The following is a 107,528-nucleotide window of genomic DNA, read 5'->3' on the forward strand; positions in this document are numbered from 1 at the left end:
ATAGAATCCACCGTATTCTATTAATGCTGTGGTTAGTGCATTTCCTTTTCCAAAACTGCACATAAAATGATTTGCACACTCATCTACAAGAAAATTTATCATTTTTGTAGGCAATTTCCCCTAATATGTGAATTTTGGCAGGCCGTTCCTCCTAATATAAGCTTTTTTTGTTGGCAATTCTCCTTACTGTTTGCATTTTGATATGCATTTAAATCAAGCACAGGACAAGGATTGGGACAATATATCGGGGCGAAAGCACTATTGTTTCCCAGCATCGGGAAGTGCAAATTAGGTTGGATCATACTAAACTATGAACTAACTTGATATCATTATCTCTAAAGAAAATCCATGCCCAGGTAAAAGTGGCAAAGATTGGGACATACATTCCATTTTCCTTTTTAAGACAGAATTGGGGAACAAGGGATGTATTGTTATCCAGTATTGTTATTTGAACTCTACTGAGCCTATGAATCAGACTATGCATGATGGCAGGTACCTGCTGCATCAAATCTTAAATGGGTGTAGAAGTATACTTTTAGAGCTTGCCTTCTTCACCCACAATCCCACAAGTCATTTCCCTAACAGGTAAGATCTATGGTAGCACTGAAAGTTCAAACATGTGAAAGAAGGACCTCTGGGCCAACTTGCAAGGTTATGACAGGCAGATGGAGCAGAGTAAGCCTCTAGGCACTTTATATTGTACTTTCTGTCTTGTATATATGCAGTCTGTGTAAACCCTAACTAATTTTAGCCCTTGGTGAAACTCAAAAATCCACAGAGCCTCTTGTTTGTTCTAAACCTCTAACCTTTTACAAGTTTCCATGCTTTTTAACATCTACATGAAACCGCTAGGAGAGGTCATCCGGATTTTGGGGTATGGTGTCATCTCTACACAGATGGCACCCAACTCCACTACTCACTTCCACTCCAAGGAAGCCCCGGGGACACTGGACCAGTGCCTGGCTGCTGTGACGATCTGGATGAAGAGGAACAAGCTGAGGATCAGTCCTGACAAGACAGAGGTCTTCCAGGTCAGTCGCCTGTCTGATCGGGGTATTGGGTGGCAACCTGTGCTGGATGGGATTCCACTCCCCCTGAAGTCACAGGTCCGCAGTGTAGGGGTTCTCCTGGACTCAGCACTGTTGCTTGATGCGCAGGTATCGGCGGTGGCCGGGAGAACCTTTGCACAATTAAAACTCATGCGCCAACTGCGACCATACCTCGTGAAGTCTGACTTGACCATGGTTAACTCTAGACAGGACTATTGCAATGCTCTCTACATGGGGCTACCCTTGAAGACGGCCCGGAAATTACAACTTGCCCAACGGTCGGCAGCCAGATTAATAACTGGGGCAACTTACAGGGAGAGATCAACTCCGTTTAAAGAGCTCCATTGGCTGCAGTTCATCTTCTGGTCTACAGGTTCTTACCTATAAAGCCCTAAATGGTTTGGGACCCGCCTACCTTCGTGACCATATCTCTCTCCATGAACCAGCCCGTACCCTTTGATCTTCGGGCGAGGCCCTCCTTTCGCCCTTGCCAGTCTCTCAGACTCACCTTGTGGGAACAAGGGAGAGAGCCTTCTCTTCTGTGGCCCCCCGACTCTGGAATTCACTGCCCGGAGAGATTAGGAAAGCCCCTACCTTGGAAACTTTTTAAAAGAGTCTTAAGACCTAGCTCTGCTGTCGCGCTTTCGAAGAGTAGCCACATAATTTTATGCTAGTGCTCCTCCAATGTTCTTGTCCCAGTAGCCCCCCCCCCCCCCCCAATACGAAGGTTGGCTTAATTTCCTATCTCTCTGAGTTCGCCCTTACAATTAGTTCTCCCCCTTATCTCACCCAGAATTTTTAAAATTATTTTACATACATGCAGCCCGCCCTTTCTCTGTCTGTCATTATGCTTAGTTCCTATGTTTTGTGTATATTGTTTTATATGCTTTGATGTTTTATATTTTACTGTTACGTTGTTTATTTGATTGCAATTTGTATTGTTATATTGTAATTCTTGTTCGGGCTTGGCCCCATGTAAGCTGCTCCGAGTCCCCTTTGGGGAGATGGTGGCGGGGTATAAATAAATATTATTATTATTATTATTATTATTATTATTATTATTATTGTAGAATCACAACTTTCAATATACTGTGCCATATGACATCAGGCTATTCTGTAACTATAAAATTGAGACCAGAATTTGGAAAAGTTACTTCTAAGAACACTATCTCCCAGAATCCTCCATGCTTGCTTGTCACTACATTGTTGAAGTATCTGGGAATCAAAGTGCATGTAAACGAGACAATAGGAAACATTTGACAGATTCGTTTGATATTTTTAAAAAATCTATTAAGCTGTGTTTTGACATCCTGTCAACACATAAACAAGTAAAGGTATTTTTGCGTTACCTCAGAATTCTGTACTGCAGATAAATATTACTACCACCACCAGATAGAAAAATACAATAGCTGGAGAATGAGAATTTAAAATCCCCCTGAATATAATTAATGTTAGAGAATAAACTGTGGCTAAGAGCTGCCTTGCAAGATCAGTCACAGTTGCCAACGCTTTAGAACTGAATTTGCTAAAGCAAGGTTCCCTCTGTGGACATATTTAATGGAGCTTCACTGTGCTATTGCAGCTTGCTAATCAAATAAAAGCACAGGAATTTGGAATGCATGGCACACAGCTAATCTGTAGTTCAAGGCATGGAATAAAAGCAGATATCAATACGCTCAGCATATTCCTGAGAGTCTTAAAATTGAGAAGATTGCTTAATTGGCACTCCCCACTGCTAGCAGGAATATGCCAATTAAAAGGATTCTACTATACTCATTAAGGGATTAGACAGCATTAATGTCATACTAACCCTCTGCTACATTATCTTTAGTCTGTCTCTCTAAGAATGTCTAAAAACAACAACAGGTGAACACGAGACCAGAGATACTCCAAGATGTATCACGCACACAAAACTTCACAACATAAGAAACAAACACACACACTAAAACCGTACCTGATTAAATATTATTCCAACACTATATCAACACGTTCAATAAATCTACACCATCATCCATATTTAAAATTCATTATAACTAAATAAAATAGTAGTCAGCTGCCACGTCTTTCTACATTTTGTTTCTGCTTGTAGTACAGAATTTCCCGACGATACTAATGAATATGTGTTTGATTTTCCAAAGCTGATTGTGTAAACAGTTCATCTAGAGCAGTGGTTCCCAACCTGTGGTCCCCAGGTGTTTTAGCCTACAACTCCCAGAAATCCCAGGCAGTTTACCAGCTGTTTGGATTTCGGGGAGTTGAAGGCCAAAACATCTGGAGACCCACAGGTTGAGAACCACTGATCTGGAGTCTATCACAGTGGTTCTCAACCTGGGGTCTCCAGATGTTTTTGGCCTACAATTCCCAGAAATCATAACAGCTGGTAAACTGGCTGGGATTTCTGGGAGTTGTAGGCCAAAAACATCTGGGGACCCCAGGTTGAGAAGCACTGGTCTATCAGTATTGTAGATAAAAGAAGATAAAAGAAGTAACTTCTCCCCACACTGCCTGACAACTTAAGAATGAAATCCAGGTGCTAATATTTAAGAAGGGGAGAGGCAGTCCCATGGCCATTTTGTGTGATGCAGCACCAAGCACATCACACAAAGTAATATTCACATTTTTTGTTGAAAATGTTGTAATGGGAACATAAATATCATGAATTAACCCAACTATTATTCTCAACTAGAACAGAGCCATTATATCAACACAGCTGACATTAAAAGATGACTTACAAGTTCCCACTGCCCAATGGTCTGTTCTAATTGGGGTTCAAAACCAGAGTCAGTTCAAGGTACCCCATGAATAAAAGTCAGATATGAAATTCAAAGTGGTAAGTAAACCATAGGATTTTTAAATGGAGAACCTGAAGACTCTGCATGTGCTTAGTTCTCCAGGTAGGTTCAGCTACATAATTTGGGAGTTCTTGACAGAATAGAGCCGTAATATAAAGTGACATGAACATCACAAAAACCAAAAAAGAAGGGACAGAAAGAGGGATTTTTTAGCCGAATCCTCAGCAACCATCTCAAAACCCATTTGAGAATGATTGGTTCACAGAAAGTCCTCCCAATCTCTAGCTTCGTACCTTTGAATCAAGAGTGGAGAAGGTTAGAGCTAAAGATAGTGGCAAGAATAGAAGAACTAAAGGGACCATAGCCAAGCAGGCCTGGAGTGTTTGCCTTTTTATAACAGCTTTTGTAAATTCATTCCAGGAGAACAAAAATACAAATACCCTGGATTAGAAAACAACGGGTCCTCTAGATTTTTGCAAGACAACCCTCCACCAACACAAAGAAGAATTTTATGTGTATCTTACAAAAGATCATGCAGACATTTTGGAGACAAACACAATTTAAATTTATGAGATGATTACCGGGTTTTGTTTTTTGTTTTAAAGTTAGTGATTAGTATCTGTTGAAGAATCTGTTCACAACATTGATACTGACAAGCAGAGCAGAATTTGTGACAGTAGGAGTGGTTACCCATTATAAAGTGTTTGACTGTATGATGAAAAAATATTTCAAACACCTCCAGATGAAAGACTTCGTTTGGTCCATGATACAATTGTAAACACAACTAATGAATTTTCTCTTCCTCATTCTGAGCAGGATCAAGCTAGACCAGGGACTGCAAATGGGATCTGGGATCAAGCTTCTCTTTCAGTGATTTCTTCCTAGGAGCAGGAATAGGCTTATCATCACAGATAACCTTAGTAGCTGGGAGAACAGGGTTTTCATCATCAGTGAAGGTACCTTTCTGATAAGGAGCTGGTTTGGGAGATGTTGCAAATGGTTGCTTATAATGAAGCACAGCAGATGAGCTGGAATCGGAAGAACAGGCCCTGCGCATGACAGGAGAAGGATTCCCAATGTTTTCCTTACTCCTTCGATCTGACATCGGAGCTTTCAAGGCATCTGGTGGCTTGTCGGAGGGCGGAGGGGGTGCTCTTCTCTTTTTGCCTTTCCCCTCATTCACGTTTACAGCCCCCACATTTGTTTTTGGAGGCGTGCTTTTCTGCACTAACATGTGATGAGAACCATCAAACATGGCAGCCCAGGAAGGAGGTGCATCCGTTTCTTCTTGGCTAACCACCAACGCTCTATTGGTTTCCTCTCTGTTTCTCTGCACGGTGTCAATTAACGCCTCGTGCTTTATGGGAGAATCAATGCCTATTGTATTTCAAAAGACAACACAAAATCCTGATTAGATGATTACTTAGCTACAATGATAACCACAGCCCTTAAACTTTATCACCTAAGCAATGGTTCAAGCAATCAATGCACACATTTCCTTTATGAACCTCAACACCTGAGACTTAGACGTGGCAGTAGAAATTTTTCGACTATTGCACAAAAATTACACCATAGCAAACTGAGCAGGGACATGTACATCATAAGACTATGGATGCAGGTAATTATCTTTTTTACTGCCCAGTGTACAGCTGGCTTTTAAAAAGTGGGATAGTTTACCTTGTAAACCCAACAGCAGGAGGTTAATCTATTTTACCTGTTCATTAAATTTTAATGTGTTCTGCATTCTCACCGGGGAGAAGGATGAATTCTATTGAATGCCAATACCGGTCAAGGAGGTTTTTTTTCAGTTTGATGAACATCCATGACTAATCAGTTTCTTTAAAAATGCAATTTGGTATTTAAGCAAAGCTTTCACTGACTATATTTGGCTGTTGATACACATTTAGACCACTTCAAACACAACTCAAACAGTATTTATTTAGTACATTTCTATACCGCCCCTCTCAGCCTTCCGGCGAGTCGAGGCGGGTTACAAGGCAAGAATTCAATGCCACCAAGGACACAATTACAATATACAATATAAAACAGTACCATACTCCTGGACTCCTTAGCATCATCAACAGAGTACTTCTTTAAAGTTTAAAATCCATTAATCCTTTAGTCTGATATGCTTGTATGGCACATTTAGCTCCAGCAGACAAGAGTCCTTTGTCTCACCCTGGTCATTCCACAGATATATAAACCCTTTTTCCTAGTTCCAACAGACCTCACTACCTCTGAGGATGCTTGCCATAGATGCAGGCGAAACGTCAGGAGAGAATGTCTCTAGACCATGGCCATATAGCCTGAAAAAACCTACAACAACCCAGTGATTCCGGCCATGAAAGCCTTCGACATGAAAGCCTTCGATGTAAGCCGCTCTGAGTCCCCTTAAGAAGGGCGGCATATACTGTATATATGTTGTCTCGCGGGAGAAGAGGCACTTCGTGCGAGGCCTGGACAGGAAGGAGAGCAGCCTGAGAAGCACCTGGTTTGGGGAGTCGTCTTAAACGGAGAGTATATCCCCAACTCTCAAGTTGGTTGCTAAAATTGGGGGGTCGTCTTATAGCCCCAGTAGTTTTATACCCCGGACTATACAGTAAATGCCATAAATTACAATATTTATAGTATTATAATGTGATACAATATAATACTAATAATAATATATTATAATTATATATTTTATATTACATGTAATACTACTAATAATACTACAATATAATCATGTAGTACAATATAGTAATATATAATACTGATACAATATTGTACTATGCTAATAATTGAATATATTTTACGTATATATGTCTTGTAAGCCGCTCTGAGTCCCCTTCGGGGTGAGAAGGGTGGCATATAAATGTCGCAAATAAATAAATAATAAATAATACTCGTTTGGTTAAAACCATATTCCTCTCTGATAAACCAGTTGTCCTTAGACAGGCAGGGGTTTTCTTTATTTCAAAATAAGGTGGGGAATTTATAAAAGAAATGATGGCAGAAAAGGGAAGCTTGCCCACTGAAAAATTCTGCCATGGGAGTATTGCTACATATGCATTTGAGCTCTTTCCCTATCATGAAAATAATTAACATCTTACCTACATAAGATATTTTAATATTTTCATTATATCAACTCCACTACTTCTCTTCAGATTTTTGCTCAAAAACCCAGACGCTCCTGAATTTTCAGCAGTTGCTGGTTATATTTCATAGCCACTCTGATCAAAAGGTATTTTTAATCTGTATTTAAAATTCTTTCCCTGTAAATACCCAAGAAGAGAAATGTGTTCCCTATAATACCCAGGAAGTGAAAGCACCTATTTCACGAAAATAATGTGTTATACATACTCAAAGACAATATTGCTTCCTCTGAAATTGCATCCATTGTTGCTTCCCAATACTCATATCTCAAACTTACTCATGTCCTGGTAAACCAAAGTGGCCTCTTTTGCCAAAAATAACGGTGGTTTCCGTGGTGACATTATCTCAATTCTCATGAGCTCTTCACAACACTGTTTCCACTGACCTGAAAGGAAAGTGGAACCCAAAATACGATTACTTTTTTAAAAAGAAAGAAAATTAAATTGATATCCAGTTAAAATAATTACTGCCGCCAAACAGCAAGTTGTTTCAAAAATACTGTACAGTGTTACTTTGATTTAAGAGTTTAATGCGTTCCATGACCGAGCTCTTAACTGAAAATGCTCTTATCACAAAGCGAATTTTCCCACTGAAATGTTATTAATCCTTTCCAGCATCCTGATCCATCCACCCCATTTTTGTTATGTGTTTTTAAATAAGAAAATGTACTCTATAAATAACAAATAATGCACATTCACATGGAATAATAACAAAGAAAGATCAACTTTAAAATGGTAGGAGCACAAAATTGTGGCAAGGACGCACAAAGTGAAGAGGCAGAAGCATCCTTTTCCTCATATTGTACTCATTCCAGCCTCCCTCTCTTTCTTGCTTTCTCTCCCTCTCTCTCTTCAAGAAGCCAAGCATACCAGTAATAAAAACCACACAAAATCAACTAACCCAAAGTTCCACAAAGTGGACAGCAATCTCCCATAGCAGACGCACAGGGGCTGCTCCTCTGAAGCCCTAAAGCCCTGTTATTTTGCACTAGCACTCCCTCTGGCACTCCCTCTTAACCTTTTTCATATCAGGAGTGGCTTGAGGAACAGCAAGTCGCTTCTGGCGTGAGAGAATTGGCTGTCTGCAAGGACGTTGCCCAGGGGACGTCTGGATGTTTTACCATCTCATGTACCCACACGATAAGCTGGAGCTGACAGATGGGAGCTCACTCTGCTCCCCAGATTCGAACCACCAACTTTTTGGTTAGGAGTCCTGCTGGCACAAGAGTTTAACTCGCTGCGCCACTGGGGGCTCCTCACCTCTTAACTCAAAGTGCTGCTCTTATGTCAAAGTGAAACCTAGACCAAGCGACATGTCTTAACTCAAAATGTTGGGATGTTCTTAAATGGAGGTTCTACTGTATATCAATGTTATGACTTCTGTAGATGGCTTAGTTGATCAAATACTGGATGCTCAATAGTGCCATAATGTCATTAGCAAGCATTATGCATTTATAACATCCGCAGGGGAAAACCAGCTCAGATTTCAAATACAGGATTTAGACCAGGGGTCCACAAACTTTTTAAATACAGGGCCAGGTCACAGTCCCTCAAGCTGTTGGAGGGCTGGATTATAATTTGAAAAACACAAACCATGAATGAATTCCTATGCACACTGCACATATCTTATTTGTAGTGCAAAAACACTTAACAATACAATAATTAAAATGAAGAACAATTTTAACAAATATAAACTTATTAGTATTTCAGTGGGAAGTGTGGGCCTGCTTTTGGCTGATGAGATAGGATTGTTGTTGTTGTTGTTGTTGTGTGCTTTCAAGTCGTTTCAGACTTAGGTTGACCCTGAGCGAGGGCCGGGTAAATGACCTTGGAGGGCCGTATCCAGCCCCCGGGCCTTAGTTTGAGGACCCCTGATTTAGACCAACAATTCTCATAGCATGACCAACCTGCATCTTCATGAGTTATATATACTTTAGAACTATTATTCTGAGATATTTCACCTTGACATAAACATCCATTAACTTAATAACAAATGACTGCAGTAGACTAAGGGCACTGCAATCTCACCGGAGTGACTGTGCTCAGCTGGTTGTGAGATTTGTTTGCAAAATAAATTTAAAAACCTGACATATACTCACTACCACTACTACAAAGTGCATAAAATTCCAACAGACTTTTTTCCTGAAATTCCACAGTATCAAGAATATAAAACAGAGAAGGATTAGATTATGGCATTTTAAAGATTTCCTGCTCTTCCTCTGCAGAACTTATCTGTGTGCTGGAGCTTTCTTCCCTCCTCCTCTCAAACGACAGGACTATTATGCAATGCCAGTTCAAAATGTTCAGTGCATTTTTTTTTGAACTTATATAGGCGCTCTGGTACAAAAGAGACAAAGCTACTTACTGAAATCATAGAAGTGCTGCCAGAACGCTTCCATCCACTTATAAAGGTCTTCCCGGCTTTCAACTGCAAAAATCTGAGTCACAGCCTCACCAGCCTCAGGGTTGATAACAGAAAAGTTATTGTTTCTTTTCTGAGTGTCTTTATCTACAGCACGAATTCTCGTTTCCTAGATGTTATATAAAACACAGAATGAATGAAATAATAAAGCTGACCTCCAACACATAGAAGCACAAGTTTCATCAACTAGAAAAATGATCGTAGTCAACTGGGCTATTATTCAGTCAAAAGATTTCTATTTCGAAGATAACCTTCTCTGCGATTAGGTCTGTTTTACAGAAGTGGAACTAAAATAAACTAACTCTCCTTTGCAGTAGGAACATACTGAACATGCTCCTTGTAACACAAAAATAGTACTCTTCTCAAAAGGACTTCTGTTTCCACTTCAGAAAATTGAGCTATGTTCAATTTCCCATTGTCCAGCGTTTCTCAACCTGGGGATTGGAACGCTTGAGGGGGTTGCAAGGGGGGCATCAGAGGGGTCACCAAAGATCATCAGTATTTTCTCTTGGTCATGGGGGTTCTGTGTGGGAAGTTTGGCCCAATTCTATCATTGGTGGGGTTCAGAATGCTCTTTGGTGGTAGGTGAACTATAAATCCCCAAACTACAACTCCCAAATGTCAAGGTCTATTTTCCCCAAACTCCAACAGTGTTCACATTTGGACATATTGAGAATTCATGTCAAGTTTGATCGAGATCCATGACTGTTTGAGTCCACAGTGCTCTCTGGATGTAGGTGAACTACAACTCCAAAACTCAAGGTCAATGCCCACCAAACTCTTCCAATATTTTCTGTTGGTCATGGGAATTCTGTGTGCCAAGTTTGTTTCAATTCCATCATTGGTGGAGTTCAGAATATTCTCTGATTTATTTATTTAAGGGGACTCAGGGCGGATCACAATGCACCTATACATGGCAAACTTTCTGTGCCATAGACTAGGGATCCTCAAACTTTTTAAACAGAGGGCCTCTGTGACCTGGCCCTCTGTTTGTTAAGTGTTTTTGCACTACAAATAAGATATGTGCAGTGTGCATAGGAATTCATTCATGGTTTGTGTTTTTCAAATTATAATCCAGCCCTCCAACAGCTTGAGGGACTGTGACCTGGCCCTGTATTTAAAAAGTTTGTGGACCCCTGGTCTAAATCCTGTATTTGAAATCTGAGCTGGTTTTCCCCTGCGGATGTTATAAATGCATAATGCTTGCTAATGACATTATGGCACTATTGAGCATCCAGTATTTGATCAACTAAGCCATCTACAGAAGTCATAACATTGATATACAGTAGAACCTCCATTTAAGAACATCCCAACATTTTGAGTTAAGACATGTCGCTTGGTCTAGGTTTCACTTTGACATAAGAGCAGCACTGTGACCTGGCCCTCAAACTGTTGGAGGGCCGGATTATAATGTGAAAACAAACATGAATGAATTCCTATGCACACTGCACATATCTTATTTGTAGTGCAAAAAACACTTTAAAACAATACAATAATTAAAATGAAGAACAATTTTAACAAATATAAACTCATTAGTATTTCAGTGGGAAGTGTGGACCTGTTTTTGGCTGATGAGATAGGATTGTTGTTGTTGTTGTTATTGTGTGCTTTCAAGTTGGTTCAGACGTAAGTTGACCCTGAGGGCCAGGTAATTTACCTTGGAGGGCCATATCCAGCCCCCGGGCCTTAGTTTGAGGACCCATGCCATAGACACACAAGATATATAGACAGAGGCTATTTAACTTTCCAGCTTCATGAGGGTATGTTTTTTGAATTCTGGCCACCGGGGGAGCTGTCACTTCATCATCTACTTGTGATGATGGGAAGTTTAGTTTCACAACCCTGCACTTCTTTATGAGCTCCCTCCAAATAATTTGCTCCTGTTCTTATCTCATTTGAGTTTTTAACATTTTATCCTGTACATGTGGCCCGCCCATTGTCTCTGCGATTGTGTTTATTGTAATGTTATTTTGTTACTGTATTCATATGGGTTTTTTTCCTTATGTAATGTTGATGCTGTTGCTTGTTGCTTATGTTTTGGTTTTATTTTTGCTGTAATATGTTGTCTGGGCTTGGCCCCATGGAAGCCACTCCGAGTACCCATTGGGGAGATGGTGGCGGGGTATAAATGAAGATTATTATTATTATTATTGTGACACTGATGGAGTACTTCCTCATTCTTTTGCATGCTGGTGATTGAAGGTTAACTATAAATCCCAGCAACTCCCAAATGACAAAACCAATCCCTCCTCCCCGAACCCCAACATTATTCAAATTTGGGTGTATCAGGTATTTGTGTCAAATTTGGTCCAGTGACTGAAAATACATCCTGCATTATAGTTATGAAGTAGCAACGAAACAACATGAAAGACTGTATTAAGGGATCGCAGCATTAGGAAGGTTGAGAAACTCTTTCATACTCAAAACATTAGACAAATACTGCATTTAAAGACATTGGACTACAAAACCAATTTAAAAATAAAATTTAAAAACAAAACCTAATTACTCAACAGCATGTTCCTAACTTCTTGTACCCAACTACTTTATTGCACACATTTTAACCACACTGATATCAGTTTCATCTTCTCCAGAAGAGCAACTTCCAAATTATGAAAGAAAGGTAGTAGCAGTGGATGGGGCCAGGATCCACCTTTGGGGGAAGAAGGAGATACTGCACTTTTATCCTGGCTGAGCTCCATTTGTTACGTTTGTGTCAACTTTCTGCAACCCCTGCCACACAATCAGATAGAAAAAGAGAAAGTACAACAATGTGCTGCAATTATAAGGTTCAATGATCCCATCTCCTATGAAAAACAGCTCATAAGAAGCTCATAAGAAGGCAGATGGAGGCCTACAGTAGACCAAACATTTCATGATAGTGTCTCACTTTTCAAACGTGTGATTTTACAATACAGTAATTCCGTTTTACTAGCAAACTAGAGTTAAACCAACCCTTTATAAGAGATACAGACACATATCTATATAAATAAAAATGTAATGTTCGTTTGTGGGATTAACATAACTCAAAAACCACTGGGCGAATTGACACCAAATTTGGACACAATACACCTATCAGGTCAACAAGTGACCATCACTCATAAAAACATTGAAAAACACAACAGATGGGACTTAATAGGCCAGAAAAGCAAAAAGACGCTACAGCGCATGCGCAAAACCAACTCCCCCTGGCAAACAAAAACACACTCTCTTCCAGGCTACAGCTCCCAGCATCCCCTAGACTAGGCCATTTAGGAGGGGAGGATGATCCAAATGCGTCGCTTTCAAGCTGCAAGCTTTCTTCTCCTTGGATTTCTTTGAGAGCATCCCAGTGCATGCATATTTCCAATTTCCTATTCCTGGACTGCAACTCCCAGCAGTCCACCAGATAGATGGATTAGATAGAGATAGGTAGGTAGGTAGGTAGGTATATAGATAGATTGATCAGGAGGACTGCTGGAAGTTGCAGTGCAAGAATAGGGTTGTTATAGGTTTTTTCAGGCTGCATTGGTTACCAATTGAGCACCGGATCACTTTCAAAGTGATGGTACTCACCGTTAAGGCCTTGCATGGTCTGGGGCCTATGTATCTGAGGGACCGCCTCACCCCCTACCAACCCCAGAGATCCCTCCGTTCTGAGGACCAAGATCTATTGGAAGTCCGCAGTGTCAAGACCTTGCATCTAACAGCAACCAGACGCAGAGCCTTCACAGCAGTGGCACCATCACTCTGGAATACTCTGCCACCTGAAGTCCGTGCCTTGCGGGACTTACCAGCTTTCCGCAGGGCATGTAAGACATACCTGTTTCGACAGGCTTTTAATGTTTGATATTGCTGTTTTTAAATTGTTTTAAATTGCTTTTAAATTTTGTTAGATTTTAGCCATTCTTGTAAGCCGCTCAGAGCCCCCGGAGAGTGGCGGCATATAAGTTTAAATAATAAATAAATAAATAAATAAAATAATTGCATGAAAATAAACACCACAGTACAATCACGATACCGAGGCCATCGAGAGTCTCAAAAGGAACAACATTCCCGAGCCCGAGGAGGGGAGCATGTAAATGAAAAAAATCACTGTACTATTTATTTATTTACTGCAGTACTATTTATTTATTTATTTATTTACTATATTTATATACTGTCCCTCAGCCCGCAGGCGACTTGGGGCAGTTTACAGTTGGTGCCAAGGCCATAAAATACAATTTGAATACAATAAAAACAATTGGATAATAATACCATAACAAAATGAATAAAAACATGAACATTAGGGTCTCCTATTAAAAACATTGTCTAATCACAATTGAGTGAAGCACTTCAGGATGACGTGACACCCCCCTCATGTCTCTGAGCTTTGTGATAGTCCTTGTTGCACCTAGGCTCAGAGGCAAGCCACGTCACCTTGAAGCACCCCACTTGACTGCACTGCAGACTTCCCATCTCTCAGAGTGGTTCCCTGGAGTTTATGGTGGGTTGTCTGGGGGGTCAATTCCCTAAATCATTTGTTACTATGTTTATATTTATGTAGCTAGAAATGAAATGCAGGATCTGAGCCAACATCAAAACAGAAATAAGAGCAGAACTCCATTTATTCAATGACTCCTGTTTATCCTTCCTGCCTTGTCCCAACTGAAAAGTTGCTGCAGTGGGTTCTCTCCAGAAAGGGGGCATACAATATTTGCCAGAGGTTAGAAATCAATACAAGCACTTTTCACTCGAGCAAGCGATCCTCTGGATCTTGCCCTTCAATCAGAGCAATGCTTCTTAACCTTTCACTCATCACTGTTGCATTATCATCAAATGCATCCTAAATCACAAGCTTAAAAAAGGAAACGTGAGAACAGCACATCAGATGTGACACTGGTGTACGTTGAGCAAATGTATGCAATGTGAACCTTGAATTGATTTCTATTTGCCAACTCCTTCATCTGAGATTTGTTTGAGCCTAAATGATACTGTTTTAAGAACCTATTTCTTCCTTGTCTGTGCTACTATTACAGCACTCCCTCTGTTGTTTTTTTCCTGGAAGTGCATCACATATCTGTCATCTTATTGTAAAAAGATAGGTGAGGAAAGGCCAGCTGTGGATTACAAAGAGCCCAAAGACAGCCATGACCAGCTACTTGAGGTCCTTCTAGCCTGTTTAAGCAAAGAGAGCCACACCTATAGAGTGAGGGCCCTTCCACACAGCCCTATATCCCAGAATATCAAGGCAGAAAATGCTACAATATCTGCTTTGAACTGGGATATATGACAGTGTGGACTAAGATGATCCAGTTCAAAGTAGATATTGTGGGATTTTCTGGCTTGATATTCTGGGATATAGGGCTGTGTGGAAGGGCCCAGAGTAAATCCTACTCTGAGTACTGAAGACAAATAGAAGTTACTTGTGCAGCTACTTCAAGGGACAGGGAAAGTTGTCCATCTGTGGGTGACAGGAACCACACATTTGCTATCATCTACCAAGGAGAAATCTTACTTCTATCATGCTTACTCTCTCTTAACTGTGACTCTAGTTAGGTAAGGAAATGGGGAGTTAAATGTACAAAGGAGGTATAGATATGACTTTTGGCTAGTAGTGGAGGGAAACATAGGAAAACCAGATCAAAACAGCCAACGTTGGGTACTACTTGTTCTACTTCAGCCAGGATAATGGAGTGGGCTCAAACCTGGTTTGGTAAAGTAATGCCAGCACTCTCCAGACCTACGCAACCACAGTGAACATCTTAGGCTAGATCAGTTATGTATTGGGATGGAAAAGATGGAAGAACTAAGTGTTGTTGTCCAGCTGCAATAAGTAGAGGGAAGAAGAGGGTTGGAGGTGAATCAGGCCAACACCAAGGGAAAGACATCTTCATCTCAATTTACCATACCGCCAACACATTTTTCACTGTGTTTTCAGAAGCCCATCATTTTTCTTTTTAAATTCTGTTTTGTAATGCCTTCCAAGTCGGTGGCTGGAAACATCTATGTGGTTGTGTCTAGATGAATATAATGTCATGGCACGTGTGAGAAGAAACTGATTGACTGAAGATGTGGGGCCCTGGCTGTCACCCAAATGAGTTAAGAGTTTAATTTGATCTGTGATGGAGTTCTTAAATTAAAATACTCTTATCTCAAAGCAATTTTCCCACTGAAATGTCATTAATCCGTTCCAGCCCTCAACCCCCCCCCCCATCTTCTTGTTACATGTTTTAAATAAGGAAATATACTTTATAAATAGCAAATAATGGATAAATTTATATTCACATAGAACAATCAAAAAGAAAGATCAACTTTAAAATGGTAGAAGCACAAGGTTGTGGCAAGGAAGCACATTTGAGGCAAAAAAAAATGTGTGTTGGCTAGTGTAACAGCAAGGCAAAACCTGCACATTCACATGAAACAAGAAAGAAAGAACAACTTTAAAATAGTAGAAGCACAAAGTTGTAGCAAGGAAGCACAAAGTGAAGAGGGAGAAGCACCATTTTCTTCATACTGTACTCATTCACCCCCTCCCTCTCTTGCTCTCCCCCCCTCACTCTTCACAAAGCCAAACATACCAGGAATAAAAACCACACAAAATCAACTAACCCAAAGTTCACAAAGTGGAGAAGAGCAAAGCAGACAGCAACCTCCCAAAGTGGACTACAGCACAAGGCTCAGAGGCTGCTCCCTTGAAGCCCTAAAGCCCCGTACTCTCCTACTCCCTCTGGCACTAGCTCCTAACTCAGAATGCTGCTCATATGTCAAAACAGAACAGGGTCAAGCAACAGTTCTTAACTCAAAATGCTCTTAAGAAAAACTTCAGCTATATGGCCATTCAGCTATATGGGGGGTGAATCGTGGGTTCCAAGGCACCAGGGAAGATCTGCTGCATGTGACATAAAACCACACTGATAAGTCAGAACTGTGTTTCTCTGTTGAGGTATGTGAAGAACCCTTACCTTTAGCAGCCAGAATGTGGGCCTAGCGAAGCCTGTCGGCCTGAACAGTTAGAATGTGGGCCTAGTGAAGCCCTGGAGGCCATCTTAGTATAGGGAAGCAGGGAGATGCCATCTTAGGTCAGGTTTTCTTAGAGGGGACGTGTTTAGTCCAGTAAGCAAAGAGTAGATGGCCAGGATTGGTTAGGAATAGGGGGTGGAGCCTAACATTCAAATAAAGGAAAAAGGGTACTTTTTGAATTTGAAGCTTGAGTTTTGGCAGTTGGGATTTGTCAGTTGGGAGTTAGGTAGTCAGTTGGTGTTCACAGTTGGATGGTACTAGATAGGAGAATTGGGTTAATCTTTTGTAGTATTCAAGGGCTAAAGGAATTAGCCAGGAATACTAACAGTGGGAACAGGACCTTGCTTATGGTCTGTTTCTTTTATTTCTGAGGAAGGCTAGGCCAAGGTTGTTTGGCTAGATTACAGAAAGTGGGAATTTGGTTTGGAATTATCATCAGAGATTGGTTTCCTGAGATTATCTCCTGTTTTATTAACTCTAGATTTGAACCCAGTACTCATCTAAGAATTGTACATCAAACATAACCAAACGGTTTTGTGCCATTCAATTAAAGAAACCATTACGCATTTGTACCAGAAGAGTTTAAGCCTGTTAAATAAACCTTTTATTATAGTTAACACATTACAACAGCCTGTGAGTGAACGTCATTGGTATTTAAACCCTCTGAGGACAATAAACACCATAGTAACACAGAAGGGCGTTACTAAGTATCCTCTCCACACATATAACTCAGCCTGAATACTAAGTAATAAGGTGGCAGCGTACCCCAATTGAAGAAAACAGTTATGAAACCTCTCAGTTCAGATGTCATTCAAATATAGCTATACACAGTTATATCTTTCCCTGTCTGATAAATTCAATTTTTAAAAAAAATCTTTTCTATTTCTCTACTACCCGACTTTCCTCTATTGATAAACTTTATAACTGGTGGCATAGCGGTGTGATCCTTCCTGGGATAATCCTTATAAGGTACTATGTATGGCAGCCTCCAATATGTCCATAGGCCCCTAGTTTGGGGCAGTAACCCCTTCTACTCTCTACACAGTGCTGCTTCTGGCCTTTTCGAATGTTTGGGTTGGGAAATGATCACGGCAGCTGAGGTGGCATTAACATTTTCTCCTTTATCCATGGGTCATATCAAAATCCATAATTATGACCCCAAAACCTGCCCTCAATTTATACATGTCAATTTATACATGAGTATATATGGTAATCCTACTTCACTTCAAATACATATTTCACATATTCCTTTTTCTACTGCATGTCAACTCATACCAGTAAAGAGTTAAATAGGTAACTGTAAAAACTTAGTTACATATATTATCATGGGTTGGGGGGGGGGGGTCCCAGAAATGACAGTTTTTTTAAAACCTTTAACATATTCTTGAGAGGTTACATTTTTAGAAAGGCATTACTGGAGGAGGTGAAATACAAACACAGCTGTTTGTAGCATATCTGATGAATTTGCTCATTTAAATTTTTCTTTCTAAAAATAGGAGATTAAGTAATTCACGCATAAATGCTGTGTCCTATTAATGCAGGTAACCATAGATACCAGTATAAAATTAAATCAAATAGATTTCCATTTGACAGGTTAGAACTTCAAGCAAGTCAGTGACATAAGTTCATTTAGTGTATGCTGTGTATTCTAATGCCACATATTCATTTATAAAACAAAAGCAATTCTCAAGTAAGAGACATTTTATCCTTCATTTGATTATTTAAGTGATAGACAATGCTAACTTCAGCGCTAATAGGCTGATATGCTTCTGGAGCAGTAATACATTATGCAACAGATGGTATGTATCCAAGAAACGGAATATTAACCATGCTATTTAAAAGCGCACACAACCCCTCTAGTATAACACACAAGTTCAAATGTGTTGCCAAAGCTAGATAATAAAAACAGTTCTATAACTCTCCCAAGTCAAAAGAAGGGACACCTTCTTTTGACTGAATGACACTGATAATGTTGGTCTGGGGTTGTGGGGTGCCAATAAATTGTGTATTTAGGCAGCAATTAGGAACTCAATTACTAGAAAGTAAACCACACAGAACAAGTAGAACTCACTTCTGAATAAATCTACATGGGTTTGCACTGACATGAGCACTCCACAAATGTTAATCTGTATCAAATAGCTTATCTGCCGCTTGATTATTTTTCAATTTTTTTATTATTTATTTATTTATTTCGGGTACTTCTACCCCGCCCTTCTCAACCCCCTAAGGGGGACTCAGGGTGGCTTCCAACCGGCATACGTTTGATGCCTACAATTCAACACAATAAAATACATAGTAACAATAATTATAAATAGTTAAAACATTATATTAATACAATAAAAAGTCAGCCTGGTGGCCATCATTTTGCCAAGTCTGAAATTAATAAATTCATTCTGCTTATCATAGTCCGTTTCCAAAGCTGTAGTCGTCATTGTCCTTGTCAGTCTGCCAGATTACCCAAAGGCCATATCCATGTTTTTAATTTCCTTCTGAAAGAGAGGAGGGATGATGATGATCTAATTTCCTCCAGGGAGTGAATTCCACGAGCGGGGGGCCACCACCGAGAAGGCCCTGTCCCTTGTCCCCGCCAATCTCATCTGTGACAAGGGTGGGGCCGAGAGCAGGGCCCCTCCAGAAGATCTTAAATTCCTAGGCAGAACGTAGAAGGAGATACTGGTGTGCTGGAGGCTCCTTCTTTGGAAGCTTTTAAACAGAGGCTGGATGGCCATCTGTCAGGGGTGATTTGAATGCAATATTCCTGCTTCTTGGCAGGGGGTTGGACTGGATGGCCCATGAGGTCTCTTCCAACTCTTTGATTCTGTGATTCTATACGTTCGGACAGGTACGCTGGGCCGGTGCTGTATCAATGTCGTAACTTGCAATCATCTCAGAGAGGACTTTATGATACAAAAGCTCAAATCTTGCCATCTCCATTCTGGCAAGTTGATCATCTCGAACCTTCCTTATGGTTGTCTGGCAGCTCCATGGCTGTGGCTTCACTAAAATATCTCCCAGCACTATTCCAAGACAGTCTGGATACTGGAAATTGTGTGAATGGGCCAGTGGTGTAAGTCATTTTCGCAATGGGAGGGGAAGGAATACAGGATGTTTCAAAACTATGGTCCCAATTTCAAAGCAGTGTGATGGCAACATGTTACAATTAAACAAAACGTTACCAATGGTTTAAGAGTTGTCAAGTTATGTTAACCGTTTTGAATCAGAAACAAATATAAAAATAACCCCACGAATGGAGAATATTTCATTCAGCCTGATGTTGTGGGATTACCATATTGTGAATGACCAAGGCTAGGGGCTGTTTGTGCACTGGGAAAGGCACCTAGTGGTAATCATTTGAAACTCTGTGCCCCATTATTTCAAGTGGTAAGAGTCTCATTTGTGGGTGGTTTGCAGAGAGAGAGTGATTTCAAATCGGTCCATCTTTTTTAAACACCCTATTATTACCTCTATTACTAACCATGTATCCAAACAATCTATGTCAGTTGTGTGACTATATTTGTATGATACCTTACAATAGTGTTTCTCAACCTTCCTAATGTCGTGACCCTTTAATACAGTTCCTCATGTTGGGGTGACCCCCAACCATAATATTTTCGTTGCTAGTTCATAACTGTGTTTGCTACTGTTATGAGTCGTAATGTAAATATCTGATATGCAGGATGTATTTTCATTCACTAGACCAAATTTGTCACTAATACCCAATACGCCCAAATTTGAATACTGGTGGTTTGGGGGGGGGGGGGTTATTTTGTCATTTGGGAGTTGTAGTTGCTGGGATTTCTAGTTCACCCACAATCAAAAAGCATTCTGAACTCCACCAACAATGGAATTGAACCAAACTTGGCACACAGAATTCTCATGACTGGAAAATACTGGAAGGGTTTGGTGGGCATTGACCTTGAGTTTTGGAGTTGTCGTTCACCTACATCAAGAGAGCACTGTGAATTCAAACAATGATGGATCTGGACCAAACTTGGCACGAATTCTCAATATGCCCAAAGGGGAGCACTGGTGGAGTTTGGAGAACATAGGCCTTGACATTTGGGAGTTGTAGTTGTTCAGATTTATAGTTCACGTATAATCAAAGAACATTCTGAACCACACCAATGATAGAATTGGGCCAAACTTCACATATAGAACCGTCATGACAAACAAAAAAGACTGTGTTTTCCGATGGTCTTTGGTGACCCCTCTGACACCCCCTTGCGACCCCCCCCAGGGGTCCCGACCCCCAGGTTGAGAAACACTGCTGGCAGCCAATGAGTTTGGGATTGTGCTGTTTTTGAGCCCCTTAAGGACCCAGCTCCCCCTTTTTTTTGTTTTTAAACTAAATATATCACACCATGCCATCTAGCTGACTTCTAGGGTTCTTTAAAAAAGGTCCCTTATAAGCCTAAATCTATTCTGGGAGCCCTAAAACCATAATATAATTGGGTTCTTTGGCCCTTAGAAATCACAGGGAGCACTTCCAGCAATTGCGAAACATGGGGGGTGGGTGAAGTGAAGGGGCTGAAGCTTTATAAGATCCCACCGCAAGCAAACATGGTCCCAATCATCACTAGTTGTTTACACACTTGCTTTAATAGAAATAGAGTCAAGTCTTCACATTTGATGCAGTTAGTTGGTACAGGATCCCCATGAAAATGAAAAACCGCAAATAAAGGAATAGCTAATTTTTTACCTGAAGGAACATCGCTCAAGGAATTTCTAACTCTACCAGCACAACTCTATGGCTGACATCAGCTGGAAGCTGACCATAGAACTGCACTTGAGGACCCAGAGATTCCTAGAGAGCTGTTCTCTCTGGAAATCTCTAGATTCTCCAGCATGACCAGAGGAACTTATTCATGGAGTCACATTGGAGGAACTAGGGATTCCTAGGGAGAACATTTCAATCAAATCTGTGAATAATCAAATCCACAAAAGGCAAAACTACAAATGTGGAGGGATAACCATATAGATACAACTTTTAGTCAAAGAGCAAATACTATATTTTGGTGTGGCAAGGACCTAAATAATTTGTGCATGCGATAGCCGCAGCAAAAACATAAGCTGTCAAAAAAAAAAAGGCTAAAGTACTAGTAACTGAGAAGGAAGCATTAGTTTGATTGTCATGATTTCTGCCATCAGGCATGATTTGATTGTGGTTATGCCCTGTTTATTTTAACATGTTATTTGTTATGTGTCATGCATTCTTGTTTTCTGGTATGGCCTCTGGCTGATGCAGTAGTTTAATAATCTCACACTAACAATTGATTGTATTAAGGAGGCAGAATGTTGTTGCGTGTGACAACTACCTTTGGATAAACCTGGGCTAAAGGGAGTTACACCTTACAAGAATTGTTTAAAATGTCCAATCTTCTCAAAACTGACTCCAAACAATGTGCAATTTAGATTTTAAGACTGCAAGATGTATTAAGTGAAGAATGAATTCTAGGCCTTTATGCTGCCCCTCCCTTTCTATTGCCTTGGATGTTTCCTTTCTGATATCTTCAGTACACATTTTCCTATTTCACTTCTAATTCTGAAACTGTTTTATAAGGAGGCAAGAACTGAATCACTAAATGCAGCATAGTAGGGAAGGAGGCAAGGAGAAAAATGCCAGGCTTATGTTCATTCAGAATTTGATAAACTATGGTTAAGCCAGGAATATTTTATCAGAACTAGTCCCATTCTTTGTCTCAGTTGTCTTGACATACTAATGACTCAGCCATATTTTCAAGAACTCCGTTATTATATATCATGGACTGCTTACATGTTTTGCAATATACTGTTGGACATTAATATTTCCCCTTTTTCATAAGCATATGTCTAGATAGACACTTTGCAGAACATTGTCACACACAAATATAAATCAGAGATTAAATGATCAAGGTAGAAACAGGGGATGAGGGATGTTGTGACTATTTTGGAGAATGGCCTTGTGCTGTTATGGTCAAATTATTTCACTATCATTTTTATTCACTTCCTTTCCCACCGTTAGATTTTTATTATTTTAATTTTATTAGATTCTGAATAATTCCAAATTTGAAAATCCATAGAATTTTTTTGAGTGTAGAATCCACTGTGGGCCTCATCACACTGGCTGTCGGAATCACCACACTTCATGGCAAATCTGGTGGTGCCCGGTGGGAGGAACCCATCGTCCCGCATCGCCCTGGTTCCCCACGTTGAGCTCTATGTAACATGGTAAACCTCCCATGTTCACCATCCCCTTTGCAACTGAGCCCCACCGGAAGAAGCTCTACATCATGGGAAGGGAGCTGGCGGGGCTCCATCCCAAAAGGGTGAACTGGTGTGGCTGCCAAATACTACCCCGTCTGATAAAGTTGTATGTTATATGTAACAATGAGAAAATAGATCCCCCTTCGAACCCTTTCACAGGAGACCAAAGCTTGAATCCTTCTAGGCAATGAAACTCACAAGTGATCTCACATTCTCTAGACTTCAGACTATAATAAATCTCTTCTTGCCAAGTATCATATGTTCTGCAGTTGATGGTGGTTGGTGATGGAAGGGTTAATGTGAGTATTAGTTCTAGAGGGTTTGGTAATCTGTAAGTTAGAGTTCATGGGTGAAAGCAATTAGGGGTGGAGATGTGCGGGAGATGAGTTGCAGCTTGCTGTTACTGGATTTAAGGAGCTAACCTTGAGACTGATCTTTGGGAGAAAAGTATCTGTTGTATTTTGGTGGTGGATGCTGCTGGTTTCCTCCCCAGGTCTGTTGGATTTTCAGTATCCTGACCTGTCTCCTGTAATCTTGGAACCTTGAACCTTTGGACTGGCTTTTGACTACGGTATAGACTCTTGATCCCTGGACTTTGTTTATTGAACTCTCGGCATTTGACCACTGGACTGGACCCTTTTGACTACGGAGTTGTTTTTGCTATCTTTATGTTTTATGTTTTGGTCTATTAAAAGAGCCAGCAATTAAGTGCTGTTTTAATTAAACTGTTTGATAAAACTGGGAGTTTGGTTCATCTCTACCTAAATAAGGCAGAGCCTGGCAACGTGACACCAAGAAAACTCTATGACACATATTCCTTGGGTTGCCATAGGTCAGAAAGGATTTGTAGGCATACAATAACAAAAAACTCTTTCACACTATATAATTATAGTGCCATGATTCCAATTCCAATTTTCAAGGCTCAATCCTATGGAATTCTGGGATTTAAAGTTTAGGAAGGGGCATTTAGAATTCTCAGCCAGAGAACTATAGTGTGTCACCAAACTACAAACCCCAGGATTCCAGAGGATGGCAGTTAACACGCAGTCAAAATGCTGTAGTTGTGTAGTCGCCTTGAGTCCTCCTCGGGGTACAGAAACATGGGATATAAATAAGGTAAATAAATAGTGTGAGATTGCTCTCAGAATCTATTTTCGTCACAGAGTGAAATCTTCCATCAAATTCACAAATAGCATTTCAAGCATCCCATTTGAAATAACAAACATCCCACCAAAGCACAAAATTTAACTTCAGATTACAAGCAGATGTAATGTTTTACCTTGTTGACAGAAACTGTCAAAGCTGGCTCCACTTTAGCTTCTATTTCTTCTGGTGTATAGTAGCAAATGAGCTTACCACCTCTTAGTATGCAGTATAACTTCCTCCAGGTAGTCAGTTTCCCTACCACTTGCTGTAAGAAAGATACATACTGATTATTGCTATATAAATAATTATTGAGGATTACTTTTATTTTGCAGTGACCATATTGTGGGAATGGGAAAGATGGGAAGACTGCATACAGTAGGCACTTGGTATCTGCTGGGACTTAGTTTGAGGACCTCACTGTGGATATCAAAATATGCAGATCACATCTCATTATTTACAACTAGCCGTCCCCTGCCACGCGTTGCTGTGGCCCAGTCTGGCAATCTGGAAAATAAAGTAATGGTTTCTAATCTATGTAATTTCTTTATGCTTGTGGGTAAACAGTATTTCTTGTTGTTTCTTTGTTAGTGTTCATGTGGAGAGTGTCTGGTTTGCCTACTCTGGAATATGCAACATGTCATTGTCCTTCTTTAGGGGTCCCTTTCAAATCTATGATATTATATCTGTGTGTCTCTGTGTGTGAAACATATATATCGATCTATATCTATGCCTGGATGGCTCTTTGTCAGGAGGGCTTTGATTAGATTGTCTTGCCCAGGTGAAGAGTGTTGGACTGGATAGCCTTAAGTATTTTCTGTTGGTCATGGGAATTCTGTGTGGGAAATTTGCCCCAATTCTGTCTTTTGTGGAGTTCAGAATGCTCTTTGATTGTAGGTGAACTATAAATCCCAAGAACTACAACTCCCAAATGACAAAATCAAAAAAAAATTTTGAGTGAAGGACATACATTGGGTTGTTAGGTGTCTTGTGTTCAAATTTGGTGTCAATTCGCTCACTTGTTTTTGAGTTCTGTTAATCCCACAAACAAACATTACATTTTATTTATATAGATATGTAATAAAATATGTGATAAAATGGCAAAATCAAAGTTTGCTTTTGGGAGCTTTTTTGGGGAAGGGAGAGGAAGGAGAATATTTTCCAACAGTGGATGACTGAATCCACAGATTCAGAGACCTGACTGTAATACACAGCACACACTCTTTGCTGCTAAGCACATAGCCAAATTGCCCAAATAACAATGTCATGACCCTCTAATAATAATTTTTCACTAAGGGATAAAGCAAATACACAATGTCATAACCTAATTTATTTATTTATGATACTTCCTTGGCCATTTTCTCCTCAGGAGTAGAAACAATGTGCATAAAATTCTGGGACTGTTAATGGCATTAATTGCTTCCCCTATACTACCTAAGATCTTGTCTCCTGCTCTGTGTGCTTAGGTTCGAACATCCATTCAGACTGGGTTTTGACAGCTAGGGATTTCTTATTAATGTATGTCCTAATAAGCCTGGAAAAATGATTAATGCTAAAGAGACAAGAACTCTTCAGACATACCATATATAAGACAACTGGGCATATAAGACAACCCCCAACATTTCCAGTTAAAATATAGAGTTTGGGATATATTCGCCATATAAGATTACCAACGCACACCAAATAAAAATTTAAAAAGCATCAGATTTGATTTCAATATGGCAATTTTCCTATTACTGTACCTCCTTCTCTGCCTCTCAGATATCGCACATGCGCACCTGCACCACTTCACTGCAGTCTTCAGGAGCGAGATCTGAGAGGCAGAGGAGGAGGTATGGTAATAGGATACAAGAGCGGGTCAGACAGGTAAAAGAGGTGTGTTTGTCTGGGCCCAGAGCCACTCTATCTCTTTTTTCCATACCTCGGGCGCCCCGGACACCTGAAGCTTGCTCCGCCCTTCACTTACACCTTCCCAATGAGGCACCCCTTCACCTCACCATCAGGACCGCATTAAGTCCACGAAACGTGATGAATGGATTTTCTTCTACCGTACTTATACAGCGTCGTCCTTAATGCTTTCATACAGTCGCTGCATACGGCAGGGACACGGCCATTACCATTTTTGAGCTTCCCCCACCATATGCGGCAACCACAGATTCTCCAATCCGATTGGAAGTTTCAGAACCCGCTCTATAAGATGACTCCCGTGTATAAGACTACTCCCGTGTATAAGACGACCCCTTACGTTTGAGAAGATTTTCTTGGGTTAAAAAGTAGTCTTATACACTAGAATATACGGCAATAAAGATGCAAAATCTTCTTTAAGGCGTAACAGTTATTAATATGAAAATATGGATGATGCACATGCAAAACAAGTACACCTGGTTGCTTGCTGCAACAAGTAGCAATAAAAAGAATTACACATTAAAAGAACAGACATCTCTGAAAACAGGCTTATAAAACATTCATTAATTGGACACCTATTACAGGTTCCCAAATACCTTTGCCTACTCAAACAGTGATGAGGAACAAATTGCCTCCAGGTGAGGCTAGGCTGCTCATGCAGCTATAGATATTCCTCTCCTAATTCCTTGTTCAGTAAATGTGCCATTCTAACCTGCATTCCCTCCCTTGGAATTTTGATTATTAATATCAGCTTCCATCAGCTCCTGTGAGCTTCCTTCAACAATACAGAATAAACAAGAGTTTCTCTTTCTGCAGGGATTAGGGTAGTTGCTAATAAGTCTAAATATATTCTTATGCATGGCAGTGAGCCCTCAGTACCTTTCAGGATCTCATGCAGATACCAAAAAACATGGATGATCAATTACTTTGTGGTATAGGGTAGTTATGGAGGCAGCGTTAAAACCCCAGTTGCAGGGCAGGTATTTTCCTCCATATCCATAAAATAAAGTATTATTATATCCAGGGAGCCCACCAAACTACTGCCTTGGGAATGATCAAGGAGGAACGCTAATGCCAGTTGGCATATCCCTGTAAAAGCTCCTTGAAAGCTGAACAGGTTATTGATGGTCTCTCCAGAGTTGGAAGAGAAGGCTCTTTTGAGGCTTCGGCCTGTGTAAGCCGCATCGAATCCCTTGGGAGATGCTAGCGGGGTACAAATAAAGTAGTAGTAATAATAATAATAATAATAATAATAATAAAAGGCACATCTAGCAGCCACGGATTGCATCCTTCTTCACTGCTACCTGGTTGAACTATGTTTGCATGGTGATCTGTATCAGCAGTGCTTTTGCTATGGAGGTGAATGAAAGAGAGACAGGGCATGGACAATTCAAGTTACTGTATATACTCGAGTATAAGCCGACCCGAATATAAGCCAAGGCACATAATTTTATCACAAAACAACTGGGAAAACGTATTGACTCAAGTATAAGCTGAGGGTGGGAAATGCATCCACTATGAGTCAATTTCAAAATAAAAATAGATACCAATAAAATTACATTAATTGAGGCATAAATAAGCTAAATGTTTTTGAATATTTACATAAAACTGTAATTTAAGATAAGACTGTCCAACTCTTATTAACCCATTATGCTAACCTACTACAATGTAAATGTACTTATTATTAAAATAATAAATATAATAAAAATAATAGAGTGAAATAATGAAAATGCAACAAAAACAGTAATAATAGAGTAAAATAATAAATGTAGTAATAATAGGGTAAAATACTGTAAATGTAATAATAATAATAATACTAATAACAGAGTAAAAGAATAAATAACGTTGACTCAAGTATAAGCCGAGAAGAGCTTTTGCAGCCTAAAAAGGGGGCTGAAAAACTGGGCTTATACTCAAGTATATACAGTACTTTGTTCTCCCTACATATATAACAGTGGTTCTCAACCTACAGGTCCCCAGATATTTTGAGCTACAACTCCCAAAAGTCGAAGCCAGTTTACCAGCTGTTAGGATTTCTGGGAGTTAAGGGCCAAAACATCTGGGGACCCACAGGCTGAGAACCACTGACATATAAGTATGTTCACTTTATGAAACTCATGCATTTTAGTTTTTCCCAAATATTTTGAATTTGCAATTCGTTAAATCTGTGTATCTGCATTCTGTGGATAGGGTGGTCCTATTGTACATATGAGGGGGAATAAATACATGCTAGAAAGGGCCTCCTGGTGGTGCAGCAGGTTAAACCGCTGAGCTGCTGAACTTGCTGATCAAAATGTTGGCAGTTCGAATCCGAGGAGTGGGGTGAGCTCCCACTGTTAGCCCCAGCTTCTGCTAACCTAGCAGTTTGAAAAAATGAAAGTGTGAGTAGATCAATAGGGATCGCTTCTGCGGGAAGGTAATGGCGCTCCATGCAGTCATGCCAGCTACATGACCTTGGAGGTGTCTACAGACAACACCAGCTCTTTGGCATAGAAAGACCACCACTACCCTGAGTCAGACATGACTAGACTTAACATCGGGGGAAACCTTTACCTTTATTAAATGCTAGAAGTTTTATTAAGTGCTAGAAGTTTTATTTATTAGTAAGTTATGAGGACACAGGCTATATTTGATACTATTGCTCTCCTCAATGCTTCTACCACTGGAGTACACGCCCTCCAAATGGGAAGTTTAGTTTCACAACTTTGTTTTTATGAGCTCCCTGCAAATAACCTGCTCCTATTTTTATCTCATTAGAGTCTTTTAATTGTTTTATCCTGTACATGTGGCCCGCCTACTGTTATTGTCACTGTGTTTATTGGAATGTTTTTTGTTTTTGTTTTTTCTTTTATGTAATTTTGAAGTTGTTTATGTTTTTGGTTTTATTCCACTGTAATATGTTGTCCGGGCTTGGCCCCATGTAAGCCACTCCGAGTCCGCACTGGGGAGATGGTGACGGGGTATAAATAAAGTTTATTATTGTTATTATTATTATTATTATTTTCAATCTGCTAGAGAAAGAAAAATATTGTTCAAAAGACTCCGTTTACAGACAGTAAATGGCTGTTTTAAGTCTCCTTGTGGTGAGAAAAGGTGGGGTATAAATCAACATAAATAATAATAACTAAAAATGTCATGTCATCTTTCATTCTATGAAACAATTTGCCTGAATTGCAGTTGGGGATAGTAGAACCCTACCCCAAAGCTAGGTTTAGCTGTTTGCTTTGATTTCGCTCTTTGTCTGTTTTCTATAGATGTATCAGTCCTACAGAATGCCTTGCCTCTTAATTAAGATGGGTTACTTCCAGGTAATAAATCTGAACATCAAAGAGTTTTAGGGGTAGGTTTCTATTCTTAATATTCTTTACTCTTGTTGGTTATATCTAGCTCCTTCATAACTGCCTTTCCACATACTGTACCATTTTGTTTTAGTGTACATTTTAATTAAAAGCCACCAAATATGTTTCTACCATACAGCGTTTTTTATTTATTGTCTTTAAAAAAAAACCCATTGCCACAATTGTGTTTTGATGCACCACTGTTTGCATGGGAGCTATTTTCCTGTGCCGATCCAATGTTGCTATGGTAAACATCTAAAAGTGGGAAATGGGTTAAGGCAGATCATACAATTTCTCTGCTTTCCTATCAGACAAAAAAGCACTGAAGCTATACTCCTGGCCCTGCTAATTTGAAATAAAAATTGTTTGGCGGGGGAAGGGGCTTTGGATAATTAAAAAAAAAACATTTAAATCTTCACTTTGAAAACGGATACATTTATTACAGACTAGCTGTACCCGCCACGCATTGCTGTGGCCAACCTTCCCTCCCTCTTTCTCTCCTTCCTTCCTTCCCTCCCTCTTTCCTTTCTTCCCTCTTTTTCTTTCCCTTCATCTTTCTTCCTTCTCTACCTGTTTCTTTTCTCGCTTCCTTTGCTCTTTGGTTCCATCCTTTCTTGTTGCTTTCCTTCCTTCCCTCCCTCTTTCATTCCTTCTCTCCTTCCTTCCCTCTTTCACTTCTTTCATTCTCGCCTTCCTTCCTTCTCTACCCTTCTTTCCTTCCTTCTTTATCTCCTTCTCTCCTTCCTTCCTTCTCTACCTTTCTTTCTTTCCTTCTCTCCTTCCCTCTTCCTCCCCCTCTTTCTCTACCTCCTTTTCTCCTTCCTTTTCTACCCTTCTTTCTTTCTTTATCTCCGTCCCTCCTTCTTTTCCTCCTTCTCTACCCTCCCTTCTCTCCTTCCCTTTCTCTCCCTCCTTCTCTGCCCTTATTTTTTCCTTCCTTCTCTCCTTCCCTCCTTCTTTCTCTTCTTCTCTCCCTCTTTCTCTCCTTCCTTCTCTACCCTTCTTTCCTTCTTTCTCTCCTGCCCTCTTTCTTTCCCTCCTTCTCTCCTTCCTTCCTTCTCTCTCCTTCCTTCCTTCTCTACCCTTCTTTCCTTCTCTCCTTCCTTCCTCCCTCCCTCCCTCATGTATATGTGTTGTGTGTATGTGTATGCATACATGTGTGTATATATGTGTGTTTGTGTATATATGTGTGTTTGTGTATATATGTGTGGTTTTGCAATGCATTGTAATGTATTTTGGGGGGATTTTTGGCTTTTTAAGTCCCTTCTGTTGTGTTTTTCAGTGTTTTTATGAGTGATGGTCACTCGTTAGCCTGAGAGGTGTCTTGTGTCCAAATTTGGTGTCAATTCGTCCAGTGGTTTTTGAGTTAGTCCCACAAACAAACATTACATTTTAATTTATATAGACTTGTTTACTAAAAACTATATTCTATTTCAGTGTTATGCCGAACATATTTTCAAAATGTGTAATTGTTAAGAATTAGGAAGCCTAGCCTGAAATATTCAGCAATGACTGCTACTAAATAGCTTCTGAAGAAAATGTGGGACATTCTCAAAGCCACGTGCAATCCTCGAAACCTTAAGTGAAATATTTTAAACCTCCAACAGATGTGTGTGTCTTTGTATGTGTATAGCACATATTTTTAGATAGCAAAATATTTTAAATACCATTTCATTCATCTAAGTACTTTTATCAGTGCTCAGTACCTAAAAATTGTCTTAATTTTGATTGGATTTGAGAGACACTCTGCCTTTGCAATTAAAATGGTTCGACTGCAAGTGTAATTCTCTCTCGTCTAAGATGGGCAGAGACGCCCCCTGCCAATCAAGAGAGTCCCTGCCAGTGGATGGATAGATGTGTACCTTTAAAGCCACAAAAACTCCAAGTAGCAGTTCTGCCCAGGGAAATGTTTTGGCTGGATGCATATAGGCTCTGAAAAGGGGTGTTTTGGGGAGACAGAGATGGCTTTGGATTCAGTGCATTCAAAAGCCTTACATTTGCTTGCAAAGGAATCTTGCAGCACATTAAAGGTTGAGAAAATGAAGCAGGAAAAGAAATTGGGGGGAAAAAGAATTACTGGTGAAAATAGAATTACACAGCTTTACTGTGTATGTGTTGGACAAATCTTTTGATGCTACCGCAGCTCCATATAAAACCCTCCCATTAACCTTATTATTATTGCTGCTTCTCAGCACTGTATAAGGAGGTCCCGGTGGTGCAATGGGTTAAACCCTTGTGCCGGTAGGGTTGAAGACCGACAGGTCATAGGTTTGAATCCAGGAAGAGCGTGGATGAGCACCCCCTGTCAGCTCCAGCTCCCCATGAGGGAACATGAGAGAAGCCCCCCATCAAAACATCCGGATGTCCCCTGGGCAATGTCCTTGCAGACGGCCAATTCTCTCACACCAGAAGTGACTTGCAGTTTCTCAAGTCGCTCCTGACATGGAAAAAAAAAGGACTGAATACTGTATATTCTGGGGTACAACACGACTGAAGCTATAAGATGACCCCCCCCCCAAAAAAAAAACTTTAACAAACAAAATAGAGAGTTGGGGATATACTCGCCGTTTAACACGACTCCCCAAACCAGGCGCTTCTCGCGAGGTCTGGAAGAAGGAGAGTGGCCAGATCAGAAGAGGCTCCGGCGCTCTTCAGGCCGCTCTCCTTCTACTTGGCCAGGCCTCGCACAAAGCCCCTCTTTTCCCGCGAGACGTTGTCTCGTGAAAGAGACGCTTCTCGCGAGGCTTGGACAGAAAGGAGAGTGGCCTGAGCAGCGCGGGAAGCAGCCAAGGGGCCCGGCCGCTAACAAAGGAGGCCTGGGCCTAAGCAAGGAAGGCAGCCAGGAAGGGAGGAAGGACGGGGAGCCTGCCCGGGAAGCCGCCATGAGCCAAGGCGGCGGAGGAGAGCCCGAGGCCAAGGCAGCCATAGTATGTAATTTTATTATTATTTTAATTTTATACCCGGCGTACTAGATGACCCCCAAAATCTTATAAGGTTTTACATGCCTAAAAAGTTGTTTAGTTCCCCAGAATATACGGTAGTTATTAATAATCCAGAAAATAAATATCTCCTCACGCTCAGAATAAAAGCCATCAAAGTCAAAACAGTATCACGGATATCGACTTAGGCCCCTTCTAAACTGCCATATAAAATCCAGATTATCTACTTTGAACTGGATTATATGGAAGTGTAGACTCATATAATCTAGTTCACAGCAGATCATATGGATTATAAGATTTGATAATGTGGATTATATGGCAGTCAAGAAGGAGCCCAACATCAATTAATAAATCTTAAGTCTCTTTTTGGAAGAAAAAAACCTCACCTGTTGATTAAGAAATCCAGTCATCATATCGTCAGTCATGCAGAATGGCTGGCCAACTAAACGACAACACATGTTGCCATACAATGGAAGCCAAAAGGACGATTCCTCTAAAATAAAATAAAATAAAAACAGGGCAATTTGGTAGGTGAGTATTGAGTTGATAGGACTGTGACAAATAATTTTGTTCAACTTGTGAATTTGCTGCCTGGTGAGAGATTCCCACTGCAGGATAACAGGAAGGAAGCCAGAAACCCTATAGACTCCTTAAGCACCATGCTTTGGACAATGAAGACATTTAGATTGATTACAGGAATTTTTACTCTTTTGGCATGGTTAATTGCCTGCTTAATCTTTTCAGACATTCCCATGCCAAGTGCATCCGAAGAAATGACAAAAAAGGCAACTCCAAATCTATCCTCAATTTGGTACCTCATTTGATTCTCACATGTTCTGCATGGTCTGTGGGTCAGCAACTATAACAATAGATTGAGCTAATTTTTACCACCATGATTCCCCCTCAAGGGCCACAGTACCATATTTAGGTTGATGGGGTGACCTTGTATCATTTCTGGGAACTGATCTTACATCATTTTGAATTATTTGTGGTCAGAGGTCATCTTGGGATTTTACCATTATAGACAGTCCCTAGGTTACAAGTATCCGACTTACAAACGACTCACAGTAAAGAACGGAGGGGAGACAGCATGAAGTGAGATAAACCTACCCCCAGAAAGGAAAATTCACTCCTGGAAGAGTTATTATCATGGGGAAAAGGTGTGTCCACTGAAGCCTTCTTGCCATTCTTTGTTTCCACAACAAGACAATTTTTTTCAAAATCCAATTATCATAGGAACATGAAGTGAGGTGAAATCTTCTGTTTGGTTGTGCATTAAAGTAATCAGATTTAATTTGCCAAATAGTCACTGTGGAATGTTTTTATGTTGAATGTTTTTATATTGTGTAAATGGTATTTTAGATTGTAAGTCGCTCGAAGCACCTTGGTGAAGAGCGACTAATTAAGAAATAAAGTGAAGTGAAGTGAAGTGAACAGGGGCAGACAGTAAAACAAACACCACAGGGGTGTGTTAACCCTTACCTGTGCTATATATTAGGCTAGAGTTACACTTCTAAAATGTACCTCTTCTTTTTTTTGGAGTGGGAATTTGGGGTGCTGGTGCAAACTACATCTGGAGCTATTTTAATGACTTTGGGTGATTTATTTATCGTGTCAGGAGCAACCAGACAGTTGTATTACATTTTTAACAAAAAACAAACAAACAGGCAGACAGACAAAGCACAAAATTGCAAGCTTGGTAGTTGATTAAATGTCCTTTGACCAGTATCTGGCCACTTGGAGTGCCTCTGGTGTTGTCGCAAGAAGGTCCTCCATGGTGCATGTGGCAGGGCTCAGGTTGCATTGCAGCAGTTGGTCAGTGATTTGCTCTTCTTCACACTCGCACGTCTGGATTCCACTTTGTAGCCCCATTTCTTAAGGTTGGCTCTGCATCTCGTAGTGCCAGAGCGCAGTCTGTTCAGCATCTTCCAAGTCGCCCAGTTTTCTGTGTGCCCAGGGGGGAGTCTCTCATTTGGTATCAACCATTGATTGAGGTTCTGGGTTTGAGCCTGTCACTTTTGGACTCTCACTTGCTGAGGTGTTCCAGTGAATGTCTCTGTATATCTTAGAAAACTATTTCTTGATTTAAGTTGTTGACGTGCTGGCTGATACCCAAACAAGGGATGAGCTGGAGATGTCTCTGCCCTGGTCCTTTCACTATTGGCTGCTACTTCCTGACGGATGTCAGGTGGTGCAATACCGGCTAAACAGTGTAATTTCTCCAGTGGTGTAGGGCGCAGACACCCCGTGATAATGCGGCATGTCTCATTAAGAGCCACATCCACTGTTTTAGTGTGGTGAGATGTATTCCACACTGGGCATGCATACTCAGCAGCAGAGTAGCATAGTGCAAGGGCAGATGTCTTCACTGTGTCTGGTTGTGACCCCCAGGTTGTGCCAGTAAGCTTTCGTATGATATTGTTTCTAGAACCCACTTTTTACTTGATGTTCAGGCAGTGCTTCTTGCAGGTAAGAGCACGGTCCAGAGTGACTCCCAGGTATTTGGATGCGCTGCAGTGCTCCAGTGGGATTCCTTCCCCAGGTCATCCTCAGAGCTCGGGATGCTTGTCTGTTCTTAAGGTGAAAAGCATATATCTGTGTGGGGGGGGGGGGGGGGGGCATGAGAGAAGACTCCTCACAGGATTGCAAGACATCTGGGCGCCCCCTGGGCAATGTCTTCGTAGATGGCTGATTCTCTCACTCCAGAAGTGACTAGAAGTGACTTGCAGCAAAACAACCAACTTTGGGTGATGAAATCACTCAACAATCTGCAAGGTTTTCCTTTGGAAGTTTGTCTGGTGTTAGAAGGCTATATACATTTGCTGTTCCTGTTCTACAGATATCATGACTTTTCATTAATCACAAGAATGCTTTGTTCTCTATCTTTGGTGAATTACTGGTTTTTGTAGCTCTCTAAATTTAAAAGCAAAAAAACCTAAAGGAAAAAAAGTATTTTGTATAGCCTGAAATGTACTTAGAGTTCTCAGGACAGTACTGTTCTAACCTTGCACAGTAGACTAGAACAGTACTGTTCTAAGAAATCCAGGATGAGGTCATGTACCTCTACAATTGCTCTCAGATTCTGATCCAGAATACAATGGTCTTAAGGGTTTCTATGGTAATGTAATCCCGTTTACATAACTGGAATTGCCATACGTTAAAGCGATCATGTCAACATGCCCCATCAGATACAGAAATATTATAAACTCTTCATATAAACAATATTGAGAGTTATTCCTCCTTTTCTTAATAGTATTGTTATCATTCTGCTGTCGTAACTTACATCTACTAAAGCTCACTTTCCCTGCCTATGCTGGAACCCTTTACGCAATTACCGTATAAGCCAACCCAAATATTAGCCGAGGCACTTAATTTTACCACAAAAAACTGGGAAAACGGATTGACTTGAATATAAGCCGAGGGTGGGAAATGCAGCAGCTACGGGTCAATTTCAAAATAAAAATAGATACCAATAAAATTACATTAATTGAGGCCATTGGTTTTAAAATGCTGTATGTTATTGTTATTGATCCAGTGTATCTGTCCGAACATATCTCCCTCTACGTCCCACCCCGGAGTCTGAGATCATCTGGGGAAGCCCTGCTCTCGACCCCACCGCTATCACAAGTGAGGTTGGTGGGGACAAGGAGCAGGGCCTTCTCGGTGGTGGCCCCTCACCTGTGGAACTCACTCCCGGGAGAAATTAGGGCATCAACATTCCTCCTCTCCTTCAGGAGGAAAGTAAAGACGTGGTTGTGGGACCAGGCCTTTGGACAATCGGACAACTAGATAAGGACAATCAAACCACTAGGACTGACAGGACTGACAATGTGGAATTGGAAATTGGACTATGAGATAGCGAACGCTGACCGTCTATGAGGGGTAATTGGGATTGTATTATTTTATTGGTTTTATGGTTGTAATGCAGGAATTGTTGTTTAACTGTTCAACTGTTTAACTGTTTAATTGATGTTATTTTGTTTTACTACTGTTATGTGATGCTGGCATCGAATTGTGCCTTTGTAAGCTGCCCTGAGTCCCCTTCGGGGTGAGAAGGGCGGGGTAGAAGAAACCGAAATAAATAAATAAATAAATTGATAGTTTATTGCTTATTGTGTTTTTTTTAGTTTTATTTTATTTTAACTGCTTTGTATTGATTATTTGTTATCGCCTTTGTTTATTGATGTGCTGTGGGCTTGGCCTCATGTAAGTCGCACCGAGTCCCTTGGGGAGATGGTAGTGGGGTACAAATAAAGTTTTTATTATTATTATTATTATTATTATTATTATTATTATTATTATTATCAGTAGGTTAAATGTTTTTGAATATTTACATAAAATTGTAATTTAAGATAAGACTGTCCAGCTCTGATTAAACCATTATTCTAACCTTCTTCAATGTAAATGTGCTTAAATATCCTTCCGATAATAATAAAGAGAAAAATAATAATAGTAATAATAGAGTAAAATGATAAATGCAATAATAATAATAATAATAATAACAACAACAACAACAACACCAACAGAGTAAAATAATAAATAATCTTGACTCAAATATAAGCCGAGGAGGACCTTTTCAGCCTAAAAAAGGGCTGAAAAATTAGGCTTATACTACAGTACTTGCGAATACAGTCTAATGAACAAAGCAAGACTTTTTCAAACAGGATGCAGGTGTTTGAAAATATAAAACAGCAGGCAGAAAAGGGGAAGTAAGGGAAGAATGATGCTCTATCACCCTAAGCACAAGTTCTCTACTTCCAAAGGCTGGTAAGTAGCAGAAACAAAGTTTCCTTCTTATCCACTATGCACTGATTATTACAAAATGCAGCAAGAAAAAAATAATATCAATTTTTTGATAATTTATTTGGAAATAGTATAGAACACCACCCCAATTACCAAATATGGGAATAAGCTCAACATGTTGGCATTGTGGAGCAAATAAAGGGTAGGACACCCACATGTGGTAAAAATGCCCAAGATAATACATTTCTAGGGGAAAATATAATAAAGAAAATTGAGAAATTATTTAAACCGCCAGTTCAAGTAAATATGGACTTTATTTTAATGGGAATACTTGGGAACAATAAGAATAGCGCAAAAAACCCAAAATTTATTTAGAGCAATGATTTTAGCAGGCAAGGCAGTGATAGCATGGGGATTGAAATATGAAAAAATGAATATTGAAAACTGGAATAATTATCTGTTTGATCAAGTCAAATCAGACATTAAAGCACGTATAACTCGAGAAGATGTGCAGGACGCTAAGACAGAAGAAATTAAAGATAAATCTACGTGAAATTGATAGAAAGTCAACACAAATATTGTACAAAACTATGAAAATTGTGTTCATTGTTAAAGATATATAGAGAAAAATGTTCTAGGGGTATGGGGTGAGGAAAAAGTGAAAAGAATAACTTTGTAAAAGAGATGAATAGAAATGCTCCATTATATATAATGTGTGAATACAATAGCTGTCTATTACCTATTCAGATTGTGTTATTACGTACTTGATAAAAAAATTAAAAATAACACCAATTTATGATTACTACAAAACCAAGTTAAAGTATTCTGCCCATAGTTCACTTCCCTTATTAAATACAATCTTACCATTGGCCACAACAGTGAGGCTGTGGGTCTTGAAACTGTCCTCAACGCCCTCCAGTCCCAACGACGTATATGCCAGCAAGCCATATTTTGCACCACTGGTTAAAATAAATCATGTATTATTTCAGTAATGTAAACAAAGGAACAGGTTTCATGTGAAAGTTCAAACAATTCAAAGACCATTCTATTTATCCACTCTTTACAACCGTCCTGTGATGAAAGTTCCGGAGCTGTGTCATCAAAAAAGGCTAAAGTCCCAAACTTCACTTCCAAGTGACCACTGACCAGCACTACTAGTCCCATCTGTGTGTGCTTGGGGAGTTTGTCCCCTAAGCAGCAGTCTTTTTACCTTTTAAATGTTTTTTGTTTTTGTTTTTTGTTTGTTTTTTTGCATCAGGAGCAAGTTGCTTCTGGTGTGAGATAATTGGCTGTCTGTGAGGACTTTGCCCAGGGGACGACCAGATGTTTTACCAACCTATGGGAGGCTTCTCTCATGTCCCTGCATGGGAAGCTGGAGCTGACAGATGGGAGCTCACCCTGCTCCCGGGATTTGAATCACCGACCTGTTGGTCAGCAGTGCTACCGGCACAAAGGTTTAACTCACTGCACAACGAGAGTTTCCTTTTATTCATGTTAAAATAAATGCTATTCTTGCAAATTGTTCAAGGAAACTTTGCCTTTTTCCAAAGCATTCCAGTGCAGCCAAGTCTTTTCTAACCACAGGAATGATCATATAAATAACACTTCCCATCCAAACAACATTATCCTATTCAGCTTCTGTTCTCCATTCCAGTTAATGGAATATTACTTAAATAGAGATGAACAGATTATGCTTAAGATGAAGGTGAGCAAACAAAATAAATTCCTTACAGCTGGCACTTTTCAGCATCTTTTGTTTAGAAGTTTCTGTTTCCCTCCGTTTTTTGTAGTTTTATTAACATATTGTCGATGGCTTTCATGGCCGGAATACTGGGTTGTTGTAGGTTTTTTCGGGCTATATGGTCATGTTCTAGAGCAGTGGTTCTCAACCTGGGGTCCCCAGATGTTTTTGGCCTACAACTCCCAGAAATCCCTGCCAGTTTACCAGCTGTTAGGATTTCTGGGAGTTGAAGGCCAAAAACATCTGGGGACCCCAGGTTGAGAACCACTGTTCTACAGGCATTCTCTCTTGACGTTTCGCCTGCATCTATGGCAAGCATCCTCAGAGGTAGTGAGGTCTGTTGGAACTAGGAAAAAGGGTTTATATATCTGTGGAATGATCAGGGTCTAATCTAATCGCCTCTCAACAAAAGACTGCCCCAGGCACTGCCAGGCCATCAAATGCTAATCAAGGTGGTCAGTTGGAGCATTCACACCTAGCTCCAGCAGACAAGAGTTCTTTGTTCCACCTTGGTCATTCCAAAGATATATAAACCCACTTTCCTAGTTCCAACACACCTCACTCCCTCTGAGGATGCTTGCCTTTAGAACAGGGGTCCTCAAACTTTTTAAACAGAGGGCCAGGTCCCTCAAACTGTTGGAGGGCCGAATTATTATTTGTAAAAAAAAAAAAAAGAAGGAATGAATTCCCATGCACATTGCACATATCTTCTTTGTAGTGCAAAATACACTTAAAAGCATTACAATAATTTAAATGAATAACAATTTTAACAAATATAAACTTATTAGTATTTCAATGGGAAGTGTGGGCCTGCTTTTGGCTGATGAGATAGGATGTTGTTGTATGCTTTCAAGTCGTTTCAGACTTAGGTTGACCCTGAGTAAGGGCCGAGTAAATGACCTTGGAGGGCCGCATCCGGCCCCCGGGCCTTAGTTTGAGGACCCCTGCTTTAGAACATGGCCATATAGCCCAAAAAAACCTACAACAACCCAGTTTTATTAACGTTTGCAAAAAAAGAGAACTGAAGCTTTCTGGCCCAATGCAAGGGATCCAGGTAGTTTTTAAACCAGAAATCCTTTATGCGTTGATCTTTTTCTTCATTCACAATTAATAAACCGGCTTGCCTAAAATAAAACGGGTTTTGCAAATATCATTTGCTCTTGGGGCATGTAACACTCCAGCTCAAACCATATTATTGAAAGTTTATAGGTTTGAATGGTCCTTCCTTTAAACGAAACTCCTCTTTCAGTGTTTGGAGACATTCCAAAGTATTCCTCCCTATTAAAAAGGGCCCTGAGACGCTCCCTCCATCATTGGGTGGTGAAAGCAAAGGTAGTAAAGATGATCCAGGAGAGTGAATTTCTTTGATCAGTCTCCACATACAATTTATAACTTTTAAAACGATGATTAACTATTTATGTGACCTTTAAATGTTTGTGTTAATACTTACTTGTTTTCTCTCATTAGAAATCTTAACAGAAAGGCTGACTTAAGTCAGTATTCTGTGGCTTGTGTAAGAGCGTAACACTTGAACAAGCTCCGTTCTCTCCCTACAGCTCATTTTTATTTGTACCTCTGAAGTCTCCCACACTGAGTTGTTATCATAGGGTAATGATTACATTTGTTTCACTTATTACCCAGAGTAAATATCACTGCTGTGCAATTTCCATTAGCACATTAAGGGAGGAAAAAAAAACCTCTGAACAGCTGAAAACAAGGTGGTGGTTATAAATGGATTCCAACCAAAAGATTTTCAATCACTAGAGAAACACATAAAAGCCATCTGTAATTGAACGTTTTTGTTCCATTTTAAATAGCTGTGTTTCTTTTTGCAGATGAAAATCTCTTTGTGCTGAATGTTCAAGTGAAAGATCCTTACTATTTATAGTGCAAGGTTTGCCAAAGAAAACAAAGTACTTCACTGTTGAAACATGCCTCACAGTAACATTTTCCTTCTAAAACATGAGATTCACTTTTTTTTGGCTAACTTCAACATCTCATTTCCAAAATTTTTATCAGTTGCCAATTCCTTAGGCTTTCAAATCTTTATCACATTTCAAATTTAACAGGGTAATTAGCACTGTTAGTAATGTTTTGCCTACATGTTTGAATTAGATTATGCCCTTAAATGGAAGTATCTTTGTAGAAACTGGCCAACCATGCTTGTAGCACTGGATCCATTCATAGCCCTTTATTTAATTTTTCAAATTTCTGCTCTATCTATACAGTAACTGTCACATTCTCTTGCTGGATTCATCTTCAGGAAAATAACTATCTGATCTATCATGAATAATCAAGAGAATATAGCAGATATGGGCAAACTGAGGCTTGTGGGTCAGACAGCACCTTGGGCTTTTTCCTCTAACCCATTTCAGTCTGGTTTCACGTAACACAGACAGCTTTGGCCATCTTGGTGGATGACCTACACAGAGAACTGGACAGGGGGAGTGTGTCCTTGATGGTTCTTCTGGATCTTTCCACAACTTCAAAGTGCTGGCATTAGCCTATAAAGCCCTAAACGGTTCTGGCCCACCTTACCTGTCCGAACGCATCTCCTCCTATGAACCAGCTAGGACGTTAAGATCATCTGGGGAGGTCCTGCTCTCGGTCCCGCCTGCATCACAAGTATGTCTGGTGGGGACGAGAGACAGGGCCTTCTCAGTGTTTGCCCCTCGGCTGTGGAACGCCCTTCCTACAGAAATTAGATCGGCCCCCTCCCTATTAGCATTTTGGAGGAAAGTGAAGACCTGGTTGTTCGAGCAGGAATTTGAATAGGCAGTGTAATGAATATAGGAATATGGAACAAAAGATGATGAGACTGGATCTTGATTCTACCTATGAGACGCTAATGAGATATTATATTGATGTTTATTTGATTGTTTATTACGCCATTGTTTTAATTGTTTTTAACTGTTTTTATGATGTTGAGCACTGAATTTTGCTATTGTTAACCGCTTTGAGTCACCCAAAGGCTGAGGAAAGCAGTGTATAAATGGAGTAAATAAATAAATAAACTTTTGATAACATCAACCATGATATCCTTCTGAGTAACTTCTGTGGGATTGGCCTTGGAGGTATTGTTCTTCTGTGGTCCCATTTTTTCATGGAGGAATGTTCTTAGAAGGTGGTGCTGGGAGATCCCTATTCAACTCTAAATGTAAAAAAAAAAAAAAAAAACTAAAGGAAAAAAGTATATTGTATAGCCTGAAATGTACTTAGAGCTCTCACGACAGTACTGTTCTAACCTTGCACAGTAGACTTGTCAAGACCCAGGCCAGGCAGAAACACAAACGGCACCGTTGGAGTTAAAGGAAGGTGTTTAATGTCTATTAGCAAAACAAAGGAGACTCTTATCTTCAGAGATGTAAACTAAGGAGGCTTGCAGTCAGCAGAAAAGTAAACAAACCAGTCTCAGTCAGCCTTGACTGACGAAAAGGAAAGTCAGTCTTTAAACCAAAACAAACAGCTTGAATTCAGCAAGGAAACATAGTCCATTCCAAAAGCCAACGAGACAGCATACGGCAATCCTCATGAGGAGCGGTCCAATGAAGTTAACAGGAACAGGCAGAGGCGTAGTCAGACAGTCCGAGGGTCAAGGCACAGAAGACTCACGAGTCAGGAACCAGCAGGGTTGTTCACAGGGTCAGGTAACACGAAGCTGCAACAAGAACTCAGGGCAGGAGTTAACACAAGGCACACGGCATGCGACACTTTGAACTCTGCGATTCGTCTGTCCCCAAGCTGCTGCTTAAATCTCATCCGAATCGCTGGAGTTACTGTCAGCTGGGTCCAAATCCTCAGGTGAATCCAGGCTGCGCCATTGTTGCCAGTCAGCACTCCGTGCTCCATCCTGCAAAGAATCATCTACAGCCCAATCATCCTGAAAACCCTGGAATTCACCACTTGAGGAGGGGGCATTAAGGACATCCATGACTTCCTGCACTTTAGTCCAATCCAGATCTTCCTCTTCGCTGTCAAAGTCCCCACAATCTGCTACATCTCTCGGGCGCTTAGCAACAGATCCTACATCGCTATTTGAGCTGCTGGCTGCTCTTTTTACACCTCTGTAATCGTCCAGCTCCATCTCCTCGCGAGTAAAACCTGCAAAATCCTCCTCGTCGGTACTCTCTAGAAACAAGTCCCTGATCCTTTTCAGCTGCCGCTGAGCTTCATCATTCTCTAAGCCACGTTTCCTTCTACTACTGGTAGTAGGTGCATGAGACAGACGCTGAGTCTCAACACTATCCCCCCCCTCCAAGGCCCCCCCCTCCACAGGCGGAGCCATAGGACGGGAAATACTCTCAGTCACTTGAGGTCGAGATTCAGAGGTAGCTAACTTGAGCATGGAGCGATGGAACACCGGGTGCACTTTCAAAGAAGGAGGCAGTCGCAAACGAAAAGCTACAGGCGAAATCTGCTTAACAATACAATAGGGACCCACATAACGAGGCGCAAACTTGCCCCCAGACGGTTTGAGATGCTTGGAAGAGAGCCAAACAAGATCCCCCTCCTTGAGTTCAGCACCCTCCTGCCGATGCCTATCAGCCTGCGCTTTCTGAGCATCCTTGGCTTCTATAAGAATACGGCGAGCAACATCATGTAAAGCAAGAAATTCATTGGATCGGTACACAGGATCTGTGGAAACAACATCATGCGCCGGAGCCGACCCCCACCTGGGCTGCATACCATAAACCAATTCAAATGGAGAGTGGCGACTGACAGCATGAGTCGCATTGTTGTAGGCGAATTCCGCCACAGGGAGCCACTGCACCCAATCCCCAGCTTGCTGCAAACAAAAACAACGCAAATACTGTTCCAAAAAGCCATTCACTCGCTCCGTCTGGCCATCCGTCTGTGGGTGAAAAGCAGAGGAGATATTGAGCTTGGTCCCCATCTGGGCTTGGAATTGCCTCCAGAATCGTGACACAAACTGAGGGGCGCGATCTGAAATTATAGTGTCCGGAGCCCCGTGTAACTTAAAGACATGCTTCATAAACAACTTGGCCAACCCAGGTGCTGTGGGAACCTTAGCGCACGGTACAAAATGTGCCATTTTCGAAAATAAATCCACTATAACCCATATACAGGCATATCCCCGTGCCCTAGGCAGATCTGTAATGAAATCCATAGAAATCACTTGCCAAGGTCTCTCTGGCACTGACAAAGGAGATAACAGGCCGCTTGGCCTCCCGGGAGCATGTTTGCATTGTTGGCACACCGCACAACTGTCACAATACTGTAAAATGTCCTGCCTCATTTTAGGCCACCAAAAATTTCTAGAAATTAATTGCACGGTCTTAAACCTCCCAAAATGTCCTGCAGCTGGTTCATCATGGTGGGATCTAAGAATCTCAAGGCGCAAACTGCCTGCAGGAACGTACAGCTGCTCTCTGCGCATTAAAATCCCACCCTCATTGTGGAGGTTAGCGATTACAGGTTTTTGGCCATTCTCCAACAGGGTTAGCTGTTCCTGAGTCCAAATGTCCGCAGCTTGTGCTGCCTTGACCTGGTCACAAAGATCCCCCGCACCCTCCATTAAGTTCAAGGCTGCTGTAGGTAATACAGTCTGCATAATGGGTGCTGTATTAGTCTTATATTCAGATTTCCTAGACAAAGCATCCGCTCTCAAGTTCAATTTCCCCTCAACAAACTCAACTCGAAAATCAAACCGGCTAAAGAAGATAGCCCACCGGATCTGACGCTGGTTCAATTTGCGGGCAGTTAGCAAATGCTCAAGGTTGCGATGGTCAGACCGCACCACCACCTGGTGCCTAGCACCTTCCAGCCAGTGCCTCCAAACCTCGAAGGCCACCTTGATCGCCAAGAGTTCTTTCTCCCAGATTGTGTAGTTCTGCTCACATGGAGATAACTGGCGTGAGTAAAAGCCACAAGGGCGCAAGATACCAGTCGCATCCAACTGGGACAGGACCGCTCCCAATGCGTAATTGGAGGCGTCAGCTTCCACCACAAAGGGACGATTCACATCAGGTTGGCTCAGGACTCTCCCATCAGCGAAGCTGCATTTGATGGTCTCAAATGCCCTCTGAGCCTCCTTAGTCCACGCGAAAGGCTGGTCCTTTTTCAAAAGGCGAGTCAACGGCACCGTGATGTCTGCATAATGGGGAATAAAATCTCGATAATAATTAGCAAAGCCCAAGAAGCGTTGCACATCTTTCTTGGAAGTGAGTTCCTTCCAAGAATGGACAGCGTCTACTTTATGCGGGTCCATTTTCACCTCCCGCCCCGAAACGATGTGTCCCAGAAACTCCACCTCAGAGACGTGAAATACACACTTGGAAGCCTTGGCAAACAGGCCGTGTTTCCGGAGCCTCTGTAACACCATCCTCACGTGTTGTCGATGCTGCCGAAGATCTTTCGAGTAGATCAAGATGTCATCCAGATAGCAAACCATGAATTTGTCTAGAAAATCTCTAAACACATCGTTCATTAACCGTTGAAACACAGCTGGTGAGTTACATAACCCAAAAGGCATGATTAAAAATTCAAACGCGCCGAGATACGTGTTGAAAGCGGTTTTCCACTCATCGCCTTCCTTAACTCTAAGCAAGTTATAGGCTCCCCTTAAGTCCAGTTTAGAAAAGACGGAAGCGCCTTGCACGCGAGACAATAACTCAGGGATTAGTGGCAACGGATAACGATCCCGTATGGTAAACTTATTCAAAATACGATAGTCACAAACTAAACGTAAATCACCAGTCTTCTTGGTCACGAAGAAAACTGGAGCGGCAGTAGGGGAACTGGATGGTCGGATGAACCCTTTGGCCAGATTCTCCTCAATGTAGTCCTTCAAGGCCTGACGTTCTGGAAGAGACAAAGCGTACACCCTACCCGCAGGCAACTTGGCATCCTCCATCAGCTTGATCTGACAGTCATAAGGCCTATGGGGTGGGAGTTTGTCAGCCTGAACCTTGCTAAACACGTCATAATAATCCTTATAACAGTCCGGAACCCCCTCGATATCCGTTGGATTTACTGCCAACGTGCCACAAACGGCTGGTGCTAAGGTAATGGTCTTGGCTTGCCAGTCTATTCTGGGATTAATCTTGGACAGCCAGTCCATGCCTAAAATGATGGTATACCTAGGCAGGGTAATCACATCCCAGGAAAACCAGCCCTCTACACCCTGAGCCTCCCACTTCAGGGGCCCAGTTTCCAGGGTGACAGACCGGTGGCCAACTAAAGCTCCATCTGCTCCTTCCACCCACTCTGGCTGTCTCTTCTTATGCAACTCAACGTGATGTTCAAAAGCGAAGCCTTTGTCCATATAGGACCCTGTCGCCCCAGTCTAAATGCTGTTTCAAGTAATTGAAACGATTCAAATAGTCCGTCACGCACTCCTTCCCTTGCTTGATAGCATGTAATTCACGACTGGCATTTTCTTCCTGGAGAGGGTCTCCAAACACCTCCTTAAGAGCGTCCAAAAAGCCAGCGTAATTATTCAGTAAGGGGCTATCACTGTTAACCAAATTTACAGCCCACTTACCCACTCGGCCCGACAGGAGGCTGATCACAAAAGCCACTTTGCTTTCATCAGTAGGGTAATCTGTTGCAGGCACTTGCTTAAAATAAACCTTGGTCTGCATCAAAAACAGTGGCAAACCATCCTTTTCTCCAGAAAAGCGCTCGGGGACAATAACACGAGCCTTACGCGGCCCGCCAGCCGATCCTCCCCCATGGAGTGCATCAAATTGCGCTTTTAAAAGGGCTATCTGGTCTGCCAACTCACCAAGAGATGCCATGCCTCCTGCTGGGTTTGTTTGAGGCAGAGTTCAATCTGTCAAGACCCAGGCCAGGCAGAAACACAAACGGCACCGTTGGAGTTAAAGGAAGGTGTTTAATGTCTATTAGCAAAACAAAGGAGACTCTTATCTTCAGAGATGTAAACTAAGGAGGCTTGCAGTCAGCAGAAAAGTAAACAAACCAGTCTCAGTCAGCCTTGACTGACGAAAAGGAAAGTCAGTCTTTAAACCAAAACAAACAGCTTGAATTCAGCAAGGAAACATAGTCCATTCCAAAAGCCAACGAGACAGCATACGGCAATCCTCATGAGGAGCGGTCCAATGAAGTTAACAGGAACAGGCAGAGGCGTAGTCAGACAGTCCGAGGGTCAAGGCACAGAAGACTCACGAGTCAGGAACCAGCAGGGTTGTTCACAGGGTCAGGTAACACGAAGCTGCAACAAGAACTCAGGGCAGGAGTTAACACAAGGCACACGGCATGCGACACTTTGAACTCTGCGATTCGTCTGTCCCCAAGCTGCTGCTTAAATCTCATCCGAATCGCTGGAGTTACTGTCAGCTGGGTCCAAATCCTCAGGTGAATCCAGGCTGCGCCATTGTTGCCAGTCAGCACTCCGTGCTCCATCCTGCAAAGAATCATCTACAGCCCAATCATCCTGAAAACCCTGGAATTCACCACTTGAGGAGGGGGCATTAAGGACATCCATGACTTCCTGCACTTTAGTCCAATCCAGATCTTCCTCTTCGCTGTCAAAGTCCCCACAATCTGCTACATCTCTCGGGCGCTTAGCAACAGATCCTACATCGCTATTTGAGCTGCTGGCTGCTCTTTTTACACCTCTGTAATCGTCCAGCTCCATCTCCTCGCGAGTAAAACCTGCAAAATCCTCCTCATCGGTACTCTCTAGAAACAAGTCCCTGATCCTTTTCAGCTGCCGCTGAGCTTCATCATTCTCTAAGCCACGTTTCCTTCTACTACTGGTAGTAGGTGCATGAGACAGACGCTGAGTCTCAACAAGACTAGAACAGTACTGTCCTAAGAAATCCAGGATGAGGTCATGTACCTTTACAATTGCTCTCAGATTCTGATCCAGAATACAATGGCCTGTGGAGTGCTTAAGGCAGTGTTTCTCAAGTCTGCTCCTCCAAGTGTTTTGGACTTTAGCTCCCAGAAATCCCAGCCAGTTTACCAACTGTTAGGAATTGTGGGAGCTGAAGTCTCCCACATTATTATACATCTACATGAAACCATTGGGAGAGATCATCAGTTTTGGGGTTAAGTGTCATCAGCATGCAGATGACATCCAGCTCTACTACTCCTTTCCACCTAATTCCAAGGAAACTGTTCCTGTGCCAAACCAGTGCCTGGCAGCTGTAATGGACTGAGTGAGGGCAAACAAACTGAACTTACTCCAGACAAAACAGAGGTGTTTCTAATCAATAGGGATTCAGTCTGTGTTGGATGAGGGTCACACTCCCTTTGAAAACACAGGTTTAGGGATACTCCTGGAATTGGCTCTGAACCTGGAGACCCAGGTATCAGCAGTGGTTTCGCACAGTTAAAGATAATGCACCAATACTGCCTATTCCTGGAGGTTGAATGTCCATGGTGGTACATGCCTTGGTTACATCATGGTTGGACTCTACATGCCTTTGAAAAGTGCTCAGAAACTTCAGTTGATCTTAAGAGCGGTAGCTAGATTATTAACAGGAAGTGTACAACTCCACTGTTGCCTCAGCTCCAACATGTTTTCAAACACAATTCAAAGTGTGAGTTTTGACCTATAAAGCTCTATACAGCTTGGGTCCATATCATTTGAAGGACTTCATCTCTCTTTAAGAGCCTATTGGAGCACTAAGTTCGTCTGGAGAGGGCCACTCAAGTTCATTTGGTGGGAACAAGGGAGAGCCTTTTTTGGTGCGCGCTCTCATGCTCCTTCTACACCACCATATAAAATCCAGATTATCTGCTTTGAACTGTTGGGCCCAACCATAGAGCAATGCGCTCTATGGTTGGACCCCGCCTATCTCCGCGATCGCATCTTCTTCTATGAACCGGCGCGAGCTCTAAGATATTCTGGGGAGGCCTTCCTCTCGGTCCCACTACCGTCTCAAGCATGGTTGGTAGTGACGAGAGAGAGGGCCTTCTCAGTGGTGGCCCCCCGTCTCTGGAACACTCTTCCCAAGGAAATAAAACAGGCCCCATCCATCCCCTCCTTTCGTAAGAGCTTGAAGACCTGGTGGTTTCAACAAGCCTTTGAAAATGACCAGTTCTAACTCAGCCCCACACATTGTCTAATACGGCCTTATTCTTCCTACCAGTTACCCAGATTCTTTCCTCTAATCGGCCCTGGACAGCCACAGACTTAATATTATTGTTGCCTGCCATAGCATTGCACTTAATTCCCGGGCCCCCTAGAATTTTTGGGCTTTCTTGGCCCGGCATTTTAAATTTTTAATTGCCTTGAACAGGCAGGATTACTTTTAATATATGTGTGTTATGGCGACAATGTTTATGCTTATATTTTGTTTGTTAATCTTATGGTTATGTTGTTTTTACTCTGTATGTTTTGTGATATACAGAGTCCCCTCGGGGAGATGGAGTGATATATAAATAAAGCTTCATTATTATTATTATTACTCTAACCCAGGTATTTGTAAACTGAGTGTTGGATTTTAAGGTGGGTATAAAAACTGTATACATTTCAATATTTTAAAGTTTAACTGCAATAACAACAAAATTGTTTACTTGTTTTTCAATAGTATGTATTTATATTTTAATGTATTCACGTGGTTTTAAGTAGCATTTTAGCTGGCTTGAATCACTATATTTGGATGATAGCCATACTAAAAAATAAAGCAAGTAAATAAATGATCCTAAAATATATATGAATCACACACACACAGATATAATATCATAGATTTGAAGGGGACCCCTAAAGAAGGGCAATTATATGTTGCATGTTCCAGACTAGGGGAACCAGACAATCTCCACATCATCACAGACTTAGACAAAGGCTTAGAAGGCATGATCATCAAGTTTGCAGACGACACCAAATTGGGAGGGATAGCCAATACTCCAGAAGACAGGAGTAAGATTCAAAATGATCTTGACAGATTAGAGAGATGGGCCAAAACTCACAAAATGAAGTCCAACAGGGACAAATGCAACATACTCCACTTAGGCAGGAAAAACGAAATGCAAAGATACAGAATGGGGGACAATGCCTGGCTCGAGAGCAGTACGTGTGAAAAAGATCTTGGAGTCCTCGTGGACAACAAGTTAAACATGACCCAACAATGTGATATGGTGGCAAAAAAAAAATCAATGGGATTTTGGCCTGCATCAAAAGGAGCATAGTGTCTAGATCTAGGGAAGTCATGCTACCCCTCTATTCCGTCTTGGTTAGACCACACCTGGAATACTGTCTCCAATTCTGGGCACCACAATTGAAGAGAGATGTTGACAAGCTGGAATGTGTCCAGAGGAGGGCGACTAAAATGATCAAGGGTCTGGAGAACAAGCCCTATGAGGAGTGACTTGAAGAGCTGGGCATGTTTAGCCTGAAGAAGAGAAGGCTGAGAGGCGATATGATAGCCATGTATAAATATGTGAGAGGAAGCCACTGGGAGGAGGGAGCAAGCTTGTTTTCTGCTTCCCTGGAGACTAGGACATGGAACAATGGCTTCAGACTACAAGAAAGGAGATTCCATCTGAACACGAGGAAGAACTTCCTGACTGTGAGAGCCGTTCAGCAGTGGAACTCTCTGCCCCAGAATGTGGTGGAGGCTCCTTCTTTGGAAGCTTTTAAACAGAGGGTGGATGGCCATCTGTCAGGGCTGCTTTGAATGCAATATTCCTGCTTCTTGGCAGGGGGTTGGACTGGATGGCCCATGAGGTCTCTTCCAACTCTTTGATTCTATGATTCTATGAAAAGTGGGGGGAGGGGTGTCATACCATCATTACAGTGAGGCAAACTTTAAAGTAGATACAGAACACATCAAAGCCATGAAGAGAAAAACAGAAAGGCATTAGAACTTACTCTTCAGAGAGTAGCTCATTCTCAATCACTATGAACATGACTTGTCTTGCATTTTGCGCTGAAAGACCAGTTAATAATATCGTGAGCATATTACAGTAATTAATGTCTCTTGTAACGGACAATATTAGTTTGTTTTGGGAACGAAAACATGGGCATGCCAGTTGTTACTGAACTCTGACTCAAATCAATTCTGTCCAGCAATCAACAGTGAGGAATACTGGGTGCTACAGTTTGACAATTTTTGACAGCTTCCCCCAACCTATTCAACTTGTTATGCAGAACACATCATGCAATGTGCGGAGCTTGAGGAATGCAAGGCTGGGGTGAAAATTGCTGGAATTCCACCTCAGATATGCAGATGACACCACTTTGATGGCCAAAAGTGAAGAGGAGCTGAGGAGCCTTCTAATTAAGGTGAAAGAAGAAAGCGCAAAAGCTGGGTTGCAGTTAAACATCAAAAAAACCAAGATTATGGCAACAAAAATGATTGACAACTGGGAAATAGAGGGAGAAAACGTGGAGGCAGTGACAGGCTTTGTATTTCTAGGTGCAAAGATTAGTGCAGACACAGACTGCAGCCAGGAAATCAGGAGACGCTTACTTCTTGGGAGGAGAGCAAGGACCAATCTTGATAAAATAGTGAAGAGTAGAGACATCACACTGGCAACGAAGATCCGCATAGTTAAAGCAATGGTATTCCCCGTAGTCACCTACAGACGTGAGAACTGGACCATAGGGAAAGCTGAGTGAAGGAAGATAGATCCTTTTGAACTGTGGTGTTGGAGGAAAGTTCTGAGAATGCCTTGGACTGCAAGAAGATCCAGCCAGTCCATACTTCAAGAAATAAAGCCTGATTGCTCATTGGAGGGGAGAATAGTAGAAGCCAAGATGAAGTACTTTGGCCACATCATGAGAAGAAAGGAAAGCTTAGAGAAGACAATGATGCTGGGGAAAATGGAAGGAAAAGGGAAGAGGGGATGACCAAGGTGGATGGATGGGATCCTTGAAGTGACTGGATTGACCTTGAAGGAGCTGGGGGTGGTGACGACCGACAGGGAGCTCTGGCGTGGGCTGGTCCATGAAGTCACAAAGAGTCGGAAACGACTGAACGAATGAACAACAACAGTTTGACAATATCCAGTGGGCTGCACAGTTCACACTCCTATTGTTTATTAGTCTTTTGGTGTCATTAGTTCCTATTTGTCCATTTGTCAATCCATAGCTCAGAGGCAAAAAAAAAAAAAGAAAGAGAGGCTTTAAATGCAGAAAATGACACCTCCAGTAAAAGGACCACAATAGCAAGTGATGTGAAAGAGTTCTGCCAAAGAACCTGAAAAGCCCCTGCCAGTCAAAGGTAGGCAACATTGGGTTAGTTGAACAGGAGGTTTGAGCTAATAAAAGGCACCTTTCTGTGTTCCTACTCATCTGCCATCTATTCTCCTCAGTCCCACTGAGCAATCAGTGGTGCAAGAATGTTCAAGATGACTTCAGCAGACAACCAGGATAAGAAGTGGCAGAAAATAATCCTGTATCTCTTCCAGTGAAAGCAGGAACAACTTGGCTCCTCAAAATAGGCACTGTCACCTTGTCTTCCTCCTGCAGCAGTAACTGAATTCTCCCTGGCGCTTTACTATTGTACTTGGGAAGGCAATTACAGTGACAGACCTGCACATACATCCCAGACTTGTTTTTTTTTTTTTTTTTTAAAAAATCTAACAGATTGCTGGCTCTTCCTTGGCATGGAGATCAATAGCCAAATTGTATTTTCAATTGGTGCAAAAAGAGGAGATAACAATTCAGATATGATGCATATCACACTACAGAAGAGTATAGTCAGCCCTCCACATTCAGGGGTTTGGCATTCACTGCTTTGATTATTCATGGGTTTGTCGCAGCTTTGGGAGGCGATGCAGCCATTCACCTCCCACCGCATTCTAGGAACCAGCAGACTTTGGGGAATGGAAAGCAAGATTGCAACTGTAATGTCCCCTAAAGCCAAACGAACCATTAAGAACTTTAAGATTGTCTGGGGAGGCCCTGCTCTCAGTTCTGCCTTTGTCACAAGTAAGTTTGGCGGGGACAAGAGACAGGGCCTTCTCAGTGGCGGCCCCTTGGCTATGGAATACCCTGCCTAGGGAGATCAGATCTGCTCCTTCACTCTTAAGGTTTCATAGACAAGTAAAAACATGGCTGTTTGAGCAAGCATTCACAAATGCAAAGTAGTTATTATAGGAAATCGAATGACTTGACAATGGAACTGGACAATGCTTGACAATAAGGAGACGCTAGGGATGTTGTTTTTATTGCTCTTGTGATGTTTTATACTGTTTAATGTCTTAATTTATATTATGTTTTATGTGTACTGATTTGTTGGAAACCGCCTTGAGTTGCCAATTGGCTGAGAAAGGCGGTATACAAATACAATAAATAAACAAACAAATGAATGAATGAATGAATGAATGGATGGAACAGAATAGTAACAGATTCAAATCACCAAACACACCCCTCACCACCACCACACAAGAACCAGAGAGGGGTGGATTATGAGATCACTGCTGGACTTACTATAGAAGTCATGCTGAGTAGAGTAGCAGCTATTGCAATCATCATCCACCTTCCACAAAGTTCATAGACTTTAGTGGGAAGTGGATGGTGAGATTGCTACTGGCCATACTGTGGAAACGCAACACACCCTCAACCTGTAGGGAGTGGAACAGAGGCAATCTCAGTCAACATTAATTCCCAATGAAGTCAACTAGTTTGCAGACTTCAGTGAGAGCAGTTGACAACTGAAATAGTCGCTACTCCATTCTCTGTGGCTTTGGGAAGGCACAGCATCCACCACCTGCCAACTACAAGTAACAGTCTCCCCATCACTGGAGATACTGGGTTTTTTTCCCACTTCTGTGTGCTTTCTCCACCCCTAACCCCCGTGAATGTGCAGGGCCAAGGGTATTCATATTACCTTCAGCACTCAGGTAAACCATTAGCAGGAAGAAAGGAAAGTCTCCCATGTCTATTTAATGTTGAGGGTTGCAGATTATGATTTATACAAACTAACTGTTACATTTCCTGGTCTAAGCACCTTATCAGATAGATGTGGGACTTTCCCAAGCACTTGTTTACATAATGAGCAACCCTACACAGGCTTAAATTAAGAAACAGTTCACTCACAGTACGACCGTGTCAGAGAGCAACAAGGAATCAAGGTTGCCTTCATCTAATGCAGAGCTGAGCTTCTTCCCTGTAGCTTTTCCAATTGAGGTTTTCAACTTGTTAACTAGCTTCTTGGGAGTGTTTGCGATGGCAAAAGATTCTTCAGTACAACAGCAGCTGTAGACTTCAATCTTGAGCTGGAAGTCTGGCCCAACTTCTTCACTAGAAACAAAACGTTTCATGGCATTAGGGAAAGAACATAAACCATAATTTAACTTTAAAAGAATAGGTAAATAAAAAGAAAAACTTTATTTATATAAGCTATGTATTTATGTTTTGTTTGCCAGTGCACAAACACCCAATGAAATTAAAATAATGCAGTATGACCTCCACATCCAGTGGTAATACATTTCTGGATTACTGTGGAAATGCAAAACCATGGATAAACACTTCTGCAAAACAATAACATAGGATTATGTTGGAGCACCTAAGAAATGCCTAGAAAGAACACCACTCAGGCTTTTTTAGGTCCTCAAGCACAGCTCTATGATCAAGTGCCTACAGAAGCATGCCACAAAATTTGTGTTATAGGAAATGCTTACTGAAACAGTGGGTACCAAGCTCAGCAGATAAGGGGACTGAACTGTGCAATCAAGCCCTCCCTATTCAATATTAGAAGCAACAAAATGAACAGAAGGCAGTACTAACATCAGTTCTCAAACATACTGTCCAGCCAAAGATAAAATTACTTGCCTTGAGCAGAGAAGACATATACATCGACTCTAGGTAAACTTCATCAGGCACCACAACACCATCATCACCAAACCCTTTGTCCCATCACTAGCAGTCTAATCTTTTATGGATGTGAATGTGGATATCAACAGTGGTCATACTGTAGAATGTATTCACCATGTCAATGGGGAGTACATTCGAAGACTTCCCGTGGATACCTGAAGCTGCGGATAATAGTGCTACATAGGTTGTATGGATAATAACCCTGTATTTTGATTATGTTGGAGCTGAAAACATACCATAGTATCACACCTAAGGACCCACAAACACTTCCAGGGGTAATATTTTCTGAGGCATGGGTAAGTGAACCTGGCTATTGATTCCATGGAAAAGGGAGTTGTATTTATAGTGGTTTTTTTGGCGGCATCTTGTTTTATACTTTTGCTCTGCTTGAAATGCCTTATTCTGTCAGAATGCTTAGTTGATTAAAGTGTTCAAAACCACTTGGTTTTAGTGTTACCTGAGATGAGCTGAAGAAACACCTTTTTTCTATGTGAGCTTTCCAGAATCCTTCATTCAAGGCAAGTCCCCTCGAAGTGTTTGTGGGTGTGATACTATGGGATGCTTCCAGCCCCGATAGAATCATGGAGTTGGAAGAGACATCATGGGCCATCCAGTCCAACCCCCTGCCAAGAAGCAGGACAATTGTGTTCAAAGCATCCCCAACAGATGGCCATCCAGCCTCTGTTTAAAAGCCTCCATAGAAGGAGCCTCCATAGAAGGCGCCTTGAAATACAGGATTATTGGTCATACAACCTATACAGAATTATATGCACTGCTTCAGGTATCCATGAGAGATCTTGGAATGTATTCCCCGTTGACACACTGAATGCATTCTACCAGTGAATACATTCCACAGTATGACCACCATTGATATCCACATTATCAGGCTGCCATAATAACCTCATATGAAGGATACTACTACTAATATGATATTATAATTATATATTAAATGTAATATTACTAATAACATTACAGTATAATGTTATAGTACAATGTAATATACAATATTAATATAATTCTTTATCATTTTTCTTATAATAATTAAGTGTTCCACTGCTGTAGAGATATTTTATATGGATGCATTTAAAATTAATTTCCCGGCACCCATTTCATAAATAAATACATATTAATAATTAAATCTTAATAATTAATTCCTCAGTTACTTCTACTCAAACTACCAGTATTTATTTTTCTGAACAAGGTATCTTAAATACCAAAAAATAAGAGGGAGAGTCAAAGTACAGGTATTAATAATAACAAAAACTTGTAATATGGTGAGACTTTGCAAACCTGCTTTGATAAAGAGATACTTACAAGACAGCTTCACTTTCAAAACATATGTCAGTGATTGTTTTATTCACAATAAGCAGCTCCGTGTCAAAAACCTGAGCTCCTACTTGGAGCAAACAAAAAACTGAGTAACGCTGTGTTCCTGCAGAAAGAAGAGGGAAAGGAAGTGAGAGGCAAAATATTACAGAACAGGAAATCAGCTTTACAAACAAAGCCACAAGACTGCACAGTTTAAAAGTTGGGTTTTTTTGCCCTACATGTGTTATGAAACTCTCCATGTACTGAAGAGTGGTCAAGATGAAGGGATTGCACACATATAGAGGCAGCAACAAGAAGAGATGACCTGGAGGAAAAGCAGATCAAGGTGTGCCATAATACCAGGGATTAATACTATGAAAAACGAGAAGATAATTTGTGCCCTTTGGTTTGCCTTTGTTGGTTATATTCTCCACAAATATTTCCATGGCTCCTAGCTGACAAAACCATGGGAATGTAAATGTGGCCAATGGTGACCCCAGAAGTAATTTGTGGGCCACGTTTGGATATTTTAAGTCTATTTGGTGTCTGCCTGAGCTTGGAATAGCCTTTTTTATTTTTAAACGGACTATTTTAGGCCCAGAACAGGCTTTGGGTGCGAAATAGTATTTCAACAGGAATCATCTCCCTGGAGGGTTTGAGGGTTAGTATTAGACATTTCTACTACAAAATGTGGTGGTTAGGAATAACATAACTCTGCTCTTTGTCCAATGCTGCCCAATATTGATCTATCGGTATATATTCAACAACATGTGTGTGTTGTTGAATATGTGTGTGTGTGTGTTTAAAGGTTATAGGCACACTTTAAATCAGGGGTCCTCAAACTTTTTGAACAGAGGGCCAGGTCATAGTCCCTCAAACGGTTGGAGGGCCGGCTTATAATTTGAAAAAAAATGCATTAATTCCTATGCACACTGCAAATATTTTTTGTAGTGCAAAAAACACTTAAAACAATACAATAATTGAAAATAATTAATAATTATTAAAATAATTAATTTAATTTAATAATTTAATTTAATTAATTTAAATTAATTTAATTTAATAATTTAATTTAATAATTATTAAAATAATTGAAAATGAAGAACAATTTTAACAAATATAAACTTATTAGTATTTCAATGGGAAGTGTTGGCCTGCTTTTGGTTGATGAAATAGGATTGTTGTTGTTGTCGTGTGCTTTCAAATCGTTTCAGACTTAGGTTGACCCTGAGTGAGGGCTGGGTAAATGACCCTGGAGGGCCGTATCAGGCCCACGGGCCTTAGTTTGAGGATCCCTGCTTTAAATGCTAATACAATACAACTAGGTTTCTACACATAAGCATCGGCTAGGAAGCGGATGGCGACACACACACACACACATTATATTTGCATCTTCAAAAACTTATGAAAGCAGTTTTGTCCTGCCAGGACTAGTTTTTAAAAAACCCACATAAAACCATTACAACACCTTGATTGTACACTGTCATATGAATGCACAATGAAGGATTAGAGTACTTTATCATGCCGAGCCTTGCTGACCTTACAGAAATTCAAAGTGAAATCAATGGGGAGGATACAGCTAGAAAAGACTCTAGGTTAATCTCCGTGACACAACAAACTGCATGCATTTGTAAAGACAAGCCAATAATCCATCCAACAGGAGACAAACTTTCATTTCAATACATTTCAGTTTTTTAACTGGCAGGAGTCCTTTCCGTATAGTCTTCTGCTGTTTCAAATTGCCTACAACCCAGTATGCAGAAAGAATCATTCACTTCCCTCATGCTAGACTTCTTCAAGAAGTACATGTTAAGAGCTATAAATTTCTTGACAACCTAGTTCAAAGATATGCAATGATCATTATCATGGTAAGTGTTAGATGCACTGTGAAGTAATATATTAAGCAAGAAGTAATTCTGCACATTGCTTTCTGCTGAACTACTAATGTTGAAGGATGGAACAGTATGCTGATGACACTCAACTCGTTCTGAGGATGGAAGGCCGACCAGACCCCATACCCGATAATTTCCATCAATGCCTTGAGGCCGTTACTGGATGGTTGCGTGTCAGCAGGTTGAGGGTGAATCCAGCGAAGACGGAGATCCTTTGGTTGGGTCGGCCGGATGGAGGGGCGATCCAGTTGCCTACCCTGGATGGCATGACATTATGCTCGTCATCTTTGGTAAAGAGTCTGGGAGTCCTTTTAGACCCTCTGCTGACGATGGAGGCCCAGGCCTCCGCTGCGAGCAGAGCCGCATTTTTCCATCTGCGCCAGGGTAGGCGTTTGGCTCCCTATCTGTCCAGGGATGACCTGGCCACGGTGATCCAGGCTATGGTCAGCTCAAGGTTGGACTACTGTAACACCCTCTGCGTAGGCCTTCCTTTCTCGGTGATCTGGAAACTTAAACTAGTGCAAAATGCTCCTGCCCAGCTTCTCACAGGGGTCCCAGTGAGGTGTCATATCACTCCAATCTTGCAGCAACTGCACTGGTTGCTGATTGAGCACCGGATTACCTTCAAAGTGCTGATTCTTACTTTTAAGGCCTTATATGGCCTGGGGCCAGAGTACCTGAGGGACCACCTCATCCCCTACCAACCCCCGAGATCACTTTGTTCAGACAATCAGAATTTCCTTGAAGTTCCCAATTTTAGGACCTTTCACCGGATGTCTACTAGGCGTAGAGCATTCATGGTGGTAGCTCTTTACCTGTGGAATGCCTTGCCAGCAGAAACACAAGCTCTTTGAGACTTACTATCTTTTCGTAGCACTTGTAAAACTTATTTATTTAGGCTGCCATTTCAATCTTGCTGATTGAAATTTTTCTTTGATTTTAAATGTAATGTATCACATATGTATATTGTAAACCACTCCGAGCCTTCGGGGAGTGGCGGTATATAAAATTGATTAAATAAATAAATAAATAAACAAATAAAGTCTCCTGTGTAGCTTTTCATAATTATATTTAAAACATACATACTGTCTTTACTGCCGAAGTGATCAGAGCCTTTCCACATCAGTGGGATTCGGAGACCTAAAGTCAGTAAGAAAAAATAAGTTTGGTGATGTCATGCTGTGGTCTCAATACAATCCAAAAATTGTCAGAATCACTTTTCTTGTCATCTTTATCTGGCATTCTCTACAACTACAACCAGACCGATCAAGTAGCATGAATCACAAGGCTCCTTTGGTTAGCATTTCGCAAACAAGTTGAGTGAAATAGAGAAATATGCAATCTTTACATCATAGCAACACTTAGAAAATGTGACATTTGGTGTATTTGCACTTTAGTTCATGATTTAATCAAGATAATGGCCCAGTTTTATTGTGTTTACTGTATTGTGCCTGTTGTTTATTTTGCTTTATTCTGTTTTTAATTGTTTGATTTGCTTAGATTATATTGTTGTGTTGTGTGTTGAGGCCTCGGCCTGTGTAAGCTGCATCGAATCCTTCGGGAGATGCTAGCGGGGTACAAATAAAGTTTAATAATAATAATAATAATAATAATAATAATAATGGTCTAGTTTTAGACCTGCAAATTTCTCTGTTTAGACTGGAGCTCAATAATAGCGGTTTTGTATGCATCAGATCGTACGTTTTGTTAAGTGAAGAAATGTTTCAATACTTAGAACAAGATTACTGATAGCGAAGAATTGGAAAGGTAAAATAAATATATCAATTGAAGAGTGGTATAAAGAACTATGGAAAATAGCAATAAGCGATAAATTGACATGTATTTATTTATTTATTTAGCAATTTTGTATACCGGTCTTCTCCCCTCTATCTTCCAACAATAAAATCACAAAACAATCATTAAAAAATCATATAATATATTCAATTAAAATGTTATAACAATCAATCACATAATAACAATGGTCAGTCGTCATAGTGAATTCGTTGTAGGTTAAGAGTCAGGAAAGGGGTATGGAAGGAAAACGACTTTGATAAAGTTTGGGGAAAATTTATTGAGAATGGATTAAAAGAAGTAGATGGGAAATTACCTCCACAAGAATAAATGGTATTTTGGAAAGAGTTTGCAAACTGAAGTGGCTCGGAAGGGGGGCACAGAGGTGAAAAAAAAGTATACAAGATATATATACACTTATAGTTGATGTAATGAATTGAGGATGGTATATAAGAGTATTGAAGGTATTGATGTATTTTGATGTATTCTAAGAAAACCAATAAATATATATATATTTAAAAAAGAATGGTTTATCTTAATGGGAAAAGGCAAATAAGGAAAGACTTGGCAAATGCTGTGGTAAATGTGCATGTGGAGAGTTTATCTTCCCTCTTTCATCACACATACATAGGGAGGAGGGAGCAAGCTTATTTTCTGCTGCCCTGGAGACTAGGGCATGGAACAATAGCTTCAAACTACAATAAAGGAGATTCCACCCGAACATTAGGAAGAACTTCCTGACTGAGAGCTGTTCAATAGTGGAACTCTCTGCCCTGGAGTGTGGTGGAGGCTCCTTATTGGGAGGCTTTTAAGCAGAGGTTGGATTGCCATGTATTGGGGGTGCTTTGAATGTGATTGTCCTGCTTCCTAGAAGGGGGTTGGACTGGATGGCTCACAAGATCTCTTCCAACTCTATGATTCTATGACACCAGAGGGCACCCCAAGTGGCCAGCTTCTGGTCAAACAAAGTTGAATATAATGCCAAGTTTTTGACTTTGCTTGTAGTGTGTGTCACACACACACACACACATCTTAACTGTATTCTCAATTTGCTTCTGATACGATAAATAAAATCATACAAGGTATAAGCCAGGGGTCCTCAAACTAAGGCCCGGGGGCCAGATATGACCCTCCAAGGTCATTTACCCAGCCCTCACTCAGGATCAACCTGTCTGAAATGACTTAAAAGCACACCACCACCACAACAATCTTATCTCATCAGCCAAAAGCAGGCCCATACTTTCCACTGAAATACTAATAAGTTTATATTTGTTAAATTCGTTCATTTTAATTATTGTATTGTTTTTAAGTGTTTTTCTGCACTACAAATAAGATATGTGTAGTGTGCATAGGAATTCATTCTTTTTTTGCTTCAAATTATAATCAGGCCCTCCATTAGTTTGAGGGACTCTGACCTAGCCCTCTGTTTAAAAAGTCTGAGGACCCCTGCATAAGCAGACTGGAATTAGTTAACAAAAGAAGCAAAGGTGAATGCCCAGCTTTAAATGGGGACTTGATGAACTTATTGAGACTATTGCATAACTAATCCATGTCAGCTATATATTTCTTTCAGAACCAGAAACAGTATGCATCTGTATATCATCTGGTGACAAATATAGGCAGGAGAGGGGTTTAAAACAAGGGAGAGTCCAGTGGTTTTTGAGTTATGTTAATCCCACAAACGAACATTACCTTTTTATTTATATAGATGATTCTATTATTATGTGACTGCCAGGTGAGAGAGCCATTTGGTCTTATCCAACATAACTCGTTTTCTTATGTCAGCTCTTGCTACTCTTAAAACGAAAATATACTCCAAAATTTTGAAATTAAGAGAAAATTTTACAGGGCACATGGCACTTTTGACTCATCTGCCAATATGCAAAACAATTTAAACCCCTTAACAAAAAACAGAAGGCACAATCATGTTCCAAATCTTTCCAACACCTTTGGGAAAAATAGGGCAAATTCAGTTTAAGATGACATGATGCCTCCAATAGTAACAGAGATGTTTTGTTCTGTGTACTAAAACCAGAACCACAATTGATTTCCAGTCAAGAGTACAAATCAAAAGTACAGAATAAAACTCCATAAAATGTGTGAAACATACAGGGAAATGCTGTATAGTAGAAGTGAAGAGCTTTAAATCAACAAAGATTAAGTCTCTCTAGATTCATCAGCAGCCATTCTTTTGCCTATAGACTGGTTTACTGAACTCTCCTATTTCAGCAGGAAATTGAACAGCTGATATATTTGCTTGAGTGTCTGCTTCAAAGCATTTTTAATATTTATTCGAACAATATGTTATTGGCTGAGGTCACCAGAGGCTACGATGTCTAACATTACGATGATGCAGCAATGTCTTTGAAATAATATGCAACCCTCCTACTGAATGGCAACAATACATATTTGACCACTGTGATGTCATAATGGTCCCAATGTCAAGGCTCTGCTTCTCTCCTAAGAATACAAACATTAGCACAGTTCACACTCCCAAGGTTGGGAGGCTTCCTGACGCCTCGGCAACTTGGTGCAGCGATTTTGCGCACCACTTTGCAGGCAAAGTTGCTCCAATACATCTTGAGCTGGATTCCAGTTTAAACGCAGTGCCAGATGAGGTAACCGGGCACCTGTCTGTTCGATCTTATGGGGTTCTTTCCGTCTTGTTCAACCTGATGACGTTGAGGGGATCCTTGGGACGGTGAGAGCGCCCACTTGCGCTCTGGATCCTTGCCCGTCCTGGCTAGTTAAACTAGCCAGAGAAGGGTTGTTCGAATGGTTTGTTGCAATACTAAATGTTTCATTGGGCCAGGGGAAATTCCCGTCCTGCCTTAAGCAGGCGGTCGTAAAACCTCTACTAAAGAAAACCTCGTTAGACCCGACTGTATGTAACAACTACAGACTAATTTCCAACCTCCCTTTTTTGGGCAAGGTTCTGGAGCGGGTGGTTGCCTCGCAGCTCCAGGGATTCCTTGATGACACCAATTTTCTGGATCGTTCGCAGTCTAGCTTTAGGCCTGGGCACAGTACCAAGATGGCTTTGGTCGCCTTGGTGGATAACCTCTGCAGGGAGTTGGACAGGGGGAGTGTGACCCTGCTGGTTCTCTTGGATATCTCAGCAGCTTTTGATACCATTGACCATGGTATCCTTCTGGGGAGGCTCGCTGGGATGGGACTCGGGGGCACGGTTATCCTGTGACTCCGGTCCTTCCTGGAGGGTCGCTCCCAGCTGGTGAAGCTGGGGGACTCCTGCTCGGACCCCTGACCATTGACCTGGGGGGTCCTGCAAGGTTCTATTCTGTCCCCCATACTATTTAGCATCTACATGAAACCGCTGGGAGAGGTCATCCAGAGTTTTGGAGTGCGGTGCCATCTCTATGCAGATGACACCCAACTCCACTACTTATTTCCACCAGACTCCAAGGAAGCCCCGAAGATACTGGACTAGTACCTGGCTGCTGGACGACCTGGATGAGGAAGAACAAGCTGAGGATCAATCCTGATAAAAACAGAGGTCCTCCAGGTCAGTCGCTCAACTGACTGGGGTATTGGGTGGCAACCTGTGCTGGATGGGGTTGCATTCCCCCTGAAATCACAGGTCCGCAGTTTGGGATGTCCTCCTGGACTCAGCTATAAAACCCGCCTCCTTTCATGACCGTATCTCCCTCCATGAACCAACTCGGGCCCTCTGTTCTTCTGGGGGGGGGGGATTCTTTTGCCCCTGCCAATTTCACAAGCTCGCCTGGTAAGTACAAGGAAGAGAGCTTTATCCTCTGTGGCCCCCGACTCTGGAACTCACTACCTGGAGAAATTAGGAAAGCCCTTACCCTAGAAACCTTTAAAAAGAACCTTAAAACCTGGCTCTTCCGCTGCGCTTTTCATGAATAGGTTTACATTCTCACAGTATTGCCTTGCCTCAACATTTTGTCATTAGAGTACATGTCCCCCCCCCCCCCCCCTTTGTGGGAAAGCTTGATTCCACAACCTCCACTATAATGAGTCCTCCTCCGCAAATAATGTCTCTTTCTTATCTCGCCTGAGTTTTAATTAGTCTCTCTTTTAACCATTACATGTAGCCCGCCCATTGTCATTGTGATTGTTCCTATTGTAATTTTATATTGCTATGTTTTCACATGTTTTATGTAATTATGTTGTTATTTATTGTTTGCGTTTTCAGTTTTATTTTATTGTAATTTGTTGTTTGGGCTTGGCCTCATGTAAGCCGCTCCAAGTCCCCATTGGGGAGATGGTGGCAGGGTATAAATAAAGTTTATTATTATTATTATTATTATTATTATTATATCACCAAATCGGTTTACAATTATCTGTCTAATTTATCTGTCCAAATACATCTCTCCTTATGAACCTTCCAGGACTTTAAGGTCATCTGGGGAGGCCCTGCTCTCGGTCCCGCCTTCGTCACAAGTACGTTTGGCGGGGACAAGAGACAGGGCCTTCTCAGTGGTGGCCCCTCGTCCATGGAACACCCTCCCTAAGGATATCAGATTGACCCCCTCCATTTTGACCTTTCAAAAAAAAAAGTCAAGACTTGACTTTTTGAGCAGGCGTTTGCTAATACAGTGTAACAGACATAGGAAAATGGAATGGTTGACGGCGTGACTGAACAATGTTTTAACAAGGAACCCCTAATGAATTTGTGTTTTTAATTGACTTTGCTATGGCTTTATGTTCTCTGATTCTTTTTATGGTATTGAAATTGTATTTTATGATCTTGGTACCAACTGTACACCACCCCGAGTTGCCTGCGGGCTGAGAGGGACGGTATATAATAATAATAATAATAATAATAATAATAATTTATTTATACCCCACCACCATCTCCCCAAGGGACTTGGAGCGGCTTACATGAGGCCAAGCCCAACAGCACCCCGCCACCATTACTTACTATATAAGTATAGCAAGTAAATAAATAAATAAATAAATAAATAACAGAGTGGTGTCCAATCCTTGGCCCTCCAGGTATTTGGGACTTCGGCTCCCAGAATTCCTGATCAACTACAGGAATTCTGTAGTTACCAACTACAATTTTCTTTTCAAAAACACCAGTGCTTCATCCTCCATCTTTCCTTCTCCAGTTTGGACAATAATATTATCTTGACCAGAATAAATGCATTTATTACCTGTATGATTTGGTCACAGTTAACCACATTCAGCAATTTCACAAAGGCATAATAAAGACGCAGCATGCATTTCAGTGAGCAGACAGCGTATTGCAGTTTATACTGCCAATTCAGCAGTATTTCTAGCATTCATGTATACACATTCCTACTGTTAGGTTTTCGGAAAATAAGCATACCTGATATGGCAATCTTGCCTCTACAGGCTGTACGTTCTTTTGCTGCAAAATTTAAACATCTAAGAAAAGAAAACAAACATGGTTCTTAAACTAAGAAATGAATGTATACCTGCTTTCCTCTGTTGTTTCAAGATGCATTTGTCTGAGCTTCAATTAATCTGTATGTGATTAAGCTTTATAAGCATCCAACACACAAAGAGGCACCTCTAAAATGAAAATTAAACTACTCTGGAGCTAAAAATGACACATAAATTTAGCATTTCATACAACACTGCTAATGCATTTGTGGTATTATACTAATTAAATTCTACTGTTATAAATATAACAATGAATACAATGAAACTGAAAGGTAACATAGGGCAATAATTCAAACTGTGAACTACAACTCTGGAGACCAGAGTTTGAATCCCCGCTTTCTGACACAAAATTAGCTCCAGTTGAGACTATACTTAGAATTCGGGTCTAAGGGAGCTATATATGTGTGTGTGTGTGTGTGTGTGTATATATATATATAGTATATAGTATAGCTGGGATGTAGTAGCTGGGATTTATAGTTCATCTACAATCAAGAGCATTCTGAACACCACCAACAATAGAATTGGACCAAACCTCCCACACAGAACCCCCATGTGGGCCACAGCAACGCGTGGCAGGGGACAGCTAGTATATAAATAAAAATGTATATATATATATATCCTAGCTGTCCCCTGCCACGCGTTGTTGTGGCCCAGTCTGTGTGTATGTGTTCTGTGTGTGTATATATTTGTGTATGTGTGTTTATATGTGTAGATGCATATTGTGCATATGTGTGTGCTTGTGTATATGTATATATGTATGTGTGCATGTGTATATGTATATGAGTGTATTTGTATATATGTTGTATTTGTGTATATATGTGTATTTGTGGGTGTATATATATGTGTCTGTGTTTATAGGTGTACATGCATATTGTGTATATGTGTGTGCTTGTGTATATGAATATTTGTGTGTATGTGTGTGCATGTGTACGTATATGTGTATGTATATAGAATCATAGAATCACAGAGTTGGAAGAGACCTCATGGGCCATCCAGTCCAACCTCCTGCCAAGAAGCAGGAATATTGCATTCAAATCATCCCTGACAAATGGCCATCCAGCCTCTGTTTAAAACCTTCCAAAGAAGGAGCCTCCATCACACTCCGGGGCAGAACGGCTCTCACAGTCAGAAAGTTCTTCCATATGTATGTGTGTGTATTTGTGTGTTTGTGCACATATATACACGTGTGTGTGTATGAATGTGTGCGCGTGTATATGTATATGAGTGTATATGTATATGGTGTATTTTGGGGGTTTTAAGTCTATTCCACTGGGGTTGTGTGTGTGTGTTTTTAGGGGTGATGGACACTCGTTAGACTGTTAGGTGTACTGTGTCCAAATTTCGTGTCAATTCGTCCAGTGCTTTTTGAGTTCTGTTAATCCCACAAAGGGACATTACATTTTTATTTATATACTAGCTGTCCCCTGCCATGCGTTGCTGTGGCCCACATGGGGGTCCTGTGTGGGAGGTTTGGTCCAATTCTATCGTTGGTGGTGTTCAGAATGCTCTTGATTATAGATGAACTATAAATCCAGCAACTACAACTCCCAAATGTCAATATTCTATTTTCCCCAAACTCCACCAGTGTTCACATTTGGGCATATTGAGTATTCGTGTAAAGTTTGGTCCAGATCCATCATTGTTTGAGCCCACAGTGATCTCTGGATGTAGGTGAACTTCAACTCCAAAACCAAAGGACACTGCCCACCAAACCCTTCCAGTATTTTCTATTGGTCATGAGAGAAGTGTGTCCCAAGATTGGTTCAATTCCATCATTAGTGGTGTTCAGAATGCTCTTTGATTGTAGGTGAACTATAAAACCCAGCAACTACAAACCCCAAATGACAAAATCAATTTTTTTGAGTGAAGGAAGTTGTTAGGTGTCTTGTGCCCAAATTTGATATCAATTTATCCAGTGGTTTTTGAGTTCTGTTAATCCCACAAACGAACATTACAATTTTATTTATATAGACTAGCTATACCCGCCACGCATTGCTGTGACCAACCTTCCTCTTTCTCTCTCTTTCTTCCTTCCCTCCCTCCCTCTTTCCTTCCCTCTTTTTCTTTCCCTTCTTTCTTCCTTCTCTACCAGTTTCTTTTCTAGTTTCCTTTGCTCTTTGGTTCCACCTTTCCTTATGTCTTTCCTTTCTTCCCTCCCTCTTTCTTTCGTTCCTTCTCTCCTTCCCTCCCTTTCACTTTTTTATTTCATTCTCTCCCTCCTCTCCTTCCTTTCTTCTCTACCCTTCTTTCTTTCCTTCTTTCTCTCCTTCCCTCCTTCTCTACCCTTCTTTCTTTCTTTCCTTCTTTATCTCCTTCCCCCTTCTCTCCTTCCTTCCTTCTCTACCCTTTTCTTTCCTTCCTCCTCTCCTTCCCTCTTTCTCTCCCTCCTTCCTTCTCTACCCTTTTTTCCCTTCCTTCTCTCCTTCCCTCCTCCTCCTCTCCCTCTTTCTCTCCCTCCTTCTCCCCTTCCTTCTCTAACTTTCTTTCTTTCCTTTTTTCTCTCCTTCCCTCCTTCTTTCTCTTCTTCTCTCCTTCCTTCCTTCTGTGCTTTTCTTTCCTGCCTTCTCTCCTTTCCTCCTTTCTGTGTATGTGTTTTGTGTGTATATGCATATATATGTATATATGTGTTTGTGTATATATATGTGGTTTTGTGCGTGCGTTGTAATGTATTTTTTTTTGTTTTTTGCCTTTTTAAGTCTCTTTTGCTGTGTTTTTCAGTGTTTTATGAGTGAATAACATACAATGGGTTGTAAGGTATCTTGTGTCCAAATTTGGTGTCAATTCACCCAGTGGTTTTTGAGTTCTGCTAATCCCACAAACCAACATTACATTTTTTATTTTTATTTACATTTATATGTATGTATGTATGTATATATATATATATATATATATATATATATAAAGGTCAGCATGGATATTTTGATCTACTAACAGTTATTTGGCTAAACATTGTGAACATTTATAGCCCTGTTTCTAATGACAGGTGTAAACTGTGCACTACTTAATTTAACAATTAGTCACTGCTTCAAAGAGAGGGAACAGGGACTGCTGTCATGGATACTTAAAGCCAGCCTTAATCTTAAATGAGCCACTAATGATACTATACAGCACAATCTTCACCATAACCACACACAAAAATTATTTCAAAATCCAAAACCATATTTCTGTAGAGTTTACCCCTATCATGACTATTAACAGCTAAATCAATGTAGTTAACCAAATCAACCAGCAGGTGGCACCAATTAATCATTTTTAATGAGTACGAAATGTGGAATAGATTTGATATTCTCGGCACTTATGCCAGCTCTAGACAAGCACTGGAAATGTGACACTAAGAAACAATGTTTGACCAATCCAGGTCCAAAGGAGCCTTGCTTTTGACAACAGTGGGCTTTTTTCTGTTGCTGACACAATAATTTTGTAGACTTTACTGTGCTGTTACGTTAGAATCTGAAACTGTGGACAAGTTAGCCTTGCTACATGGGAACCGCTCCCCCAAGTGGCTCAGTAATTAAAGTGTTAGTATAGTTGTACTAGCCGTCCCCTGCCACGCGTTACTGTGGCCCAGTCTGATGATCTGGAAAATAAAGTAATGAGAAAGTGTTGGTTTCTAATATATGTAATTTCTTTATGCTTGTGAGTAGACATTGTCAGTGTTGATTTGGAGAGTGTCTGGTTTGCCTACTCTGGAATATGCAACATATCATAGTCCTTCTTTAGGGGTCCCTTTCAAATCTATGATGATCTGTGTGTGTGTGTCATATCTATCCATCTATATCTATGGCTGGATGGCTCTGATTACATTTTCATGCCCTGGTGAAGAGAGTTGGACTGGATGGCCTTAAGTATTTTATGTTGGTCATGGGGGTCCTGTGTGGGAGGTTTGCCCCAATTCTGTCGTTTGTAGGGTTCAGAATACTCTTTGATTGTAGGTGAACTGTAAATCCCAGTAATGACAACTCCCAAATGTCAAGATCTATTTCCTTCAAACTCCATCTGTGTTCATATTTGGGCATATGGAATATTCGTGCCACATTTGGTTTATGGTAGTCTCTGGATGTAGGTGAACTACAACTCCGAAACTCAAGGTCACCAAACCCTTCTAGGGTTTTCTGTTGGTCCTGGGAGTCCTGTATGCCCCGGTTGGTTCAATTCTATCATGCTATTTGATTGTAGGTGAACTATAAATCCCAGCAACTACAACTCCCAAAAGACAAAATCAATTTTTTTGAGTGATGGACACACGTTGGGTTGTTAGATGTATGCTGTTCAAATTTGGTGTCAATTCGTCCAATGGTTTTTGAGTTATGTTAATCCCACAAACGAACATTGCATTTTTATTTATATAGACTAGCCGTCCGCTGCCACGCGTTGCTGTGGCCCACATGGGGGTTTTGCGTGTGAGGTTTGGCCCAAGTCTATCATTGGTGGTGTTCAGAGTGCTCTGTGATTATAGGTGAACTATAAATCCCAGCAACTACAACCCCCAAATGTCAAGATTCTATTTCCCCCAAACTCCACCAATGTTCACATTTGGGCATAATGAGTATTCGCGTAGAGTTTGGTCCAAATCCATGATTGTTTGAGTCCACAGTGATCTCTGGATGTAGGTGAACTACAACTCCAAGACCAAAGGACACTGCCCACCAAACCCTTCCAGTAATTTCTTTTGGTCATGGGAGAACTGTGCACCAAGTTTGATTCAATTGCATCATTGGTGGGGTTCAGAATAGTCTTTGATTTTAGGTAAACTATAAATCCCAGCAACTACAACTCCCAAATGACAAAATCAATTTATTTTTTTTTTTTTAGTGAAGGACATACATTGGGTTGTTAGGTGACTTGTGTCCAAATTTGGTGTCAATTCGTCCAGTGGTTTTTGAGTTCTGTTAATCCCACAAACGAACATTACATTTTTATTTATATAGATGAGAGAAACTTTGGAGGAAACAGATCCATACCAGTCATAGTACCACGAAAGATCCCCCTTGTGTCTGTCTGTGTTTCCTTAGGGATGCATCTCTGTTAGATCACCCTCTTAAAGAAACACCACTGCAATGTGAAACTCATATACTACATTTAAGCAGAATTTTACACAGACCAAAATTATCTTTGGCACTAGCTGAATATAAAGTTTTATGATGGTGTCACTTAATAAAGAACATCCACTTCCATGCCAGATCACTTCACCAGAATAAGACAATGAAATGGAGAAAGAAATCGCAACGAAAACAGGCTCCATCTCCACAAACGGTTGCAATTTCCCAGTTACACAATTTCTGTCTATACACTTGAGGTAGTTAACACTGTCAGGACTCCATCTGTCATACTGAGCTCAATACAGTACAGGAAGTCCCCAAACTGACTAGTTACACCTAAAAAAGTACATGGCCTGACTTACATACAAATTCAACTTAAGAACAAACCTACATAACCTATCTTGTTTGTAACTCAGGGACAGCCTTTATACTACATTCCCAATACTATACATTTTCTTCTACTAGACCTACTCAAGAATAGTAATCATGCCCTCTGAATCTTCTTCTGAACATTAATCAGTTCCAGATTTGGAGATGTCATCTCGTTAGTCAGTGGTCCATGCCTTAAGTAACTTAAAAAATGGACTACTGCAATGTACTCTACGTGGGGCTGCCTTTGAAGACGGCTCGGAAACTGCAATTAGTGCAAAGGTCGGTGACCAGATTACTAACTGGAGCTGGTTATTGGGAGCATATACCATACCCCTATTAAAGCAGCTCCACTGGCTGCCGATGAGTTTCCAGGCCCAATTAAATGGTTCATAGGGGGAGATGCGTTCTGACAGGTAAATCGGGCCGGGGCCGTTTAGGGCTTTATAGGCCAAAGCCAGCACTACAGTGATCCACAGTGATGCCTTGACTTAAGCACTGACTTTGTTCCATGACCAAGTTCTTAACTCAAAACACCTTTATCTTAAAGCAAATTTTCCCAATGAAATACTATTAATTCATTCCAACCCCCGAACCTCCCCCTTTATTGTTACGTGTTTTTAAATAAGAAAATGCACATTATAAATAACAAATAATGTATAAATGAACATTCACATGGAACAATAAAAAGAAAGATTAACTTTAAAATGGTAGAAGCACAAAGTTGTGACAAGGAAGCACAAAGCAAAGAGGCAGGAGCATCCTTTTCTTCATATTGTACTCATTCCAGCCTCCCTCCCTCTCTTGCTCTCTCTCTACCTCTCGCTTCATGAAGCCAAACATACCAGGTATAAAGACCATATAAAATCAGCTAACCCAAAGTTTCTCAAAGCAGATAAGAGCAAAGCGGACAGTAATCTCCCAAAGTGGACAAGAGCACGATTCACGGAGCCTGCTTCCTTGAAGCTCTACAGCAGGGGTCCTCAAACTAAGGCCCAGGGGCCGGATACAGCCCTCCAAGGTCATTTACCCAGCCCTCGCTCAAGGTCAACCTAAGTTTGAAATGACTTGAAAGCGCACAACAATCCTATCTGATCAGCCAAAAGCTGGCCCACATTTCCCACTGAAATACTAATAAGTTTATATTTGTTAAAATTGTTCATTTTAATTATTGTATTGTTTTAAGTGTTTTCTTTTTGCACTACAAATAAGATATGTGCAGTGGGCATAGGAATTCATTCATGTTTTTTTTTCAAATTATAACCCAAGCCTTCAACAGTTTGAGAGACAGTGACCTGGCCCTCTGTTTAAAAAGTTTGAGGAAGATGAAAATGGAGAAAAATTTTAGCAACCATATTATAAGAGCAGCACTGGTAAAAACATGAAACAAATACAAGGGGAGATGGTAGTCCAAGACCCCAATGTGGTTCTTGCCAAACGAGGCAGATCAAAGAAGGGAAATGGCAAATGACAACTAGCTGACCTATAGGCAAATACTCAATGTAAGTAACCAGACAACAAGACTGAAAACACTAGATGAGATTAAATTAATAGAACCAAAGACAAACTGGTTCCAATACTGGCAAATAACTGAGAACTATAAAGAAGACAAAATGAAGGGATTTGAGACAAAGGAAAACTTGTGGGATAAGATTATAAAAACAGATACCAAAGTGATAAAGAGATTATATCAACAACTGTTAAGCTGGGAAACAAAAGAAGAGCAAGTAAAAGAAGTAATGGTAAAATGGGCAAAAATAGTAGGACATACGATAACCATGCCAAAGTGGGAGGAGGTCTGGTCAAAGAAACTAAAATACACATACACGACTGAGATAAAAGAGAACTTGTTCAAAATGTTCTATCTATGGTACCACACACCAGAGAAACTTGTGAGGTATATTAAGGGGAAAACAAACAGGAAATGTTGGAGATGTGAGAAGAAAGTGAGCACATTCCGACATATGTGGTGTGACTGTGGAGCTGTCAAAAAGTTCTGGCACGAAATATATAAAAAGATTGGAGAAATATTACAACTACAATTTGAATTCTAACTGGAATATTTTTTGCTGGGAATGACGGACTTCAATTTAGACAAGAACGATGACAAGATTTTCTTCTATCTCACTACAGCAGCAGTGGAAAAGTATAGAAATACCAACGATTAACTCCTGGATTAAGAAGACTACGGATATGAAGAATATAGATCTGTTAACTCAGAAAGTATCTCAAAATATATCAGTACCCGACAAGACGAATTGGAAGAAAATTATCAATTATCTGGAAAAAGAACAAATAAAAATTATCTTAAAATAGGAATAAAAGAATGACCTTCCGAGCAAGGATAGGGTAGGTTATGGGATAACCCTCAATTAAACATTTAAATGTAAAAGAAAAGAAGATAAATGCTCACTTGAGGTATCTGGAAATTATAGGGAAAATGTCATATTTAATGTTTTGTATATTTTTGTCAAACGGTGTTTGGTTTGTAACTTAGTAGATATGTTTTTTTTTCTCTTTTAATTATTATTTGTATGATTTGTGTGTTATGTTTGTCAGTTTGCCATGTCAGTCACTAATTACAAAACACAATAAAATTATTTTAAAAATGTTTGAGGACCCCTGCTGTACTCATTCCAGCCTCCCTCCCTCTCTTGCTCTCTCTCTACATCTGGCTTCATGAAGCCAAACATACCAGGTATAAAAACCATATAAAATCAACTTTGCCGACAAGAGCAAAGTTGACAGTAATCTCTCAAAATGGACAAGAGTACAATTCACGGAGGCTGCTCCCTTGAAGCCTTGAACTCTTGCTCGAGTGCTCAACTCAAACACTGCTTGTATGTCAAAGCGAAACTCAGGCTGAGAATCTGCTCTTAACTCAAACTCTCTTAAATTGGGACACTTTTTAGTTGAAATTTCACTATATTTGAAAAAAAAAAGTGAACAAGAGACTTGAGGAGGATTTCTGGACACTCATGAAGCTTCTTTCTCATCCCGCCCACCCAAAACTTGGATTATTACTCCCATTAACACTTGTCATGTATAAACGCTCAAATTACTGACCTTCCTGTGGCTGGGTTCCTAGTCGATTCCCGTGCCTGGCTCTGTAGTTCTGTACTGTAGGCACGTATGCGAGCATTGCAAACCATCAGGTTTTTAACAGCATGCAAAAGTTGTTCCTTTTGTGTGCTCACAGCAAGCAGTTTGCATATTCCTTCTCGCATTCGCATTTCAAAGTCAATTTTTTCTTGAAAGCTGCAGTCCTAAATGCCAAAACATAAAAGAAGTGTCGCATAAACCTCAATTGCAGAATTACAATAAAAGTGGGATTTATTAAATTAGAAACAATGTGTACTATATTGGTATGTCCCTAGGGGAAAAACCATAGATCTTGAATTTGCCAGGGCTATATACCACTTGAGATTACAACCTAACGTAAGCCAAAGATACTTGGCGAATCAAGAAATTCACCTTGAGAAAAACAGACAATCCTTTTCACATCATTACCTGACACAAGCAGTCGGCCTCTTTCTTGGTTTCCATATTCCAGTTCTCAAACCCATTATTGTTGGGATATTTATTTATTTACCATGTCAGGGGCAACCAGACAATTGTATTACATTTTTAACAGAACATAACAAACAGACAGACAAAACACAAAGTTTGCAAGCTTGGTAGTTGATTAAATACCCTTTGACCAGTATCTGGCCACTTGGAGTGCCTCTGGTGTTGCTGCAAGAAGGTCCTCCATTGTGCATGTAGGAGGGCTCAGGTTGCATTGCAGCAGGTGGTCTGTGGTTTGCTCTTCTCCATACTCGCATGTCGTGGATTCCACTTTGTAGCCCCATTTCTTCAGGTTGGCTCTGCATCTCATGGTGCCAGAGCGCAGTCTGTTCAGTGCCTTCCAAGTCGCCCAGTCTTCTGTGTGCCCAGGAGGGAGTCTCTCATTTGGCATCAGCCATTGATTGAGGTTCTGGGTTTGAGCCTGCCACTTTTGGACTCTCGCTTCCTGAGGTGTTCCAGCAAGTGTCTCTGTAGATCTAAGAAAACTATTTCTTGATTTAAGTCATTGACATGCTGGCTGATACCCAAACAAGGGATGAGCTGGAGATGTCACTGCCTTGGTCCTTTCACTATTGGCTGCTACTTCCTGGCGGATGTCAGGTGGTGATATTCTATGCTGATGTTCGTGCCATTACTGCTCAAGCAGGGTTCTTTCAGATGGTTGAACAGAAGCCCTCCGAAGCTCTAGGTGCTCTTACTGCCTATTACAGGGAAAACCAGTGATCCCTAATCCATCTAAAACACAGACATGTGCTTTTCACCTTAAGAACAGACAAGCATCCTGAGCTCTGAGGATCACCTGGGAAGGAATCCCACTGGAGCATTGCAGCGCACCCAAATACCTGGGAGTCACCCTGAACCGTGTCCTGACCTACAAGAAGCACTGCCTGAATATCAAGCAAACGGTGGGTGCTAGAAACAATATCATACGAAAGCTGACTGGCACAACCTGGGGGTCACAACCAGACACAGTGAAGACATTTGCCCTTGCGTTATGCTACTCTGCTGCTGAGTACGCATGCCCAGTGTGGAACACATCTCACCATGCTAAAACGGTAGATGTGGCTCTTAATGAGACATGCCGCATTACCACGTGGTGTCTGCACCCTACACCACTGGAGAAACTACACTGCCTAGCTGGTATTGCACCACCTGACATCCGCCGGGAAGTAGCAGCCAACAGTGAAAGGACCAAGGCAGTGACATCTCCAGCTCATCCCCTGTTTGGGTATCAGCCAGCACGTCAACGACTTAAATCAAGAAATAGTTTTCTAAGATCTACAGAGACACTCACTGGAACACCTCAGCAAGCGAGAGTCCAAAAGTGGTGCGCTCAAACCCAGAACCTCAATCAATGGCTGATACCAAATGAGAGAATCATTTGTCTGTGCCCCCTGGGCACAGAGAAAACTGGGCGACTTGGAATGCACTGAATAGACTGTGCTCTGGCACCAAGAGATGCAGAGCCAATCTTAAGAAATGGGGCTACAAAGTGGAATCCACGACATGAGAGTGTATAAGGTTAAAGCACACGAAATATGCTAGTAAAATGCATACATGAAACACCCAGGACAAAGATTGATACTAATGTAAAAATGCAAAGTTAATGCAGTTTACAATGTGTGTATGTGTGTGTATATATATATAGATAGATAGATAGAGATCTAGCAGCGTTTCTCAACCTGGGGGTCGGGACCCCTGGAGGGGTTACGAGGGAATGTTGTAGGGGTCACCAAAGGCAATCAGAAAACACAGTATTTTCTCTTGGTCATGGGGGTTTTGAGTGGGAAGTTCGACCCAGTTCTATCATTGGTGGGGTAACGGCGCTCCATGCAGTCATGCCAGCCTCATGACCTTGGAGGCAGACAATGCCAGCTCTTCAGCATATAAATGGAGATGAGCACCACACCCTAGAGTTGGACACGACTGGACTTCATGTCAGGGGAAAAAAATTACCTATATATTAAACTACATTAATATTTTAAACTGCATAAAATGCAAAGGTAATGCAAATTAAAATATTTGGGTACGTGTGTGTGTATATATATATGTATCTACTAGCCGTCCCCTGCCAGCATTGCTGTGGCCCAGTCTGGTGATCTGGAAAATAAATGAGAAAGTGTTGGTTTCTAATATAAGTAATTTCTTGATGCTTGTAGGTAAACAGTATCTCTTGTTGTTTCTTTGTCAATGTTTATGTGGAGATTGTCTGGTTTGCCTATTCTGGAACATGCAACATATCATAGTCTTTCTTTAGGGGTCCCTTTCAAATCTGTGATACTATATCTGTGCGAATCATATCTATCTATCTATATTTATGACTGGATGGCTCTTTGTCAGGAGGGCTCTAATTACATTTTCTTGCCCTGTTGAAGAGAGTTGAACTGGATGGCCTTAAGTATTTTCTGTTGGTCATGGGGTTTCTGTGTGGGGAATTTGCCCCAATTCTGTCGTTTGTGGGATTCAGAATGCTCTTTGATTGTAGGTGAACTATAAATCCCTGTAACTACAAATCCCAAATGTCAAGGTCTATTTCCTCAAAACTCCATCTGTGTTCATATTTGGGCATATGGAATATTTGTGTCAAGTTTGGTCCAGATCCATCATTGTTCGAGTCCACAGTGGTCTCTGGATGTAGGTGAACTACAACTCCCAAACTCAAGGTCAATGCCCACCAAACCCTTCTAGTGTTTTCTGTTGGTCATGGGAGTCCTCTATGCCACGTTTGGTTCAATTCCATAATTGGTGGAGTTCAGAATGCTCTGATTGTAGGTGAACTATAAATCCCAGCAACTACAACTCCCAAATGACAAAATCAAAGGTTTTTTACTGAAGGACATACATTGGGTTGTTAAGTGTATGCTGTACAAATTTGATGTCAATCGGCTGTGGAACGCCCTTCCTGTAGACGTTAGGCTGGCACCATCTCTCATGACATTCCGGAGAAAGTTGAAGACCTGGATGTTTGTGCAGGTGTTTGAGTAATTCAGTGCAATTTGGTAATTTGAACATAGGAATGGAACAATGGACGACGAATTTGGATCACGTTTGGATGATGAGGCGATCGGGGATGGGATTTGTGATAACTGTGTATTGATGATTGCTTATTAGTTATTAATGGAAATGTGTAATTTAACTGTCATTGTATATTAATTATTGCTGTTTTTATTGTCTTTGCTGTTTGGAAACCGCTGTGAGTCGCCCTCGGGCTTGAGATACAGCGGTATACAAGAATAGTAAATAAATAAATAAATAAATTGGCCCACTGGTTTTTGAGTTCTGTTAATCCCACAAACAAACATCACATTTTTATTTAGAGAAGAAGATTAAACTGCATTAACTTGCATATATGTGCGTGTGTGTTCAGGATGACTATCAAGAGCTGGCTTTGAAACAGGCTGGATGGCCATCTGTCGGGAGAGCTTTGATTGTGCCTGTCCTGCATGGCCGAGGGTTGGATTGGATGGCCCCTGTGGTCTCTTCCAACTCCATGATCCGATCAGGCCAGTGGAACCCAAAAAAAGATAATGTAGGGGTGCCGCCTCATTGTTTCCTTTTGATAGAAAACTTTTAACATTCCCCCTGCAAGCTTTGTAGACGTCCTGAAGGGGGCGCTGTCCCATTGCGGCCGCTTCCTCGTTCCCTTTCCCTGTAGCGCAACCGCTACTTGCACGCAAAACAAAGGAGGGCAGGCGGGAAGCGGAGGGGAAGCTGGCTCCGTTTTCCCGGTCCGCTCTCTCTCCGCCTTGGGCCGCTCTCCCCCTGACTCACCGCTGCCTTCGCCGCCTCCCTGCCGCCGGAGCTGCCCCACCGGCTCCGCCTCATCTTCCCGGAGACTGTGTCCTTTGCCGCCAGCATTCAAACTTCCCGGCGCCCCGCCCCCTTCCCGCAGACCCCGCCCCCTTTGGGCGCACAGGGCGGAAGTCCGCAAAGCCAGGGGGCGGGCCTTGCCTGGCTTAAACCTCCATAATAATGTAATTAATTATCAATATAATAAGAAGAATTTTATTTCTTTGCTGCCTCCCCTCGTGGCTCGATATTATTTTTATATTATAGATATGTAATAAATATAATGCAATATAATACATAATAATATAATTATCAATATAATAATACATTTTTTTTCTTAGCTGCCTCTCTTCTTGGCTCAATATTAATATTATTATGCTGGACCACTCTCACAACCACCATGTCAGACTACACAGAGAAGACATTGAAATCCACAAGCATGTGGACAATTTCAACAAAAAGGAGGAAACCATGAAAATGAACAAAATCTGGCTACCAGTATTTTAAAAAACCTCTAAAATTACAACAGCAAGACAACAGAGAGGAAACAAACAAGGACATCTAATCACCTCTCAACAAAAGATTGCTCCAGGCACGGGCAGGCCATTGTATGGTAATCAAGGTGGTCATTCACACCTAGCTCCAACAGACAAGAGTTCTTTGTCCCACCCTGGTCATTCCACAGATATATAAACTCTTTTGCCTAGTTCCAACAGACCTCACTACCTCTGAGGATGCTTGCCATAGATGCAGGCGAAACGTCAGGAGAGAATGCCTCTAGACCAGTGGTTCTCAACCTTTCTAATGCCATGACCCCTGAATATAGTTCCTCATGTTGTGGTGACCCCCAACCATATTTTTGTTGCTACGTCATAACTGTACTGTTATGAATTGTAATGTAAACATCTGATATGCAGAATGTATTTCCATTGTTACAAATTGAACATAATTAAAGCATAGTGATTAATGATAAAAACAGTATGTTTGGGGGATTATGGACAATGGATGAAGGGATTGGAATTACCGCCAACCGATTCAGCTCTGACTTTTTGGGAATTGCACTTGTGTGAATTATAGTTCACCATGCACCAAAGAGCATTCTGAAATACACCAACAATAGAATTGAACCAAACTTGGCATACAGAACTTCCATGACCCACGGAAAATACTGGAGGGGTTGGGAAAAATAGACCCTGACATTTGGGAATTGCAATTGTGTGAATTATAGTTCAAGAGGCACCAAAGAGCATTCTGAAATACACCAACAATAGAATTGAACCAAACTTGGAATACAGGACTTCCATGACCCACGGAAAATACTGGAGGGGTTGGGAAAAATAGACCCTGACATTTGGGAATTGCAATTGTGTGAATTATAGTTCAACAGGCACCAAAGAGCATTCTGAAATACACCAACAATAGAACTGAACCAAACTTGGCATACAGGACTTCCATGACCCACGGAAAATACTGGAGGGGTTGGGAAAAATAGACCCTGACATTTGGGAATTGCAATTGTGTGAATTATAGTTCACCAGGCACCAAAGAGCATTCTGAACAACACCAACAGTAGAATTGAACCAAACTTGGCATACAGGACTTCCATGACCCACGGAAAATACTGGAGGGGGTGGGAAAAAGAAAATACTGGAGGGGGTGGGAAAAATAGACCCTGACATTTGGGAATTGCAATTGTGTGAATTATAGTTCACCAGGCACCAAAGAGCATTCTGAAATACACCAAAAATAGAATTGAACCAAACTTGGCATACAGGACTTCCATGACCCACGAAAAATACTGGAGGGGTTGGGAAAAATAGACCCTGACATTTGGGAATTGCAATTGTGTGAATTATAGTTCACCAGGCACCAAAGAGCTTTCTGAACTACACCAACAATAGAACTGAACCAAACATGGCATACAGGACTTCCATGACCCACGGAAAATACTGGAGGGGTTGGGAAAAATAGACCCTGACATTTGGGAATTGCAATTGTGTGAATTATAGTTCACCAGGCACCAAAGAGCATTCTGAACTACACCAACAATAGAACTGAACCAAACTTGGCATACAGGACTTCCATGACCCACGGAAAATACTGGAGGGGTTGGGAAAAATAGACCCTGACATTTGGGAATTGCAATTGTGTGAATTATAGTTCAACAGGTACCAAAGAGCATTCTGAAATACACCAACAATAGAACTGAACCAAACTTGGCATACAGGACCTCCATGACCCACGAAAAATACTGGAGGGGTTGGGAAAAATAGACCCTGACATTTGGGAATTGCAATTGTGTGAATTATAGTTCACCAGGCACCAAAGAGCATTCTGAACTACACCAACAATAGAACTGAACCAAACTTGGCATACAGGACTTCCATGACCCACGGAAAATACTGGAGGGGTTGGGAAAAATAGACCCTGACATTTGGGAATTGCAATTGTGTGAATTATAGTTCACCAGGCACCAAAGAGCATTCTGAAATACACCAACAATAGAATTGAACCAAACTTGGCATACAGGACTTCCATGACCCACGAAAAATACTGGAGGGGTTGGGAAAAATAGACCCTGACATTTGGGAATTGCAATTGTGTGAATTATAGTTCACCAGGCACCAAAGAGCATTCTGAACTACACCAACAATAGAATTGAACCAAACTTGGCATACAGGAGTTCCATGACCCACGGAAAATACTGGAGGGGTTGGGAAAAATAGACCCTGACATTTGGGAATTGCAATTGTGTGAATTATAGTTCACCAGGCACCAAAGAGCATTCTGAACTACACCAACAATAGAATTGAACCAAACTTGGCATACAGGACTTCCATGACCCACGAAAAATACTGGAGGGGTTGGGAAAAATAGACCCTGACATTTGGGAATTGCAATTGTGTGAATTATAGTTCACCAGGCACCAAAGAGCATTCTGAAATACACCAACAATAGAATTGAACCAAACTTGGCATACAAGACTTCCATGACCCACGAAAAATACTGGAGGGGTTGGGAAAAATAGACCCTGACATTTGGGAATTGCAATTGTGTGAATTATAGTTCACCAGGCACCAAAGAGCATTCTGAACTACACCAACAATAGAACTGAACCAAACTTGGCATACAGGACTTCCATGACCCACGGAAAATACTGGAGGGGTTGGGAAAAATAGACCCTGACATTTGGGAATTGCAATTGTGTGAATTATAGTTCACCAGGCACCAAAGAGCATTCTGAAATACACCAACAATAGAACTGAACCAAACTTGGGATACAGGACTTCCATGACCCACGGAAAATACTGGAGGGGTTGGGAAAAATAGACCCTGACATTTGGGAATTGCAATTGTGTGAATTATAGTTCAACAGGCACCAAAAAGCATTCTGAAATACACCAACAATAGAACTGAACCAAACTTGGCATACAGGACTTCCATGACCCACGGAAAATACTGGAGGGGTTGGGAAAAATAGACCCTGACATTTGGGAATTGCAATTGTGTGAATTATAGTTCACCAGGCACCAAAGAGCATTCTGAACTACACCAACAATAGAACTGAACCAAACTTGGCATACAGGACTTCCATGACCCACGGAAAATACTGGAGGGGTTGGGAAAAATAGACCCTGACATTTGGGAATTGCAATTGTGTGAATTATAGTTCAACAGGCACCAAAGAGCATTCTGAAATACACCAACAATAGAACTGAACCAAACTTGGCATACAGGACTTCCATGACCCACGGAAAATACTGGAGGGGTTGGGAAAAATAGACCCTGACATTTGGGAATTGCAATTGTGTGAATTATAGTTCACCAGGCACCAAAGAGCATTCTGAACTACACCAACAATAGAACTGAACCAAACTTGGCATACAGGACTTCCATGACCCACGGAAAATACTGGAGGGGTTGGGAAAAATAGACCCTGACATTTGGGAATTGCAATTGTGTGAATTATAGTTCAACAGGCACCAAAGAGCATTCTGAAATACACCAACAATAGAACTGAACCAAACTTGGCATACAGGACTTCCATGACCCACGGAAAATACTGGAGGGGTTGGGAAAAATAGACCCTGACATTTGGGAATTGCAATTGTGTGAATTATAGTTCACCAGGCACCAAAGAGCATTCTGAAATACACCAACAATAGAATTGAACCAAACTTGGCATACAGAACTTCCATGACCCACGGAAAATACTGGAGGGGTTGGGAAAAATAGACCCTGACATTTGGGAATTGCAATTGTGTGAATTATAGTTCACCGGGCACCAAAGAGCATTCTGAACTACACCAACAATAGAATTAAACCAAATTTGGCATACAGGACTTCCATGACCCACGGAAAATACTGGAGGGGTTGGGAAAAATAGACCCTGACATTTGGGAATTGCAATTGTGTGAATTATAGTTCACCAGGCACCAAAGAGCATTCTGAAATACACCAACAATAGAACTGAACCAAACTTGGTATACAGGACTTCCATGACCCAGGAAAAATACTGGAGGGATTTTGGGGAGGTATTAAGAAAAGATTAGCTTTGTCCTACCTTCAGTTTCTAAAGAGCCTTCTTTGCTGCCTGGACAGGGGAAAGACGGCTGGGAGACCCTCGCCCCTTCACAGGCTGGAGGGCGCGGGAGGCGAGCGGGGAAGGCCTCATCCATGGCTGCAGCTATGGAGGGGGCCTCCCAGTCGCCTCTCGCGTCCTCCGAAGCCGGAGGGCGCGGGAGGCGAGCGGGGAAGGCCTCATCCATGGCTGCAGCTATGGAAGGGGCCTCCCAGTCGCCTCTCGTGTCCTCCGAAGCCGGAGGGCGCGGGAGGCGAGCGGAAAAGGCCTCATCCATGGCTGCAGCCATGGAAGGGGCCTCCCAGTTGCCTCTCGTGTCCTCCGAAGCCGGAGGGCGCAGGAGGCGAGCGGAGAAGGCCTCATCCATGGCTGCAGCCATGGAGGGGGCCTCCCAGTCGCCTCTCGCGTCCTCCGAAGCCGGAGGGCGCGGGAGGCGAGTGGGGAAGGCCTCATCCATGGCTGCAGCCATGGAAGGGGCCTCCCAGTCGCCTCTCGTGTCCTCCGAAGCCGGAGGGCGCGGGAGGCGAGCGGAGAAGGCCTCATCCATGGCTGCAGCCATGGAAGGGGCCTCCCAGTCGCCTCTCGTGTCCTCCGAAGCCGGAGGGCGCGGGAGGCGAGCGGAGAAGGCCTCCTTCATGGCTGCAGCCATGGCAGGGGCCTCCCAGTCGCCTCTCGTGTCCTCCGAAGCCGGAGGGCGCGGGAGGCGAGTGGGGAAGGCCTCATCCATGGCTGCAGCCATGGAAGGGGCCTCCCAGTCGCCTCTCGTGTCCCCCGAAGCCGGAGGGCGCAGGAGGCGAGCGGAGAAGGCCTCATCCATGGCTGCAGCCATGGAGGGGGCCTCCCAGTCGCCTCTCGTGTCCTCCGAAGCCGGAGGGCGCGGGAGGCGAGCGGGGAAGGCCTCATCCATGGCTGCAGCCATGGAAGGGGCCTCCCAGTCGCCTCTCGTGTCCTCCGAAGCCGGAGGGCGCAGGAGGCGAGCGGAGAAGGCCTCATCCATGGTTGCAGCCATGGAGGGGGCCTCCCAGTCGCCTCTCGCCTCCTCCGAAGCCGGAGGGCGCGGGAGGCGAGCGGAGAAGGCCTCATCCATGGCTGCAGCCATGGCAGGGGCCTCCCAGTCGCCTCTCGTGTCCTCCGAAGCCGGAGGGTGCGGGAGGCGAGCCGAGAAGGCCTCTTCCATGGCTGCAGCCATGGCAGGGGCCTCCCAGTCGCCTCTCGTGTCCTCCGAAGCCGGAGGGCGCAGGAGGCGAGCGGAGAAGGCCTCATCCATGGCTGCAGCCATGGAGGGGGCCTCCCAGTCGCCTCTCGCCTCCTCCGAAGCCGGAGGGCGCGGGAGGCGAGCGGAGAAGGCCTCATCCATGGCTGCAGCCATGGCAGGGGCCTCCCAGTCGCCTCTCGTGTCCTCCGAAGCCGGAGGGTGCGGGAGGCGAGCCGAGAAGGCCTCTTCCATGGCTGCAGCCATGGAAGGGGCCTCCCAGTCGCCTCTCGTGTCCTCCGAAGCCGGAGGGCGCGGGAGGCGAGCGGAGAAGGCCTCATCCATGGCTGCAGCCATGGAAGGGGCCTCCCAGTCGCCTCTCGTGTCCTCCGAAGCCGGAGGGCGCGGGAGGCGAGCGGAGAAGGCCTCATCCATGGCTGCAGCCATGGCAGGGGCCTCCCAGTCGCCTCTCGTGTCCTCCGAAGCCGGAGGGCGCAGGAGGCGAGCGGAGAAGGCCTCATCCATGGCTGCAGCCATGGAGGGGGCCTCCCAGTCGCCTCTCGTGTCCTCCGAAGCCGGAGGGTGCGGGAGGCGAGCGGAGAAGGCCTCATCCATGGCTGCAGCCATGGAGGGGGCCTCCCAGTCGCCTCTCGTGTCCTCCGAAGCCGGAGGGCGCGGGAGGCGAGCGGAGAAGGCCTCATCCATGGCTGCAGCCATGGCAGGGGCCTCCCAGTCGCCTCTCGTGTCCTCCGAAGCCGGAGGGCGCGGGAGGCGAGCGGAGAAGGCCTCATCCATGGCTGCAGCCATGGAAGGGGCCTCCCAGTCGCCTCTCGTGTCCTCCGAAGCCGGAGGGCGCGGGAGGCGAGCGGAGAAGGCCTCATCCATGGCTGCAGCCATGGAAGGGGCCTCCCAGTCGCCTCTCGTGTCCTCCGAAGCCGGAGGGCGCGGGAGGCGAGCGGAGAAGGCCTCATCCATGGCTGCAGCCATGGCAGGGGCCTCCCAGTCGCCTCTCGTGTCCTCCGAAGCCGGAGGGCGCGGGAGGCGAGCGGAGAAGGCCTCATCCATGGCTGCAGCCATGGAAGGGGCCTCCCAGTCGCCTCTCGTGTCCTCCGAAGCCGGAGGGCGCGGGAGGCGAGCGGAGAAGGCCTCATCCATGGCTGCAGCCATGGAAGGGGCCTCCCAGTCGCCTCTCGTGTCCTCCGAAGCCGGAGGGCGCGGGAGGCGAGCGGAGAAGGCCTCATCCATGGCTGCAGCCATGGAAGGGGCCTCCCAGTCGCCTCTCGTGTCCTCCGAAGCCGGAGGGCGCGGGAGGCGAGCTGAGAAGGCCTCATCCATGGCTGCAGCCATGGAGGGGGCCTCCCAGTCGCCTCTCGTGTCCTCCGAAGCCGGAGGGCGCGGGAGGCGAGCGGAGAAGGCCTCATCCATGGCTGCAGCCATGGCAGGGGCCTCCCAGTCGCCTCTCGTGTCCTCCGAAGCCGGAGGGTGCGGGAGGCGAGCGGAGAAGGCCTCATCCATGGCTGCAGCCATGGAGGGGGCCTCCGAGTCGCCTCTCGTGTCCTCCGAAGCCGGAGGGCGCGGGAGGCGAGCGGAGAAGGCCTCATCCATGGCTGCAGCCATGGAGGGGGCCTCCCAGTCGCCTCTCGTGTCCTCCGAAGCCGGAGGGCGCAGGAGGCGAGCGGAGAAGGCCTCATCCATGGCTGCAGCCATGGAGGGGGCCTCCCAGTCGCCTCTCGCCTCCTCCGAAGCCGGAGGCCGCAGGAGGCCCATGGCCGCGGCTGTTTGGCTCACACAGGAGCCGGCAGCCATTTTGGGGGGGGGGGGGGGGCAATCGAGGCGGCTTCGCAACCCCCCGAAAATGGCCCAGCGACCCCCTCGTGACCCCCAGGTTGAGAACCGCTGCTCTAGACCATGGCCATATAGCCCGAAAAAACCTACAACAATCCATTATTATTATTATTATTATTATTACTACAGAATAAATATGATAATATAGTATAAATGATAATAATATAAATGGTAATATAATTTTCAGTATAATAATAATTTTTATTTCTTACCTGCCTGTGCTCCCAAAGTGACCCATTTAAGGTGGAATCCGGTGTCAAACAGGGATGTGTTATTTATTGCCCCAATTCTATTCTCCGTCTTCATTGCTATGATACTTCACCTTGTTGATGGGAAGCTTCCCACCGGAGTGGAAGTCATCTATCGGACAGATGGCAAGCTGTTTAACCTCAGCAGACTGAAAGCCAAAACCAAGGTTACAACAACATCTGTTAAAGATCTTCAGTATGCTGTTGACAATGTCGTCTGTGCGCATTCAGAAGAAGAACTACAAGCCACTCTAAACACCTTTGCAGAAGCATACGGGAAGCTCGGCTTGTCATTGAACATTGAAAACACCAAGGTGCTTTTCCAGCAGGCACCAGCCATCCCCTCCCCAATGCCAGTGATACAGCTTAATGGTGTAACATTAGAAAATGTTGACCATTTCCGCTACCTTGGCAGCCACCTCTCCACCAAAGTCAACATTGACACCGAAATACAGCACCGCCTGAGCTCTGCAAGTGCAGCATTTTTCCGATTGAAGCAGACAGTGTTTGAGGACCGGGACATCCGTAGGGATACCAAGGTGCTTGTCTATAAAGCTGTTGTCCTCCCAACCCTGCTATAACCTGCGAGACGTGGATAGTCTACATACGTCACATGCAACTCCTGGAACGATTCCATCAGCGCTGCCTCCGGAAAATCCTGCAAATCTCTTGGGAAGACAAGCGGACAAACGTCAGCGTGCTGGAAGAAGCAAAGACCACCAGCATTGAAGTGATGGTCCTCTGCCATCAACTCCGCTGGGCCGGCCACATCATGCTCTCTCCCCCTATATATATATTATCCTGCTTTCCTTACAACACTAAAAACAATACAACTCAACCCTTTTCATAGGTAGATTTTGGGATGGAGGAGAATTTTTTCGGGATGGAGAACAAGGGTCTTTTTGGTGGCAGCCTGTGGAACTCCCTTCCACTGGAAGCTCAGTAAGACGCTTCTCTGGTCAAGGTAATAGACAGGTAAGGCTCTCAATGGAGGCAGGAGAAAATTGGTGCTTTCTCTCTCTGTCCTTCCCAGGCCCACCTGCCGGCCCCATCAGTGGCCACCAGTGGTACCAGTGTTGTTTCCACCACTCCGCAGTCCCTGAAGCCCACTCACCCTGAGGTCCTGGACCAAATCAAGGAGGAATTTCAGTTCCTGCAGAATCAGTATCACAGGTAAGACCTTTTGCAGGTTGCTGATAAGGGGGAGTTGTTGGGTTTTGTAGTGTGAAGGTGAGGCATTGAATTTAGAAGTTGTAGCAAAAGGAATCTGAAGTTGTAGCAAAAGGAATCTCACACTCATTGGGTGGCTGTGAGTTTTCTGGATATTATGGCCATGTTCCAGAATTTGTTAATAGCATAACAGACTTTTCCCACCAAAAGAGTGCTAAGACCTTTTTCCAGCCTTTTCAAAACAGAATAGAGCAAACAGGTCTTATATTTTATAGGAGAGAAAGAACCTGAAGAGAAATGAAACTACTAATGATATTTATGTGAGTGTTATCAAAGATGTGTCAAAGGGATGTAATAAATCATTACTCAAGGCTTCTTCAAATGCTCATGACAACTACATGCACACAGAAATTTATTTTCTATTACTAATCTATCAGGACGCCAAACAAGCAAACTTTCATCACTTTGAGTTTTCTGCCGAGTAGTTATCTGGAAGCTGTTGAGAAATTGTCAGAAGACAGGGATTGCATAGTGGAAACCAACATTAAAATTTGCAACAGTTTATTTTCTAGCTGGAAGGCCCCTGGCTTCTGTACTTTAAAAAACGATAGATCGGTTTAGTTTTTTCTTACACTGTCATGGCATGATCCTACATTGATAAGTGTTGTGTCAATGAAGAAGGCTTTGCAAAATGTCTTCTTCAAATAGAAGACAAACTGAAAATGTCACTTCACCTCTTGCTTGGAAGTACAGGCAGACTTGGAAGTTACAAACATCTGACTTACAAATTACTCATAGTTAAGAACAGGGATGAAACAACTGGAAGTGAGAGTAATTTACCCCTTGGAAGAGAAATTCATGCCACTTAAGCTTTCTCACCAATATCACCAATGTTTCCACAACAAGTCAATTCTTTTTCAAAATCCATTTATCACAGGGACAGAAAGTGGGGTGAAATATTCTGAACAAGGGCACAGACCACAAAACAAACACCACAGGGGTGCTAACCCTTCCCTATGCTACCCAAAGCTAAAAATATGTATTTCTGGCTGGATTTACACTTTAAAAATGTACCTGTTCTGACTTGCATACAAATTCAGCTTAAGATCAAACTTACAGAACCTTTCTTGTTTGTGTAACTTGGGGACTGCCTGTATATTAATGAGACAGGTTGTTGTTGTTTTTTTTTTTTTTTTTTTGTATATTTACTGAAAAGCAGGTCCCAGTGTGTTGAACGAGACTTCCTCCTAAGTAAGTCTGAATAGGATGCCGACTTAGGACTGGCAGAAACCCAGAGTTGGACCAGAAGTCGCTCCTGGACATCTAATCTGTAACAAGGGGAAAGGGCCAAAGTTACCCCACATCAGGAGAAGTCAGGAAATGCTATGGAGCGTCCTCAAAACTCTGAATTAGACACACACTTGATAAGGTTGGTGTGAACAGATAGAATGCTTCTAATTTGGGAAGTCTGACTTGGCCACGGTAGTCCATGCTCTGGTTACATCCCGTTTAGACTACTGCAATGCTCTCTACGTGGGGTTGCCTTTGAAGACAGCTCGGAAGCTCCAACTAGTCCAACGCTCGGCAGCCATGATTTTAACAGGAGCGGAGCGCAGGGAGCATACAACCCCCCTGTTTGCGCCAACTCCACTGGCTACCGATCTGCTACCGGGCTGAATTCAAAGTGCTGGCGTTGGCCTTTAAAGCCCTAAACGGTTCCGGCCCAAGCTACCTATCTGACCGCATCTCTGCCTATGAACCCACCAGGACTTTGAGATCTTCCGGGGAGACCCTGCTCTCGATCCCGCCTGCTTCTCAAGCTCGGCTGGCGGGGACGAGAGATAGGGCCTTCTCAGTGGTGGCTCCTCGGCTGTGGAACGCCCTTCCTACGGACATTAGACTAGCACCATCTCTAATGGTATTCCGCAAAAAGGTGAAGACCTGGATGTTTGTGCAGGCGTTTGAGTAATTTAGTGCAATCTGGTAATGGAACATAGGAATGGAACAATGGACGACAAACCTGGACTACGCTTGGATGATGAGAAGATTGGGTACGGTTGTTTTTTGTAATAATTGTGCATTGTAATTGCTTATTGGTAATTTATGGATAATGTGTTAAGTCAATTGTTATATGTTGTATGGAACCACTGCTGTTTCTACTGTTTTTACTGTTTGTGAACTGCTGTGAGTCGCCTTCGGGCTTGAGATACAGCGGTATATAAGCAAAGTAAATAATAAATAAATAAATAATTTGAACTGATCAAGCTGTTTACAATGGCTAGTGCTGCCATCCCATTTTTACTGACCTGAATGGTGCAGGAAAAAGAAGATGGCACCTACCTTTTCTGTTGTTTGTTACTGCCACAGTGGCCTCAAAGCTCTGGAATAACTGGCTGTTGCTGGGTTCCTTTACTGAGATCAACAAAGGTGTCCCACGACAGTTGGCTGCAATTCGGAGCTCTGAGGCCACTGCGGTAACAAACAAAAAAGGTAAGGGTGAGTTTTACCAATATTACAATATAATTGTATAGTACTGATATTGTACTGTGCTAATGGTATAATGTATTGTATGTGTGGTAATATATATATATATATCTTGTAAGCCACTCTGAGTCCCCTTCCGGGTGAGAAGGATAGCATATAAATGGTGCAAATAAATAAATAAATAAATTTTGGTCCCAAAACTAAGGCCCATAGACTGGATGCACTCCTGCAAGATAATTTACCCAGCCCTTGCCCTAAACTTTAGACTTAAGGTCACCCTAAGTCAGAAACCTCTTGAATGCACAACAACAACAACAACAACAACAACAACAATCCGAATTAACTTGACTATCTCATCAGCCAAAACCAGGCTCACAGTTCCCATTGAAACACTGCTAAGTTTATGTGGGTTAAATTATTATTCACTTTAAATACAGTATTGTTCTTGGGGTTTTTGGTTTTTTGGGTTTTTTTGCATTACAAATAAGATATGTACAGTGTGCATAAGAATTCCTTTATTTTTTTTCAAACTATAGTCCGGCCTTGCAATAACCCAAGGGACTGTGAACTGGCAATCGGCTTTTAAAAGTTTGAGGACCCTTGGTCTAGCAGAACCAAACTGGGTTCAGCACAACTGGATAGTCAGGACCCTGTTCTGGCCTCTTTCTGCAATTCAAGAGCAAAGCTCACAATCTAAAGCCAATCCAAACCAGCAGTGCTTGGGGCTGGTCCTGGATTTTGGTGCCCATGTACTGGACCCTAAGTCAGAACACTAAGGTCCCTTCTACACTGCCCTATATCACATGATCTTATCCCAGATTATCCACTTTAAACTGGATTATATGAGTCTCCACTGCCCGATAATCTGGGATCGGATTCTGGGATTTAGGGGTAGTGTGGAAGGGGCCTTACTTCTACGTTCCTGGGAGAAGGGGCATGAATCAAAAGCTCAGCCAAAGGTTCCAGGTTTGATGCCTGATATCTTCCAATAGTGATTTAAAAAAAAAAAACTCTGAAAAGTTGCTGATAATCAGCATAGATATAGAGCTAAATTTACCAGACCTCTGACAACATAAATGCCTGATAACTATTTTGTGTGGCCTCAGCCTATATGCTGTTCCACTTTGGGATTGAATCCAGGCTTCTAAGCCTAACTACATGGCAGATACAGCAATTAATCATCTCTTATGAAGATGGCTATGACAGCTAAACATATTTGGATGGGATTTTTTTTTCATTTATTTATGTATTGTTCTCCAGGGAGCCCAAATTACATCAAAGGCAACAAGTTTCTAGTTGTAAGGAAATTCAAGAGGAAATTGGGGACTGCCAAACCAGCAGACCATTGGATATATTAACTTCTTAACTGTCTACAAAGTCCCCTGGGCAGCCAGCTGTGGATAATCATACATGGTTTACTTTGAATTCCCGCACCCTCATCCCTCCACACTGCAAAATAGATACAGGCTGGCTGCCAAAACATGTCTGTTTATTGTGAAAAGAAATCTGTCGACATATGGACTTGATTGTCTCACTAAAGAGAATACTCTGTACTTCCTTAGTTCTCTGGACAGTAGATATTGATAGACAGCTAATGGCCGTTCACAACCAGAACAAAGATTTCATAAAACTCATTAAATTAATTGCCCAATATATGTGGCTTACCTGATGTAAGTCTCCTGGTTTGTTTTGTTTTCTGTTTTGATTTGTTTTATTGGATTTGAAGTCTTTAATATTTAATTGCCTTGCCATGATTTTCAAAACAGAAAAGTATCTCTAGCTCTTTGAACCTTTTTTTTAAAGGAATGTGCTTAGCACATTAAGGAAAAGGGAATTATGCCAATGACAGAATCTGCTGATGTTTTCCCACTATGTATTTCCACACAAAACTGTAAATCTAAATCAGATCAGACAGCAGCAAAACAGATGCCAGGAAAAGATGGTGGGAGAAGAGAAGACTAATGAAAACCATAATTTTAGAATGCCATTAAATGACCCTGTGAAGGCAATCATTAGTTTGTATTCTTTCTATATGGAATAATGTTTGGAAATGTGGTTGCAACTAAGGCTGGATCTACACTGTCATATAGTGCAGTTCAATGTACATGATTTTACATTGGCCATATAATACAATTCATACTTATTTATTTATTTATCGTATCAGGGGCAGACCAAACAGTTGCATTGCATTTTTTAACAAACAAACAGACAAACAAACAAAACACAAAGTTTGCCAGCTTGGTAGTTGATTAAATGTTCTTTGACTAGTAGCTGGCCACTTGGAGTGCCTCTGGTGTTGCTGCAAGAAGGTCCTCTATTGTGCATGTGGCAGGGCTCGGGTTGCATTGCAGCAGATAGTCTGTAGTTTGCTCCTCTCCACACTTGCATGTCGTGGATTCCACTTTGTAGCCCCATTTCTTAAGGTTGGCTCTGCATCTCGTGGTCGTGGTCGCCCAGTTTTCTGTGTGCCCAGGAGGGGGTCTCTCATTTGGTATCTGTCCCTTCTGGCAGTGGCTGGTCATTTGTGTAAATATTGAACATGGATGGAGCAAGCACGCTCCCCTGAGGCAGGCCGTTCTTCTGTTTCCGTCATCTGCTTCTCTGGCCCTGGAACTCAACAAAAAGCTCCTGTTTTGTAGCAGGTTTCCTATGAGGCGGGTGAGGTGGTAATCAACTGCACTACATCCTGTCAGATCCCCAAAATCTGGAGGAAAGCAGGAGTCATAGCCATCTTGAAACCAGGCAAAGACCATAATGATCCAAAAAGCTATAGACCAGTGGTTCTCAACCTGGGGTCCCCAGATGTTTTTGGCCTACAACTCCCAGAAATCCCAGCCAGTTTACCAGCTGTTAGGATTTCTAGGAGTTAAAGGCTAAAAACATCTGGGGACCCCAGGTTGAGAACCATTGCTATAGACCAATCTCCCTGTTGTGCCACCTCTACAAAGTCCTGGAGAGACATTTTGCATCAAATTATGGAAAAAATAGACCCATGTCTGATCCCACAGCAAGCTGGCTTCAGGAAGGGCAAAAGCTGAACCTGACTCAGCACATAGAAGATGGCTTTGAAAGGCAGCAGATCACAGTTCATACTGAATTATATGGCATCGTAGATCCTATGCCAAGGTAATCAGAAACATGATCCACTTTTCAGTAGGGCTTACTGTTTAATGTTTACTGTTTTGTAGACATTGGGATTGAAATAGGAAAAACAAATCCTACATTTACTTATCCATAACCCTTCTCACCAAACATACAGCATTTCGTGGTCATAGTGAAGTTTGGGTTGCAAAGCTGTATATGATAGTCACACTAGAAGGCAGTTGTGTTGCTCTCAGAAAATAAGGCAAGTTCATGGCAGAGTGTGTAGGGCTAATGGGGACATACAGGAATGTACTGTCAAAAAGAAATATTGTTCAGTGGGTAATTGGGTGAACTGTATCCTGGTACAAATAATCGATGCAAGGCTCGCGTGTCAATTTAAGTCTCCTTTTGAGCCTTTTCAGATAAGACTTAAACAGATTGAGGTTGCTTGACCCCCTTCCTACACAGAGGTAAATTTCACCACCCTAGCCTTTTGTTGTATTTCATTCTTTCTCCATTAACTGCAGTTGTCACAAAATGTTTGGGGAGAAAGAAAAATGAAATTCTACTCAGCAATAGAGAAAGTGTCTTAGATAAAGCCAAAGACAAAACCCAGCTCTGATCACACTAGAACAGGGATCCTCAAACTTTTTAAACAGAGGGCCAGGTCACAGTCCCTCAAACTGCTGGATGGCCGGATTATAATTTGAAAAAAACATGAATGAATTCCTATGAATTGCACATGTTTTATTTGTAGTGCAAAACACACACAAAAAAAACACAATACAATAAGAAAAATAATTTTAACAAATATAAACTTACTAGCCATCCCCTGCCACGCATTGCTGTGGCCCAGTTTGGTGATCTGGAAAATAAAGTAATGAGAAAGGGTTGGTTTCTAATATGAAGGTTTTTGAAGAGTTTGATAATGAATTATACCAAACAAAAGCTAGCTCCATAGAAGCAATTAGGAAATATGTGGAGGAAAATTGGGAGAGTACTGCTATCGAGCCAGGCGTCCCTCATTCTATATCTTTGCATTTCATTTTTTCTGCCTAAGTGGAGTATCCTGCATTTGTCCCTGTTGAACGTCATTTTGTTAGTTTTGGCCCATCTCGCTAATCTGTTAAGATCGTTTTGAATTCTGCTCCTGTTTTCTGGAGTAAGTTGACAGTCCAATGTACTTTATGCTGAATGTGGACAATGACAGAGACCCTTTCTTTTGCTTCAGAGAGCAACATGGATTAGGTCAGCTTGATCCTAATGAGAAGCCTTTAAAAACTCTTTCTTGGCCTGTGGCACAGGGGTCCGAAAAAGAGAACGAAAGAAAGAAAGAAAGAATGAAGGATGGACGAAAGGAAAGAAACCTCCAGACCATCAAATGCTGCCAGGCCATCAAATGCTAATCAAGGTGGTCAGCTGAAACATTCACACCTAGTTCCAGCAGACAAGAGTCCTTTGTCCCAACCTGGTCATTCCACACATATATAAACCCATTTTCTTAGTTCTAGCAGACCTCACTACCTCTGAGGATGCTTGCCATAGATGCAGGCGAAACATCAGGAGAGAATGCCTCTAGACCAGTGGTTCTCAACCTTCCCAATGCCATGACCCCTGAATATAGTTCCTCATGTTGTGGTGACCCCCAACCATATTTTTGTTGCTACGTCATAACTGTACTGTTATGAATTGTAATGTAAACATAATTAAAGCATAGTGATTAAAGATAAAAACAGTATGTTTGGGGGAGTATGGACAATGGATGAAGGGATTGGAATTACCACCAACCGATTCAGCTCTGACTTTTTGGGAATTGCACTTGTGTGAATTATAGTTCACCAGGCACCAAAGAGCATTCTGAACTACACCAACAATAGAATTGAACCAAACTTGGCATACAGGACTTTCATGGCCCACGGAAAATACTGGAGGGGTTGGGAAAAATAGACCCTGACATTTGGGAATTGCAATTGTGTGCATTCCACACATATATAAACCCATTTTCTTAGTTCTAGCAGACCTCACTACCTCTGAGGATGCTTGCCATAGATGCAGGCGAAACGTCAGGAGAGAATACCTCTAGAACATGGCCATATAGCCTGAAAAAACCTACAACAACCCAGAAACAAACCTCTTTTCTCTCCTTCCATCAGTAGGCAAAGACTTTTTAAAAATCTTACAGTCTTTTATGTAATACTATAGTATTTAATGCTGATATCTTGAATGTATTAGCTATATTGTACTTGTTTGAATTTGTAAACAGGCTGAAATTCTATTTTGGGGATAAAAACAGGTCATAAATAAAGGTAACAACAACATCAGGAAGGAAGAAGACTCTTATGAAACCAAATGCCTTCATCTTATTACGTCCTTGCCCTGTTCGCAGGATAAAACTCAGCAAATACATTCTCCCACAATGGAAATTTAAAATTAATTTTAGAAAGTTGGAAACAGAAAGAAAAAGAAGAACAGAGGGACCAAGGCAACATTGCCAACTCTATTTCTGTAAATGGCTAGGTGTTCTGATTTTTCATACTCTCCAGATATACCTAAATAAAAGGAGCAAGCATTGTGATGTCCTAATTCCAAAATCACTTGGTAAATTCCAAGAGATAATGCAGCAGAAAGCATGATATGTAAACAAGTTCTTTACTAAATGGCTCAGTCTTCATGTCTATTCCCCCCTTATGCTAATTTCTCCTAAAAGGATAGTTTTATTTATTTATCGTGTCAGGAGCAACAAGACAGTTGTATTACATTTTTAACAAAACAAACAGACAAAACACAAAGTTTGCAAGCTTGGTAGTTGATTAAATGTTCTTTGACCAGTAGCTGGCCACTTGGAGTGCCTCTGGTGTTGCCGCAAGGAGGTCCTCCATTGTGCATGTGGCAGGGCTCAGGTTGCATTGCAGCAGGTGGTCTGTGGTTTGCTCTTCTCCACACTTGCATGTCGTGGATTCCACTTTGTAGCCCCATTTCTTAAGATTGGCTCTGCATCTCGTGGTGCCAGAGCACAGTCTGTTCAGCGCCTTCCAAGTCGCCCAGTTTTCTATGAGCCCAGGAGGGAGTCTCTCATTTGGTATCAGCCATGGGTTGAGGTTCTGGGTTTGAGCCTGCCACTTTTGGACTCTCACTTGCTGGGGTGTACCAGCGAGTGTCTCTGTAGATCTTAGAAAACTATTTCTTGATTTAAGTTGTTGATGTGCTGGCTGATACCCAAACAAGGGATGAGCTGGAGATGTCACTGCCTTGATCCTATCACTATTGGCTGCCACTTCCTGGCGGATGTCAGGTGGTGCAATACCAGCTAGACAGTGTAATTTGTCCAGTGGTGTAGGGCGCAGACACCCCGTAATAATGAGGCATGTCTCATTAAGAGCCACATCCACACTGGGCATGCATACTCAGCAGCAGAGTAGCATAGCGCAAGGGCAGATGTCTTCACTGTGTCTGGTTGTGATTCCCAGGTTGTGCCAGTCAGCTTTCATATGATATTGTTTATAGCACCCACTTTTTGCTTGATATTCAGGCAGTGCTTCTTGTAGGTCAGGGCACAGTTCAGAGTGACTCCCAGATATTTGGGTGTGCTGCAATGCTCCAGTGGGATTTCTTCCCAGGTAATCCTCAGAGCTTGGGATGCTTGTCTGTTCTTAAGGTGAAAAGCACAGTAAATGCCAGTCATTTTAAAAAGAAGCTGTCCTCTAGGAAAGTTATATGGAGTTATTATTATTCCTAGACTGCCTTGTGCTGCTGACGTATTTGAACTGATATAATGCCACCGGGTTAATAAGGCTCTTTTTGTAGACTACCTCCTTGTTGTCTTGACAACAGAAATAATTCAAAAAATGAAGTTTTTTTTCTCCCTGTATTTTCTTATTTTGTAAATTGACTTGAAAATTTCAACAATGAAGCTTTTTAACAATTAACATGAATGCACAACATCCCTCCCTTTAAAAAAAGAGGGCTATGTCGTCTGAATAGTAGGATGTACACAAGATATACAAATAGATCACAATTTCTCTTTATTCAAGATGAATCTTATCTTCCTTTGAGCCATTTTGCATGGGGAAAGACCAGAGAAAAAGAAAAGATGTCTTTCTGTAGTGGTTCTGTGTCGAACTGAAATCAATTTTTTCTGTTCGTGCTTTGAGATGTGCCAAATCTTCTTTCCATGGCTATCTCATAGAAGAATGTTTGAAAAGCATTTCAGGTGTAGTCACATTACACTGTGCTAGGACTTTGATACCTGTTTAATTGCTATGGTATCTTCTTATGGAGTTAGTTTGACTGAGGTGGTTGCTAGGGATTCTTTGTTAGAGAGTTGTAATGCTGCAGTTCAAGGGAGAACAATGGAATTGCCTCTAGCAGGGAACTGCAAGTACCCATATATTCTGGTGTATAAGACTACTTTTTAACCCAAGAAAATCTTCTCAAAAGTCAGGGGGTCATCTTAAACGCGGGAGTAGTCTTATACACGGGATTAGTCTTATGCACAGGAGTAGTCTTATACACGGGAATCGTCTTATACACGAGAGTCGTCCTAAAGAGCGGGTGCTGAAACTTCCAATCGGATTGGATAATCTGAGGTTGCCACATATGGTGGGGGAAGCTCAAAAATGGCAATGGCTGTGTCCCTGCTGTATGCAGCGACTGTATGAAAGAATTAAGGGTGATGCTGTACAAGTACGGTAGAAGAAAATCAATTCATCAGGATTCATGGACTTAATGCTGTTCCAATGGTGAGGTGAAGGGGTGCCTCACCGGGAAGGGTGGAGCAAGCTGTAGGCGTCCAGGGCACCCGGAGTATGGAAAAAAGAGATAGAGTGGCTCTGGGCCCAGACAAACACACCTCTTTTACCTGTCTGGCCCACCCTTGTATCCTATTACCATACCTCCTCCTCTGCCTCTCAGATCTCGCTCCTGAAGATGGCAGTGAAGTGGTGCAGGTGCGCATGTGCGAGATCTGAGAGGCAGAGAAGGAGGTACGGTAATAGGGAAATTACCATATTGAAATCAAATCTGATGCCTTTTAAATTTTTTATTTGGTATGCGTTGTAAGAGGGGTAGTCTTATACAGCGAATATATCCCAAACTATATTTTAACTGGAAAAGTTGAGGGTTGTCTTATATGCCCAGTCGTCTGGGTATACCACACCCAGAATCCCAAGGGACATAGCCATGGCAGTTAAGGTAATATCAAAGTACTGTTATTGAAAATGGACCCCAAGCATGAGGAATGAACAAATTGCCATGTAAGATCCCACTCTGCCTCTTCTGCCAAATTCCAAAACCACATAGAGCCTCCCCTCGGGTATCTGGCTCCAAGTTGCATAGCATCATACATTTCTCCATACGTGCACAATCATTATAAGCGGAAATTGATCTCAGCCGTGTTTCCCTGCCTTGCCAAGGTTTCGAGTCCAGCAAGAACCTAAACCCATTTATTCAGCTCCTCACCCCTTTGTCATATCTATGGAGCGCATCAAGACACCTGAGCACCTATAGTCTCTAAATTCCAGGACTCACCAGGGTGCCCAGGAATCCCATCATCCCAGACTTGGAAACTGTGTCCCCAGAGATAATCCTGTCAAGCACCCATTATCTCTCAGCCATCCTATGATTCCATTCTCCAACTCCCTGGCACACCAGGCAACAGGCAACTTGACATTTAACCAATGACATTGTATTGAAATTCCCACCAGATGCTCAGTCAGTGGCCAACTTCCAACCAATCTACGGCCAGGAATGGACGAGCCTTTGCACCCAAAAAGACCATATATCCTGAAATGACCAATTGCCACCATTCATGTTCCCAATTGTGTGCATCTTTTCTCTAAAATCCCCTCGTTTGGGCTTGAGGAGCACACTGGATTTCAGACTGCCCCCAGTGTCCACTCTGGCCAGAGCTGAATAAAACTGATTTCTGTTCCTACATTCAACTCCTGCTGTGTGTGTTCATTGCATCAATTAGGAGCTGCCACATAGTGGAAAGAATCCAAAAATGTTGGCAACACTATAATTTTGCAGCGTGGAACTCTCAACACTTATATTTGTGTGTGCGTGCCTGAGTGTGTGTGTGTATACACACACACACACAACACCCCTACCTATAGCATCTGCCAAGAAAGTGCACACAATAAAGGCATATTTCAATTAACAAAACTATTGACAAAGACACTCCTTTTTATAAAGTCCTTTGAAGGCCATCCAGTCCCTACCTATCCCCCTCATTCTCTATCTATTTGGGTATTTTTGTTATAATGTTGGCTTTCAGAGAATGATGTTGTTTATAGAGATGGAAATGATAGTTTAACCAATAGGATGCACAACAAAGGTCTTCAGATACCATTGTCCTTCTTGACTACAAACACATGCATTATACTTAATATATGAAGACGGTGGTAATTAATCTGTTTTAGGGTCCCAGTCCCATCTTCTGTCGTGAAACAATGACAGTTGCTTGGAAACACTATTTTTTTGTCTCTGGCCTGGCCAAGAGTCCAAAAGTTGGCCTTTCAAAAATTATATTTTTAAGTCCTAAAAAAATATGATGACATTGCACTCTCTTGTTTACAATGGTCAAACAGGGAAGATGGCGGAGACAGGCAGCTAAACAGTGATCAAGCAATCCTCCTGAAAGCATCCACATAGCTCCTGGCTCCCTTCCCTTATGAGATTAGAAGTTCTGATGCTGTCCAAGCCATTTCCTCTGATGTTGCTTCCTAGTGAATCATTTAGTGGGGTAACCTTAATCACATCAAAGGCCCTTTTATCAGCAACTTCCTGTTTTACAGCTAGCTGTGCAGATGTACTTTACTCCAGAGACATCTTCCACCAAGATTAACACTTTTCAACCATTCTTTCACCCACTATGTTAAAAAAAATGCATTGCTACAGAGCAATGTTTCAAAGCCCTTCAGCTCAAACAGTAATATTAAATTAAGTGGAACTCTGAAAATACATAACTATTGACATAGAATCATAGAATCATAGATTTGGAAGAGACCACATGGGCGATCTCAGGCATAGACAAACTTTCTAACTTTGGGGCCACATGGGAGGCCGGAGTGGGGGGGCCTGAGCGGGGTGGGTGGGCTAGGGGAGAGTCTCCCCAAGTTTGCTCCCTGCCCTTTCCTCCCCTTCCTCTTCTTTGTCAGAGACAAAAAGAAAAGGAAAGACAGGAAACGTTTGGATCCCAAAAGGGTTAGCCTTGGTCAAGATGAGATGGTGGATGGGAGAGAAAAAGTCTATCCATTAGATCCCCGCATTGCCTACTCCTGATGCATAATCCTAGATCCTAGAGCTGGAAGACACCTCAAGGGCAATCCAGTCCAATATCCTGCCATGCAAGAAGGGACAATCAAAACCCTCTTGATAGACAGCCTCTGCAGAAAAGCCTCCAGAGAAAAAGACTCTCCAACAGCTCTTGCACTCAGAAAGTTCTTTCTAATCTTTTCAGTCTTTTCAGCTCTAGGATTCTAGGATTCTCTTTTCCTGCCATTTGAAACCATTGCTCCCTCGTTCCCTGGTCTCTAGAGCAGCAGAAAGTCAGGAAGTGGTCTGCAAACACTTAGAAATTAATGTGGTCATCACTAATAGTCAACACTGATTTATCAAAAACAAGTCATGTCAGACTAATCTGATCTCTTTTTTCGATAGAGTTACAAGCTGGGTAGATGCAGAGAATGCCGTGGATGTAACGTACCTGGATTTCAGTAAGGACTTCAACAAGGTCCCCCATGACCTTCTGGCAAACAAACAAGTCAAATGTGGGCCAGGCAAAAACTACGATTAGGTGGTTCTGTAACTGGTTAAGTGAATGAACCCAGAGGGTGATTCTCACCAATGCTTCCTATTCATCCTGGAAAGAAGTGACGAGTGGAGTGCCATAAGCAGAGTTCTGTCCTGGGCTCGGTCCTGTTCAACATCTTTATTAATTACTTAGATGAAGGGTTAGAAGGCATGATCATCAAAGTTTGTAAAGGACACCAAATTGGAAGAGATAGCCAATACTCCAGAAGACAGGAACAGAATTCAAAATAATCTGAACAGATTAGAGAGAAGGGCCAGAACTAAGAAAATGAAGTTCAACGGTGACAAATGCAAGATACTCCATTTAGGCAGAAAAAATGAAATGCAAAGATATAGAATGGGGGACGCGTGGCTCGAGGGCAGTACGTGTGAAAAAGATCTTGGAGTCCTTGTGGACATGAGCCAACAGTGTCATGCGGCGGAAAAAAAACAAATGGGATTTTGGCCTGCATAAATAGGAATCTAGTGTCTAGATCCAGGGAAGTCAGGCTATCCTTCTATTCTGCCTTGGTCAGACCACACGTGGAATCACACTGTGTCCAATTCTGGGCACCACAATTGAAGATGTTGACAAGCTGGAATGTGTCCAGAGGAAGGTGCCTAAAATGATCAAGGGTCTGGAGAACAAGCCCTATGAGGAGCAGCTTAAAGAGCTGGGCATGTTTAGCCTGCAGAAGAGAAGGCTGAGAGGTAACACAAGGCATTGACCTTAGGTTTTGGAGTTGTAGTTCACCTACATCTAGAGAGCACTGTGGACTTAAACAATGCTGGATCTGGACCAAACTTGGCACGAATACTCTATATGCCCAAATATAAACACAGATGGAGTTTGGGGGAAATAGATGTTGATATTTGGGAGTTGTAGTTTCTGGGATTTATAGTTCACCTACAATCAAGGAGCATTCTGAACCCCACCAATGACAGAATTGGGGCAAACTTCCCACACAGAACCCTCATGACCAACAGAAAATACTGTGTTTTCTAGTGGTCTTTGGTGACCCTTCTGACACCCCCTCGCAACCCCCCCCCCAGGGGTCCCAAACCCCAGGTTGAGAAATGCTGCCTTAAGACCATCCAGTCCAACTCCCTTCACCAGGGCAAGAAAACATAATCAACTCCCTCTTGACAAAAGGACATCCAGCCATTCACACACACACATACATGTATATGACAGATGCAGTATCAAAGATTTGAAAGGGACGCCTAAACAAGGGCAATGATATGTTGCATGTTCCAGAGCAGGCAAATCAGAGAATCTCCACATCAACACTAGCAAAGAAACAGCAAGAAATACTGTTTACCCACAAGCATAAAGACATTACATATATTAGAAACCAACACTTTCTCATTACTTTATTTTCCAGATCACCAGACTGGCCCACAGCAACGCATGGCAGGGGACCGCTAGTAGATATATATGTCATTTGTTCGATGCCTTTTACAATGGGCAATGTTTGAATCAGGCCTTTAACAATCTTTAACAATTCTCTGGGTTATCTCTGTGTGGTTTCTTTTTAAAAAGGTTTCTATAGTTTTGTTCCCAAATGCTGTGGTTCTAACCAGATAGGATATGGTGCTCTCTTGTGACAACCAAAGAAACTATTTCTCATGCATCTTTTAGTCAACTTTTGTAAGTCATGAGCTTATTATAGGATTTTCTTGGCAAGGCTTTTTTTCAGAGGAAACTTGCAGTTGCCTTCCTTTTCAGCTGAAAAAATGTGCCTTTTCAGATGAGAAAATGTGACTTGTCACAGGCCCCTTCTACACTGCCACATAATCCATATTAATCTACATTGTCTGTTTTGGATTATATGAGTCTATAATGCCATATAATTCCATTCAAAGCAGATAATCTGAATTTTATATGGCAGTCTAGAAGGGGCCCCAGTGAGTATCTATGACCCATTAAGGGACTCAGCACCCTCAAACTAAGGCCCGGGGGTCGGATACGGCTCTCCAAGGTCATTTACCCGACCCTTAGGGTCAACCTAAGTCTGAAACAACTTGAAAGAACACAACAACAACAACAATCCTATCACATCAGCCAAAAGCAGGCCCACAATTCCCGTTGAAATATTATTAAGTTTATATTTGTTAAAATAGTTCTTCATTGTAATTGTTGTATTGTTTTAAAGTGTTGTTTTTTTTGCACTACAAATCAGATATGTGCAGTGTGCATAGGCATTCATTCATGTTTTTTTCTTCTTCCAATTATAATCTGGCCCTCCAACAGTTTGAGGGACTGTGACCTTGCCCTCTGTTTAAAAAGTATGTGGACCTCTGATCTAGACTGTAAATGTAATACAGTTTGATATCACTTTAACTGCCGTGGGGCAATACTGTGGAATCTTGCAATTTGTAGTTTTCTGAGATACCAACACTCTTTGGCAGAGAAGACCACAGAGTTTGCAAAAGTACAACTCCCATGATTCCATAGTATTGGGTCATGGCAAAGTGATGTCAAATTGCATTAATTCTACAATGTAGATACATTCCTGGTCCTACACTTGAACCGCTTCAGCACACTCGTTCCAACCTATTCTACTATAAATAATTTTGAGACAAAAAAAGACTCCTTTTTCCTTTGTGTATCAAATATTTTTAACACAAATCATTGTGCAGATGCTATATTTTACAATCCCTATCTTATTATATCCCTAGCATAAATATTCAAACACTTATTTAAAATGGATGGTAAAAACCCTTCTGCTATGTGGTGGGAATCAGGAAGCCCTCTACCTGCAGTTGGACTGAAATTACAGGCAGTCTTGACCCACATAGGCAGTAGAGAAAAACACTGCAACTTCTGGAGGCTCACATGATTTTCACTCTCATTATAGATTTTGGCATTAAATACGAATTTGCAAATGGCATCCTGTAATCATTCTGTTATCCCATCAGCAATCAGACTGTCAGGATTAAAGAAAGACTTTCTGCACACCAGGTGTTTTCCGTCCTTACCCATTAAGTTGCACAAGATGTCAAGTTGTCTGAAGGCCAGCTTTTACATTTCTCTGAAGGCGTTTCTGACCTAGTAACCCTAAAGTGACCCTATCTCAAGGTATTCCTGGCAAGATTTGTTCAGAAGAGCTCTGCTCTTGCCTTCCTCTGAGGCTGGGGGTACATCAGCACTGTAGACTTAATGCCATTTGATGTCAATAACTGCCATGGCTTGATGCTACAGAATCATGGAAGTTGCTGTTTGATGAGGCACTTCCACTCTTTGGCAGAGACGGCTAAAGACCTTGTAACACAAAATTCCCATGATTCCATAGCACTGATGTCACAAGAAATTCAATGCACAGATTTGACAAATATGAATTTAATATGATGTGTGGGAATGAATGGAAGAATGGAAGTTTGTATGAATAGAGCTAATAATTTTGGAAACACCAGTATAATATTAAGGCCTGCAATGACTAACTACCTGCTTGCTGCTTTGTGATTAAACCTGTTAATGAGATCTGACGAGTAAACTCTGATAAGAACTGTGATAACAGAAATGTATTGTCGAAGGCTTTCATGGCCAGAATCACTGGGTTGTTGTAGGTTTTTTCAGACTGTATGGCCATGTTCTAGAGGCATTTTCTCCAGACGTTTCACCTGCATCGGCTAAAGACCTTGTAACACAAATTTCCCACACATCATATTAAATTCATATTTGTCAAATCTGCACATTGAATTTCTTGTGACATCAGTGCTATGGAATCCTCACTACCTCTGAGGATGCTTGCCACAGATGCAGGCGAAACGTCAGGAGAAAATGCCTCTAGAACATAGCCATATAGCCCGAAAAACCTACAACAACCCCGATAACATGTTTGCAACATTCCTTATGTTAAGAAGGAAGTCAACATAATCATAGAATCATAGAATCAAAGAGTTGGAAGAGACCTCATGGGCCATCCAGTCCAACCCCCTGCCAAGAAGCAGGAATATTGCATTCAAATCACCCCTGACAAATGGCCATCCAGCCTCTGCTTAAAAGCTTCCAAAGAAGGAGCCTCCACCACACTCCGGGGCAGAGAGTTCCACTGCTGAACGGCTCTCACAGTCAGGAAGTTCTTCCTAATGTTCAGATGGAATCTCCTCTCTTGTAGTTTGAAGCCATTGTTCCGCGTCCTAGTCTCCAAGGAAGCAGAAAACAAGCTTGCTCCCTCCTCCCTGTGGCTTCCTCTCACATATACATGGCTATCATATCTCCTCTCAGCCTTCTCTTCTTCAGGCTAAACATGCCCAGTTCCCTAAGCCGCTCCTCATAGGACTTGTTCTCCAGACCCTTGATCATTTAAGATCATAAGATCAACACAAATCAAGAAGATCAATATCTGGCCAGGAAACCGAGATGGAGCCAGGGTGGAAGACGTCTATTATTAATTTACAACTCTGGGACTACATCAACAGAATATTCCTATAAAAAACTCAGTCTAATAACGCTCAAATTGTGACCGACCTGAGGAGTCTGGTTCATCTGCTATGCTCTGGGAAGGAGGGAGATAGTGTACCTATGGATAGTGGCAGATTTGCACAGGAGCAGTCTGGTCACTTTGGGGCTTCTTTTTCAAGGGAAGAGGAAGAAGTGTACTTTAGGAGTCTTAGATTTTGTGCAGGGAGTCAGGTTCTGCTATATGGAAAACAGAGATCTGGTCCCTGGCATTGTTCTTAGGGAAAGGATGCATTTGGTGTTACGAAGTTATGGAAGTTTTGGAACTATACGTTGGCAGGCTGCAGGAAAGCGGGGTCTGGCCTAACACGTGCTTCTCCAAGGAGGGAGAAAATGATATGGTAATATTTGAATGCCTGAGGATAAATGGCTCAAATAGTGTAAAACTGCATGAATTCTGCAGTGTAGATGCATCCTGTATACGAACTCACACAATCCCTTCGGTCATCTGGAGAGGCCCTGCTCTCGATCCCACCAGCATCGCAGGTGCGATTGGTGGGGACGAGAGAGGGGCCCTTTTCAGTGGTGGCCCCCCGACTCTGGAACTCACTCCCTAAAGACATCAGACAGGCTCCAACTTTGGCAGTCTTCAGGAGGAACTTGAAGACGTGGTTGTTCCAGTGTGCCTTCCCGGAATAATGACCCCAAAACACTTTGTCCTCCAAAGCACTTTACATTTCTTTAAGTCTGCTCGTATGCCCTTCCACAAACACCAGCATCACCTTCCGTTCATGTCCCAGCATTATTTCCAATTTTAACTCTACATTTGGCCTTCCCACTGTTTTTAATTATGTGTTGTTTTATTGATAATGTTGTGTATCTTATTGTCTATATGTTTTTAATTGCTTGTACTGTTGTTATTATTGCTTGTATTGTTGTGTTTGGGCTCAGCCTCATGTAAGCCGCACCGAGTCCCTTGGGGAGATGGTAGCGGGGTACAAATAAAGTGTTGTTGTTATTATTATTATTATTGTTGTTGTTGTTGTTGTTGTTATTATTATCCTGAGAGTGTGTGACTTGCCCAAGGTCATCCAGTGGGTTTCTATGACAGAGCAAGGATTTGAACCCTGTTCTCCAGTCATTCACACCACTATGCCCACCAGAGTTTAATTGATCCAGAGGTCCATCTATATTGTAGAATTAAGTCAGTTTGATCCTGCTTTAACTGCCATAATCCAATGCTATCGAATCCTAAGATTCGCCTTCTCTGCCAAAGAGTGGGAGTGCCCCACCCAACTACAACTCCTAGGATTCCCTAGCATGGAGACATGGCAGCATTCAAGTGGTATCAAACTGCATTCATTCTACAGTACAGCTGCACCCAGTAATGGCTCTAGTTTTACTGCTCTGGATACCCAGCAAGCAAGGAGACCTCTGAGCAGAGGCAGAATGCATTCTATAATTTCTCTAGCATTTCTACTCTGGGTGTCTCTACACTGTCAAATTAATGCAGTTTGAGACTACTTTCAACCAGGCCAGTGCCAGCGCATACCACAGAAACTGCTCTGATCTTCCTGAAGGAATAAGCTACAGGTAGAAAATCTTTGCAATTATTTGCTGTTTCATGCAAGAATTAAAGAATTGCATCCCTAGCTGTATGCTAATCATGAATTATTCTCAAGGATGGATACAGCAAACAAATTGAGGTGCATCTACACCAGGCATGGGAAAACTTTGCCCCCCACCCCAGGTGTTTTGAACTACTGGCTGGACTACCGACTGTTAGGAATTGTTGGAGTTGAAGACCAAAAAACCTGGAGGGCCAAAGTTTGCCCACGCCTGATCTACACTGTAGAATTAATGCAGATCGACAATGCTTTAACTGCTATGACTCAATGCAGTGGAGTTATATACTGGGAATAATAGTTTGTCGAGGCAACCAGCACTTTTTGGCGGGGGAGGTGATAAAAACCTTGTTAAACTACAACTTCCATGATTCTATAGCATTGATCCATGGCAGTTTTTTCCGCAACTTCAATGGCAATTAAAGTGGTGTGAAACAACCTTTATTGGTGTGAACAGACCCCTTCTACACTGCCAAATAATCCAGATTAACAAATCAGATAATCCATGCTATCTGCTTTGAACTGGATTGTCTACATTGCCATATCCTGGGCCCGGTCCTGTTCAACATCTTTATTAATGACTTAGATGAAGGGTTAGAAGGCAGGATCATCAAGTTTGCAGACGACACCAAATTGGGAGGGATAGCCAATACTCCAGAGGACATGAGCAGGATTCAAAACAATCTTGACAGATTCAAGACCATGGTTCAACAGTGACAAATGCAAGATACTCCACTTTGGCAGGAAAAACGAAATGCAAAGATACAGAATGAGGGACAATGCCTGGCTTGAGAGCAGTATGTGTGCAAAAGATCTTGGGGTCCTTGTGGACAACAAGTTAAACATGAGCCAACAATGTGATGTGGCGGCAAAAAAAAGCCAATGGGATTTTGGTCTGCATCAATAGGAGCATGGTGTCTATGTCCAGGGAAGTAATGCTACCCCTCTATTCTGCTTTGGTTAGACCACACCTGGAATATTGTGTCCAATTCTGGGCACCACAATTGAAGAGAGATATTGACAAGCTGGAATGTGTCCAGAGGAGGGCGACTAAAATGATCAAGCGTCTGGAGAACAAGCCCTATGAGGAGCGGCATAAGGAGCTGGGCATGTTGAGCCTGAAGAAGAGAAGGCTGAGAGGAGATATGATAGCCATGTATAAATATGTGAGAGGAAGCCACAGGGAGGAGGGAGCAAGCTTGTTTTCTGCTTCCTTGGAGACTAGGACATGGAACAATGGCTTCAAACTACAAGAGAGGAGATTCCATCTGAACATGAGGAAGAACTTCCTGACTGTGAGAGCCGTTCAGCAGTGGAACTCTCTGCCCCGGAGTGTGGTGGAGGCTCCTTCTTTGGAAACTTTTAAACAGAGGCTGGATGGCCATCTGTCAGGGGTGATTTGAATGCAATATTCCTGCTTCTTGGCAGGGGGGTTGGACAGGATGGCCCATGAGGTCTCTTCCAACTCTTTGATTCTATTTATTTATTTATTTACTTTGCTTGTATACCGCAATTTCTCAGCCTTGTAGGCGACTCAACGCGGTTTACAACAAGAGCAAAAGTCAATCCAATAGCATACAAAATTTAAAAACCATTAACAGCATAATGGTCGCCGTTTTAGGCTGAGATATTAGCGGTATACAAGTGTACTAAATAAATAATATTATAAACAAAATGACACATCAATAACAACACATTAACGTCTCGTCACTAGAATCATGATCCAATTCGTCTTCCATAATTCCATTTCCTATATTCATCATGTACATTGCATT

At 42.1% G+C, this 107,528-nt stretch overlaps 1 protein-coding gene across 2 annotated transcripts; it reads right to left on the reverse strand.

The window, feature by feature from the left end:
• Positions 1–1,757: 1,757 nt before the first annotated feature.
• RTKN2 (rhotekin 2) lies at positions 1,758–82,006 on the reverse strand. 2 transcript variants are annotated; one of them, XM_067465665.1, is made up of 12 exons: positions 81,892–82,006; positions 73,038–73,237; positions 64,487–64,545; positions 58,465–58,518; positions 55,496–55,613; positions 53,405–53,608; positions 37,551–37,645; positions 32,330–32,436; positions 23,898–24,029; positions 9,341–9,506; positions 7,254–7,361; positions 1,758–5,218 (listed from the first exon to the last, which is right to left on the reverse strand). In XM_067465665.1, the coding sequence occupies exons 2-12, from the start codon at positions 73,202–73,204 to the stop codon at positions 4,665–4,667; spliced, it is 1,764 nt and encodes a 587-aa protein (XP_067321766.1). In that variant the 5' UTR covers positions 73,205–73,237; positions 81,892–82,006; the 3' UTR covers positions 1,758–4,664. The 2 variants fall into 2 exon arrangements, with proteins under 2 accessions (XP_067321766.1, XP_067321765.1); XM_067465664.1 differs by lacking the exon at positions 81,892–82,006 and adding an exon at positions 77,310–77,403.
• Between the last annotated feature and the right edge of the window lie 25,522 nt (positions 82,007–107,528).

The sequence above is a fragment of the Anolis sagrei genome, chromosome 3 (assembly GCF_037176765.1).
Source record: "Anolis sagrei isolate rAnoSag1 chromosome 3, rAnoSag1.mat, whole genome shotgun sequence".
Taxonomy (NCBI): Eukaryota; Metazoa; Chordata; class Lepidosauria; order Squamata; family Dactyloidae; genus Anolis; species Anolis sagrei.

Bases quoted from the DNA above. Each gene is read 5' to 3' on its own strand.
- RTKN2 (XM_067465664.1), bottom strand. From the start codon at position 77,396: ATGCTGGCGGCAAAGGACACAGTCTCCGGGAAGATGAGGCGGAGCCGG. The intron at 53,609-55,495 runs GTAAGTATCTCT...TTTTGTTTCTAG, and splicing joins TTTGAAAGTGAAGCTGTCTT to TGAAGAAGTTGGGCCAGACT. The intron at 24,030-32,329 runs GTGAGGTTTTTT...TCTTTCTTACAG, and splicing joins CTGGATTTCTTAATCAACAG to CAAGTGGTAGGGAAACTGAC.